This window comes from Dasypus novemcinctus, unplaced genomic scaffold (genome assembly GCF_030445035.2).
Source record: "Dasypus novemcinctus isolate mDasNov1 unplaced genomic scaffold, mDasNov1.1.hap2 scaffold_108, whole genome shotgun sequence".
Taxonomy (NCBI): domain Eukaryota; kingdom Metazoa; phylum Chordata; class Mammalia; order Cingulata; family Dasypodidae; genus Dasypus; species Dasypus novemcinctus.
The window spans coordinates 111,016-255,194 of record NW_026688147.1 but is presented as its reverse complement, the minus strand read 5'-3'; the positions used below and the strand labels follow the sequence as shown (position 1 = coordinate 255,194).

At 39.8% G+C, this 144,179-nt stretch overlaps 2 protein-coding genes and 1 pseudogene across 2 annotated transcripts; 1 reads left to right on the top strand and 2 right to left on the bottom strand.

The window, feature by feature from the left end:
• Nucleotides 1-26,336: 26,336 nt before the first annotated feature.
• Nucleotides 26,337-27,209, bottom strand: LOC139438500 (olfactory receptor 7A17-like). Its single transcript, XM_071213582.1, has one exon. The coding sequence runs from the start codon at nucleotides 27,207-27,209 to the stop codon at nucleotides 26,337-26,339; it is 873 nt and encodes a 290-aa protein (XP_071069683.1).
• Nucleotides 27,210-37,971: 10,762 nt separating this feature from the next.
• On the top strand, nucleotides 37,972-39,297 carry LOC131277490 (zinc finger and SCAN domain-containing protein 4-like). The gene has a single exon (XM_058292529.1). The coding sequence runs from the start codon at nucleotides 37,972-37,974 to the stop codon at nucleotides 39,295-39,297; it is 1,326 nt and encodes a 441-aa protein (XP_058148512.1).
• Nucleotides 39,298-40,205: 908 nt separating this feature from the next.
• On the bottom strand, nucleotides 40,206-86,263 carry LOC139438499 (olfactory receptor 1571-like; annotated as a pseudogene).
• Between the last annotated feature and the right edge of the window lie 57,916 nt (nucleotides 86,264-144,179).

Sequence of the window (144,179 nt, the reverse complement as noted above, 5' to 3'; positions counted from 1 at the left end):
TATAGACCAAAGGAACCAAACTCATGGTTCAGAAACAGACCCTCACATATATGGTCAAGTGACTTTTGACTAGCCTGTCAAACCCACACAGCTTGGGCAGAACAGTCCATTCAACAAATGGTGCTGAAAGAACTGCATATCCATAGACAAAAGAAGGAAAGAGGACCCGTATCACACACCTTAACCAAAAATTAACTCAAAATGGATAAAAAACCTAAATATAAAAGCAAGAACCATAAAGCATCTAGAAGAAATTGTAGGAAAATATCTTCAAGCCCTGGTGGTAGGTGGTGATTCTTAAAGGAGATAAGAGGAGGACTGAGATGGACTACTGATGTTTAATGTATATAGAAGTTTTAATTAGCTTTAATGTAAAAGTGTGGAGATGTATAGAGTGGATGGTAACAAATCGTGAGTAACAGCTAGTTTATAAATGGGGATGTGGCTGAAAATGGTGGTCTAGGGATGTAAATGCCAATTGACAGAATGCTAGAGAATAATCCAGGCTGAATAGCACAGTAAACCAAAAGGTGGATGAGAATTGTGGTTGATGGTACAGATGAAAGAGTGTCCTTTGTGAGCTAGAGCAAATGTATATCACGACTGCAGGGTGTTGGGAATGCATGGGAAAAATACAACTGGAATGATGAATAGATTGTGGTTAGCAGTAATAATGTAATATTCTTGCATCCATGCCAAAAAAAGTACTGTGTTGATAATGGGGCAGTATGGAAAATGTGAGCCTAAGGTATACTATGGACATGGTAACAATCAGATGATATTATCTTATTTGTAATAAATGTTCCACCACAGTGTGGTGTGTTGTTAGAGGGGTGTTGCTTGGCAATTCTGCATATGTGCATGATTGTTTTGCAAATTTACAACTTCTGTCATAAAAAATATATTTAAAAAATAGTAATAAGGTATGTTGTTGGAAAACACACCAAATGTAAGATAGGACTATAATTATTAGTAATATTTTGGCAATATTCATTTGTAATTTGTAACAAACATCTCACACAATGCAAGGTGTTGGTGGAGGGTTGATGTGTGGGATTCCTGTATGATGTTATGCATGTTTGCTTTGTAAGTTCACAACTTTTATTATACACTTAATTGTTTTTGTATCTTCATAAATAAATGACATAAAGATAATAATTATAGGGATGGTTGGGGGAAAATACTTTTGTTAGTAGTAATATTTTGACAATGCTCTTTAAACCTTAGTCAAAAAAGTTTAACAACAATGTAAGGTGTTGGTGGTAGGGTGAGTTATGAGAGTCCTATAGTGTGTTATATACGTTTGTTTTGTAAGTTCACAACTATTACTATACACTTATTGTTTATTTATGTTTTTGTGTGGGTAATATATTTCAATAAACTAATTTTAAAAAGTCTTGTTGGTTTAGCATGCAAGAATCAGGGGTCCAATCCATAAAACATTAATACATTCCACAAGTCTTTCTGAGATAACTCCATCTTCAATTCTGATTTACAAGTTCCAAGTTTAGTTAAGTCCTCGAATGGGGCACTTTCATCTGGGAGCTTGATTTCCAAAGGCCTGGAATTTCCAGAATTAGTTTCTGTTTTCTTTGTGCTTGACAGTTCAGTCCTCGGTATATCTCTCTCTCTCTCATCTAGCATTTTTTCTATAAGCTGCAAGCAGAAGCCGAGCCACATTCTCTGGGTTTACTTTGGAAATTTCTTCAACTAAATGCCCTGGTTCACCATTTTCAAATTCTGCCTTCCATAAAACATCAGGAGTTAACCTTCCTAAGTTCTCTGTAACTTTAATTATGGATTTCCAGTCCTCCAGTTTCCAATAATAGTTTCATCATTTACATCTAAGGCATCATAAAAATCTTTTTAGCATCCATATTGTTATCAACAATCTCTTTAAAGCACTGTAGATCTTTTCTCCCAGGCATCTCACAATTCCTCCAAAAATTACCCCTTACCCATTTATAAAACTCTTCCAGCATTTTGGTAATTGCAAAAGCACTTCCCCACTCCTCAGTACCAAATTTTGTATTAGTGAGCCAAAAGGGTGCTGATGCAAAATACCGGAAATTGGTTGGTTTTCATCAATTATATTTATTTGGGGTAGGAGTTTAAAGATACCAGGTCATAAACATAAGTTAATTCCCTCACCAAAGTCTATTTTCACATGTTGGAGCAATATGGCTGCTGATAGTGAGAGGGTTCAGGCTTCCTGGGTTCCTCCCTCCCAGGGTCTTGCTTCTCTCTGGGTTCAAGGTTCCTTTCTTCCCAGGGCTTGCTTCTTCCTGGGACTGGCTTCTCTTTTCTCCATGAGCTTATTTCCCAGGGCTCCAGTTTAAGGCTTTAGCATTAAATTCCAACTTCAAAACCCCAGCATCAAAATCCCTCAACTCTGTCCTTCGCCAAGCCTTTTTTCTGTGAGTCCCTGCCCACCAAGGGGTAGGGACTCGGTGCCCTAAGACATGGCCCAAACAAAGTCCTATGATAATTTAATCATGCCCAGGTACAGACCAGATTACAAACGTACTTAAATATCTATCTTTTTTTTTTCCTGAAAAATAACATAATACTTTAATTACTTTACAGTCTGGTAAACATTTGTCATCAGTTTTAAAGTGTTTTAAAACTTATAAAATTTCAAGCTTACAGAAATATTACAAGACTAGGAAAATCAATGCTTCATGCACTCCCTTTATATAGATTCACCTTTTTTAAATGTCTTTTTTTATTGATTTTGTAAAAATATTACATTAAAAAAAATATATGAGGACCTATTCACCCCACCACCCCATCCCCACCACTCCCCCCCCAGCAACCCTCATTCCCATCATCATGACACATCCATTGCACCTGGTAAGCACATCTCTGGGCACCCCTGCACCTCATGGTCAATGGTCCACATCATGGCCCACACTCTCCCCCATTCCATCCAGTGGGCCCTGTGAGGACCTACAATGTCTGGTGATCGCCCCTGAAGCACCATCCAGGGCAGCTCCAAGTCCCAAAGATGCCTCCACATCTCGTCTCTTCCTGCCATTCCCCATACCCATTAGCCACCATGTCCACTTTTCCCACTCCAATGCCACCTTTTCTCTGTGGACATTGGATTGGTTGTGTCCATTCCACATCTATGTCAAGAGGAGGCTCAGATTCCACATGGATACTGGATGCAATCCTCCCGCTTTCAGTTGTAGGCACTCTAGGCTCCATGGTGTGGTGGTTGTCCTTCTTCAACTCCATCTTAGCTGAGTGAGGTGAGTCCAATAAATCAGATTGTAGGTGCTGGAGAGCCAGACTCTTTATGTTATTTTCCTTTCTTTTCTCTTTCCCTCTCCTAACAACACAGACTTTTTAATTCATACTGTATTCTTCTCCATATTCAGTTTACCATCTCACTGTAGGTACTCCACTTTCTTATTGTTATAAATCTACACAGCTTATATAAGTTTAATATTCATTCTCTTAGGTCTCAGATGGTTCTGCTAACATTTACAATTAATACTGCCATTATACTTTTTCTATTATTACCTCTTTTGTTTTCCCTGGCTCTAAAATTTTCCTTCAAGGGAACTTGGACAACAACAAGGAAATAGAGTAAGAGGAATAAAGTGTAAAAGAAGACTTAACATACACACAAAAACAATATCTAAATAAACTCTGAGAGTAGGCAGAGAATCTAATCAAATGAATAAACCCAACATGATAAAATGATGACCTGACAGCAACAAAAAATTACAAACCATACCAATAATCAAGAAAACATGGCCCAATCCAAAGAGCAAATTAAAAATCAGGAAGAGGGGCAGAATATTAAACAATCAAAGCTCTCAAAACAAATGCCGTGTACCAATTTAATGAAGTGAAGGAAGAGATTAAGGATATTAAGAAAACACTTGGCAAGCATACAGAAGAAATTGAAATATATGCAAAAATATAACAGATATGTTGGTGATGAATGGCACAATCCAAGAAATCCAAAATATGCTCTCAGCAAAGAACAGCAGATTTGAAGTGGCAGAGGAAAGAATTCGTGATATGGAAGACAGTGCATCTGAAATAAATGAAGTATATTTAAGCTCCTCAAAGAAGTAAGGAATATTATGTGCATTAACCCAGTGTGAAATAAATTGACATATGGAAATCAAAAACAGATAAGAAAAAGAAAAATCATAAATCAGGGGAAAATGTATAAACTAGTTGAAATAAATGATACAAATTTATTATTCAGAACACTTAGACCAGATCTGAACATAGTAATCAGAGATTAGAATTTGTCATAGAACTGTGGAATTTACCAAGAACTCAGAATAGATTGAAAAAGTGAAAAATACAAAAGAAAATGCATTTTATTGAAATCTTGAGTGCTCCAGTCACTAAAAAAGTTTCAGAAAGAAAGAATACAGTGAATAACAAAAAAGTCCAAATTAGAAGAAATAATGGGGGAGAAATTTCCAAAATGTAAGCTTGATATTTTTCACTTAAAATGACCAATATGAGCTACTTTGTAACATAAATATAAATCAGTCCACCTATAGATACATTGGAATGTATTTGCAGTATGTGAAGATTTATCTTTTTTTTTTTTTTTTTTTTTTTTTTACATCAAACACAGAGATCGGAATGCTTACAAACTACCAAAAGATTTTTTAAAAATTTTAAAAAGCTGGCTTTGGATTCAGGATTCAGTCAATTGAAAGAAACACTTAATTTCTAAGGTAACATAGAAGGAGACAATCATAAGAATGGGTGAATCTTAAATGCCAGAAGTAATACAGTGTGGGAATTGTCACTTGTCTGGCACAAGAGCTTCCTCTCGATGAACTTTGCATAAATTTCATATCCACTTTTGCTGTTGCTTAATTCGACTTCCCTCTATTCCCCTGCTGCGCTTCATAATACCGTTTCCCACCTGCCCCTTTTCTGCTATCATGCATTTTGGACTTCAAGTGAAGTTGATATCCTGAAGTAGCTGCCCAATTTCAGACAAATATTTGCTCTACACCAGGCTTCTGATTGCCCAGATAACCTTCTCTTTCCTTTGCCTTGCCCATTTGTGCCTGAGCTCATCCTGCTTTAAACCATCCACTGGAACCTGATGAAGGACATGACAATGACTTTCAGTAGAAATACTTTAGTCCTAGAACAACATTAAAACTCCTTCAAGTTCTGACCCAACCAAGCCCCTCTTTTCCTTTGCATGGGTCTCAAGGGTTAATAAAAATGTCTTCATGACCCATGTTATGTAAATCTTTGGAGAGTCATCCTTAATTCAGTCATAAATCTCAGTCATCTAATCTATTATCGATTCATCATGCATGATACATACTTTCCAAAGCCTAATTCACCATCTTGTGTTCTTTCTGCGTTTCTCTTTAACTACTCTTGCTTCTTCCTCATTCTTTCTTCACACAGCAGCTATGACAATCTTTCAGAAATGTAAATTGCCTCATAATATCACCCTGCTAAAAACAATTAATTGCCTCTCCCGTTCTTTGGATATAAATTTAATAGTTAACCTAACCAATAACACCCTTTCCTTCCTGCAATCTTGTCCATCCTTCTCCCACTTCATTCCTGCACTTCAAATGGATGGGTCTTATTTCAGTTTTCCATCCACTCCAAGTATTTCTTAGCAGGACCTTTTGCATAAGCTTTCCATCAGCCTCAAGTATTTTTTACCTTTTCACCTAGGTAATTCATGTTCATCCTTTCCAGCTCAGCTTAAATTTTCCAGAGTCTTTATCTGATTCCATTAAAAGAACAGTTAACTATTGTTATTTTCTTTTCAGGAAATTATTATTTAACCTCCCAACCTTAAGATTTTGAAGAGAATATAGTTAAGACATCACTAAAGTCCAAAGAAATCTGCTGATTTAATGTAATCCCATTAATTTTTTTATTTTTCAGAAATAGAAAAGGTGAAAATCAAATTAGAGTTACAAAATGTCCCAAGTTTGTCAAAATACTCTTGAAAAATAAGAACTAGTTTGGAAGACTGACAGTTACTAATTTCCAAACTTTACAAATATACAATCATGTAAAAATTTTGGACTGCTAGAGGGATAGATATTTAAACCAATGCAATAGGATTGAGATTTCAGAAATTAACCCATGCTTCTGTAGACAATTGATTTTAGACAAAGTTGCAAAATTTCTAAAGAAAAAGGTAACTACCTACATAGGCATGGATTTTATATTTAATTCATTTTTAATACTTTTTTATTTTTAAAGAAGCTTTAGATTGCCTAAATTTTACAAAAAAATACCTCCTTCCCCCCCTCCCATCTTCCCATATTAACATCTTTCATTAGTGTGGTACATTTGTTACAATTAATGAACACATTTTGAAGCATTGCTACAAACCATGGACTATGGTTTATATTATAGTTTACGCCACACTGCATAATTTTGTAAGTTATGAAAAAATATATGATGGTTTGTATCATTCATTGCAATGTCATGCAGGAGAATTACCATGGATTTTGAAAGATCTTTCTAAGCATGGCATGAACCCCAAAAGACATATAGGTCAAAATAAGTGAAACTGATTCCCCATAAATACTAAAGATTTCCTTTGCCAGAAATGCCCTTGATAAAAGAATAAATAATTTGCATCTTGATAAAAAAATAAAATGTCTAATATTAAAGGTAAACTATGATAGACATTATGTTTTTTATAAACTCTTATAAATCAATAAGAACAAGTTAAATACTCCAATAGCAATTAGAAAAAGAGGAATATAACTGGTTTGTATTGGTTTACTAGGTTTAAAAACAGATATAATATAATGGCATGGGTTAAGAAGAAATTTAGGGGCTCATGATTTCAGAGGTTAAGGACTGCTTAATCCAAAGATCAGTATCACTTGGTTTACAGGCTGGCAACATTTGCAGTTTCTGGCTTTTCTGTGATATGGAAATGCACATAACAATATATTTTCCTTCCTCCCCTGTGTTCTGTTGATTTCCTTTATCTGATTGCTCCCAATGACTTTCAATTATTTTTACATCTAAGGCCACCAGCCATATTGGATTAAGGCTCCTCTCACTCAAATTGGGCTCAGCTTAACTAATAGCTTCTTCAAAGGCTCTGTTTTCAAATGGGTTCACATACCCAGGACCAGGGTTTGGGACCAGTACATGCCTTTTTGGGGGTCATGATTCAATACCCTATACTTGCCTATATAAAAACACATCCAGCCTTGAATCAATGCACTCCTCAACCATTTTGCAATAGTGAAAACAATAATAATCTCTCATAGAGAAAGGATGTGGAAATAGTTACTATAGTTCATTCATAATAGTATATAAATAGAGTAACAGTTTTGGAAGATAAGTTGGAAATATTTTTCAGGAATCTTAAAATACGCATACGTTTAAATTCCACAAGCTTGGTGCACAGCGTCTCTAGTAAATGAAACAGAGTGAGTATGGAGGTAATGCCAAAGAATCTGCAGTTGGCAGAGCCAAAGTAATATAATGGACCAACATATTTCCATCTATTTCAAGAGCATGACCAGGAGATGTGGTAGATACCTTTATTGTTTTAGGGGTCATAGAGACCAATCGAGCTAATAACTGAAATTGGGAGGTACCATGCACAGCACTAGGGGCCTGGTTTAAATGCACAAGAGAATCTTATGGCACTGAAGTCAAACTTTAAAAATTTTTATACACTTTCTAACCACTACCAATGTAATTTGTAGTATATCAAATGAACTTAACTATTTTTTGTACTTTACTTTTTTATAAGGTGAAAGAACAAATATTTTGAAATCATTTGAAATAAAAAGATAATTTTCAGAATTTGCCTTTGAGAAAGCAAAATGTTTAAAGTTGTTACTTGGACATTATGGATTTAAAGTGAGAGGACTGTTTTCCCTTAAACCAAGGACACAATGAGTTAAAGCACAAAAAGCTATTTTGACAAAACAGACTTTCTGCTTTGTTTACTGCTTATTCAGGAGGAAAAATCAATGAAATTTTATTGAACCATACTAATGATTTAAGCAACTTTGTCATGATAACAGAGAAAAAACAAATTTTATTTTTGCATGAGTATACTATTTGATGGTAAGGCTTTTTAATACTATAAATAGACCCATCATATCTTTATCTAAGTTTGATGATAAAAGAAATTTTTCTGTATTCTGAATTTTCTGTATCATTTAGATTTTGTACCACATTTTCTTCTTTCCTTATTACCAGTCATTTCCATTTTCTTAGAAGAAAATTAATTTCTTTTTCTTTAATTAAAAAAATGACTTTCTATATACAATAGTTACTTAAACTACCATAATGTCTTTGGAAACTGTCTCCAAGCAAGCTCTTATAACAAACAATTATTATTAACACTAAGTAAATTTGCCAGAAAAATGATTCAATTTGGTAATATGGAAACATAACTTCATTTCCAATACTACTAGAACATAGATAGCTCATGGGTAGTTTACTGTTTTATCAGTATTGTAGAGAGCTGTTTTGAGAAAACTTACAAGGACACATTTCTGAACAATTTTCTATAGCCACATTGTCAATGCTAAGTCATGGTAAAATTGCAGGCTTAGAAAAGCGGCTAACATTTTTTCTATTTTTTCCTCCCTCTTTTACTTTCATAGAGTTGTCTAGTTCAAAAGTTACTGAACTTTAACAACGCAAATGTTATTAATGTGGCTATACAGATTCCATTAGGATTAAAATGGAAACAAAACTGAGAACATCAATGTTGCTAAGGCTTTCTACTTCTCCAGCAGTTAAACCAATTCCACTGGTGATTTCTTTTACAAAACAAATAATTGCAAGAAAGTATTGAAATTTAAAAGCTCATTTAAATGTTACTTTACACCATCATTTATACTGTGGCCAGACAATGTTGAAATAGAAAAACATTTTCTTTTTCTTAAGAGGGTCTTTTCCAAATACAGACCGATTTTCCAAAACACATCCCAGATGAGATATAGCTGCACACACAAGCACCAACAGGAATAATAAACAGAACATCAATATCAGGGGCTCCTCAAAGTCAACAGTTTCTCACATCAAAGCAAAAATGCAATGACAAAATCAACAGTTGGACCCCAAATCTGAGATCATGGATAATGGGATGGAAACCCACCAAGTCTATATAAATCAGTTCAGATCAACTAAAAATTCAACAGTCCCCATATCACGAGCAGACCCACAGTGGCAATCCAATGGTCCCTTCAGTATGAGCAGGCCATCAAAACCAATCCTACACTCTTCTTGGCAGGAGCAGAATGAGAAAGTCAAGTAAGCACAAATCAGGGAGAAGAATGTATTTCACAATCTTATCTAACGCAGAGAAAATCCAGCATCAAAATCACCTTCACTCAAAGCACCCAGTGCCAATGAACAGCAGAAAACCCAATGAGATCCTCCAGTTTCTGACCTCAAGGGAAATCCCTGGGCAGCTGCTAGATATAGAACTAAGGATTCCAGAGAAACCCTGCAGTTGTCAAAAAATTGCACAGGAATGCTACAGGGACTGCCTCCAAGAAAAACATGACTCTAGACTCTGATCTCCAAAATTGTTACCCTAAGTGCAGTTACAAAATAATAGAGGCAACTGCCCCATCTGGCACCACAAAGGAGAAACAGGTCTCTCAGTGAGAATGTGATTTATTACAGGTGTGCCAGGAAATAATTGGGTCAATCTTACCTAAAGAGTTGAGAATGAAATTGAGAGCTAGGATTTTTATAGGCAAAAAAAAAAAGGAAAAGAGGAAAGGAGAAAAAAGAGACAAGGAGAGAAAAGAGAAAAGGGAAAAGGGAAAAGGGGAGAAAAGGAGAGGAGAGGAGAGGGGAGGGGAGGGGAAGGGGAGGGGAAGGAAGGGGAAGAGGGAGAGGAGAGGAGAGGAGAGGAGAGGAGAGGAGAGGAGAGGAGAGGAGAGGGGTAGGTCAGAAGAAAAACAAGTAAAAAAAAAAGCAAATGATGCTGGGGTCTTGAGGTGAGGACATGTGCAATTTTGCAGTCCTGCATTGTTTCAAGCACCTTCAACCTGTCCTTGACTTCAGCGGCTAGTAAACCATTCTTTTGATATAGTTGTGCCAAATGCTTAAGGATATCAAGCTTTGTGTCTCTGAGAAAATTCAGATTTACTGGTTCGTAAGGTGCTCCTGACACCATTCTGTCTCCTTTTGCTTTTAAACTTTATCTTATTCCTGTAAGCACACTGAGAAGGTCTGGTAAATATCCTTCAGGGAACTAAGTGCAAAGATTAAACTTCTAAAATTAGGTTAATAGAAATCTAGCTTTATTAGTGTATTAGAATTTTCAGAGCTTCTTAAGTAAATATCTAGGAAAATATGCACTCAAACATTTAGAGAATATCTAAATTATCAACTTACAGTTGATTTAATTTTAGTTTTTTTCTTTTTTTACTTGCTTTCCTAGTAAAATAATATGATATTTGTAATAAGGACAATTTACACTGACTTTTATAACTAGATAAAATCTCCGAGCTTTCTGAAATACATGAGGGAAGACAAGGGACTCTACAAGTCCTTGAAATCTGTCAGGAAACATCTTTTTAAAGAGTGGCAACAAGTTGGGTCTTGATTTTCTGGGGTATGTTTAAATAGTTTATTTTCCTGCCAGATACAAAAAAAGTATTTTATGTAGTCAAGCATTCAGATGACTTGTTGAGCCTCACTTAGGAGACCTCTCTTCATATTACTGCTAAAGTCTTCCTCTTCTTTGGTCTCCTAAATTTTGGCATAGCTATATCCAACTGCATATTCCTGACAACTTGTTTTTGGTTGTTGTTAGTAGTGGTGAGTGCATGTTGGTTGTTGTGGGGTAGAGGGTGAGGGGGATAAAGGGTCAAAGTAATAATTACAAGATAAAATCAGAAAATCAAAGCTTGACACATACTAGCCATTCATCTCTAATTTGACATTAAATTTAAAATATTTTATAATTAAAGTGTGGCACTGGTGGTAATCCCAATTAAATATTGCCGAGATAATTGACTAGTGTATTATGAGTTTCCTACCACATTTTAAAGGTTTTAGAGTGTGAGAACTTTCACTTCTGCCAACAGCCTCTTCATCACCTCAATTGTGTTCCCCAGTTGTAATTTCACACTTTTAAAATGATCTCTCCACCAAATATATTTGAAAGACCATTGGATAGAAACAACATCTTACAGTCATGCCAGTGCCATTACTTCATTTACTTACCTGAAGTAATTGGTATACCTTGCACTTCTATGACAGAGAATTTTCAACACAGGTTTACAATCATTTCGTGGTAAGAAAGGCAAAGATATTTGTTAACATGTTTGGATAGAGAAAGGGGAAAAAAGAAATAGAAATGGAGCTTCTCCTATTATGTGCAGAAGAACAGCCAAAGATATTTTATTTGGAATCAGAAAATTTGTCTTTGAATCTCTTCTCCAACAGTTTCCAGAAAATGAATTTGGGTTATTTCAGAACCACTTTCAGTTGTTTTATTTTCAAATTTCAATTGGAATAATGGTATTTATACTGTATATCTATTATAAGGAAACACAAGAAAATAATGTCATCATCTGATGATGATATTTTATGGTGCATGTTATCTGAGAAATGCTCATTAATGTTGCCATTGTTTTAATCATAACTTCATAGAAGTACATTCTGAATTGTTAAATGGGTTGAGAAGGCAGAACACTTGACTACTTTATGTCATTCCACCTCCTTACCAAAAAATATAAAACTACATTGACTTGTGTATTACTTCGATATTTTTAAGGAATAATATTTGTTTTGGATACTCATTCCATTTGACAAATGATATAAAAATTCCATTTTTTATTTAATTCCTGTGGCCATAAGCAGCTTCCTGTGAATTAAAAAGCTAAAATCATGCAGTATTTTTAAAATATATGACTATTTTTTTAGTTGAATACACTTCTTTCTTGTCCACAAAGCATATCAATCAAATGAGTATGTATAGATTTTCTTTGGAAAGTAAATATAGTAAACATTTTGAATGGATTTTACAGAACAGGCCAAAATGGAAATTTTGAAGATTTGCAACGGGTTTAAATTCAAGAATGATTTGGATTAAAATTTGTTCAGAGAAAACAAGAGGATAGAAAATCATTTTATAAGATCAGAAAATTACATGGAATGTACAGTAGAATTATTAATCAGCTATGTCCCCTGGGGAAAGCCATGGAGGAAGTATTTATTCACCCTTATGTTTAAGAGGACTGCACCTACATGTCTCCAAAAAGGTGTTTATTAAGTCCTACTGAAGCAAATTCCTTTTCTTTCCTATGAATATGAACAGGCAGTGTCACTCAGGTTTATTGCTCATCCATTTAACATACATTTATGTGGTGACACACACACACACAGTGCCATGTTCAGCTCTGTAGGAAACTGACTCATAAGAACACTCATATCACAAATTCTGAAAGGGCAGAAAGTGAACATAGCGATGCCACATCCTGAACTAAGTTCTTGTTCTTTTTCTGATTTCAACAGTTCCTGTCACCTGTGGAATTATCTCCACTCCTTGTCACCTAAATTCAACTTGCAATAGCACTTTTCTTTTAGTATAGGATTTATGTCAAGTTATGGAAGATGATATTTTATGAACAATACAGAGTAATGTATTGGTGAGCAAAATTAAGCATTTTCTTGAAGAAAATAAGAATGGAGTTAGGGGCACCAAAACTGAACTAGTTCTATAGAAAGAGACATGAGATTCTAAAAAAAGGTCTTAATAGAGTACACAAAGATACCAGGAAATAGAACTGTAATTTGAATGCATACATCTGACTTCACTCTTTTATTTAAATCTTCTAATAATGACAGCGAATGTTAAGATCATTCTGCATCTTATGATTTTAATCATTACTGCTAATTCACACTTAGAAATGTTTCTAAGCAAAGAGAACATCCTTCATGCATTATTATCAAAAGCAAAGGCTAGGAATATGTGTGAATCATATAGCTAGATGCTGAATTTTCTCTACTTTTCCACATTCTGTCACCAAGGTTTACCAGTGTATTAATGGTGTGGTTTTCTCTTCTCATCTGACAGTGAGAGAAATCTTGGGAGTTATCAGTGTAATACTAATCCCACTTTTACTTCTAAGAGAAAACACCCTGTGATTTTTTCTCTAGCCCTTGGTAACTTAGGAAACTTCTTATCTTCTTAGCCTAGCCATCCTTACTGACAGACCCCCAAAAAATATATGATGAATGAACTCACATGGTGTGTCTTTGTGAAAAAAAAATTACATTCTGAGTCCTGACCTTTTAAATTCTGATTTACTGAGTTTGAGAGAAGACTGTGAATCTATATTTTCAATAAGTGCTTCTAAATAATTATGTTATTAGACCACAGATTAACCTTGGAGACAAGCTTACATAGACAGATGGAATATGTATTTGCCTACTTGGCTGGTTTGATAATGAACTATTTACTCCATTCTGGAGATTTGGATGAATGCCAAAAGTGCACTGCCTGCACACCCCCTATGACTTATACCATTATAATAGAAAGCTACTTTTGCAATGGGTTTGCACCAAGTAATGGAACACCAGTTTTCACAAATCAAGAATGCAGCTGGGAGTATTAATAAAGTGTAGTATGTACAGATCACCTGGAAGACACCTTTATTAAACGAAGTTAGGTTTGCTAGCTTGACCCATGAGGAAGCATGGAACTTGTCCATAAAAGGGAGTTAGAGTAGGCTTGCTTTATGGTTTTTCCTTATGCTGGATATCTTTAAGGAGGGCTTAAGAAAGCAGGGCTTATTTTCTATATGGCTGATGAAGAAATGGGGAAATTTAATGACTATCAAGACTTTTAGCTAGGAAATGGGAGGAGTCAAGTGGCATTAAAGTTGTCCTTTGTAAAGAATCATGGCCATACATTAACCAAGAGAGAGCAATGTCAGAGGAATTGTTGAAATCAAGATTATCAAGCACCACGTCAGACCTAAAAAAAATTCCAGTTTGGGCAGTAATCTGTAGAAACTCTTCCAGGATATGCTGATATACCCAGAGATTGAGAATCACAATCTTAGTCTAATCTCCAATAGTCAAAAACAGGCACAGAAAACTCAACCAACATAATATTAAGAATTGTCTTCCCCACTAGTTCTGGTGAATGGTTTCACTTTTCATTTGATATAAAAAAGAGACTATGTCTTCTCTAAGGTCTAGACTACAGAGATGACATAAGGCTTTGTGGAGAAATGTGGAAGACTTTCAAAGGCAACTAACTGTGTTACTATTATTCCATCTCATTGGATCATCAACTTTTTGAGGGGGAAGAAGGATAGAAAACATGATCCTATGTGATTTTGAGATACTTGATACAAGAGTACTTTGAAAAGGAATATGGGGAGAATTTTTCTTTTCATTTCTTTAGGTCAAATCACCTCTACTCTTGAAAAACAACTCTCACTCTTAACTCTCTTCAACTTTCCATTCTTAAAATCAATCCTCTTTGTTCGTAACTTGGTGAAGATACTTTCTCAAGAGACTGTAAATTTGAAGAAAGTTTTACCATCAGAATTATTTGTAATGGGCATGGAAAAGAACAATAATAAAATATACCTAAGTGGCTTGTAAATTATTTTGGATTGTTTGGAGTTGTGAAGTAGACATTCCTATATTTTTTCTCCAAAGCTCCCTCAGCAGTTCCAACTCCTATGCCTTGGATAATTTTCCAGATGCTTAATAGTTCAAATTACCCCTGTCGTCTCGTGAGATGTGAGTGTTTGGGCACCCACAATATTGTTCCAGACACATAATTACAATTTGTGATTTATGCTAAGAAAGGGATTATGTTGGTAATTGAGCCTAAAATGTAGGTCTCCTTAGAAATGGAGGGAAGAGGCTGAAACTGAATAGAAGTCAGCCAGGCACAGAAAATATGTACTGCAGAGCACTCCCTTGGATTATTTTAGTAATAGGTGAAATGTGTCATATTAGTGCAGTTTAAAGTGAATTTCCTTTAAGAGGAATGAGCTTGAATATCTTTTCTCATATTTAGGGGTGTGGGAGCTAGGAGATCAGGATGTATCCACTTAAATGAAACACAGCCTGAAGCACATAGCTGCCTGGCACAACCTGTGCACTCTCTAGTTAAATTGTAAAGGTCTACTGCAAACTTTAATCTTTTCAAGGCTATATACTCCCTATCTATGAAAACATCACCAAACAGCCCATTTGTGTGTGCCATGTACCTTTTGCAGAATGGATGGTATTGGGAATTCTCATACAATGAGTTACATAATATTCACTCCTCATCAGTAGAAATCATCCAGAGAAGAGCTACAAAAATAAGAAAACATCCAAAAACATGGTATATTGGAGTCAGAAACTGAACTGAGATATGTTTATAGGCATAACTGAGGACTATGAGGTGGAAATCTTTTTCACTTGCAAAGACCTGTGTAAATAGATTGAGTAGGAACGTGATCAGTGACAAGAGCCCATTTCCACCAAGAGGATCATCTTTATAATAACAAAATCTGTGTATGTGATGAATAATGGGGTGGGGTCTTCTTGCCTGATGGACATCAGTCTAAGACTAAGAGATTTGTTCACAAAGTAGCACATACCACCAGGAAAAGTTCTCCTTCATTAACTTATTAATGTGGTGGAAATACAGCCCACAACCTTCTGATGCATCACAAGTGGAGTCCAAGAACCAGCAGGATCAGCCTCACCCAGGACCTCTTCAGAAATTCAGACTTTAGGACCCCATCCCACACCTTCTGATTTGAAATCTATATTTTACAGGATTGAGGTATGATTTGTTTGCACAGTAAAGCTTAGGAGTCAGTGGTCTAATGGACCAAGGAGTAAATAAGGCCATAATTGGTCAGAGGTAAAAGAGTTTAGAAGTGAGAAGAAGTTTTGAAAGTGGACAAAAGTTCTTAGACATTACAATCATTAAGAACCATATAAAAGAGAGATTGTCAGAGGTGGGGCAAGATGGTGTCTGAGTGAGTGTACCTTATTGTCTCTCCTGCAAAGAAGTGGCTGGGCAGCATTGGAAATTCTTCAGGACCAGGCTGTTTCGGGATTTTACAGGGCAGGAGGTGTGTGGACATCGATCTGGTGGGACAGTGACAGAGAAGGTTCACGTAAAAGTGTCCTGATTGCTAATATCGCATTATCTCCTAGTCTTTTCTTATCTTTTTTTTTCTTTTTCCTCTTTTTCTTCTTATTTTATGTTATTTTAATAATACATTAAGTGCTGCAGGAACTACCTCATATTTGCTGGGTTTCCTCATCCTCCACTGCCTCATTTCTGTGTGAATTGATTTTGGCCACCTACACTATCCCTTTTCACCCACACCTTGATATCCTCCATCATCTACTGTCTCTCCTATATTCCACCTCCCTTTCTTTGGTCCCCAAATTGTCTAACATTTAATTTCTAATACCTTTGTTTTCTTTTCTGCCTTTTATCCACTGTTGATACTATTGTCTTTCTTTTCTCTTTCCCTCCCACATGAAAACACTGGCTTTTTAATTCATACTATATTCCTCTCATATTCAGTTGACCACCTCATTATAGGTACTCTACTTACTGCTATAACTCTACACAACTTACATGAGTCTAATACCAATCCTCCCAGATCTCATATTGTTGCTCTGGTAACATTTATTACCAATACTACTTTACACATTTTCCTTTTTTGCACAATTGCCTTTCCCTGTCCCTAATATTTTCCTTCAAAGTGAACTCAGCCAGCAACAAGAAATTAGAATAAGAAGAACAAAGTGACAAAGAGAAGATATAACACTTACGCAAGAACAACAGCTAATTAATCCCCAAGACTAGACAAAGAAACTAAGGACTGGTTAAATCTGTTAAGATAAAATGATGAACAAACAGCAACAAAAATCTATAAACCAAACCAGTAATCAGGAAAACATGGCTGAATCCAATGAATAAACTAAAAAATGAGACGGGGAGCACAATTTCAGACAACTAATTAAAGATCTCAGGACATATATCAATGACAAAATTAATGAAGTAAGGGAAGAGTTTAACAATATGAAGAAAACATTTGGAGAGGAAATTGCAGACATATGCAAAAAGATAACAGATATGATGGGAATGAACAACACAGTTCAAGAAATCAAAAATAAACTTGCAGCAAATAGCAGCAGATTAGAAGAGACAGAGGAGAGAATTAATGTTGTGGAAGACAGTACATCAGAAATCAAACAGATAATAGAATTGATTGATAAAAAGACAGAAAAAATCCAGCTAAGACTTAGGGACAGGAATGACAATGCAAAACGCACAAACATACATATTATAGGCATCCAAGAAGGAGAAGAGAAGGGAAAGGGGTCAGAAGGGGTGTTGCAGGAAATAATGGCTGAAAAATTCCCAAATCTACTGCGAGAGACAGATATACATAGCCAAGAAGCACAATGTACCATAAACATCATAAACCCCAACAGGCCCACTGCAGTCACCCCTCGGGCTGAAGTGTGGTTTGCTGGCCTGGGGGGGAGCAGCCGCGGCAGGCCAAGCCACTGCCCCCATAATAGGATGGCTGGTCGGACTCACCGCCACCCCTGAAGGGAGCTCGGCATGGGCACAGAGTGCCCTCGGGTCTCCCCTTCTCTGCAGCCATGCTTCCGTGGCTGCCCCTCCTCCCGGATGGCGCTACACGATGCCTGTGGGGCGGCACCCTTCTTCTTCTTTCTCCCTGCACAGGCGCAGGGTGGAAAATTCCAATCTGCCCTTTTCCCCTCCCGCCGACAGCAGCAACAGCGTGGGCGGAAAAATCCAGTCTGCCCTTTTCCCTCCCCCGACAGCAGCAACAGCCAGGCGTGGGTGGGAAACTCAAGTCTGCCCTCCACCCCAGCAACAGCAGCCACCAATCCCTAAACCCTGCCCCTCCCCCCAGCAACAGCAACAGCCAATCCCTAACCACCACCCCTCCCCTGTCCAGTACCGCCCACTGACCTTTCTCCGGCAACCAATCTGAACAGGGCATGGCTTCGACCAATCAGCCTTCCCCAGCCCCTATAAAACTGTTGCCTCTCCCTCAATAAAGTGGACCTGCATGTTTACCTCATCTCCATGGTAGTTCTTCTGCCATGCGCCCTCCAGCCCTGAGAGCCCCCGACAAGGGCCTGGCCTCCCTTGTCCCCAGTTCGTCGCCTGCTTCTCCGGGCGATCCCTTCATCGCTGGCTTCGCCGGGCAACCCCGTCAGCCGAACCGCGCAACCCCTGTGAGACCGACCCCTCGTCTGCTGCCAGACCGACCCCTCGTCCCAAGCGGGACCGATCCCTCATCCCAAGCGGGATCGACCCCTCGTCTGCAGCCAGACCCCACCTCTACCGACCAAGCAAGCCATCGCAGCCAACCCCAAGACATATACTTGTCAAATTATCTGATGTTCAAGACAAAGAGAAAATTCTAAAAGCAGCAAGAGAAAAGAAAACCATCACATACAAGGGAGGCTCCATTAGATTAAGTGCTGATTTCTCATCTGAAACCATGGAGGCAAGAAGGCAGTGGTATGATATGGTCAAGGTACTAAAAGAAAAAAAATTCCAACCATGAATACTCTACCCAGCTAAACTAGCATTCAAAAATGATGGAGAGTTCAAAATATTCACAGATAAACAGAAATGGAAAGAGTATGTCAACAGGAAACCTCCCATTCAAGAAATATTAAAGGGAGTTCTGCAAGAAGAAAGGAAAAAACAGGACAGGCAGAGTTGGGGGAGAGTTCAAGAGCAATAAAATAAGAAAAAAGAGAAGAAAGAAAAAACGAACAAAATATGACAAACACAAGTCCAATCAAAATATGGCGAACATAAATAATTCCATGAAAGGAATAACACTGAATGTCAAAGGATTAAACTCACCTATTAAAAAGATTCAGACTGAGACATTGGATAAGGAAATATGACCCACCTACATGCTGTCTACAAGACACACATCTTAGACCCAGAGATTCATGGAGGCTGAAAGTGAATTGTTGAAAAACAATCTTACCAGCAAACAATAACAAAAAAAAGTCAGGAGTAGCATATTAATATCAGTCAAAATAGACTTTAAATGTGAAACAATTGTGAGAGACAAAGAAGGAGACTACATATTAGTGAAAGGGACAATGTCTCAAGAAGAACGAACAATCATAAATATTTATGCTCCTAACAAGGGTGCCTCTAAATACGTGAGGCAAAAACTGGAAAAACTAAGTGAAAGAATACACGCATCTACAATTAGAGTGGGGATTTTAATACACCACTATCAATTCTGGACAGAACATCTCAAAAGAGAATCACTAAAGAAACAAAATATCTGAAGAGTGTATTAGAGAAGTTGCATCTAATAGACATATAAGGATCATTACACCCAAATACAGCAGGATATACATTTTTCTCAAGTGCACATAGACCATTCTCGAAGATAGACCATACGCTAGGCCACAAAGAAAGGCTTAATGAATTCAGAAAAATCGAAATCATACAAAATAATATCTCTGACCACAGTGGAGTGAAGCTGGAAATCAGCTAGGGCCAGAGGCCCAGATTTCACACCAAGATATGGAAATTAAACAGCACACTCTTAGAAAAACAGCGGGTCAAAGAGGAAATCTCAAAAGAAATCAATAACTACCTTGAAATAAATGATAATGATAACACAACATACCAAAATTTATGGGACGCAGCAAAAGCAGTACTGAGAGGGACATTTATAGCCATAAATTCATACATCAAAAAAGAAGAAAGAGCAAAAATTGGAGAATTAACTGCACATTTGGAGGAATTATTAAAAAAAACAACAAAGTAATATCACAGGAAGAAGAAATAAAGAAATAACAAAGATAAGAGCAGAACTAAAGGAAATAGAAAATAAGAAAGCACTTGAAAAGATAAACAAGACAAAGAGCTGCTTTTTTGAGATCAATAAAATTGACAAACCTTTAGCGAGACTAACAAATAAAAAAAGAGAGAAGATGCAAATACACAAAATAAGAAATGAGAAAGGAGATATCACCACTGACCCCACAGAAATAAAGACTATCATAACAGGATACTTTGAAAAACTATATTCCAACAAAAATGACAATTCAGAGGAAATGGACAAATTCCTAGAAACACATAAGCAGCCAACATTGATGAAAGAAGAAATTGATGATCTCAACAAACCAATCACAAGTAAACAGATAGAATCAGTCATTAAAATCCTCCCAACTAAGAAGAGCCCAGGGCCAGATGGCTTCACAGGTGAATTCTACAAAGCATACCAGAAAGGACTAACACCAGTCATGCTGAAACTCTTCCAAAAATTCGAAAAGAAGGAACATTGCCTAACTCATTCTATGATGCCAACATTACCCTAGTACCAAAGCCAAACAAAGACACCACAAAAAAGGAAAATTACAGGGCAATATCTCTATTGAACCTAGACACAAAAATGCTTAACAAAATACTTGCTAATCGTATTCAACAACACATTGAACAAATTATACACGACGACCAAGTGGGATTCATTCCAGGTATGCAAGGATGGTTCAACATAAGAAAATCAATCAATGTAATACACCATATAAACTGATTGAAGGACAAAAATCACATAATTATATCTATAGATGCAGAAAAAGCTTTAGACAAAATACAGCACTCTTTCTTGATAAAGACACTCCAAAAGATCGGAATACAAGGAAATTTTTTTAACATGATAAAGAGTATATATGAAAAACCTACAGCCAACATTGTTTACAATGGAGAAATCCTAAAATCCTTCCCTCTAAAGTCAGGAACAAGACAAGGATGCCCACTGTCTCCTCTTCTATTTAACAGTGTCTTAGAAGTACTTGCTCGAGCACTGAGGCAAGAACCAGATATAAAAGGCATTCAAATTGGAAAGGAAGAAGTCAAAATTTCATTATTTGCAGATGACATGATCATATACATAGAAAACCCTGAGAGGTCTACAACAAAGCTTCTAGAACTCATAAATGAGTTCAGTAAAGTCACAGGTTATAAGATCAATGCGCAAAAATCAGTAGCATTTCTGTACACCAATAATGAGCAAGATCAGGAGGAAATCAAGAAACAAATACCATTTACAATAGTAAATTAAAAAATCAAATATTTAGGAATAAATTTAACTACAGATGTAAAAAATTTATACACTATAAACTACACAAGACTGTTCAAGGAAATCAAAGAAGACCTAAATAAATGGAAGAATATTCCCTGTTCATGGATAGGAAGGCTAAATATTATTAAGATGTCTATCCTACCAAAACTGATCTACACATTCAATGCAATCCCAATAAAAATCAACACAGCCTTCTTTAAGGAACTGGAAAAACTAACTATGAAATTTATTTGGAAAGGAAAGAGGCCCCGAATAGCCAAAGACATTTTGAGAAAGAAAAATGAAATTGGAGGAATCACACTACCTGACTTCAACACATACCACAAATCTACAGTAGTGAAAACAGCATGGTATTGGCATAAGGAGAGACACACAGACCAATGGAATTGAATCGAAAGTTCTGATGTAGAACCTCATATATATAGCCGTATAATATTCGCTCAAGCCACCAAACCCTCTCAACTGGGAGAGAATGGCTTATTTAACAAATGGTACCTGGAGAACTGGATATCCATATGTAGAAGAATGAAAGAGGATTACCATCTCACACCTTATACAAAGATCAACTCTAGATGGATCAAAGACCTAAATATAAGAGCCAAGACCATAAAGACTTTGGGAAGCAGTGTAAGGAAACATCTACAAGACCTTGTAATTGGAAACGTCTTCATGAACATCACTCCAAAAGAACGAGCAGCAAAAAAACAAATAGATAAATGGGACTTCCTCAAAATTAAAGCCTTCTGCTCCTCAAAGGAGTTTGTCAAGAAAGTAAAAAGGGTGCCTACACAATGGGAGAAAATATTTGGCAAGCGTATATCCGATAAGAGACTTATAACTTGCAAATATAAAGAACTCCTATATCTTGAAATTAAAAGATAAACAACCCATTTAAAAAATGGGAAAAAGATCTAAACAGACACTTCTCCAAAGAAGAAATACAAATGGCTAAAAAGCACATGAAAAATGCTCCAAATCTTTAGCTATCAGGGAAATGCAAATCAAAACTACAATGAGATACCATCTTACTCCCATAAGATTGGCAGCTTTGAAAAAAACAGAAGAATCCAAATGCTGGAGAGAATGTGAAGAAATGGGAACAGTCATCCACTGCTGGTGTGAATGCAGAAGGATCCAACCATTCTGGAGGACAGTATGGCGGTTTCTCAAAAAACTAACCATAGATTTGCCATATGACCCAGCAATTCCACTGCTGGGTATATACCCAGCAGAGCTGAAAAAAAGGACACAAACCAATATATGCACACCAATGTTCATAGCAGCATTGTTCACTATCGCCAAAAGTTGGAATCAACCCAAATGCCCATGAACAGATGAGTGGATCAATAAAATGTGATATATACATACAATGGAATACTACTCGGCTTTCAGAACAAATACACTACAAACATACATGATAACATGGATAAATCTTGAGAACCTTATGTTGATTGAAGCAACCCAGGCATTGAAGGACAAATACTACATGAGCTCAATGATATGAAATAAGTAAACCAAGCTGCCTCAGAGAGCTAGAGACTGGAAGATAGGCTTACAGGAAATCGGGGGGTAGAGGAAGGATATACGCTGACATCTACATAGGGGAAATCTATGATAAGCTGGCAGTAAGTATGTGTACAAGGAAGGGATAAAATGGGGGCATAGTGTTATATTTGGGTGGGCCTTTGTGGCCTTGAGGGGGGCTAGGGATGGACAGATGGGTAATATTGCCCAAGAAATTGGGGGAATATGAACATAGGAGAATATCAGGTGTTGGTTGAGAGTATAATGCTGAGGAAACCTTTTAAAATATAATAGGGAATGTTACCTGTTTAAGATACTTAAAGGGGATAATCTGATGTAAAGCAGACTTCTAGGGAATATGTGAATGCTCATTTTGCCAGAGTGGGTTATACCATCAGGTAGAAACCCATATAATGAGAGTGAAGGTATACCCACATCCTGGGGAGGACTAATGCCATCAAATAGAGGGACCTGTATCTCTCAAGAGAAATGGTGGCTCCCAGGGCATTAGGGCAGTTGAGCATGTCAAGCCCTCAACACTGGTGCAAGTATCTCTGAACATGGCCCTCAAGAAATGAAGATTGACTGTCATTGTGGGCCCCAAGGAGGGGGGGCAATAGATATTGAATAGATGGAACCAACGTAACAGTGAGGGCAATAGAAGTGTTTCACAAGCGTACACGAGGATGGATATAAAACATGTAATATGATACCAAAAACATATAGGGGCTGACAGACTAATAATGTAAATCATAATGTAAAACATAGGATATTAAACATTTTAAAAATTGTATAGCCTAAAGTATAAACCACAATGTAAACAAAAATGTTACCTTGTTTGAAAGCTATTGTCTCAATATCTGTATATCAGTTTCAGTAAATATGGTATGAATATGTTAAAAGATTATTGCTGTGGAAGGGAAAAGATTTTATATTGGATATGTGGGAGTACTGTATATTGTATATATGAATTACTGTGATCTAGGGCTCTTGTGAAGAGAAGCACAATAATTAGGAAAAAGAAAAAGAAAAAGATAGGCTGTAGAATTTTTCCAAATCAATATGGATCCTGTATCTAACCTTTAAACTCATCACTATATTCCATTTTACTATTAGGGGAAACTGGCATTATATCGGGTTTCACTTTTCAGGAAGTTTTGGATCACAGAGTGGTTCAACAATGGCAGCAGAGGAATACTGGTATGGGATGTTATTGACAGGGAACATAGGGTTGACAGGGCATGTGTCTGGGGTGCATGGAAATGTTTGGATATACTCTTAGTGGAAACAATTAAAAACAACAACTTGTGGAGTGCTGGGTTCCTGGCCGGTGGGGGGGGGGCTCTTCCTTGGTCCCTAGGGGAGCAGCAGCAGTCCCCTGGGTGCAACAACAAAGACCAGGAAGGAATGAGGGTCCAACAGCGAGTCCCTGATACTAATGACTATGCTTGTGAGCCTGCACACCTGAAATAAGAACATGGCCTAGAACAGCACTGTGCCTAAGGGTTCCCTCCTGACAGCCTCCGTGTTACTCAAATGTGGCCAGTCTCAATGCCAAACTCAGCATATAAATGCACTGCCTTTCCCCCAGCACGGGACATGACACCCGGGGATGAGCCTGCCTGGCACAGAGGGATCACTACCAAGTACCAGCTGATCATGTAACTAGAAAATGACCTTTAATTAAAGGTTCAACGTGGACCAGCAGAATATCCCTGTCTACATATAATAACCTAAATTAAGTTTGACCTAAATTAAGGGGGAAATGGAAAGGACAAATGAGTTCATATGGCTATGAGTCTCTAAAAAAGAGTCTGGAGTTTGTCAGAAGGATTGCCCTTATGCACACCTGAGCAAAGTCTCAGCGACAGATAAACTAGATACAACCCCAGGTATTGGTTCTTTTGAGGGCTAAAGAGACCCACAGGTTTTATGGTCATGGCAGATGGAGTTCAGTTGGCCCTTCTTTGGAGTTGGTTTCTCTGCATGATGGAGCTGGACTCAGATGTGATCTCTTTTCACAAGCCTTCCCTGTTACTTTACTGGAATTGTAGTTGATGCTGGGGTTTAAGATCGATCTACGGGATCTGAATCCCTGGACTGACAATATGATAGCCAGGCCCTGAGCCTCAACAGACTTCAAGCTCCTACACTCTTGTTTATTGGACTTATCCCACTCAGCTAACATGGAGTTGAAGAATGTCAACCACCACACCACAGAGCCAAGAGTGCCTACAACTGAAAGCAGGAGGATTACATCCAGTATCCATATGGACTCTAAGCCCCCTCTTGACATAGATGTGAAATGGACACAAACAAGCCAAGGTCCACAGGAAAGAGGAAAACAGTAAGGATCAGAGTGGACTTACTGATATTCTATTCATGAACTATTGTGGTTAGTAATTGAGAAAATGTGGCATTCGTGTGGAAAAAGTGGCCATGGTGGTTGCTGGGTCCAGGGAATGGGAGGAAGAGATGAAATGTGGAGGCATTTTTGGGACTTGAAGTTGTCCTGAGTGGTGTTGCAGGGACAATTACCGGACATTGTAGATCCTCCCACAGCCCACTGGATGGAACATGGGAGAGTATGGGCTATGATGTGGACCATTGACCATGATGTGCAGCAATGCCCAGAGATGTACTCACCAAATGCAATGGATGTGTCGTGATGATTGGGGAGAGTGTGGCTGTGGAGGGAATGGTGGGGTGGGGGGGTGAGAGTGAATGGGGACCTCATATTTTTTAAATGTAATATTTTTAAAAAATGAATAAAAAAATAAAAAATTTAAGAAAATTAAAAATAAATAAATAAATAAAAATTTAAAAATAAAATAAATTGTAAAAGTAAATAAAGTTGATTTCAGTGATGAAGAAGCCTTTAATTATACCAAAGGCAACTGAAAGTACACTTTGTATGTATTGTACAGTTGTGATTATTATTTAATAAAATTGTTTTTTAAAATATCATACAATGAATGTCACCATCTAGGTAGCCATAAGTACTTGCAATGGCATGGAGGTTTGTGCAGCAGCAATTTATGGCTGCAAATCAGAACACTCCATTAAAAGAGGTATGATAGCCAAAATGTCAACCTCCTGTGTTTAGTCATATCTGATCAAGAATATATGTTAGAAATTAATGAATACAGGTCTATGTGATTAACCAAATACCATTAATTGAACACTCTGTGTGGATTGTATGCTTTATTAAGCTGTATCAATAAATTTGATTTTTTAAGAAAAGAATATAGATTAGAGATTTGAACATACAAGAGATAAATTACTGACTGATAGAGGAAATACCTAGGTTGTATTTTGTCACCTCTTTAAATTTTATGACAGTTTTGAACAAAAGCAGATATTTTATTCAGAGGAAATCAAGAAGTGATATTCATAGGCAGCATTGGTAGAATTCAAGCAGGAACAGGAGGTGATCCAATGAAATTATTCAGAAAATGCAATCCATTCCTGAACAACACTGAAAAACTCCTTAAATATGTACATGAATCATGCATACTTCAAGGAGAACTCTTTCATTATCAAAAATAAAATCTTGCTCTATAACACAATGTGTGATTTAAAATTTTACTTCTTCATTTTTGAGGTCATCTTGACTCTAGGCAGGTCTATATGCACCTACTGAACAAAGAAAGGAAATACGTAGCTCTGAAGGTTTAGGAGCTGCTAAAACTGGCCTTTCAGCTGCTGCAAGACAAATGACACTTTGCAGACTTTCCTCCCAAAGCATTTTTTCAGAGCCTTCTTTATATCTTTATTCCTCAGACTATAGATGAAGGGGTTCAGCATGGGTGTGACCATAGTGTACATGACCGCGGCTGGTGCACCTGAATGTGTGTCATTTGAAGCAGCAGGACTGTGGTACACTGCTATGGTCGTGAAATAAAATAAGGAGACTACTGAGAGGTGAGATGCACAGGTTGAAAATGCTTTATATTTCCCCTGAGCTGATGAGATTGCAAATACAGAGGAAACAATCTTATAGTAGGAGAAAAGGATTCCAGCAAGGGGACCCCCAGCCAGCACTCCAGCTATTAAATACATTACTAAGTAATTGAGAAAAGTGTCAGAACAGGCAAGTTGGACCATCTGATGAAGTTCACAGAAAAAGTTTGGGATTTCTACACTTGAACAAAAGGACAGTTGTGACACCAATAAACTCTGTAAACAGGATTCCATAACACTCATGGTCCAGGACCCCAGAGCCATCAGGACACAGATCTGGGGTTTCATAGAGACTGTATAGTGAAGGGGGTGGCAGATGGCCACAAAGTGGTCATAGGCCATCACGGCCAGGAGGCAGTCATCCAACCCTCCAAAGAGCAAGAAAAAATACATCTGGGTGAGGCAGCCTGCATAGGTTATGATTCTACTCTGTGCCTGGATGTTCACCAGCATCTTTGGGACAGTAGTGGAGGATAAACCAATATCACAAAGGGACAAGATTGAGAGGAAGAAGTACATGGGTGTGTGGAGGTGACAGTCAATGATGATGGCCAGGATGATGAGCAGGTTCCCAAAAATGGTGACCAGGTACATGGACAGGAACAACCCAAAGAGGAGGGGTTGCACTCCTGGAACTTCTGTAAATCCCAGGAGAAGAAATTCTGAAATTTGCGTTTCATTTCCAGGTCCCATGTGCCTGATGAGACTAAGAAGAAACAAAAAGGAACAAAGCAAGTAGCACTATCCAAACAGAAATGTTACATTGCCTATTTCAGTGATAAATTTAATATTATATTATTTATATAGATCTTATCCCTTTAGGGTATTTGTAGTGCCACCTCTGACTAGGAATTCCATCCCCCAAACTCAGCCCTTTACCAAGAATTCATGAACACTATGGATTTCATGAGATATTCATTCATTTGTGGAATATGTATTGAGTTGTGACTAAGAGGCAAGTAGAGTTGTGGCAATGAGTTTACAATGCTGTAACTCAAAAGTCCCAACCATCAGCACATATAGAATACATGCAATTAAAACACAATCATATTACAAAGGGGATGATTTCACATGCTTTAAGGAAAAGAAAGCAGGTAAAAAAAGTGAAATGATGGAGCTGTTTTTCACTTGGTGTTCAGAAAAGTCCCATATATGATGTGAAATTCAAAGAGGCACCTAAAGGAAAAGAAGGCAGTAGCCATGAGGATGTAAGGGGAAATTTGTGCCCAGTGGGATAACTTCTAGGAAAAAGACCCTAAAAACGACTTTTTTCCAGTGTTCAGAGTGAACAAGGAGGTCAGTGTGGCAGGGAAATGATGAAGAGGATAGTGAATAGAGGTGATTTCAGAGGAAGTTTAAGAACAAGGCAGACTTGTTGCTGCTGAATCTTCAAATTCAGGGAGTTCTTTATTCATATTCTGAACCTCTCACTATTCATTAATTTGGATGCAAAGCTATCCCACCAAATGGAATGGAACTGGTCTTATTGGCATTTTTAGAATAGCCTCTAGGCTCTGTACTATAGAAGACAACCTATTGTAATATATGAGCTTAGATGCCACTGCTCTGAGGACTGCTCACATCACACATCATATCCCATACACACCTCACACACACACACACATAATGCAGACCTTAGCATCATTGGGCTGGAGTTAACATCATGCTCTTCTCATACTCAGCCACACAGATAATCCAGGAGTAAATAAAATGCAAGCTGACAACATCAGGTTTTCCATTCTCCAAGTATTTAGAAATGGTGCTCTGAAATTCTAGCTGACAAGCCTCCCATGCTCATGTAAACACAGTGCTCCCTTTTGTTATGATCACTTTATTCCCTTTATTTAAAGGAACATAAAATATCTGCTCAGTAATAAGACAGGAAGGAATTAAATAGACTTAAAAGGAAAGATAAAAACTCAAGCATCACATGAGAAATTGTGATGAAGAAATCCTTTCTTGCTTCTGATGGCAATCCAATTCCAGTTTTATCACCCTTGAAGCCAAGAAAAACTAAAAAAAGAACAAAAAGAAATTCACAAAAAAGACAAAGGCAGTGATATCTTTTTACAATGACAAGACACTTAATAGAATGGTCGCTTCAAGCATAAAATGACCTATGGGAATAAACAAATGTTTCACAACTGAAAATATGTAACTAGTACAACAATGTTGGGAATTTTTATATGGTGCATTTGATGTCTTTTTAAATTTTATTAAGGGCAAAATTTTTGGAATCAGATATGTCTTATTTTGAATTTTAGACTCTCAATTGTCATTCTTTCTGCATCTCTCAGAGCCTATTCAACAGCCTTATTTCAGTTCCATTGTTGCTTTTCCAGCAAGAGCAGACTGAAAATTGTTCCAGATTATGTAAAGAGTAAAAGCCACCTGTGGTCCACTGCAAAGTAAAATGCCTTCCAAAGGATGGCAGAAAGTGATGCAATTTCAGAAGTAGATCTAACCCCAAAAGGCACGATGAGGAAAAACAGTTGGTAATGCAATTAAAAATTGATCTATTAATCTAATGGAAGCAGAACTTTCTAAGTTTGAAAAATAATGAGGTGAACATCATATATAATAATGATAGACATTAACACATTCCTCCAAAAGTGTTTATAAAGACATAGAAGAACTAAATGGCAAAGAGCAAAGTTGAAGGGAAAAACTTGCAGTTTTTTGATTGAAAGTTTACTTATAAAGAAGAAGGACATACACCCTCATATATAAAGGTAGAGAGTTGCAAAAATAAGCTGCAATGGGGAATGTAAATGACCAACGGACAACATATGTAACTTGCCCAATAGGCGTAATTGCTGAGGTGCAGGAGGAGGAGGCTGCCACACAGCTTCTCTATCCCCAAGCTGGAAGCCTGTGACCAGAAAACCAGAGTCTCTTAAACAATAAAATAGGTCCTTTTCTCCAGCCCCCACAGCAACATTCAGGCCAAACCACAAACTCGGCTTGTACAGAGCCAGAATTGCCCCAGGTCCCTGAGTGTGCAGGAGCCCACACTATTAATAAATTGTGCTTTTATGAAATAAACTGTGGGCCTCTGGTCTTGAAGAGTGCTTTGTAATACCTTAAAGGGTATGTGCTGTGATATTTTTGAATAATTTTGCAGTAAAGACCTGATCTTTCTAAAAAAAAAAAAAAGGCCACTGAGTAAATGTTGTAGTATATAAATTCCACCCATTATATAAAAACAACTTTTTTTATGTGACTATCCAATGTGTGAGTATATGCCTCATGAAATGCTACTGAAAGGAAATATCTACCTCCATTATATTAGATATTTCCTATCAAAGAGACATTTGCTTAAATATAACTCATCCTAAATGTAAAACAAAAAAAAGTAATGCCTCAATTCACTGAACATTCTGCCACTGCTGCTAGCCCATTCCCCTATTCCCACCTTACTACAAAACTCCTTGGACAGGTATTTCCCTTTTCCTGGAACTGCTTTATCCCTGCTTTTCCCTCTTCTAAATGGGTTTCCTTTCTCCTTTCTTAGTCATCTGTAATGTGTCCTGTATTACTGACTCAAATGGACAATCATTTTTAACATAAAAAAAAAAAATCCATTATCTTAGCAGGCCTGAGAACTAGTTCAATGATCATTCAGCTCTGGGTCAGGCTGGAGTCGATCCCAGATGAGCTCAAGTCAAAACTCCCAAATTCCATCCAACCAGAATCTTCCCTGCATGTTCTGCTGAGCCCTCTGACTCACTTCAATGGAATTGGTAAGACGGTATTTCTGTAGAAGTCCAAAATCCTTGGTTGGTGAAGGAGACTGAGGCTGTACCCCCACAAAAGATAGAAGAAGAGAGTCAGGAATCAATCCTTAAACCAGACTTGGGACCCCAAAGAAACACCCATAAGGCATCCAGCCTGAGTGTACATAAGATAACTGAGTGCAGCAGAGGAGATATTTACAGCTTCTCTATATCTGCTCATTAGGGAGCATCTGCCTTTTTGTTGATCCAACCTTGAATAATCATTTCCTTCTTTGACATTGATCTGGGGAGGGAGAATGTTTTTCTTGATTTTCTGTTTTCCAAACACTGGGATATGAGTCAGGGAAGTCAAGAGTTTACTATTCCTCTTCCAAGAACTCTCCCCTCTTCCACACCTCTAACCTGGTAGTAACTTACCTCCAACATTGACTTAAAATTTACTCCAAAAGTTAACACTGAGGGGCCCATGTGCCCTAGGTCTCTTGATTTTCCAAATCACTGGCATGGTTTCTGGATACAGTATACTCTAGGAGTTACTATCAGAAAATTGCCATTCTCTTCAAGAAAGTAGAGATCTGTGTTCATCTGACATAAAATCATGACTGCTAAAACCCTTTAATTGATCATGTTATTCCAAATCTATTAGGAATATAATGTTTGTAACATGTTAAGACCTATAATGTAGTCCCTCATCTATAAAATGATTGCTGATTACGAGAACTGTATTGAGAGATTTTTAGATACCATGTACCTTATAGTGAATGTCTCAGTTAATTTCCTCCATATACTTTAAGAATGCTCAAATAATTTAGTTAATAGATCAAGTATAATTTATTTTAGTAAAGACTAAAAAGAAAATTATTTGTATATTTTAATTTTTTATTATACTAACATAAATGCAACTCAAAAATTTGCATTTTATAGTTTACTGGTAAAAATGAATTCATGATATTGCACTGTGCTTAACATAAATCACTTAAACATTACAAAACCTCAAACAGAAGATCTGAAAGGTTTTTGGAGGTTATATTATATTTTATTGAATTGAAATTCCAAAATTTTGTCAATTTTAATGTATGTTCTATCATTTTTCAATAAATTCTTCAGGAAATCTAAAGATTTGGTATTAAAATAGGTTTTGATTTTCTTGAAATGTCTAAAACATGCCAGTTTGAATTAGCCTTCAGATTTTCAGGTCAAAAAGATATGCAAATCATAGTATGCAGAGTATGTTTTAACATATTTATGATGTTTGTTTACAGCTATGACAGAAATACCTTCAACTGTCAGATATAATAAAAAGACCACCCCAAATAAATAAAAGGTATGATGGGCCTAGTTACTATTTAGTGAAAGAACCATCTCATTTGTCAACTTTCCACACCAAATTCTTAAAAGTATTCAAATAGCTTTTGCACCTTCTAATTGTCAAGATACTACCACATTTCCTAAAATAATAAAGTACTGTTATTGCTTGGAAATTATGTTTTTCTTTTCATCTCAAATTTATTTTAAGTGGCATATTGTCCTATACAAGGAATGATCTGATATTTGCTGTGTAATTCTACCCATTAGTAATACTTACACCAACAATTTGATACATGTTTTATTCAGTTACAGTACATGTTTCCCTGTGATTTGATCAACAAAAAGTATTAACACAATATAAAGCTTTTTTCCTTTTCCATCCTTCTTTCCTACCTTCCTTATTTCCTTCCTTCCTCTTTTCTTGTTGGTTTTTTTTTTATGAGCAGTTCAGTGATTTGGGGGTTAGTTAATACAATACAGTGAGCCTAAGTGGAAAAGTAAAAAATGACACATCACCAATGCATACAACTCATACACCTCTTATTAACTCAATCTGTAGCAAATATTCCACAACAAAGTAAGGTGGTCTCAGAGCGTTGTTGTGAGGGCATCGTGTCCATTTTGATTATTGTTTTTTAAGCTCACAACTTCTCTACTGGTAATATCTACAAAGAGGAAAGTGAAGAAACAGACACATCTAACAAATGTGGAGAAAGAAGAAGCAGTGAAACAAGAAAAAATCTTGTTAAGAGAGGGAAGGCCCCTAAGTGAGAGCTAAGGCCAGAAAAGACAGACTGTAGAAGGAAGATATTTTAGGTATCCAGTATCTACTTGCACTCAGGCTTTTTAGATAGGCAGAACTTTGAAATATTTTGCTTCCTTTATGTATGTACCCTGTTATGTCTCAAGTTACCACTAATAACAGGGTTACCTTTAGCCATAACACATTCCCGCAGTACCTGTGAGGAATCTCTGAAGTTACCAAGGAAGGGTCTAAGTTTACCAATTCTTTCTTGAATGAAGATGAAGGTGGAAGCACTGCTCCCAGGAAGGTCAGGGAGATGCTCCCACTCACGAGGTCTCTGGAAAATACAATTGTGTTTCCTCATCATCAGAGAAACGTAGACTTGAAGTAGTTTAGGGAAGCATTTAGGGTTTCTGTACCTTGATGGATGTCATTCCCGTGAGCATAATTAATGAAGTATTCTTTTGCTTTTCTCCTCCATGAGATATTTAATTTTCCAGAGGAAAGAAAGAAAAACACTATAAAATCTTGTGCCAATTTTGACCTTTGGGAGACAGCTTTGGAGCTCCATGTTCATCTCTTTTCCCAGTGCACTCCTTCCTCCCAGGAGTAGGTCACCTCTCTTTAGGTGTGGGCTCTTGGATTGCAAGATTCCCCTGAGTGATTTCCCTATTGCTCAGTCTGGAGAGAGATTCTGGATACACTAAAATCTCTTCTGAATCTTACCTGTCTCTTCTGGCATTGGCTCTCATTTATGAGGCCATCCTCTCTAAACAAGATTTCCTCAAGTCTCACTGCTTCTGTTTTCTCCAGCATAGTTAACAATATCTGTTCAACTCACTCAACTCTTTGTTTTCTCAGTCATTAAATAAATATTTTTTCAGAATACTGTAGGGTAAGCACTAAACTATATTCTGGGGATGATGAAAGATATAAGATTTTGTGCTTGATCTCAAACATCTCCAAGTCTAAAAAGGCCAAAGACATGAAAATAAATAGATCTTCTTAACATAGTATACTCAATCCTGATAAAATATAATTCTATCTGAATAAAGATTTACCTTTCCATTTATGCTTAAAAAGTCTCCTGGGACTTTGACAGGGATAAAAATGAAGCTATGGATTTCTGGGTAGTACTGGTAACTTAATAATAGGACTTCTTCCTATCCATGAACACAGACTATCTTACCAATTCCTTACACCCTCTCTAATTTATTGCAACAGTATTTTCTAGTTTTCATTGTGCAAGTCCTTAACCTATTCAGTTAAAATTATTCCTAAGTAATTTGTTGTTTTAGATGCTATGGTATATGGATTTTTTAAATGTACAATTAAGAATGTTCTTTTCAGGTGTATAAATCAGGACAAATTTTTGCATGTTACTTCCACAGCTTGGAGTGGATATGGCTCAAGTGATAGAACACCTGCAGTGTTCAATCCTTGACCCCCAGAAACTAAAAAAAAATCTCATACCTTGTATTTGGCTGCATTCATTTATGAGATCTAGAGGTTTCTTGTGGATGCTTTGTCATATTCCCTATAAACGAACGTGACATCATGAAAACAGATAGTTTTACTTCTTCCTTTCTAATTTGGATTCATTTTATTTATTTTTGTGGCTTAATTTCCTAACTCCCAGTACATTACTGAATAGCAATAGAGAAAGAAGCCATCCTTGTCTTGTTCCAGAGCTTAAGAGGATGGCTTTCATTCTTTCAGCATTGAAGATAAGATTACTTGTGTTTTCACATATATGCTGTTAATCATGTTGAGGAAGGTACTTTCTCTTTTTTATTATTCTGAGTGTTTTTATCATAAAACAGTGTTGTAACGTATCACTCACATTTTTGCACTAATTGAGATTTTCATGTGATTTTTCTCTTCATTGTGTTAATGTGGTATATTACACTGATTTCCTTATTTTGAACACTCTTGAGTACTGAGATATATCTCACTAGGACAAGGTACACCTAATATTCTGTTGGATTTGATAAGCCAGTTTTTGTTGAGTGATTTTGGATCTATATTTTTTAGAGAAATTTATTCCTTGGCTTTCTTTCCTTATGTCTTTATGTAGATTTGGTATCAAAATAATTTTAGGATCATAGAATGAGTTTGGAGAGATACCCTGAGTGCAGATTGGAAGATTTTGAGTATTATAATTATTTCTTCTTAGAATATTTCATAGATTTCATTATGGAAACTATCTGATTCTACACTTATATTTTTTTTTGGGGGGAGGTATTTGATGAATTATTGAATCTCTTCTCTTGTTACACTTTTGGTGAGATCAATTAGGTCAATTTAGTAATTTGGGTAAATTGTGTGTTTCTAAGAATTGGTCCATTTCTTCCAGGTTATCTAGGTATTGGCAGACAATTGTCCATAATAGTCATTCATAATCCCTTTAATATCACCAATATCTAGCAAGATCCCTGGTTTCATTCTGGATTTTAGTGATTTCATTCCTCTCTGTTTTTTCTTTCCCAATCTAAATAAACATTGTCTATTTTATTGAAGTATTCCAAGAATCAATTCCATTGGTTCTTTCAATTATTTTATTCTATTTCATTTCTTTCCATGTAAATATTTATTATCTAAATCCTTCTACTATATTTAGGTTCAGTTTGCCCTTCATTTTTAGTTATTGCAAATCTGTAGTTAGGCTATTGATTTGTGATGTTTTAAAATATGAGGGTTCACACCGATAAGTTTTCCTGAATCTTTTAAATTCATCCCTAAACTGGCCTAACAAAAGAAATTACTTTAGCCACAAAATAAATAACAAAATGGACCATGATGGGTAGTAGATTTTAAATGACAGCTGTCATTTTAGAAGATGGTCCCCACTGAAGAATTTGAGATTCTGTATTAGTGAATAGGTTTCACATGAAAATGAAGTCCAAAATTCTCAAAAGTCAAAATTCAGGTAAGAGATACCTGTATAAAAGTAATATTTTTGGAATTATAGCAGAATTTTAAAGGTTAAGAATGTATGTACACACTAATGCAATATGGATATCAAGATAAACACTTGCACTGACACTGGTGCCACCTGTTGGGAAAGCTTTCTCGATGATGAGCCAGTGTGCACTTTGAAATCAAAGCCCCTTTGTGGCCTGAAAAGCTGTAGGTGGAAAAATTAGCATTAAGTGATTCTGACTTCCGAAGGGTAAAACAATTTCAAATGTAAATCCTCTCTTTTCCACCAAGACCTCCAAGAATTCACACAAATATGGGCTCAACAAATGAACTTAACACAATCTTAAATACAGATAAACACTAAGAAAACAAGTTACCATGACTAAGAGCCAGAAGAAAAGCAAACAGTGGGAAAAGGCCTTTAAGTGTGTCAGAGTTTGAAATTGTTCAGACCACAGTATATGAAACAACACTTTTTAATGAGTTTTATAAAATTAAAAAGAGTATTGCAAATATATAAATTGGCATAAACATATTTCAATAATGAAATAAATAGAACCTCTAAAGCTGAAATATACAATGCTGAAAATTTAAAATTTCTATGCAGTTGAACTGGGAGAAATTTAGCTACCATGAAAACCAAATCCCTTGCAACCTCAAAGAGGAATCAGGAGAAAAAAAAACAAATTTACACCTGTGAACTTTTACACCCGGTGCTTTTTCTGTTTCCCTGCAGTTACTGCCAGTAAAGCATTCCCTCCCATGATATTTTCTTCCCACAGCAAAACAGAACTTCTGTGGTTCATTCCAGTGATTTTTTTGCTCCACTGGTGATTTCATCCTTGGATAATGAATAAATACAAAATGTCTTCATTCTGGAAACTCCAGGAGATGAAATATATGAACCACACTTAGGATGATGTATCTCAGAGCTCTTAATATGTGGGTGCTTCCGGTTCTTCTGAGAAGGGTGATCTGGAATTGAGGAGAAATGGAAAGAGTGGCATTGGTGAAAGACACTAGGAGGTGAAATGCAGGACCTCCTTATTCAGTGCTGTTACTCTAGAATTTGCTTCTATTGGAAACTCAACTTCTGGTAGTGGAGGAAGGAATCATTGTTCCTATGTTTGAAATATAGTCACTTAGACACTGGCACCATTATTACAGTAAATTATAAGAGGCAAACACTCCGTTAGAGTTTTCTACTGTGTCTTAGTTTAAATGATGTTCCCTGGACCTGAGGGTGTTCATTCTACTTCCCCCACTCTGGACGGTTAATCTTCAATTGACAGTGTTCATCTTCTCTAAATTTCTCATGGTACGGTCCCAGTAGATAATTATTTTACACACACAACATAATACATGTGAACAGAACAGAGCTCACTCACAATGAGTCTTCACCTACTTCTGTCTAAAAAAACACTTCATGGTTTACAGGCAGCAATCAAGTCTCCCACTTCTCCAGGAAAAAATATTGTTTCCCTCTGTAACCTCGTGTTTATGTCTCACCCAACTTATTGAAGTTTCTTTAGTTGAATGCCAAATTTTAAGGCTGTTCTTCAAGGTTTCCCATTTTTCAAAAACCCTAAAATGCAGTTTAGTTTCATCAGTAACACACAACATGATATTTTTTCTTGTATCTTGATGTTTGTATTTGTTTGGTACAGATTCTTAAGGAATAAATTTTCCATGAGAGCAAAATTTATGTCCTAGTTTAGAGTGAATCATTGTTTCCACATATTTTAGTGTCCTGGATAAGGAATAGGGGAGTAAGTAAAGGTTTAGGTAAGTATGTACATTCTAGGAAAAGATAACAGAGTTGAAATGCTCTTTATGTTTCACTAATGGTGTGCTTTAAAAAGTCTTATTTTAAAAAAATTTTATGTAACCAGAGTAAGTCTGCATAAAAACCTAAAATTGTGTCCTAATATCTGGGTTTAATATTTGAGAAAAGGTATCATAGCAAATAGGGAAAACATGCACCTTATTTTTGTGATCTGTAAATATGAATTATTTTTGTAGGGACGGCTTAGTGAAATTTCTGGAAAAAAAGTCCTTAACTATGAAAATAAGTTTTAAGGGGTAACCTTACATCACTGGGGAGAATTACAGAAATTATTGAGACCATCAGTATTTGAAGGATCAAAGATTGTGTTGTTGATTACAACCTCACTTAACTTATGATTTAGAATGTGCAGGAGAAAGGATTATATCAGAGATGGAATTTGAATTATTGTAAACCAATTAGATGATGTCTCCAGATCAGGATGTGACATCTTTCTGGAGCCAATGAATAAAAACCCCGATAGCTGGTACACAGCCTTTGCTAAGAGAGATTATTTTCACCAAAGTCATTAAACACAAGTACTGGCAGTGACTGCAGTACACCTGCATCACTCCCGTACCTGCTTTAATTTTATATATACAGAATTACCTGTATGAAATATTTCACAATTGAAAATTCAGACAGCAATTTCTGCCTTCAATACTGATTCCAGTCACACGACCCAGAGGCGGCCCCGCGCCCCAGGCCTCGGGGAGCAGCCGGCGCTCCCACCGCGGAGGCCACCCCAGCAGGAGTCTTCGAGTGTTCCCTAGAGCCTGAATCCTTGAAATTGAGTCTTCCTGAGAATTCTTGCTAAGCATGGCTTTAGATCTCAGAACTTCCTTTCGACATGACCCATCCAGGAGTGGTCATCCTGGGTCACACAATCTAGAGCTTGAACCTACCCAAGGATGTGATCTCCAGAGGAGAGAGGGGAACTCTAAGTTCCAGGGCCCTCAGCTCAGCTTATATCAAACCAGCAATGGCTCATTTGCAAAGCAGGAACTAAAAAGACTCCGTAAGGTATTTCACTTGTGGCTGCAGCCAGAAAAACACAGCAAGGAAGAAATTATTTCTCAATTGATACTGGAACAGCTTGTGATGAATGGATACTGCAGGAACAGGTCCATTTTGAAAGAAAAATGGGATTCAAGTGGAAGAAATCTGGAAAAACTCGTGGGAGAGCTGAATGATGATTGCATGAAGTCACCTGATTTTGTCCATGTCCACATGCAGGGACAGGAAGCCCTCTTCTCAGAGAATATGCCCTTAAGAGAAGTCATTTATCTCATGGAACAAATGCCAGCAGGAACCCCAAGAGGAGAGAGCATGAGGACACCCTTCCAAGGTCCCCAAAATATTCCCCTTCAAACAGGACATGGAGATGAATATAAAGATGACAGCAACATTTTTGTGAAACGCAATCAAATTAATGTCAATATTACTAGTCAAGGAAATCAAGTACCTTACGTGGTTATTATTCAGGAAGATGATAGCCCTAAGCCTGAAGAGGGGAGTGGTTCTTGGAAGAACCTGCACAACTTTAGAAGAGCAGAGCTTGGCTCCCCCACATCCCAGGAAGGATCCCTAGGAGAATCCTCTTCTCAAGATGTCCCTATGGAGGTGGAAACGCAGTTTCTTCCCAGGACAGATCAAGCCAGCCCTAAGCCTGCCCTTACCAATCAAAGCAGTGATGGAACATCCAGATGTGGGATAAACCAAGAAAGAGTCCACAGTCCCCCAAAGTCATACAAATGTGAGGACTGTCCCAGGATCTTCAGGTTTCCCTCTCAGCTAGAAGCCCACCAGAGAAGACACAGGAATGAAAGGCCATTTGTTTGCACTGAGTGTCATAAAGGTTTCTTCCAGACATCAGACCTCCACGTGCACCAGAAGATTCACATGGCGGAGAAGCCCTTCAGGTGCAGCTCGTGTGAAAGATCCTTCAGCCACAAAACCAACTTGCTAGCTCATGAGAGAATCCACTCTGGAGATAAGCCCTATGTGTGTTGCCTTTGCAAAAAGAGCTACCGCCAGTCATCCACATACCACCGTCATGTGCGGATGCACCAGAAAATTAATCTCAAAAGTGATTCTGCCACTCCAGAAGCTTCCTCAGCTACTGCCCTGACAAAAGATTTATAAAGATGGATATGTGTATGCATATTTACGTGTACGTAAATATTTCTATTTATGTACACATAATTCCATTACTAATTATCCTCATACTTAATGTCTCATTCCCCTAGTATGTAAATTCCAGGAGGCCAGGGAATTTGACATTTTCTTCACTTATCCATCATGGTGCCTAGAACAAGTGGTTGACGTTTATTCCATAAATATCTGTAGAATAAATAAATGAATCCACCTGATGGTGTTTTTAAGTCTTTAAAATTCAGAAGTATGTCCTGCCTGAGAAGATGTTGAGTGCCACTTCCCGTGGACACAAAGCTCACAGTTGTGCATTGAGGCTCTGCCTGTTAGCTTCCCTGTCCTCTATCCACACCCTTTGATGATGGTGCAGCCAAAGCCACCCTAAAAATGTGAAGACCAGAGAGGGACACCTGGAAGCAGGCCTGAGCTGAGGCATGAGAGCATCCACTCCAAAGAGAAGCTCTATGTGTGTTCCCTTTGCAAAGGAAGCTACTGCCAGTCATCCATGTACCACTGCCATATGTGGACCCACCAGAAAATTAAATTATCCAGCATGCCAAATATTTCCTGAAAAAGAATTATTTTAGTAGGAAAATCAAATACAGATTGGTTACTTAGGTAGAAATATTTTGTCTTCTGCCCTCCTTTATTATGAGGTATCCTTATTCAAAGATTAAATTCAGATAGAAAAAGAAAAAAAAATAGTGATTCCAGGGAATACAGTAAGAAAGACCACATGATGTAAAATAAAACAAAAGAAACAGGTGTCCTTGATATAAAAGAAAATTAAAGAAATAGAACTCTGATATTAGACAAATAACAGCTTATCTTCTATATACTTATAAAGAATAAGTTTAGTATCTACCAGTGTTTGATCTCTATTAGTCATGAGCAATTTTCTAAACTTGAGACAGGAATCCTTTTATAGAGAGAATGTGTCTCAGCATTTTAAAGGTCTGCTTTGTGTCCTTGTTTCTAAGATTATAGATAAAGGGGGTCAGCATAAGAATGACCACCATGTACATCACTGAGGCTAATGCACTTGTCCTTGAGTTTTCAGGAATGGTAGAGCTAAGATACACTCTGAGGCTTGTACCATAAAACAGGGTCACTACTGAGATGTGAGACCAACAAGTACAAACATGCTTTATACTTGACCTCAGTTCATGAAATTCTCAAAATGGAGGATACAAACTTAGAGTAAAAGAGAAGGATCCCAGTGAGTGGAATAAAACCCAGAAGTCTAGATGCAAAATATATCACAACGTCATTGAGAAAGGTGTCAAGAACAAGCAAGTCGACTACCTGATTAAGGTCACAGAAAAAGTAGGGCAATTCCAACTCTGAACAAAAAAACAATTGCTAAACCATTAAGCGTTATAAAAGGGAGTATAAAACACTTAATATCTAGGACGTCAGCAGCAGGAGGACACAGAGCCGGGGGTTCATGATGACCATGTAATGCAGGGGGTCACAGATGGCCACAAAGTGGCCTTAGGGCATTACAGTCAAGAGGGTGTTATCTAATTGTCCAGAAAGTATGAAAAAATATATCTGTCTGAAGCAATTTTCAAAAGTTATGATTTTTCTTTCTGTCTAGATGTTCAGCAGCATCTTTGGGACTGTGGTGGAGGTGAAACAGATATCTTTAAAAGACAAGTTGGAGAGGAAATAGTATATAGATGTGTGGAGGTGGGAGTCCAAGATGATGGCCAGGATGATGAGCAGATTCCCAGGAAGGTGATCAGTTACATCAACAGGAACAGCCCAAAGAGGAGAAGCTGCACTCCCATATCCTCTGAGAGACTCAGGAGGGCAAATTCTAAGACAGATGTTTGGTTTTCTATTTCCATGTAGAGGATGAAATTCCTAGAAGAGATATCAGAGCAATGCAAATTTAGCCACACGCAGTAATCATAAGAAATATAATACATGGTATGATTAGTTTTATAAGCACATTAAGTTTATATTTTTATAGATTTTATACAGATTTAACTCCCTTATCTAAAAATGTCAGGGAAATCAAATGCTCTTGTTTTTCCTTGATAATTTCTGACTAGCCATACTTATCCAAAATGAAAAACACTATGGCAAGGCAATATTATCCACTACAAATTATCTCAGACTTTATTTTAATCAACAAACCTAATGACCAGTCTTTTTGTACCTGAGACAAAATAGTGAAAAAGAACAACAAAGTTGTAGGAACTACATTACCTAATAGCAACACAATATAAAAACACAATAATTAAACAGTATCCTGTTGATGAATAAACAAATAGAATAAAATACCCTGCAAATGTGTTTAATGGGTGTTTCACAGAGACAATTTAATGTAGACAGTTTGGTCTTCTAAATAAATGGTATTGGAACAATAGGTTATATTCAGGCCAAACAAAAAGGAACTTAAGCACAGATTGTAAATATTTCATAAAAATTAAATCAAAATGTATCATATCACTTAAAAGTAAAATGCATCATAACACTTCTAGAATAGACATATAGGAAATATAGGGGCCCAGGGTGTAGAAATGAGTATTTAGATAAAGCACCCAAAGCATGATCTATGAGAAATGAAAATTTATAAGTTGTTTTCATTCAAATGTAAATTTCTGCTCTATGCAGGACATTGATAAAGGATTGAAGAGAAAATCTACAGATTTGGAAAAAATATTAACAAAACACACCTGTTAAATGATTTACATCCAAATTTACGAAGAAGCTTTAACACCCCAAAATAAGAAAGCAAATGCTGAATTGAAACATGGTCAAAAGATCTGAACAGAATCCTAAGCTAAGAATATATACCCTTCCAAGTAAGCATTCTTTGGGAGCAGCGGAGGGGTGGGGAGTGGGTTATGTGGGAACCTCATAATTTTTAATGTAACATTTTTTGTGATCCATGTATCTTCAAATAATACAACAAAAAATAAACGCTAAAAAAAATTGGGTTAGCCAAGCTCAGTATTTCTTAAGTAGTTTGGGATAATAAGCACAAATCCTGATTTGCCTAGACTTTGTTCATTTATCTGAGCAATGCTGGGATATAGCAAACTCCAGATATAGCTAGAGCATGATATTTTAGGCTGTCAATTCAGGTTTAAATGTGCCTGCATATTTTGAATCATGTGAAGTTGCACTTTCACAATAAAATCCCACTTTATTTTACCAATTCTATCTCCCTAGGTGTCAGTGTCTATGGCAAATGCTATATTTTAAGTATAATAGATACTGCTTTAACAGTGCAATATGTTATTTTCAGTCATATAGATTTTGGCTTTTACAAATAGAAGTCACCCTTTAGTTAAGCTTGTTTTGTTTACCTCAATGAGACCTCAGAATATATTGGCAAAAGCTACATTTTAAACATAAAAATACTGTTTTCCCAGGACTGGTAATTTTCAGTTGTAGCAAGATCTGCTTTAGAAATAGAAACAAGAAACAGCCTGGTGGTTCAAAGGAGAGGCACTGGCATCCAAACACATTCAATCTGGCACCAGCGCTGGTTCTTTCATAGAAAATACTGGTCACTGGGTAGTTTAGCAGAGCTAAGTACTTGTCCGTTTAAATTGGGAATTTCTATGGCTGAGAAATCACATTCACCGCTCTGCCCTAAATTCTAAAACATTTAGGAATCTCAGAAAGGGAAATCAGAATACACTCTGCCTAAACTGTGAACTTGCTGAAACCAAGAAATCACAAGAACTCCAAAAACAAGTGGAGATGCAGCTATTCATCTGAAAGACTCTTACGTAGGGTGCTATATCTTGCAGTCAGAAGAATAGATTATCAGAAAGACTGACAACAGAGCAACACATTAATAAGAAGTCCTAAGAAAAGGTGACCAAAGCTGTCCTGAGTGTCACAGGTTTATGCCAAAGAAATAGCAAAAATTGATAAACCATGCTGCCTGATGCAAATAAAATTCACAAGCGTAAAACACAATGAAATACTATTCTTATAAATAAAGGCAGATGTTAACAATGATCTAAATTAATGTGAAATCACACATTATAAAAATGTATGGGGTGATATTTTATAAATATTATCTTTTTCCAAAAAAATAATAAGGACCTCTCATCTGCTTCTGAGATGGTAGAGACTAACTGGGAAGGAAGGTGATGCTCCATCACCAGATGGTTCTGCTTTTATTAAATCTCGATGAAGGAAAATGCATAGCATGAATTATTTGAATCTGTCTTTTTTATTATTGTTTAAAGGTTTAGACATAGGGATATTTATTCTAGAGAAACAGGGCAAAACTGCTGTTTGTAAGATAAGACTTTCAGATGAAGCATATAAATCTAAATGGTAGCATTATTGCACAGTTTTTGACTATGCTTTGAAAAGTTATGGTTTATGGTTAAGATTAGAATTCTGAGTGAAGTGTTTTTGATGGCCAAATTTAATTTAATCTAAGTATATGGGTGGATACATACTAAAGGTGCAAATTGAAATGTAAATTCTTGAATACTAAAAAACTTGATTAGTGTTACTAAAATGTTGACTCACTGACTTTGGTTTTATGATAAAGGAAATAATTGATTGAATTTTATCCTAGAAATATACTGCTGTTAAATTTCCACTCTCTTTTCCTTGCTTCTATAGAGGAATTTTGTCACAAGTCTTAAATGTTTTGATTCAATGTTGTGGTTTTATTATATGTGGAATTTTTGAAAGTTCAGCTAAAAATACATGCAAATGTGAAAATTCTGTAGTTTCCCTTAATTCTGATTTGTGCTTAAGTTTTTTATTTTAAAATGGTTATAACAATGGCAGTTGCCTCTTTCAGTATTTGTTAGATGTGTGAAGTGGTGATAAATGTCACAATGATGCTTTTATTTTTTAGATTATTGCTATAAGTAGGTTAGTCTTTACCACAAGAGAGTCATTTTTTTCAAATGTGTATTTTTTAATGAATGGCTTTTACAAATACAACATCATGTTACAGGACAACCACCACACCATGGAGCCTAGAGTGATTACAACTGAAAATGGGAGGATTGCATCCAGCATCCATGTGGAATCTGAGCCTCCTCTTGACATAGAGGTGCAATGGACACAACCAATCCAATGTCCACATAGAAGAGGTGGCATTGGATTGGGAAAAGTGGACATGGTGGACAATGGGTATGGGGAAAGGCAGGAAGAGATGAGAGGTGGAGGCATTTTTGGGACATGGAGCTGCCCTGGATGGTGCTTCAGAGGTAATCACCAGACATTGTAAATCCTCACAGGGCCCACTGGATGGAATGGAGGAGAGTATGGGCCATGATGTGGACCATTGTCTATGAGGTACAGAGGTGCCCAAAGATGTACTTACCAAATCCAATTGATGTGTCATGATGATGGGAATGAGTGTCGTTGGGGGGGGGGAGAGGGGGGATGGAGGGGTGGGGTTGAATGGGACCTCACATATATATTTTTAATGTAATATTATTACAAAGTCAATAAAAAAAAAGGAGGGGTGGTACGGGGGATGGAGAGCTTACATTGGAATCCCTCATACATTTTTTCTCTCTTTATTTTTTTTAAATATTACATTAAAAAATATATAAGAGGACCCAATATATCCCCCATGCCCTCACCCCACCCCTCCCACATCAACAACCTCTTTCATCATGACACATTCATTGCATTTGGTGAATACATTTTGAGCACTGCTGCACTACATGGGTAATGGTTTATATGGTAGTTTAAACTCTTCCCCAGTCCACCCAGTGGGCCATGGCAGATTATACAAAGTCCAGCAACTATCCCTGCAGTACCACCCAGGACAACTCCAAGTCCTGAAAATGCCCCCACATCATATCTTCTCTTCCCTCTCCTTACCCTCAGTAGTTACCATGGCCACTTTCTCCACATCAATGCTACAATTTCTTCCATTACTAATCACAATAGTTTCATAGTGGATTATCACTAAGTCCACTATAAACCATACTCTATTCCTCCATCCTGTGGACCCTGGGATGGTTATGTCCACTCCAAATCTGTATCAAGAGGGGACTTAGATTCCACATGGATGATAGATGCAATTCTCCTGCTTGCAGTTGTAGGCACTCCTGGCTCCCTGGTGTGGTGGTTGACCTTCACCTCCCTGTTAGCTGGCCAGGGTAAGTCCAATAAACCAGAGGGTAGGAGTTGCAAGTCTGCTGAAGCTCAGGGCATGGCTGTCACATGGACAGTCCAGAGATTCAGGTCTCCTGAGTATATAACAACCCCAGTGCCAACCACAGGTTCAGAAAAAGTGACAGAAGAAGCTTGTGTAGAAAGGTCACATCTGAGTCCAACTCCCTCACACTCAGGAACACAAACTCCAAAGTCGGGCCAGTTGACATGGGTCTGAACTCCAGAGCCATCTGCCATGACCATAGAACCTGTGGGTCTCTGTAGCCCTCATGAGAACCAGTACCTGGGGTTGTATCTACTTTGGCTGTTTCTGGGACCCTGCCAATGCGTGCATAAGCAATACTCTTCTGATAACCTCCTGACTCTTTTCTGGAGACTCATAGCCATATAAACTCATTCGTCCGCTCTATTTCTCCCTTTTATTCAAGGTCAAAAAGCAGTTTTTAACACCTGATACTTTTGATATAACTTTTCTGTAATCTAAACCAACAAAATTAACAATAATTAGAAATAGAACCTTTTTTAAAATAAAGCCCATTATAATAAAAAAATTTTTAATAATAGACAGTCTTCTTTTTTAAAAAGATTTATTTATTTATTTCTCTTCCCTCCCCCATTGTCTGTTCTCTGTGTCCAGTCACTGTGTGTTCTTCTATGTCCACTTGTATTCTTATCAGGGGGCACTGGAGATCTGTCTCTTTTTGTTGTGTCATCTTGCTGTATCAGCTCTCTGTGTGTCACCACTCCTCAGTGGGCTGTAGTTTTGCATGAGACAGCTCTCCTTGTGCAGGGGCCACTCCTTGCATTGGGGGCACCCTTACACAGGGTCATCCCTGTGTGGGCTGGCACTCCTTGCATGCAGCAACACTGCACATGGGCCAGCTCACCACACGAGCCAGGAAGCCCTGGGTATTGAACCCTGGACCTCCCATATGGTAGGTGGATGCTCTATCTGTTGAGCCACATTCACTTCCTGACAGTCACCTTTTGACTGCTATTTCAAGAAGTTAGTTTTGCCTGTTTTTTAAATATTATTTGCATGGCATTATACAATAACCATTCATTTGTGCCTGGCTTTTTTGCTCCTCATTATGCCCATAAGGAGATTCATTCATTTGTTCCAAATATTAGTAGTTTAAGTTTTTCATGCCTATGTGGTATTCCATTGCATTAACATACCATAATTTATGCATCTGTTCTACTGTAGATAGATATTTGGGTTGTTTTCAGTTTTGGGTGTTATGAATAATTCTGCTTTCAACATTCCCAAACATATCTCTTGGAATACACACACACATACACACACACACACACACAAGTATATATATCCCTTTTCTTGGATATATAACCAGAATGGAAATTCTGAATAAGATAGTATTACTGTACTAAGCTTTAGTAGATTCTATGAGACAGCTTTCCATAGTAGTTGCACGAATTTATTCCCTCATCAGCAATTTATGAGAGTGCCATTCCTTCTATTCCTCACTAGTACTTGGTGTTGTCAAATCTTTTTAAGTCTTGCCATTCCAGTATAAATGATACTGGTGCAAATATACCAGGAAAATGCATAAGTTTGTTATATTTTAAACAGAAGGGATACCTTTAAATGGGAGACATGCTGAAAAGAGTTTTGTTGCTTGTTTGAAAAAACACTTGAGTGCTGAAAATTATATACACTGACACTGTGGTCTATTATATTTTTTTAATTAATTTTTAATGCTACATTAAAAAAATATGAGGTCCCCATACAGCCCCCACCCTTCTCACCCCACTCCTCCCACATCGACATCCTCTTTCATCATCGTGGCATATTAATTGCATTTGGTGAATACATTTTGGAGCACTGCTGTACCGCATGAATAGTGGTTTACATTGTAGTTTACATTCTCCCCAGGCCACCCAGTGGGCCATAGCTGGACCTACCATGTCCAGGAACTATCCCTGTAGTACCACCCAGGACAACTCCAAGTCCTGAAAATGCTCCCACATCATATCTCTTCCTCCCTCTCCCTACCCTTAGCAGCTACCATGGCCACTTTCTCCACATTAATGCTACATTTTCTTCCATTACTAATCACAATAGTTCCAGAATAGAATATCAGTAAGTCCGCTCTAATACATACTCTATTCCTCCATCCTGTGGACCCTGGGATGGTGATGTCAGCTCCACATCTACATCAAGAGGGGGCCCTGGATGGTGCCTCAGAGGTAATCACCGGACATTGTAAATCCTCACAGGGCCCACTGAATGGAATGGAGGAGAGTATGGGCCATGATGTGGACCATTGTCTATGAGGTGCAGAGGTGCCAAAAGATGAACTTACCAAATCCAATGGATGTGTCATGATGATGGGAACGAGTGCTGTTGGGGGGGGGAGAGGGGTGGTGGGGGGGGGTGGGGTTGAATGGGACCTCACATATATATTTTTAATGTAATATTATTACAAAGTCAATAAAAAAATTAAAATTAAAAAAAAAACAGAGGGGGCTTAGATTCCACATGGATGATGGATGCAATTCTCCCGCTTACAGTTGTAGGCACTCCTGGCTCCCTGGTGTGGTGGTCGACCTTCTTCACTTCCCTGTTAGCTGGCTGTAGTAAGTTCATTAAACCAGAGGGTAGGAATTCCAGGTCTGTTGAGGTTCATGCCTGGCTATTACATGGACAGTCCAGAGATTCATCTCCTCTGAGCATACACCAAACCCCAGCACCAACCACAGTTTCGGTAAAAGTAACAGGAGAGGCTTGTGAACAAAGATCACATCTGAGTTCAACTCCATCACACTCAGTAACACAACTCCAAAGCAGGGCCAACTGACATGGCACCAAACTCCATCTGCCATGACCATAGAACCTGTGGGTCTCTGTAGCTCTCAGAAGAACCAATAGCTGGACTTGTATCTACTTTGGCTGTCTCTGGGACCCTGCTGAGGCGTGCATAAGAGTGACCCCTCTAATGACCTCCCAACTCTTTTTTGGAAACTCATAGCCATATAAACTCATTTGCCTTTCCATTTCCCCCTAATGTTTTCATACTATGTGAAGAATTCCCAGAATATAGCACCACAAATGTTAAATTGAATTTACATAACTGTAAAGTAAATTAAATTTGATATTTTTATATTTAAATCATAACTTAAAAATTCAATACAATTTAAAAATCCCACAATAATATATCTTCATCCACTTATTAAAATAGACAAAAACCTAAAATCTTACACCACCAATTGTTATTAGGAATTTGGAGCAATAAAACTTGCATTCAGTGCTAGCGAGAACACAAAATTGTGCAGCCAGAATACACTTTAGCTATTTCTTATACAATTAAACATAGTATTACAGTATGTAGAATTTTTACATATTATTAATGAATTCCAAAATACATATTGAATTGTGTTTGTAAGCTCTATTCCTCTGGGCATATTAGATTGCATTCGATTCAGAGGTTTCACTTTTAATTTATTAAATCAAGATCAGGGGTTTTATTTGACCATGTCATTAGGGCATACTTGATTCAGTCACCAACCCTTTGGTGGGGGTGAAACAGACTCTCACACTGTAGTAAACATATGGTGAAGGAGAAAACAGAGAAGAACACAGAAGAGAAACAGGTCTTCAGACAGGATCTTGTGATCCCCTGAAGAAAAATGAGTCTGATAGTCTGCAGCTGACCTTGTGAAGAGACCAGAGCAGCTGAGACCAGAAAGGAATGAGCCCCATGAAGAGAGAAAGACCTTTTGCCAGTTTACAGCTTACATCAGAAGAAGCTGGAGCCTTGGAGCTTTAAGAAGAGGGAGGAAGGCTGAGCCATTACAGAAAGTGCCTGCCATATTGTATCAACATGTGGCAACAGAATTTGGGTGAGAAAGTACATTTTATGGTACATTGAATTGGACTATTTAGAGTCTGTAACTGATAGCTTGTACCCCAAATAAATACTATTTATAAAAGCCAACAGAGTTCTGGTACTTTGCATGAGCACCCCTTTGGTTGACTAACACACCATACAATCCAGCAATTGTGCTTCTAAGCATAGATATGAAATTTCTAGGCATAGATATGAAAATTTAAGCTCATACAAAAACACACACATGAATGTCTATACCACCTGTATTTGTAGTTTCAAAATCTGAAAGCAATGAAGATGTTCAATAGGATAAAAGTTAAATTCACTGTGCTATATCTATAAAATGGAACATTATTGAGAAAAATGAAATATTCCATCCAGTCATAAAAGGTATTGATGTGTCTTAAATGGTTATTGCTAAATAAAAGAAACCAATTTTAAAATACTGCATATGTTGATATCAATTATATCACTTTCTGGATATGGCAAAACAATCAGACAATAGAATAGTCACTAGTTGCCTGAGTAAAGAGTAAGGTTGAATAGGTGTAGCACAGGGGGCTTTTAGAGCACTGAATTTATCCTGTATTACTGTAATTATAGATACATGTTATTGTACATTTGTTAAAACACAATTGACTTGTCAACACAAAGAATGTACCTTAATTATGCTAATTAAAAATTAATTACAAGGTCAAGGGAATCTCAGATAGAATAAACGTGTTGCAAATCTAATTTTATAAAAAATGTATAAGTTGCCCTGACAGGAGGGGTTGAAGGCAAAGGTGCTGGAGAGTAGTACTGGATATGAATAGAGCCTGTAAAATTAAGTCAAAAGAAATTGGGTATAAGTACAGTATTCTAGTTGATAAAATACCATTTCACCATGTATGGATTGACAATCCTGAAATTGTCCACTAGAATCAAGAAATCCACAGATACATGGCAGTTAAAGTAATATTTTTCTCACTGTGAAGTGAGAGCTTACAGATAAGCAAGGGGAGGAGGCTAGAAAGTTCTATGTGATAATGGTTTAGAGTTAGACAAATCAGTACGAATTCATGTGTAGGTGAATAAATATACAGAAGATTGTATGTACACATATTTCTAGATATGGGCATGCACACATCTTAGTATATACACATATATTTCCTTACACTCTCTGCAGAGAGGCCCCCGAGGCTGCAGTAACAATGAGCAGAGATAATGCCCAGGCTCTAGGTTTTAAAACCATTCTCCAATAAATGTCTTCTTAGAGAAATTGCTCTTCCTAGGAAAGAAATATGCAAGAAGGACCTGGAATATTTTGTAGTACCAAAAAGTAAATAGGTGTAAAATAAACCCCTCAATGATGGGGTTATATTAAAGAGCAATAGGGTGCACTGGAAAGAGCTACCATGGCTGAAAAGTAGAACACATTGAAAATAAACAAAAGTAGTATCATATCACACCCCAAAGTTTGAAATAAATGTCAGGAGTCAATCCTGTTAGAATTGAGCCAACTTCCCTCGAGAGTCTGTAGGACTTGGGTGGTCTTTGCCATGTTTACTACCTTTCGGCTCCCAGCTCTGAACCCTTCAACTAAGGCCCTATGGAAAGTTTCTAATCAGTTGGGCCTGGTCATGTCATTGGGATCCCATTGGGGGTCCTTGTCTGGGAACTGTGTGTGGGCATATTGATCACCGTCCAGGCTTCTCCCAGACGGGTGCTCTTTGAGCCAGGTGGAAGCTCCTTTTGTGACTCACATTCTCTCATTGAAGTTGAGTAAGGTCATGAGGAGCTGTTCACAGTCAGCCCAGGTGGGTCTGTGGGTTTGAATGATGGACTGGAAGAGGTCCATCATGACTAAAGGCTTCTCCGAGTATGGTGGGGTGTGACTTTTCCAGATAAAGAGGTCATGGTAGTGAAGGGTTGGTAAACGAACATTTAGTTTTCTCCTTGTATATGGCCGTGGGCATCATAATAAATTGGAGCCCAGGCTTCAGAGAGAGGTAGCTGCAGGGTGGCCCTTCTCCCTGCTCCACCTGTCCCTGGGGCTCCCCATGGTCTGAATTGTCATCTTTCAGGGACTCCTTCCTGAGTGATGGCCAGCACTATGCTGCCAGTGGTGAAGATTGGTGGAGACAGCCATTGCAGAGGTGCAGAGGCTGCACTGTTTGGAGAAAGTGGCTGTGGGAGTGGCTGTGGGAGTGGCTGGGCCATGTTGCTTGGAGAAATTGCCTGCAGAACATCCTGTGGGAGCGGCTGCTGCAGCAGCTGCGCTGTGTTGCTTGGAGAAAGCAGCTGCGAAACCAGCTGTGGAAACAGCTACAGGAGCAGCTGGCTCCTGTTTCTTGGAGAAAACGGCCGTGGAACTGAACTGGCTGTGGAAAGGACTGTGGGGGTGGCTGCAGGAAGCTGGGCTGTGTTGCTTGGAGAAAGCAGCTGCAGAATCGGCTGTGGGAATGGCTGTGGGAGTGGCTGCAGGAATGGCTGCGAGCAAGTGCTGCTCAGGGAGGACGGTGGGTGTGGGGGCAGTGAGGTCACGCTGTTCAGGAAGGATGGCAGTGGAGACAGCTGTCAGGGTAGCGAGGTCATGCTGCCCAGGGAGGATGGCAATGGAGATGGCTGTGGGGGCAACGAGGTCGCATTGCTTGGGAAACTTGGCTCATCCCCACTCCTTGGCACTGGCACTGTAGGAACAATCACATAAGGCGGTGGGAGATCATCTTCATCTGGCCCCTCTAGAATGGGTGGGTTGGCACTAGATTTGGGGCTTACTTTCTCTGGACCCTTTGCAAGGCACCTGTTTGGCCTGGTTCCTGAGACAGCACCTGTGGGCTTTTGTATCAGGCAAATCCTGGCTTCCTTAGCTGTACATTTCCTTAACCAGGGTGAACTTTGACTCGCAGTCTCCTGCCAGGCATCAATGTAGGGGAACTGGTCAGGGCACCCTGGTTTTCTGGTTAACATCTCATGGACTTTATGGATGATCCGGAGTCAAAAGTGCCCTCCTGGGGCCAGCCCATGCCAAAAGTCACCCATTCTAGTTCACAAAGCATTCTAACATTTCCTTGCTGGAACTTTATGCCACATACATCTTCGTGGAAAGCTCGGGGAAAGGTTTTCCAGCATACAACTTAATGATGTCCTACTTCGTGTGCTTCCCATGTTTCCTCTGTGTGTTGACACTGCACAACACTCAGGCTTTTGTTTCATCCATCTCCAGCTGTGTCCCCCGTGGGAACACACGGCGCCTCTTAGCCTAAGCAGGTCAGTATAAGCTCGGGACTCACAAGAGGGTCTTTTTTCAGGGAGCTGCCCCAGACACTCCTTGACCAGAGTGGTTACCACAGAACTGTGGATCTTTTCATGTACTTTTTGGCCATTTGTATTTCTTTCTTAGAGACATAGACAAAGAATACTCAAAACTAAACCATATATATTCTCCTGTTTCTAGCCTTGATGGAGAATTAACAATAAATCATAACTCATGAATCTATTTTCCCGGTTAATCATAAGCATGTCTAACCTAGTACAGCTCATGATTAAATGTCTCATTGTGTGTTTGCAGCAGGCTATGTTCTGAATGTCACAGTTGCTTTCAGTGGGGAGAAAAATGAAGGAAGGAAGCTTCTTCTTTGACCATGAAAGAAAACCTCAACCATAAGAATACAAACATTCTAATTTTAGAAATGGCTAAGTGATCCTAATAGTACCTTTTTTAAAAATATATATAGATGGGAAATAATATATGAAAAAAAGTTTTATGTATTAGCCATGAGGGAAATGTAAATTAGAACCTCGTGAGATACCACTACCACTAGTTTGAAAAAAATGAGAATATCACATAGTGGCATGAATGCAGAATAACAGGAACTCATATGTTTTACTCATATGAATACCAAACAAAACAAAACAGCCACTTTGGAACATAATATCAGTTTCTTCTAAAGTAAATCATACACTTAACAAATAGTCCTTTAGCCCCACTTATACACATTTACTCAAGAGAATGGAAAATATTTCCACATACAATCTTGTACACAAATATTTGAGCAGCTGTTTTCTTGGTCACAAAAACTCAAAAAAAATAAAAATGATCATCAAGAGGTGGAAAAAGAGGGGAATGAGGAGAAAGGGCAGACTGGTAAGTGTAATTGGGGGTGTGAGTGGCCCCTCTCATCCCAGAGAAAAAAAGACAGAGGTAATTGACTCCTAACACTAAAGACTCTGAGGCCCTCCTCTATTTACCTACAAAAGGTGGGAAACAGATCTCTGCAGAGCTGGCTGACAGACAAGGCAGATTCCCACCAACAATTCATAAGGCCAGGTTTTTACATAAAAAGATGGAGATGATGCTATGGACAGAAATTTTCTTTGAGCCTTGAGACAGAAGATACACTGAGTATATCTCCAGCCTTGGGGAGGCCCCTTTGACACAGTCATGGAACATTTTTTGTGAGGAAATGCCTCTGCCCATGTTACCAGGCAGCCTGGATCAACCAAGGCTCCTACTGCCAGCAAGCCTTGGGCCAGGTGAGCTATCAGCAGGAGGGAGGGTCACACATCAGTCACAGATCAAACCCAGGCACCCATTCTACATGGGTTCCACCTACCCCTTTACAGAAGGGTCCCTGCCTCCTCCTCCTGTATAAAAAGCCCAGTCCCCTGCCCCTTGAGGAATTGTGACTATTGGAACAATTCTTATCCGACAGCAGTGATTAGTAGTCACTTCTATTGCTCTTACTTCCCATAGTATTGTTATTGATGTCTTAACACCTTGCCTGGAATAAACAGAAACCCTGACAATTGCATACATAAGATCACGGATGGTTCCCATTTGCCCTTCCCCAAGATCTAGGGATCAGCGGTCTCTGTGTTCTCAGGTCAAGATTGGCATCAGCCCCATATAGTGGCCATTGGCTGGCCATCCTATGGTCTTCCCCTACCAACCTACTTCCACAGGCCTCCCCAGGATTTTCTCAGCCAAAGCCAGATCCCAAAGCAGAGATATATGAAGGGCAGTCCCAGGATAAAGGTCTCATCCCCAAATGTGTCACCACCATGGGGACTTTGCCTAAATCACCCATTGAATTTCAATTGTGACATTTTCTGGTTCTTAGTAACTTAACTTGGATTTTGTCTAGGTTCTTGACTATGCTGTAGAAATTAATTTCAAAAGCACATTGGGTGAATTAGGCCAGTAATATATTAAGATAAGGAGGGAAGAGAAATGGGAGAAAGTAACAGATCATGGGTCCCAGGTAGCAAGGAAGGGGCTGAAAATTGATAAAGAGGGCTGGATTATAGAATACAATTCCCCATTATAGATTATAAATGACAAGGTTTTACTTGCATGGCAACCATGGCAAAGGAAAAATGGCAAGAGCAAGGCACAGAAGGGAGGAACAGGCACGCACACGGGCACTGGGACAGGTACTAGTACATGGCAAAGACATGAGGGCAAGAGAGCTTGATTCTTATTTTTTAACCATTAATTATTCTACCCTTTTGCAAATGGCAGGGGAGGAGTTCCAGCTGTTTGCTGTTTTGATTGATTACCCCACCCATCATCCCCTAGGAGGGCCCAAATATGAAGTCCTTGGGCAATATCCTGAGCTTCTCCTGGCTTCTGCAGGAAATCTTGTTCTGAATGGCAGAATCTTGTGGGGATCTTCCAGCAGCCATCTTGGGGTTATTGATGTCCATGTGGACTCTTTGTCAGGTTCCAAATCCACCTATCGATTCCCTATCTTACTAGCCTCCCTTCAGTAGGTCTTTGTAAGTTTGTTCAGAATTGAAGCCCTGGTAGACTCCCGTTTTTGCAGAAGGGAATTAGCCAGTTATGAGATGTACCTGGAAGTGTGTGTTCCATGCCTTGGGAAAGATGGATACCTGAGGAGGCAGGTGTCCTTTCCTGTGGCATTCAGCTTAAGAATTAACTTACCTTTAGAGACCAGTCCTCACACTGTTATTCCACAGGAAGCTTCTGAACTTAGATGGAAGGATGTCACCTGTCACAGGAATTTAGTGCAGGTTCCCAGAGGTGGCATTACTGAAGTTCTGTTAGTTATCTGAGAATAATTTCCTATAGATGGCTTCAGGCTTGGTTGATCACTTAAGATGCAACCCTAGGGAAGCAGCTGTGGCTCAAGCAATTGAGCTCTCATTTACCATATGTAGGACTCAGGTTCAATTCCTGGAACCTCCTGTTAAAAAATAAAGGCATCCCAGATCTGTGCAGTGAGGTGCAGCCCCTGCCCCCACATGCAAAATGAAGCATCAAAAAGAGGATGGTGCAACCAGATAGGAAAAAAAAGATACAATTGTGGGAGTGCGAGCCACCGTTTGTAAGCCGGCGCGGCAGCAGGCGTGTGCACAGCCTGAAGCCGCAGTTCAGGGTGGCTGGAACGGGCAACCACGCCCTCAGCCTGGTACGGGCAAAGCGCCCTCAGCCTACCCGGGCAAGGTATATCAGTAACGAGCGCCTCCCGCTATCTCCCGCCTAGCCTAACATCCGGTCAGCTCTCACTTCCTCTTTCCCCTCCCCTATTCCAAACCTCTGCTTGCAACCGCTTACAACCACCTATCAGGAAGCAGTACCTGCCCGCACCTATCAAATCTCTCCACGTAGTCCCTAACCCTATAAAAACCATATCCCCTCCCACAATAAACCAGACTTGTGCCATCAGCCTGTCTCCGCAGTTTCTTCGTGAATCTCGCGTGCCCTCCACACCTCGGAGCCACCGAGAGAAGCCGCAGAGGCCTCCAGCGGCTCCTCTCCACCCGCCGGCATAATCCCTTACCTTTGCTCCAAAACCCATAGCAGATTTCAATCACTTCTTTCAAATGCAGACATTCTGAAAGCTAGGAGCATCAGTGTAAATGGAGTATGGGATATAGCCACAGGCTTCTTTCAACTATTCCCCCCTCAGGTGGCAGGTTAAAAATTAGAGGGCCTCTGGGAAACTCTCCAGTCTGGGGCAAATCCCATTCCTCACTTTTCCTAGCCCTATTAGAGAATCACTGGCATGGAGGCAGACATTTAGCTTCTACCCAGATGAACTTTCTAGATCTCTATGGACATTTCCTAAAAGGACACAGCAGAGAGTTGATGGGCATAAGAGAGGGAGGGCTCTGAGAGGGTGGGGACTCCATGAAGGGAGCCAAGCACCTGGGGGGAGGAGGGTGATGTGAAGTGGTGGCCCAGTGTAACATCACATATGTCCAATCAAGATGTCCCCGGTGCTACAATCAGAGCCTGGGCATGACAGCTGGAGCTGGGATAAAATATGGACAGAAGGGTCTAGGTGAAGGGAAGATGCTTTCTGGCACCTGTTCCTCCTTCTTGACTCCCCATGACATGTTTCCCACTTGGGACGTACCTCCTGTCCAAATCTGGGGCCAGGATCCAGGTATCTGCTCCCCTTCCACAGCTCCCCTCTCTACCCTTGGGGCAGCTAAAGAAAATATAGTGGAACACCAGGTGAAGCCCCTTTTGGGGTCAGAAAGGAAATTCCACAATTCACATGCTCAGGGAACAGAGGAAGCACTTTAGCAAGATGTGCAACTGTGGGGAATTTAAATGGAGGATTTTTTTTTTAATTTTTTTTGTTTAGTTTTTTTTTTTGAAATTTTTTAATTGATTTTGTAAAAACATTAGATTAAAAAAACAATATGAGGTCCCATTCAACCCTACCACACCCACCCCACTACTCCCCCGGCCCCCCCCTGCCCAGCAACACTCACTCCCATCATCATGATACATCCATTGCATTTGGTAAGTACATCTCTGGGCATCTCTGCACCTCATGGTCAAAGGTCCACATCATGGCCCATACTCTCCCACATTCCATCCAGTAGGCCCTGGAAGGATTTACAATGTCCGGTGATTGCCCCTGCAGCACCATCCAGGGCAACTCTAAGTCCCAAAGGCGCCTCTACATCTCATCTCTTCCTTCCATTCCCCATACCCATATTAGCCACCATGTCCACTTTTCCCACTCCACTCCAATGCCACCTTTTCTCTGTGGACCTTGGATTGGTTATGTCCATGGCATCTCTATGTCAAGAGAAGGCTCAGATTCCACATGGTTACTGGATGCAATCCTCCTGCTTTCAGTTGTTGGCACTCTAGGCTCCATGGTGTGGTGGTTGTCCTTCTTCAACTCCATCTTAGCTGAGTGAGGTGAGTCCAATAAATCAGATTGTAGGACCTGAAGTCTGTTGAGGCTCAGGGCTTGGCTATCATATTGTCAGTCCAGAGATTCAAATCCCCTAAATATATCTTAAACCGCAACACCAACTACAATTCCAGTAAAGTAGCATGAAAGTCTAATGAAAAGAGATTCCATCTGAATCCAGTTTCATCATGCAGAAACACCAGCTCCAAAGAAGGGCCATGTGACATGGCAGTGAACCCCATCTGCCATGACCATAGAGCCCGTGGGTCTCTTTAGCCCTCAAAGGAACCAATACCTGGGGTTGTGTCTACTTCGTCTGTCTCTTAGATTCTGCTCAGTTGTGCATAAGGGCAATCCTTCTGACAGCCTCCAGACTCTTTTTTAGAGACTCATAGTCATATAAACTCATTTCTCCTTTCCATTTCCCCCTTACATTAGGTCAAACAGCATTTTAAAGTCATGTTATTATATGTAGACAGGGATATTCTGCTATATCTGCATTGAACCTTCAATTCAAGGTAATTTTCCAGGTGCATCATCAGTTGGTACTTGATAGTGATCCCTTGGTGCTAGGGAGGATCATCACTGGGTGTCATGTCCCACGCTGGGGGGAAGACATTGCATTTACATGTTGAGTTTATTTTGTTGTTGACCCAGAAGACATAACCATCAGATGGCAGTGACAATCTATTCATCGGGCATGGTGTTGACTGTTTGGTAAGATGGACCCCCTAAAGAAAAGCTTCCAAAGGCCACAGGTGGGAAGGAGTCCGCTGAAGGGGAAGCAGGGCAAGGAGTGCCAAGGCAGCTTGGGACCATATAAACATCCCTGCCTACCTACAAATTGAGAGCCTATGTTGAGCTAGTTTCCTGGGGTATGCAAAGCCAGTTAATGCTAAATGGCTGAAAAATGTTTATTGGGCTAATTTTAAGACATTGCAAAGTGTAATTATTTGAGTTTAGCTGCACCCCAAAGATCTCAAAATAAATTTTTCTTCACAGGTATTTTCTCAAGAGGATTTTCTGCAAAAGTGACAGCTAGGCAAGCCAGTCTTGAGAGTTTTAAAGCTACTATATCTGAACTGACTCATCAGCATTCCCAACACTGCTAAGCCCCTCCCACAAATGATTTGTCCCTGACCCTGTGCTGAGGGCTTTCAATGTGGAGGGATTCCTAGGGAAGCCTCCTCCTAGGGATGCATCCCCAAGGGCTGCTGCACAGGATGACAATCATCATAAGAGTTAAACACACCATTTTGAAGGTCTTTCATTTCTTGGTACTGTAAGGGTAAGGCCACATTGGGAAAATAGGAAAAGAACTACATTAGGAAATAGGAATTGCAAGTGCATTCAGATAAATAAATAACTTAGGCTGTTTCCAAGGAGAGTGCCAATAAATAACTTAAGGCTGTCTCCAAGGAGAGTGCCAATAAATAACTTAGGGCTGTCCCCAAGAAAAGGGCCAATAAATAACATGGGACTGCTCACAAGAAAGGGCTTTGAAAAAAGAAAAAAATAGATATACTCTCTTCAGTTAACCACAGTGTTCCGCTTCTGTGCCACGCTTGCTTGTTAGTAACCACTCCCCCCCCCCCGCCCTCCTGAAAGGCTATAAAAACACCTCTTCCCTTAATTCGGGGCTGCTCTCTCCTCCACGTAGGATGAGACAGTCACTGCATGGCTACTGAAGCTCTCACTTGGAACCTTATTCAAAGTCTGAGTCTGGTCAGTATCACTAATCTATAACAGTAGATAGATTTTGTTTATTAAGAGACAATTCTAGCCCAAGTAATGCCATTTATAATGATTCTTTTTTTAAAAGTCAACTGACTTTCTTAAAGTAAACTCTCGTGGGGACTCCTAAATCAAGGCAAAGTCCCACCTGGGTCTCTTATGACCACTTTCTGTCCTGGTCTACAGATCACAACCCTGTTTCCTACTTCAGGCAGTTGCCGAAATAAGGCTGACTATAGGACTTGGGGCCAGTGAGGCCAAACTAACTGTGGCTATATTTACCTACAGACACATTCACACCAATATTAATGTCTACCTATTTAGATATGTCTATGCATATTCACTTAAAAGTACACCATATACCCTCTCTATCACTCTGTTTACAGGTGCTTTAACACAATTGTACATGATTTTTATTTGCATGGAAACATGACAATTTAAGACAACTCCTTTCCCACTCCCTGTCCTTTTTATATATTCCCTAACCCTCCCATTCCTCCATAAGCTCAGGACAAATGCTGTTTTTGGTCAGCAGAATCCTGCTCATTCTCTGCCTTTCCCCACCAGCCATCCCCTGAGTGGTCACCTTCTCTGAGTCCTGTTCCTCCTGGGCCCGAGACCCACAGATACACAGCCCCCCTTTCAAAGCTCTGATCCTGTGGGCAGAAGATGCAGATTAATGCCACGTGGTGGTCCAGGGTCATGGCAGGCCTAGGCATCCCTGTTAGTCCTGATGATGATTTCAAAGTAGAAATCCTAAGTACTTACAGATGCTTTTGGTTCTTGGTATGTATTTTATTTAAAGGAATTCTATGAACAGGAGAGCCAGTTAGGAGAGTTTGGTATATAAATGAAATAACGAACTGGTGTTATATTATTCATGGAAAAATAAAACAATAGAGGAATTTCTGTGACTGAATCTGCCAGGTAAGTGGCTTTGAATTTTTGTGATGTGGTGGGTTTTTTTGAGGTTCCAGGGCCAGGGATTGAACTTGGGACCTTTTAAGTGAGAAACCATTACTTAACCCCTGCGTTCATTTTTTTTTTCATTTGTTTCCTTGGTGTTTCTTTTTTGTTCTGTTTTTCAGAAGGCACCAGGAACCAAACCCAGGATCTCCCATATGGGAGGCAGGCACTCAATACATGAGCCACAGCCACTCTCCTGAACTGTTTTTACTTAGCAATAACCCCCTGATTCTTTTAATTGTTCATAGTAATTGGGAGAATAATAAAAGAACAATAAATCCCTTACTCTGTTAATGTCTTATTTATGCCTATTCATTTTTGGATTTCAGTTAGTGGTCAAGAGTCAAAACAGTTTTGAAATAATTTTTTTTTTTAAGATTTATTTATTTATTTAATTTCCCCCCCTCCCCTGGTTGTCTGTTCTTGGTGTCTATTTGCTGCATCTTGTTTCTTTGTCCGCTTCTGTTGTCGTCAGCGGCACGGGAAGTGTGGGTGGTGCCATTCCTGGGCAGGCTGCTCTTTCTTTTCACGCTGGGCGGCTTTTCCTCACGGGCGCACTCCTTGCGCGTGGGGCTCCCCCACGTGCGGGACACCCTTGCGTGGCACGGCACTCCTTGCGCGCATCAGCGCTGCGCATGGCCAGCTCCACACGGGTCAAGGAGGCCCGGGGTTTGAACCGCGAACCTCCCATATGGTAGACGGATGCCCTAACCACTGGGCCAAAGTCCGTTTCCCTGAAATAATTTTTAAACAAAGAAATATCTGTGATTAAAATACTATTTTCCTTTTCTTAATAACGATTCCCAAAGATGATCATGAATTTAATTCTAGACATTGTTTGCATACCCTGGTTTATTCAAGGATAGATTAGGTAAAAGATAGTGAATCAACAAAACTCCCTCAGGCTCTATTCCAATTCTACAATTGACATGTGTGTCCTAGGCCCTCATTTAGGGATGGGGACACTGAAGCCATGTGAAGGAAATGGACAGAACAAGTCCCATAAACCTGAAGAGGCAAGGAAGAACCAGGGTCAGCACTGGGCTCTCTTTCATATTCAGGACCCCTACTCCGGCTGACCTTTTGTGCTTTGTCTGTAGGGAATGGGGTGGGTTCCCTCTCTCTGAAGCTATGTGTGATAGTTTGAAGATGTTGCCTGCAAACCAAGGTGGGGTGCAGAGAGGAATGGGGTGACCCTGAATTTCTGAGGTCCAGACCTCAACATGTGTTCTTTACCCTTAAACATGGCTACTGCTTACTGTGGTCTCATCAGCCCTGGTCCCACTGCTCAATGTCTGGTGGCCTTGGTCAGACCCAAGGGAGGAGAAGCAGATTCCCTGTTTGCTATGCAACCAGAAAATGACTCAAATTTAGAGGGCAAGGGTTGGGGGTCTTGAATGAGAAGAGCCACTTCTCATCTGGCCTGAGGGTTCTGGCTCCAGGCAAAAATCAGGGAATCCCAGTAGAAAGCTGTGCCCTACAGAGTTAGATGGTATGTGGGGGAAAAGGGTAAGTATCATTCCCAGGTTTCTGCTTTTAAAATAGTTGAATAAACTGAGAAAATTGATTCACTTGTGAAAAGTACTTGAAATCATTATGTAAACTGCGATATGATAAAATTCTATAAGCAATTGCAATTCATTCACCAACAAGGTGACAAATCCTATCAAATAGCAGTGACATATCCTTCACCCTGTCTACCTGCTGGGTCTGGCATTCCTGCACAAAGGTCCTTTCACACAGACCCATCCTTTCCTTCACCAGCACTCTTCCCACCTTCTCTTCCTTCCTATATTAACTTATTTTCTTCTGAAATTAATAAAGCCTTTCTATAAAGAATTCAATCATGAAAACAAAAAAATAGAGAGGGGCAATATGGTGACAGATTAAATGCACCTACATCATCTCTACTAAATAAAACAACTGAGTGCAGCAAAATCCTTCCTGACTGAGCTGTTTTGGGAACCCAAAAAGCAGGAAGCTTAAGGGCATCCATCTGCAGAGAGCATAACAAAAAACATGATTGTGCAAAGTCAAACCATGTGTTTCTGATGCTTCAGGCAGGAGCTATTGATCCCCTCCCTCAGGGCAGGAAGCCACAGCATTCCCTTACCCTTGCCAGTCAGTCAGCTAGAAGAGACAAATTCTGAGAGTAGGAGGGTTCTGGTGAAAGGTGGAGACTGATCCCCTGTTCTATGGTCTGGACCCCCCTTTTTTTAGCTTTGAGAAGCATACCAGCTGGCCTGTGGAGAAACCAGGAAGAAGGGAGAGGTAAATCTGCTGAGGCAGTCTGATTTAACTAGCCTCCCTGGGATAGGGAAAATTGGTCTGGGAAAAGGTGGAGCTAGGCAATTAATTAGTCCTGTGCAACTCATCTAAGGGAGGGGGACAGTAGAAAGTGCTTAATAAGCTTCCAAGAGAATATTTAGGGTTCCCAGCAAGGTGTGGGTGCTCTCTTTCAAAGAGACTGAGAAACATTTTTTTTTTCCTGTGGTGAGATAAGTCAACAGGGTCCCATTTGAATTTCAGAAGGGAACTCTCACACCGGCTTTTGCTTAATGCTACTCTGGGAGAGAAAGTAGTTAGAAAAAAAAGGTGGACAAGGACAGATTCCTAATTTGCAATTTATCCAATTCCAAAGAGTCAATCCTTCCCCAATATTGAAGAGCTAATCAGCCCAGCAGGAAAGTTTGTCTCAATGTAGGAGTTTCAGTCTTGAATATAAAAGGTCTATATTTCAATTCCTGGCTCCTCTTAGAGTAGCGACTCAACGGGATATGAAACATCTAGCTGATACTTTAGGACAGGGAAAGCATGGAAAGTAGCCTTGTATTAGCTTCCCTTGGGTCTCTTAATTTCCTAGAAAGTTACTTTTGTTATATAATTTAATTTAGTATACTCACTAAAACTCACTTCAAAATCTGCAGTGAGAAAACTGCAGAGTAATTGATTGATAAACACCTGTAGACTGACAAGCTCCACAGAGGCTTAAGAGGGAAGTCTGTTTGTTCTTAGTGTTTGCTTGTGGGTTTGTCTGGTTTTTATTTTTCTTACCTTTCCTTTTTATCCATCCCCTTTTAAAATTCAATGCTGCCAGCTTGTTTCTTGATTGCTGTGTTTCTACTTCCTTGATTCTCTTATTTCTGTGTGTACTTATTTTGGCAATCAATGCTGTCTCTTTTGCCTCCTGCACCTTTCTAACTTCCCCCTTCTGTTGTTCTTACATTCCAATTTCCTTGTTTATTCCCCAATTTTTCTGACTTTATATTTCTAACTGTTCTGTTTTTATCCTTTATTAACTTTCTATTTTTATCCTTTCTTTTCTCTTTCCCTCTCTCTTCATCACACTGACCTGTTAATTCACACTATATTCTTTTTGATATTCAGTTTCCCATTTCCTTGTAGGTGCACCACTTTTTTATTCCTGTATTTCTACACTGTTACATGAGTTTAATATTCAATCTCTTAGGTCTTATATGATTCTTCTACTAACATTTACTATCAATATTACTATTAAATTTTTTCTTTTCTTTTTTCATTTCTTTTGCTTCCCCTGGATGTAATCTTTTTCATTCAAGGGAACTTAGACAACAACAAGGAAATAGAATAAGAACAAAGTGTAAAATAGAAAACTTAATACACACACAAAAACAGCAACTAAATAAAACCTGAGACTACATGGAGGAGATAAACAACTGAAGAAACCCATCAAGATAAAATGATGAGTAGAGAGCAGCAAAAAATTACAAAACATACCAATAATCAGGAAGTCATGGCCCACACCAATGAACAAACTTAAAACCAGGAAGAGAAGCAGAACATTGAACAACTAAACAAAGATGTCCAAACTAATATCATGGATCAGTATAAAGTAGTGAAAGAAGAGATTAAAAATATTAAGAAAACACTTGCAGAGCATACTGAAGAAATTGTAAACATACAGAAAAAGATAACAGATTTGTTGGTAATGAATGGCATAATCCAAGAAATAAAAAAAAAATAACACTCTAAGCAAATAACAGCAGAATGGAATAGGTAGAGTAAAGAATTATTGAGGTGGAAAATAATGCATCTGAAATCAAAGAAAGAGTAGAATTATTAGATAAAAATATAGAAGAAATCCAATAGAAACTTAGGGATCTGAATGACAACACAAAATGCACAAACATCCCAGGAGGAGAAGATAAGGGAAAGGGGAGAGAAGGTTTTTTGGAGGAAATAATGGCTGAAAACTTCCCAACCTACTGAGGGAGATGGATGGTTAATGCCCAGGAATCACAGCACAACCCAAACAGTATAAATCTCAAAAGACCTACTCCAAAACATACTTGTGAAATTATCCGATGCTCAAGAAAAAGAGATTATATTGAAAACAGCAAAAGAAAAGAGAACCATTGAACACAAGAGAAGCTCAATAAGATTAAGTGCTGATTTTTCATCTGAAAACATGGAGGCAAGAAGACAGTGGTATGGCATAGTCAAGATACTAAAACAAAAAAGTTTCCAGCCAAGAATACTCTATTGAGTAGAACAGGCATTCAAAATTGATGGAGAGCTCAAAATATTCACAGATAAACAGAAACAAACAGAGTATGCCAATAATAAATGTGTTGTTCAAGAAATACTAAGGGGAATTCTGTAGCTTGAAAGAAAAAAACTGAAGTCGGAGTTGAAAGACAGTTTAAGACCAACAAAAAAGACAAAAAAGTAATAAAAACAACATATGACACACAAATTCAAAGAAAATAGGGCTAATGTAAGTAATTTCTTGTGAGTAATAACACTGAATGTTAATGGATTAAAATCACCTGTCAAGAGACACAAATTAGCAGAATGGATAAGGAAATGTGACCCATCTATATGCTGTCTATATGAAATTCACCATAAACCCAGTGATTCAAGAAGGTTGAAAGTGAATAGCTGAAAAATAATTTTACAAGCAAACAATAACCAAAAAAGGTAAATAGCTATACTAATATAAGAAAAAAAAGACTTTTAAAAGAAAACTATTGTGAGAGACAAAAATAGGCACTACTTATTAGTAAAATGGTAATCTATCAAGAAAGAACAATCTTTATGTTCTTTTTATGCACCTAATCAGAGTGCCTCATGATACATGAGGCAAACACTGGATAAACTAAATGGAGGAATAGATGACTCCACAATTACAGTGGGAGACTTTAATATACCATTATCATCACTGGACAGAACATCTTGACAGAGAATCAATAAAGAAACAAAGATTTGAATAATATATTAGAGGATCTGAACCTAATAGAAATATGCAGAACACTACAACAAAATACAGCATAAATGCATTCTTCTCAAGTGCATATGGATCATTCTCCAAGATAGACCACAGGCTAGGCCACAGAGAAAGTCTCAATGAATTCAGAAAGATTGGAATCATACAAAATAATTTCTCTAACCACAGTGGGATGAAACTGAAAGTCTACAAGGGCTCGAGAACCAGATTTGTGGGAAACAAAGGCATGTGGTTTCCATGGAAGCAAGTTACTTCCTTGACCACTGAGTCAAGCTGTCCCTTATGATTATCGGTGCGGAGCACAATCTTGGCTGGGTAAGCACACCTGCAGGCAGAACAATACATATAGAACAGAACAACCTGGGTAACAGGATTTATGAGTATAGTTACTGATTCTTATAATAATAGTTCCAGTAAAGTTTGTTGGGTTTTCATCAATCACTAGTTAATATAGTATGTGGTAAGGGTAATAGGTAACTTGATTTTGTGCTGAATGTCACGTAGGTTAGGGGTATATATACTAGCCCCTCGACTCAATAAACTTGTCTGATGAGCTGAGAAATCAATGCTCTCAGATCCCCTGAACCCAATCTTTCTTTGTCTTTCATTCCCGATACCTTGGGTCACCAAACAAGACTCTGACACAGATTAAGCACAAGGATATGGAAGTTAAGCAACACACTCTTTAAGCAAACAGTGAGCCCAGGAGGAAATCTCAAAAGAAATCAGCAACTACTTGGAAATAAGTGAAAATGATAACACAACATATTAAAACTTATGGGATGCAGCAAAAGCTGTACTGAGAGGGAAATTCATAGCCATAAATTCATATAACAAAAGAGAAAAAATAGCTAAAATCAAATAAATAACTGCACATTTAGAGGAATTATTGAAAGAACAAATAACCCCAAAGGAAGAAGAAAGAAAGAAAGAACAAAGATCAGAGAGAACTAAATGGAAAAGAAAATAAGAAAGCACTAGAAAAAAATAAACAAAACAAAGAGCTAGTTCTTTGAGAAAACCAATAAAATTGACAAACCCTTAGCTTTTCCTGTGTTTTTTTAACACAGAAAAAAGAGCAAAGATGTGAATAGACAAAATAAGAAATGAGAAAGGGGCTATCACCACTGAACCCACAGAAATAAAAAGAATCATAGGAGGATATTTTGAAAAACTATATACCAACAAGAACACATAAGCAGTTGACATTAACAAAAGAAGAAACTGATGATCTCAACAAACCAATCACAAGTAAAGAGAAAGAATCTGTCATTAAATCCTCCCAACTATGGAGAGCCCTGGGTCAGACAGCCTCGCAGGTGATGTCCACCAAACACCTGGAAGGAACTAATTCCAATTCTGCTTAAACTCTTACAAAAAATTGAAATAAAAGAAACTTTGTGTAACTCATCATAGGATGTCAACATTACCATAATACCAAAGGCAAACAAAGACACCACAAGAAAGGAAATTAACAGACCAAACTCTCAAATGAACCTAAATACTAAAATCCTTAACAATATACTTGCTAATTATATTCAGCAACACATCAAATGAATTATACACCATGACCAAGTGGGTTTCATCCCTGGTATGCAAGGAAATCTAAACATAAGAAAATCAATCAGAGTAATACACCAGATAATCAGGTCAAATAAAAATCACATGATCATATCTATAGATGTAGAAAAAAGCATTTGACAAAATACCCACCCTTTCCTAATAAAAATACTGCAAAAGACAAGAATAGAAAGAAACTTTCTGAACAGGATAAAGGATATGTATGAAAAACACACAACTAACATCATATACATGCTGAAATTGTAAAATCTTTCCCTCTAAGATTAAGAACAAGACAAGAATACCCACTATCACCCCTCCCATTTAAAGTTGTGTAAGAACTACCTTGTCGGGCATGAGGCAAGAAACAGATATAAAAGGCATCCAAATTGGAAGGGAAGACGTAAAATTTCACTATTTGCAGATGACATGATTCTCTACATAGAAAGCCATGAGAAATTTAAACAAAGCTTCTAGAACTTATAAATGTGTTCAGTAAAGTCATAGGGTATAATATCAATGTGTAAAAATCAGTAGGATTTCTCTACACCAATATTAAAAATCTGAGAAGGAAATCAAGAAAAAAAAATATTTGCAATACCAATTAAAAAATCAAATACCCAGGAATAAATTTAACTAAACATGTAAAGGACTTATATTACAGAAAACTATACAATATTGTTAAAGGAAATCAAAGAACACTTAAATAAATGGAAGAATACTCCCCGTTCATGAATAGGAAGAATAAACATCATTAAGATGACTACCCTATCTGAACTCATCTAAACATTTAATGCAAACCCAATAAAAATCAACACAGCATTTTTTAATGAACTGGAAAGTCTAACTATGAAATTTATTTGAAGGGGAAAGAGGCCCCAAACAGTCAAAGACATTTGAAAAAGAAAAATGAAATGTGAGGAACCATATTACCTGATGTTAAATCATACAATAAACCTACAGTGGTCAAAACAGCATTCATATTGGCAGAAGGATAGACACACTGACCAATGAAACTGAATTGAAAGTTCAGACATACATCCTCACATATACAGTCATCTGATATTCAAGAAAGTACAAAGCCCACTAAACTGGGAAGAATGGCCTCTTAAACAAATGGTCCTTGGAGAAATGGATATCCATATGCAAAAGAATGAGAGGATTACCAACTCAAGCCTTGTACAAAAATCAACTCAAATAGATCAGAGATCTAAATATAAGAACCAAGAACATAAAGACCTTGGAAGACAATGTAGGGAAGCATCGACAGGAACTTGTAATAGGAAATTGCTACATGAACTTCACACCCAAAACACAAAAGCAAAAGAAAAAATAGATAAATGGGACCTCCTCAAAATTAAAGCATTTTGCACCTCAAAGGAGATTATCAAGAAAGTAAAAAGACAGCTTACCCAATGGAAGAAAATATTTAATAACCATATATCTGATAGGATCCTAATATCCAACATATATAAAAAATTATATTTCTCAAAAAAAAAAAAAAGACAAACAACCCATTCACAATGTGGGCAAGAGATTTGAGCAGATGCTTCTCCAAAGAAGAAATACAAATGGATAAAAGACACATGAAAAGATGCTCAACATCACTACCTATTAGGAAAATACATAGCAAAGCTACAATCAGATACCATCTTATAGCAATTAGACTTGAAGCTATTAAAGAAATAGAAAACTACAAGTGTTGGAGAGGATGCAGATGAAGGGGAACCTTCATCCACCGTTGGTGGAAAGGTGGAAGAATCCAGCCATTCTGGAGGACAGTTTGGCAGTTCCTGAAAAACTAGCTGTAGATTTGCCATATGACTGACAATTTTACTGCTGGGTATATCCCCAGAAACACTGAAAACCAGGACATGAACTGATAGATGCACACCAATGTTCATAGCGGCATTATTCACTTTTGCCAAAAGTTGGAATCAACCCAAATGCCCATCAAAAGATGAATGGAGGGAAATGGACTTTGGCCCAGTGGTTAGGGCGTCCATCTACCACATGGGAGGTCTGCGGTTCAAGCTCCGGGCCTCTTTGACCCATGTGGAGCTGGCCCATGCGCAGTGCTGATGCGCGCAAGGAGTGCCGTGCCACACAGGGGTGTCCCCTGCGTAGGGGAGCCCCACGCGCAAGGAGTGCACCCATAAGGAGAGCCGCCCAGCGTGAAGGAGGGAGCAGCCTGCCGAGGAATGGTGCCGCCCACACTTCCCGTGCCGCTGACAACAACAGAAGCGGACAAAGAAACAAGACGCAGCAAAAAGACACAGAAAACAGACAACCGGGGGAGGGGAGGGGGGGAATTAAATAAATAAAAAATAAATTAAAAAAAAAAGATGAATGGATAAACAAAATGTAGTATATACATACAACAGAATACTACTCATCTGTAAGAAAGAATACAGTACTAACACATGGGATAACATGGATGAACTTTGAGGACCTTATGTTGAGTGAAGTAACCCAGACATTCAAGGACAAATACTACATATCCTCTCTGAAATGAATTAAGCAAATCAGACTGTTACAGAGAGCTAGAGACGGGATGATATGCTTACAGGAAATGCGGGGGACAGGAAGTTTGTGAGCTGATGCCTACATGAGAGAAATCTATGATAAAATGGGTAAGTTTTTGTGGAGTGAAGGGATAAGATGAGGGCATAGGTATACTATTGGGTGGGGCTTTGAAGGCTTGGGGGGTTAGGGTTGGGAAGGTGGGTCAGCTGGTCCATGTAGTTGAGAAAAGGGTTGGGGGAGGGGGAGAACATGGGAGATTTGTCAGGTATGTGATTAAAACTATAATGTTGAGAAAAGTCTTTAGAAAATATAATAAGGAAAGGATACTCGTTTAAGGTGTTTGATGGGGAACATCTGGCACAGGATGTACCTGGGACAGATCTAGGGAGTGTGTGAGGGTTCATCTTCTCATATTGTGTTTTATTAGTGAGTGGTGATACATACAATGAGTGGGAAGGTATTGTACCCCTATCCCGGGGAGGCCTGGTGTTCTCAAACAGAGGAGAGGGTGTCTCTCAAGTGCATGGGTGGCTCCCAAAGGGGGAGGACAAACTAGAGTTTTAAGCCCTCAGCATTGTTGTAAGTATCTATGAATCTTGTCCTCCAAGCAGTGAAGCTTGGTTGTCGCTGTGGGCCCTGAGGGGAGTGGGAGAGAGGCATAGAATAGATGGAAGTGGGGGTTACTGGAGGGCAATGGACGTGTTCCACAAGATCTTACAAAAATGGATGCAAGCCCTGTTAAATTTCACCAAAAATATATAAAAGTGAATAGTCAAAAATGTAAAACATAATGTAAACCATACTGTAACCAAAAAGTATACAGTCTAAAATATAAGCCATAATGTAAGCCATAACAGAATCATGGTTAGTAGCTATATTTAAATATCTGTACATCAGCTGTAGCAAACGCAACATCCACATGTAAAAACATCATTGCTGAGGAAGGGGGGAAAGGGTTTGATATTGGGTATATGGGAGTCCCTATATTGTATATGTGATTTTACTGTGATCTAAAACTTTAGAAGATAAAATTTAAAATTTTTAAAAAATGAAGTAGACAATGCAGAAGAAATGGAAGAGATTGCCTTGCCACTGTACTTGCAGGGCAACACCTATTAGTATGATGAAACACAAAACATCAGGAACAAAGTTTTATCATATTTTTCATTTTTTAATACCCCAATTTATTTCTTTATTTTAGTTTTTCTAAATTATTATAAATTCTATTTCTCATCTATAAGCATGTGATTACTGTTTCATTATCCTTCTAATTGGATTTGGCAATATATTAGGCTTAATTTTTGAAGAAGTTTTGGATCACAGAGGGGATCCACTATGACAGGGGAAGAGTACTGGTTAGGGGTGTCATTGAAAGGGAATGCATGGGTGGGAGAGAGTTCTCCAGGGTATGCATATAGGATATATAGATATGTTCAGATGTTCATTGGATATTGTCATAGTGAATAGAGTTACACATGACAACTGAGGGAGTGCTGAGTTCCCATGCTGGGGAGCTCTGTTGCATCCCCCAATGGAAGAGCATAATCCCCCAGGTGCAAGGGAAAAGACCCATGAAGAAGGATGGTCCAATGATGGGTCCTTTGTACTGAAGACTATGCTTATGAGCTTCTGTGCTTGATATTTAAACTAGGCCTTGAGCTGCAGGGTGCCTAAGAGTTACCTCCTGAGAGCCTCCACATTGCTCAAATGTGGCCATTCTCTAAGCCAAACTCAGCATGTAAATGCATGATCTTCCCCCCAGTGTGGGACATGACACTCTGGGATGAGTCTCCCTAGTGCTGATGGATTGCTACGAATCACCTGTTGGTGATGCAACTAGAAAAAGACCTTAAATCAAAGGGGGAGAGAAGGGGGCAAGATGGCGGCTGAGTGAACATCCCTGTTAGGGTCTTCTGCAGGGAATCGGCTGGGCGGCGTTGGAGACTCTTTGGGACCGGATTGTTTTGGGATTTTTGCTGGTCCGGAGGTGTCTGGAAATCGATTTGGAGGGAAGGTAACAGAGAGGATCCGTCTGTGAAATATACACGGAGATCCCAGCCACCTGTAGAGGATTCCCTCCTTGGGTAGGTGGAGACGAGGCATCTAGCCCCACTCGGTGGGGCTGAACCAGGCCGGGCCGCAGCGGCGGACGCCGGAGACGGGCCGGGCTGCGCCGGCGGTGAGTGGGGCCGGGTGGGGCCGAGTTGGGCCGAGCCGGGCTGCGGTGGTGTGCGGAGCCGGGCGGGGCCGGTTCAGGCTGCGGCGGCGGGCGGCGGACGCCGGAGCCGGGCCTGGGCCGCTATAGCGAGCGGAGCCGGGCGTAGCCGGGCAGGGCCGTGGCGGGTATGGAGCTGGGCGGGGCTGGTCCAGGCCGCGGCGGCGGGAGGTGGACCCGGGAGCCGGCTGGGCCACTGTAGCGAGCGGAGCTGGGCGGAGCCAGGCCAGGCCACGGCAGCGTAAGGAGCCGGGCAGAGCCGGTCCAGGCCTCCGCGGCGGGCAGCAGTGGGCGGAGCTGGGCCTGCGGAGGGGTTTCTGTTCTTTGTGTATTTTTTTTTTTTTTTAATTTATTTTACTTAATTTTTTTTTTTTTTGGAGCATCTGCAGTACTGGGGAGTTTGTGGGCCCTGGGCGGCCTATTGGGGGTTTGTGGGAAGGGAGGTGCTTGCAGACCCATTTAGGCAGACAGACGGGGGGCTTTAGGGCAAAGCGGGGGGAAGTTGTTCTTTTAGATAGTGTTGCAATTGTGACACGTGTATACCTGTATCTCTCGTCCCCCTATCCGTTCCCCACCGTTTGCCCATCCTCTTTTTCTTTCTTCCTTTTTCTTGTCTTTCTTTTTTCTTTATTATAATTAGTTTTTTTTTTTTCGGTTTTCTCTTTCCCTCTTGTCCCTCATCTTCTACTTATTTTATTTTAATTCAAGTATACAATAGGTGCTACAGGGAACACCTCACATTTGCTGGGTTTTCCCATCCTCCACTGCCTCATTTCTGTGTGAACTGATTTAGGCTACCTACACTATCCCCCTTCCCCTGCATCTTGATATCCACTATCATCTACTGTCTCTCCTATATTCCACCCCCCACCTCCCGTTCTTTGATCCACAAAGTGTCTAACTCTTAATTTCTAATACCTTTGTTCTGTTTTCTGTCTGTTATCCACTCTTGAAACTATTACTTTTCTTTTCTTTTTCCCTCTCTCATGAAAACAATTGCTTTGTAGTTCATACCATATTCCTCCCATATTCAGTCATCTACTTCATAAAAGGTACTCTACCTAGAGCTATAACTCTATACAATCTACATGAATCTAACCTCCATCCTCCGAGATCTCATATTCTTGCTTTGTTAACATACATCACCAATACTACTTTACACTTTTCCCTTGCTTACACAATTGCCTTTCCCCAACACTAATACTTTCCTCTAAAATGAACTTAACCAACAACAAGTAACTAGAATAAGAAGAAAAAAGTAACTAAGAGAAGATATAACACCTATGCAAAAATAACAACTAATTAACCTCCAAGAGCAGACAAAGAAGCAAAGAACTGATTAAATTCGTCAAAATAAAGAGATGACTAGAAAGCAACAAAAATCTACAAACCAAACCAATAATCAGGAAAACATGGCTGAATCCAATCAACAAACCAATAATCACGAAGGGGAGCAAAACTTGGCACAAGCAATGAAAGATCTCAGAACATTTATCACCGACAAATTTGATGCAGTAATGAAAGAGGTTAACAACATGAAGACATTACTTGGAGGGGAAATTGCAGACATACGCAAAAACATAACAGATATGATGGGAATGAACACCACAGTTCAAGAAATCAAAAATACACTTGCAGCAAATATCAGCAGGCTAGAAGAGACAGAGCAGAGAATTAGTGATGTGGAAGACAGTACATCAGAAATCAAACAGATACTAGAAGGGGTCAATAAGAAGATAGAAAAAATCCAATTAGGATTTAGGAACCTGAATGACAATGCAAAACGCTCAAACATACGTATTATAGGCATTCCAGAAGGTGAAGAGAAGGGAAAGGGGTCAGAAAGAGTGTTGCAGGAAATAATGGCTGAAAACTTCCCAAATCTACTGAAAGAGACAGATGTACATATCCAAGAAGCACAGCACACTCCACAAGTCATAAACCCCAATAGGCCCACCCCAAGACATATACTTGTCAAATTATCCAATGCTCAAGACAAAGAGAAAATCCTAAAAGCAGCAAGGGAAAAGAAAACCATCACATACAAGGGAAGCTCAATTAGATTAAGTGCTGATTTCTCTTCTGAAACCATGGAGGCAAGAAGACAGTGGTATGATATAGTCAAGGTAATAAAGGAAAAAAATTTCCAACCAAGAATACTTTATCCAGCTAAACTAGCATTCAAATATGATGGAGAGTTCAAAATATTCGCAGACAAACAGAAACTGAAAGAGTATACCAACAAGAAACCTCCCCTTCAAGAAATTCTAAAGGGAGTGCTGCAGGAAGAAAGGAAAAAACAGGAAAGGCAAAGTTGGAGGAGAGTATAAGACCAACAACAACAACAAAAAAGACAAAAAAAATATACAAACAAAATATGACAACCACAAATCCAGTCAAAATATGGCTAACACAAATAATGCCTTGATAGTAATAACACTGAATGTCAACGGATTAAACTCACCTATCAAAAGATTCAGACTGGGACATTGGATAAGGAAATATGACCCATCCATATGCTGTCCACAAGAAACACATCTTAGACCCAGAGACGCATGGAGATTGAAAGTGAAAGGCTGGAAAACAATCATACAAGCTAACAATAACTAAAAAAAGGCAGGAGTAGCTATATTAATATCAGGCAAAATAGACTTTAAATGTGAAACAATTGTGAGAGACAAAGAAGGATACTACATTTTAGTCAAAGGGAAAATCTGTCAAGAAGATCGAACAATCATAAATATCTATGCCCCTAACAAGGGTGCCTCTAAATACGTCAGGCAAACGCTGGAAAAACTAAGTGAAAGAATAGATACATCTACAATTATAGTGGGGGATTTTAATACACCACTATCAACTCTGGACAGAACATCTCAAAAGAGAATCACCAAAGAAACAAAACTTCTGAATAGTATATTAGAGGAGCTCGATCTAATAGACATATATAGATCGCTACACCCAAACACAGCAGGATATACATTTTTCTCAAGCGCACATGGATCATTCTCCAAGATAGATCATATGCTAGGCCACAAAGAAAGGCTGAACGAATTCAGAAAGATTGAAATCATACAAAACTTTATCTCTGACCACAGTGGAGGCAAGCTGGAGATTTGCAAGGGACAGAAGCCCAGATTTCACACCACGATTTGGAAATTAAACAGCACACTCTTAGAAAAACAGTGGGTCAAAGAGGAAATCTCAAAAGAAATCAATGACTACCTTGAAACAAATGATAATGATAACACAACATACCAAAATGTATGGGATGCAGCAAAAGCAGTACTGAGAGGGAAGTTTATAGCCATAAATTCATATATCAAAAAAGAAGAAAGAGCAAAAATTGAAGAACTAACTGCACATTTGAAGGAATTAGAAAAACAACAACAAAGTAACCCAACAGGAAGAAGAAGGAAGGAAATAACAAAGATAAGAGCAGAACTAAATGAAATAGAAAATAAGAAAGCACTTGAACAAATAAACAAGACCAAGACCTGGTTTTTTGAGAAGATTAACAAAATTGACAAACCTTTAGCAACACTAACAAAGAAAAAAAGAGAGAAGATGCAAATACACAAAATAAGAAATGAGAAAGGCGATATCACCACTGACCCCACAGAAATAAAGACTATCATAAGAGGATATTTTGAAAAACTATATTCCAACAAAAATGACAATTCAGAGGAAATGGACAAATTCCTAGAAACACATAAGCAACCCATATTGACAAAAGAAGAAATTGATGATCTTAACAAACCAATCACAAGCAGAGAGATAGAATCAGTTATTAAAAATCTCCCAACTAAGAAGAGCCCAGGGCCAGATGGCTTCACATGTAAATTCTACAAAACATTCCGGAAAGAGCTGACACCAATCCTGTAGAAACTATTCCAAAACATCGAAACAGAAAGAACATTACCCAACTCCTTCTATGATGCCAACATTACCCTAGTACCAAAGCCAAACAAAGACATCACAAGAAAGGAAAATTACAGACCAATTTCTCTAAAGAACCTAGACGCAAAAATACTTAACAAAATACTTGCTAATCGTATTCAACAACACATTAAACGTATTATACACCACGACCAAGTGGGATTCATCCCAGGTATGCAAGGATGGTTCAACATAAGAAAATCAATCAATGTAATACACCATATAAACAGATTGAAGGAAAAAAATCACATGATTATATCTATTGATGCAGAAAAAGCATTTGACAAAATACAGCACCCTTTCTTGATAAAAACACTCCAAAAGATTGGAATACAAGGGAATTTTTTGAACATGATAAAGAGTATATATGAAAAACCTAAAGCCAATATTGTTTACAATGGAGAAATCCTAGACTCGTTCCCTCTAAACTCAGGAAAAAGACAAGGATGCCCACTGTCTCCGCTCCTATTTACCATTGTCTTAGAAGTACTGGCTTGAGCACTGAGGCAAGAACCAGAAATAAAAGGCATTCAAATTGGAAAGGAAGAAGTCAAAATTTCATTATTTGCAGATGACATGATCCTATACATAGAAAACCCTGAGAGATCTACAACGAAGATTCTAGAACTCATAAATGAGTTTAGTAAAGTCGCAGGTTATAAGATCAATGCGCAAAAATCAGTAGCATTTCTGTACACCAATAATGAGCAAGATCAGGAGGAAATCAAGAAACAAATACCATTCACAATAGTAAATAAAAAAATCAAATACTTAGAAATAAATTTAACTAAAGAGGTAAAGAACTTGTACAACAAGAACTATACAAGATTGTTCAAGGAAATCAAAGAAGACCTTAATAAATGGAAGAACTATTCCTTGTTCATGGATAGGAAGACTGAACATTATTAAGATGTCTATCCTACCAAAACTGATCTATACATTCAATGCAATCCGAATAAAAATCAACGCAGCCTTCTTTAAGGAACTAGAAAAACTAACTATGAAATTTATTTGGAAAGGAAAGAGACTCCGAATAGCCAAAGACATACTGAAAAAGAAAAACGAAATTGGAGGAATCACACTACCTGACTTCAAAATATACTATAAAGCTACGGTGGTGAAAACAGCATGATATTGGCATAAGGAGAGACACATAGACCAATGGAATCGAATTGAAAGCTCTGATATAGAACCTCACATATACAGCCACATAATATTCGATAAAGCCACCAAACCCTCTCAACTGGGAGAGAGTGGCCTATTCAACAAATGGTGTCTGGAGAACTGGATAGCCATATGTAGAAGAATGAAAGAGGATTACCATCTCACACCTTATACAAAGATCAACTCAAGATGGATCAAAGACCTAAATATAAGAGCCAAGACCATAAAAACCTTAGAAAGCAGTGTAGGGAAACATCTACAGGACCTTGTAATAGGAAATGGATTTATGAATACTCACCAAAAGCACGAGCAGCAAAAGAACTAATAGATAAATGGACTTCCTCAAAATTAAAGCCTTCTGCACCTCAAAGGAGTTTGTCAAGAAAGTAAAAAGGGAGCCCACACAGTGGGAGAAAATATTTGGCAATCATATATCTGATAAGAAACTTATAACTTGCATATATAAAGAACTCCTATATCTTGAAAATAAAAAGATAAACAACCCATTTAAAAAATGGGAAAAAGACTTAAACAGACACTTCTCCGAAGAAGAAATACAAATGGCAAGGAAGCACATGAAAAAATGTTCCAAATCTCTAGCTATCAGGGAAATGCAAATCAAAACTACAATGAGATACCATCTTACACCCATAAGATTGGCAGCTATGAAAAAAACAGAAGAATACAAGTGCTGGAGAGGATGTGAAGGAAGGGGAACACTCATCCACTGCTGGTGGGAATGCAGAAGGATCCAACCATTCTGGAGGACAGTATGGCGGTTTCTCAAAAAACTAGCCATAGATTTTCCATATGACCCAGCAATACCACTGCTGGGTATATACCCAGCAGAACTGAAAACAAGGACACAAACCGATATATGTACACCAATGTTCATAGCAGCATTGTTCACTATTGCCAAAAGTTGGAATCAACCCAAATGCCCATCAACAGATGAGTGGATCAATAAAATGTGGTCTATACACACAATGGAATACTACTCGGCTGTAAGAACAAACACACTACAAACACATGTGATAACATGGATGAATCTTGAGAACCTTATGTTGAGTGAAGCAACCCAGATATTGAAGGACAAATAATACATGACCTCAATGATATGAAATAAACAAGCTGCCCTAGATAGCAAGAGACTGAACGATAGGCTTACAGGAAATCGGAGGGTGGAGGAAGGTTATGAGCCGATGTCTGCAGGGGTGGAATTTAAGACGAGATGGTGGTAAGTATGAACACAAAGAGATAAAAGGGGGGCAAGGGGTTGCCTTTGGTTGGGGCTTTGCGGGTTTGAGGGTGGCTGGGGAGGGACGGATGGGTAACGTTGCCCAAAAGTGGGGGGAGGGAGGGGTAGCATACGAACACAGGAGAGGGTCAGGTGTTGGTGGAGAGTAAAATGCCGAGAAAATCATATCAAAATATAATAAAGAGGGTTACCTGTTTAGAATGCTCGGAGGGGAGGTTCTGATGCAGGACGGGCTCCTGGGGAATGTCTAAATGCTCATTCTGCCAGAGTGGGTGACACCATGGGGTAGAAACCCAAGTAGTGAGAGTGGGGGTGGACCCACATCCTGGGGAGGACTAATGCCATCAAATAGAGGGAACTGTATCCCTCGAGAGAAAGGGTGGCTCCCAGGGCATTGGGGCAGTTGAGCAAGTTAGGCCTTGAACACTATTCCATCTATCTCTAGAAGTGGCTCCTCAGGAAATGGAGGTTGGCTGTCACTGTGGGCACCAAGGTGGAAGGGAAAATGGATGTTAAATGTGTGGAACCAAAGTAAATGGGGGGTAAGAGAGGAGTTTCTTGAGAGTACACAAGGATGGATATAAAACATGTAATATTACACCATAACATATAGGAGATGACAGACTGATAATGTAAACCATAATGTAAAACATAGTATAACTAAAAATGTAAAGAACTGTGTATCCTAAAGTATGCACCATAATGTAAGCACAGATGTCACCTTGTTAGAAAGCTAATGTCTCAGACTCTGTACATCACTTTAAGTAAATATGATATGAATAGGGCGTAAGAGTATCACTGTGGAAGGGAAAAGGTTTTCTGGTGGATGTGTGGGAGTGCTGTATATTATATATATACATTGATGTTGTCTAGGACTCCTGTGAAGAAAAGCTGAATAATTAGGGGGGGGGAAAGAAAAAGATAGGATGTGGAATTTTTTCAAGTCAACATTCTTTATCTAAGTTCTTTATCTACCTTTATCCAAGTTCTTTATCTATCCTTTAAACCCATCGCTATATGCCATTCCCTAGTAAGGGACCATGACATTATATTGGGCTTCAAATTTCGGGGAGTTCTGGATCACAGAGTGTTTCAACAATGGCAATGGAGGGATACTGGTATGGGATACCAATGACAGGTGATATATGGCTGACAGGGAGCTGTACAGAACATATGTCCAAGGTGCATGGTAATGTTTGGATATACTCATAGTGACAACAATTAAAAACCACAGTAGGGGGGGTACTGGGTTCCTGGCCAGTGGTGCTCTGTCGTGGTCCCTAGGGGAGCAGCGACAGTCTCCCAGGAACAGTGGCGGGGACCGGGAGTGAGTGAGGGTTCAACAGTGAGCCCCTGATGCTAATGACTATGCTTGTGAGCTGATAAACCTAAAATAAGAACAAGGCCTAGAGCAACATTGTGCCTGGGAATTTCCTCCTGTCAGCCTTCATGTTACTCAAATGTGGCCAGTCTCGAAGCCAAACTCAGCATGTAAATGCAATGCCTTCCCCCAGCGTGGGACATGACACCCAGGGATGAGCCTCCCTGGCAACGAGGGACCACTATCAACTACCAACTGATGATGCAACTGGAAAATGACCTTATACGGAAGGTTCAATGCGGATCAGCAGAATATCCATGTCTACATAAAATACCATGACGTTAAAATGCTGTTTGACATAAAGTAAGGGGGAAATGGAAAGGAGAAATTAGTTTATATGGCTACGAGTTTCTAAAAAAGAGTCTGGAGGCTGGCAGAAGGATTGCCCTCATGCACAACTGAGCAGAGTCAGAGAGACAGATAAAGCAGATACAACCCCCAGATATTGGTTCCTTTGAGGGCTAAAGAGACCCATGGGAGTTATGGTCATGGCAGATTGGGTTAACTACCAGGGCAGATGGCCCCTCTTTGGAAATGGTGTTTATGTGTGATGAATCTGGACTCAGATGGGATCTCCCTTCATAAGACTTTCGTGCTAATGTGCTGGAGATGCAGTTAATGTTGGGGTTTAAGATATATTTAGGGGATTTGAATCTCTGGACTGACAATGTGATAGCCAGGTCCTGAGCCTCAACAGACTCCAGCACCTACAATCTGATCTATTGGACTTACCACACTCAGCTAAGATGGGGTTGAAGAAGGATAACCACCACACCATGGAGCCTAGAGTGATTACAACTGAAAATGGGAGGATTGCATCCAGCATCCATGTGGAATCTGAACCTCCTCTTGACATAGAGGTGCAATGGACACAACCAATCCAATGTCCACATAGAAGAGGTGGCATTGGATTGGGAAAAGTGGACATGGTGGACAATGGGTATGGGGAAAGGCAGGAAGAGATGAGAGGTGGAGGCGTCTTTGGGACATGGAGCTGCCCTGGATGGTGCTTCTGAGGTAATCACCGGACATTGTAAATCCTCACAGGGCCCACTGGATGGAAGGGAGGAGAGTATGGGCCATGATGTGAACCATTGTCTATGAGGTGCAAAGGTGCCCAAAGATATACTTACCAAATCCAATTGATGTGTCATGATGAGGGGAACGAGTGTTGTTGGGGGGGGGGGAGAGGGGGAGCGGGGGGGTGGGGTTGAATGGGACCTCACATATATATTTTTAATGTAATATTATTACAAAGTCAATAAAAAAAATTGTAACAAATGTAAAAAAAAAGGGGGGGGAAATGGTAAAGACAAATTAATTTATGTTGCTAAGAGATTTCAAAATGAGTTGGAAGGTCATCAGAGGGGTCGCACTTATGTACATTTCAGTAGGATCTGAAAGACAGCCAAAGTCGATACAACCCCATATACTGGTGCTCCTGAGGGCTATGGAGACACACAGGTCCTATAGTCATGACAGATGGCTCTAGAATTCCTTGCCTTGCAGTGGGTCTTACTTTGGAATTTGTGCTCCTGACTGTGATGGAGTTGGACTCAGATGTGACCTCTCTACACATGCCTCTTCTGTCATTTTTACTGAACCTGTGACTGATGCTGCAGTTTGTGTATGCTCAGAAGACTGGAATCTCTGGATGGTCCATGTGTCAGCTGGGCCCTGAACCTCAACAGAGTTTTAACACCTACTCTCTGGTTCATTGGACTTACCCACATCAGCTGACGGGGAGGTATAATGGTCAACCACCACACCAGGCATCCAAGAGTGTCTACAACTGCAAGCAGGAGATTGCATCCATCAGTCATGTAGGATCTAAGCCTCCTCTTGATTTAGAGAGGGAGTGGACATCTCCATCCCAGGTTACACAGGATGGAAGAATATATTACAGATTTTAGTGGGCTTTCTGGTAATCTACTATAGAACTACTGTGACTCTAGCAATGGAAGAAATTATGTCATTGATGTGGAGATGGTGGTCATGGAAGCTACTCAGGGCAGGGGGAGGGAGTAAGACGTGTGATATGGGGAATTTTGTGGACATGGAGTTGTCTTGAATGATATTGCAGGGACAAATGAAGGACATTTTATATCCTGCCATAACCCACTAGGTGGACTGGGGTAGTGTAATCCACACCATAAACTATCATTCATGCAGTGTAACAGTGTTCCAAAATGTATTCAACAAATACAATGAATGCACTACACTAATGAAAGAAGTTGATGAAGGAAAAGTGGGGGATGTGGGAAGTGGGCCATATGGGAACCTCCCAAATTTTTTAATATAACATTTTGTGCAATCTATGTATCTTTTAAAATGTATATATATATATATATATAAAATATATTAGAGGAACCAGCAAGATGGCGGCAGAGTAAAGAGCTCCTAGAGTCAGCTACTGCTACAGGGCAGTTAGTAAACACAAAGAGGTCTCTGGAGCTAGCTGAAGCACCTGTTTCGTTGCTCCAGGAAGCCAGAAGAGCATCCTACAATGTCCTTGAAGGAGAAGAAGATTCATCTGAAGATGGATATTCAGAGAAGACTCATAAGTAGAGTGTCCCATGCCATGGAGGTTGGTGCTTATCTTCCACTGAAGGCACAAGCCACCTTGGGAGCTGTTCTATAGCTGGAATTGAAAGCTCCACTTCCCCGAAATGGAGGAGGAAGAGTCAATTGGGCACCAATTTCACCTACTGATGAGTAAATTCAGTGTGCTATGGTATAATCCTGAGAACAGCTAAAGTTTGAGGCTGTCCAAGTCAGAAAGAGGTGGGGAGCCACCATCTTAACTCTGCACCTGGCACGAGGGGAAGTGGGGTAGACTGAGGATCCCAGTGCTGGTGGGGACCGGCTTCTTCCCACCCAGATCATATTACAGCTCAAGCCTAGGCCCCAGAGCCACATCCAGCAAGGAGGAAGCTGCAGAGACCTGCATCAGCCTCTCTGGGAAATTACCAGTCAAGCCATGGTGGCTGGTGACTATCCTACTCTGGCTGCAGCAGCCTCCCCAGAGTCTATTCTGTGGCTGGAATTGGAAGCTCCACTTCCCAAAAATGGGGAAGGAGGAGACAGTTGGCTGCCAATGGCTAAGATATAACACTGGGAACAGCTGGGGTGTGAACCAGCCCAAGTCAGAAAGAGGCCAGTAGCCACCATTCTGACTTCACCTCCAGCCTGAGGGAAAGCCAGGCTGTCTGAAACTCTCAGTGTTGGCAGGAACCAATTTCTTTCATGCAGATCAGCCTGTAGCCCACCTAGCCTTCAGCTCTGCCTATGGTGGGGAGCCCTGCACCAGCCTATACAGGTAACTGCAGGTAACTTTGACTGTAAAAGACTGAAAATCAGAAGTCTACCAGGGCAACTGCAGTCATCTTGGACCTGCACTGCATAGATTGCTGCCCACACCTGCAGTTCCATCCCTGCCCCAGACAGGGGAGAAAATGATTTGAAAACTCATCAGTCTCTCTGGGCAACTACAGTCTAGGCCTTCACTTGGGTTATTCTACATAGCTGTGACTCTGTCCCTACCCCTGGCAAAGGAGAAAATTGGAGGAAGCTTCATTGGCCCCTGGCACAATGAGAGCAGCTTGAGCCTCCACAGCTTACAGCACCAAGTACATGCTTGGCTCCTACTGTTCAACCAGCAAGGGAGAAATGATAGGAAGCCCTAAACTAAAGAGAAGAACTGCACCCAGAATAAATACTCTAGTAAGCCAGATGCCAAGACACCAACAAAAAAATTACAATCCACACCAAGAAACAGGAAGCTATGGCCCAGTTAAAGGAAAAAGATAAGCCTCCAGATGATATAAAGGAGTTGAGACAACTAATTACAGATGTTCAAACAAATCTTCTTAATAAATTCAATGAGCTGACCAAATAGATTAAGAATATTAAGAAGACACTGGAGGCGTTTTTGGGACTTGGAGTTGTCCTGGGTGATGCTGCAGGGACAGTTACCAGACATTGTATGTCCTCCCATGGCCCACTGGATGGAATGTGGGAGAGTGTGGGCTATAATGTGGACCATTGACCATGAGGTGCAGTGGTGCTCAGAGATGTGTCCAACAAATGCAATGAATGTCTCATGATGATGGAGGAGATTGTTGTTATAGGGGGAGGAGGGGGTGAGGGAGTGGGGGATATATGGGGACCTCATATTTTTTTAATAATATTAAAATATAAAAATGAAGACAAAAAATAAAAAATAAAAAAGAAGACACTGGATGACCACAAAGAAGAATTTGAAAGCATACATAGAAAAATAGCAGATCTTATGGGAATGAAAGTTGCAATCAAAGAAATTTTAAAAACCATTGGAATCATATAAAAGCAGATTTGAGGAGGCAGAAGAAAGGATTGGTGAACTTGAAGAAATGGCCTCTGAAAGTGAACATACAAAAGAACAGATGAAGAAAAGAATGGAAAAATTGAACAAGGTCTTGGGGAAAGAAACCACAGCAAAAGGCATGGAAATATGCATGTCATGGGTGTCCCAGAAGGAGAAATGAAGGGAAAAGGGGCAGAAGAAATATTTGAAATAAAAATGGTAGAAAATTTCCCAACCTTATTGAAGGACATACCCCTGTCCAAGAAGTACAATGTACGTCCATCCAAAAAAATTCAAATAGACCAACTCCAAGACACATACTCATCAAAGTGTCAAGGGCCAGAGACAAAGAACTCTGAGAGCAACAAGAGAAAATAAATACATAACATAAAAGGGATATCCAATAAGAGTATGTGCTGATTTCTTACCAGAAATCATGGAGGCAAGAAGACAGTGGTCTGGTATACTGAAGATACTACAAGAGAAAAACTTCCTGCCAAGAAACTTATATCCAGCAAGTCCGTCATTCAAAAATTAGGGTGAGATTAGAATATTCACAGATGAACAGAAACTGAGAGAATTTCTAAGCAAGAGACCAGATTTTTAGGAAATACTAAAGGTTGTGCTAGAGCCTGAAAAGAAAAGACAGGAGAGAGGGGCCTGGAAGAAAGTCTAGAAGTGAAGATTATATCAATAAAAGTAACTAGTAGTGTCAAAAGACTGGTGAAAATGCAATATAACAGAAAAAAATCAATAGTCAGGAATAAACCTAACCAATGTTGCAAAGCACATGTATTCAGAAAACTGCAACTCAGTGTCAAAACAATTTTAAAACGGCCTAAATAACTGGAAGAACATTCCATCCTCATGGATTGGAAGACTAAATATCATCAAGTTGTCAATTCTACTCAAGTTGATATACAGAATTAAGGCAATCCTAATAAAAATTCCACCAGCATTAAAGAAAAAATTGAAAACACAATCATTAAATTTATTTGGAATGGTAAGGAGTCCTGAATAGCCAGAAACATTATAAAAAGGAAAAGCAAGCCCTCATCTCCAGACTTTAAATCATAATACCTACATATATTGGTAAAAATACCATGGTTCTAGCCTAAAGACAGACACAGTAGACCAATGGAACCAAATTTATAGTTCACAAACAGACTCTCACATATATGGTCAAGTGATTTTTTACTAGTCTGTCAAACTCACACAGCTGGGGAAGAACAATCCAGTCAACAAAAGGCACTGAAAAAATTGGACATCTATAGCTGACAGAAGGAAAGAGGACCCCTTTCTCACACCTTATCCAAAAATTAACTCAAAATGTATCACAAACTGAAAATAAAAGCAAGAACCATAAAACTTATAGAAGAAGTTTTAGGAAAATATCTTCAACACATAGTGGTGGGTGGTGGATTCTTAAAGGAGATAAGAAAAGACTGAGTGGACTATTCATGTTTAATGTATGTAGAAGTTTTAATTAGCTTTACTGTAAATGTATGGAAATGTATAGAGTGGATGGTAACACACAGTAACAGCTACTTTATAAATGGGGATGTGGCTGAAAATGGTAGTTTAGTTATATAAATGCCAATTGACAGAATGCTAGGAGATAATCTAGGAAATGAGTAGCATAGTAAACTAAGAGGTGGGTGAGAATTGGGATTGATGATAAAGATACAAGAGGGTCCTTTGATAGGTAAACAAATGTATATCACTACTGCACGGTGTTGGGAATGTGGAGAAGCATGGGAAAAATACAGCTGGAGTGACCTATGGTCTGTGATTAGTAGTAATAACATATATTCCTGCATCTGCGTGAAAGATGTACTGTGTTGATACAAAGAGGCAATACAGAAAAAGTTTGCCAAACATACATTATGGACATGGTAACAAACAGAAGATATTATTTCATCTGTACCAAATGACACACCGCATTGTGCGAAGGGGTTGCTAGTGTGCTGAGGCTCGGGTCTCAGCTGGCACGGGGCCTGTCCAGAGACAGACACAAATCTGTCTCCTGAGCATGCTCAAAACTCAGTGCCAGGGTCAGCTTCAGCCAGAATGACTGAAGAGGCATGTGTAGGGAGGCCCCACCTGCAACCGACCCCACCCCATGCAAGAGCACGGATTCCAAAGAAGGGCCTGCTGGCAGGACCCTGAACCCCAGAGTCACCTGTCATCAGCGTAGACTGGGTGTCCCCGCAGGCCTCAGGAGCACCAGTGCCTGGGCCTTTACCGACTAGGCGGCTGCCCCTCGGCCAGAGGGGGTACCTGCTTTTGCTTGGAAATCTGGACAGGACACCTGTCGAATGGCCTGCTCCGCTAGCTTGGCCCCGCAATCCATAGGAAAAACACCTGGTTGCGTGGCGTGTTCTGGCAGGGCAAGGGATGCTGAAGAGGATGAGTTCTTCTTTTCCGTTTGGTTCAGAAACCGATGCTTATGACTGGAGTCCATGCCCAAACAACCCGTACATCCGCTTTGGACGGTCGCGAGGGCTGCTTATAATGGACCCGGAACACCTGGAGGTGTAAGCCCACTTGGCCGCCGTGCCTCGAGTGAGCAGACATGATTTCCACTGGAAAGTCTCACAAGCCAATAGGGAAGCAGCTTCGTTTGGCGTCCCCCGACCCCAGAGAAAAGAAAAACGTTCCTTCGTAAGGTCCCCAGAGGGAGGGCTAGAGGAGAAGGGGCGGGCTCACTGCTCAGGGTCGTATGGGTGCTCAGGGGCCCCTCTCATCCCGGAAGAGAGACACAGAGAAAGAGAGGTCGTTGACAAGGAAGCGGGAAGAAGGCTCTGAGCCTCTCCTGTCTGGCAGACAGGCCTCTCCAGGCCTGGCAGGGAGCCAAGGCAGAAGCCCTCAGGCCAGCGGTGGGAAAGGCCAGGGTTCCCCTTCCAAAAGGTGGAGGTGACAGCATGTGTGTTATGTCTTCTCTTTGTCACTTTGTTCTTCTTACTCTATTTTCTTGTGCTGGCTAATTTCACTTTGAAGGAAAATATTAGGGCCAGGTGAAGCAAGATGAGCAAGAAAAGAAAATCAATAAAGTATTATTCGTAATAAATGCTAACAGAGCAACAATGTGAGATATAGGAGAATGGATATTAGATTCATGTAAGTTGTCTTATAGTTATAGCAGTATGTAGAGTATCTATAATGAGACTGTCAACTGAATATGGGGAGGAATATAGGATGAGTTAAAAGGTCAGTGTTTTCATGAGAGAGGGAAAGAGAAATGAAAGACAATAAGTTGAGAGTGGATTAAAGATAGAAAACAGAACAAATGTATTAGAATAAAATGTCAGACAATCTGGGGGCCAAAAATAGGGAGGTGGAATGTAAGTGAAACAGTAGATGATGGAGGATAGAAAGATGTAGGGGAAAGGGGATAGTGTAGGTGGCCAAAATCAATAGACACAGAAAAGAGGAAATGGAGGATGAAAAACACAGCAAATGTGAAGTCCTCCCTGCAGCACCTATTATATAAAAAAAGTAAAATAAAAAAGAAGAAAAAGAGAAAAGAAAAAAAATAGAAGAGAAAAAGGAGGGGGCACAGAAAAGGGGGGAACAAGCAAGAAAAAGAAAAAGAGAAATAAAAACCCAAATAAATGAAAAAGGACCTTGGGGGAGAAAATGGGAGAAAAGACCAGACTTGCAGTTAAATAATATGCTTAGGGATCTGATCTTCCCCCTTTCTCCCTTCCTCACTTCTCTCTCTCCCAGAGCCACAGAAAGCTGCCTGAGAGGTCCGGTAGGAGATACAAGTAGGTCCTTGTTGAACCAACTTAACACAGAAGACTGACTCTTTATTTCCAGTGTGAGAGCACCTACACCTCACCAGAAACCCCAGATATGCTATTGGAAGCTTGGATAGCAAGTCCTACAGTCCCTCCCCCTTAGGTGTGCTAGGGGAGGTCTAATTGATTTCTGACCCCACCTTCTCCAAGACCAAGTTTCCGATCCCAGGATGTTTAGGTAAATTGGGCTTTCTCAGCAGATTTGCCTCTCCTTTCTTCCCAGACTCTCCCCAAGTCAACTGGTACACTCTTCCAAGCTCGAGGAGAGGAAGAGAAAAAAACACAACAACAAAAAACTTGGAGGGCTAAGGCAAACAAGGACCTCAGATGGACCTCAGGGTGTGGTGGATTCAGGGATGGGAAGTCCGTGAGACTCAAATTATGTGAGTCTCTGGAGCATGGGCCACCAGGGGTTAGGGGACACAAGCCTGGGAACCACGCATCTGGTAAACACAGGGCCTGGGAACACCGCAGCACAACAAAGCCTTCAGGGATCCCCGCAGCCAGGCCACCTGCCCTAGGGGGAGGGGTCCCTTCTACAACCTCTGACCTCCATGTCAGAAACCCAAAATTCCACCTCTCACAAGAATCTCTTCTGTCACTGTCTCACAAATCAACATCCAAACATCTCCCACCCTATAAGCCCCTGAAACAGCCCACTCAGGGTTTGGAAACACCCCAGCACAGCAAAGTTTTCAGGGATCATGGTGGCTGGGCTGCCAGCCCTAGGTGGAGGGGTTCCACGTACACCTTCTGACCTCTGTATCAGAAAGCCAAAATTCCACCTCTCACAATACTCTCCTCCATCACTGTCTCACCAAATGGACATCCAGACACCTCCCACCCTGCAGGCCCCCAAAACAGCCCACTCAGGGCTGGGGAACACTCCAGCACAACAAAGCCTTCAGGAATCACCACATCTGGGCCACTAGCCCCAGGGGAAGGGTCCCACCCAAAACCTCTGACCTCCATGCAAGAGACCCAAAATTCTACCTCTTGCAAGAATCTCCTCTGTCACCATCCCACCAAACTGACATCCAGACACTTCCTGCCCTGCAAACACCCAAAACAGCCCTGTCCAGCAGGACTCCAACCTTACTTAGCCACTTCTTTGCAGGAGAGATTATGAGGTGCCCTCACTCAGATGCCATCTTACCCCACCTCTCCCTCTTAGTCCCACTTAACCAACATTATCCTTTGCCTGGCTTTTCAGCCTCTAGAAATTGGTACCTTGAGTAGAATAATTACTTATTTTATTAAAATCTTAAGGTGCTTGAGGAAAATGTACTTCTAAAGGGGACTCTCACCCCAACAATATAGTCTTGTCTCCTGAAAGTAAAAGGATACTTGACATGCAGAAACTGAACATTTACTATACTCTATAAGTTTGCCATTTTTTTAAACTATTTTCTTTCTCATAAAAGCACCATATCCCTTGGGTCAGAGAGTCTGCACTTATCCCCAGTCTCAGAGACTCTTAAGATGAAGCCCAGAATAATATCTTAAAACATATCTTTTTTTAACATTTGCTAAAATTTATTTTATTTTCATTTTTAATTATCTTTTTTAAAGTCAATATTTCACACAAAAAACCCTAAGAGGCTCCATATACACCACTCCTCACCACCCCACCCTCATCAATTTTTAATTGTATTTTTTGAAGGTTAATATATCACAGAAAATGTCATATTAAAAAAATATAAGAAGTTCCCATACACCCCATACCCCCCTCACCCCACAACTCCCACATCAACAACCTCCCGCATCATGACACATTCTTTGCACCTGAAAACACTCCCACACCACACCTCTTTCTCTTTCTCCTTGCCCCCAGCAATTTCTTCTATGGAACAATAGTTCCATAGTACAATATCAGTAAGTCCACTCTAACCCATATTTTGTTCCTCCATGCTGTGGTCCCTGGGATGGTGATATCTCTTCACCTCTATATCAAGAGGGGGCTTAGATTCCACATGTATTATGGATGCAATTCTCCTGCTTGCAGTAGTAATCACTCTAAGTTCCCTGGTGTGGAGGTTGACCATCTTCATCACCTTGTTAGCTGACCTGGGTAAGTCCAATGAACCAGAGGGTAGGAGTTGCAATTCTGCTGAGGCTCAGAGCCCAGCTGGCACATGGACAGTCCAGAAATTAAAATCTCCTCAGCATACACCAACCCTACAGCCAATCGCATATTCAATAAAAGTGACAGAAAATGCATGTGGATAAAGGTCACATCTGAGCCCAACACCATCACACTCAGAAACACAAACTCCAAAGCAGGGCCTACTGACATGGCACTGAACTCCAGAGCCATCTGCCATGACCATAGAACTTGTAGATCTCTGTTGCCCTCAGGAAAACCAGTACATGGGGTTGTATCTACTTTGGCTGTCTCTGGGATCCAGCCATTCTGAAGGAGAGTTTGGTGTTTTCTCAAAAAAAAACTAGTTATATATTTGCCATGTGACCCAGCAATTCCACTGCTGGGTATATACCCAGGAGAATTGAAAACAAGGACACAAACCAATATATGCACACCAACGTTCATAGTAACAGTATTCACTATTGCCAAAAGTTGGAATCAACCCAAATGCCCATCAAGAGATGGATGGATAAATGAAATGTGGTATATACATACAATGGAAGACTATTTAGCTATAAGAAGGAATAGCGTACGAACAAATGGGATAACATGGATGAATCTTGGGGACCTTATGTTGATTTAAGCAAGCCAAGCATTGAAGAACAAATACTACATGAGCTCTGTGATATGAAATAAGTAAACCAAGCTGTCTCAGAGAGCTAGAGACTGGATGATAGGCTTATAGGAAGTTGACTGGAGAGGACGGTTGTGAGCTGATGCCTACATGGGTGAAATCTATGATAAGCTGGAGGTAAGTATTTGTACAGGGAAGTGATAAAATGGGGGCATAGGGATACTTTTGCTGGGGTTTTGCGAGCTTGAAGGGTCTAGGGTTGGGAGGATGGATCAGATTGTCCAAGGATTTGGGGATAAGGTTGGGGGGAACAGTTGAACAGGAGAGATTGTTAGGTATGTGTTTGAAATTATAACTTTGAGAAAATTCTTTAGAAAATATAATAAAGAAGGATTATCTGTTTAAGGTGATTAAGGGGGTGCATCTGGCATAGGGGCAGGATTCTATAGACTGTGTGAGTACTCATTTTGTCAGAGTGTTATATTATTGAATGGAAAACCATACAATGAGTGTGAAGGTGTTTTCAGCCCCTGGGGAGGCTTGATGTTCTCAAACAGAGGAAAGTGTATCTCGAGAGAGAACTGGTGGCTCCCAGTGGGTTAAGGCAGTCTAGTATGTCAAGCCCTCAGCATTGTTGCAAGTATCTGTGAATCTGGTCCTTCAGGGAGTGAAGATTGATTGTCACTATGGGACCTGTGGGGAGGGGGAGAGAGGTATAGAATAGATGGAATCAGTGTAACTGAGGGGTGATGGAAGTGTTCCACAAGATCATGCAATGATGGAAATAAGACATGATAAATTACACCAAAAATATATAAAAGTCTATAGGCTAAAATGTAAACTATAATGTAAAATATAAGGTAACTAAAAATTTAGAAAATTGTACAGTATAAAATATAAATCATAACATAAACCAAAATGGAACCATGTTTGAAAGCTATGTTTCTATATCTGCACATCAGCTGCAGCAAATTTAACATGAACATGTGAAAAGATCATTGCTGGGGAAGGGGGAAAACGGTTGATGTTGGATAAATGGGAGTCCCCTATATTGTATATGTGAATTACTATGATCTAAAACTTTTGTGAAAACAAAATTAAAAATTAGAATAAAAGAATAAAGAAATGATGTAGACATTGAGGAAAAAAATGAAAGAAATTGTCTTACCACTGTACAAACACCTATAGCAGTGATGAAAGGCAAAACATCAAAAAGATATCTTTTTGATTGGGTATATCTGATGTTTCCTGTCAGGGCCCATTATATATGTGTAGGGGGGAGTACTTGCTTTGGGATTAAGTGGCATATAGTCAATCTCCCAGAAGTTAGTCTCATTGGTTTTATTTGTTGTATGGTGTGATAGAAGGACAAAGGAAATTTGTTCAAGGGAGGGGTAAATAGGACAGAATAGGGTAAAGAGGAGATAAAGGAAAGTCATGTTGAATGTAGGATATCAGGGATAGAGATTGGGGAATAGAGCTTGGCATTTTAAGATATATAGGATGAAAAACAGAATGTTTAGATAGATGGTATAAAGGAAGGGATATGGAATATGATAAGGATATTAATGTGTGTCTTGATCCATGATCTCAGGCACTATCTATTTCTTCCAACATCTGGTACAGAAGCTAAGCTGTCTGTATCAGATACAATCTGCTTCTGGAATCCTCATGTCAATTTTAGCTTATGGTCAGAAATTGGAGTAACCTTCAAGTATTTTGAGAACCTTTTATTTTTGGTAGGTAGACTCAGAGAACAAATCTCTGTATTTTCACTGTCATAGTGTTGGTCAATAAGATGAGAAGGTCCTTTCAATCTAGGACCTAAAGCAGACTATGCTGATGTCTCTTCCATAATATTAAACTCTGGGTTGAAGGTCTTGTAGATAAAGTTGTACAAGAATCACAGGAAAAGCTGCTAATTTCTATGAATGATGGAAATGGGTATATGAAATTGGTTCCTTACAATAATTTCACATTTTAATAAGATGAAGTTCAGTAAAGTAGGCCAAGTAATAAGCCTCATGGGTCTTCTATTATGATTTCATAGGAGGTTAGTAGGTGTTTTCACAAAGGGCTAAATATTATGTAAACCATGTAAAGAATAAAGGAAGAAGTGTAGGCATAGGTTGAGAGAGGGATACAGATATTTAGTAAAAGTTATATTATACCATTTGATCTTCCTGCCTTTCCTCACAATGGAGAATGTAAAAGACAGTGAAATTTTTATTGCTTTGTTAGACCTTGCATAGTTCCTTAATTAAAGTTCCAAGAACTGGGATCCTCTATCAATTGAGAAAATAGCAAAAATTTCCTGGGATCCTTTATCACTTGAGAAAATAGCAAAAATTCCCAGGTGGCAAAGCAAAACAAAGTCTAAAAGTATTACTTTTTTTTTTTAAGTTACTGTGATGGCAGTAGCTTTGATTAAACAAAAGTCTCTATCCATCCAAAAAAATGAAAAAAGAATTGCAGTTTCAGACCATGAATTTTAAATCTTTACTACTAGGCTCAAACAAATTTTTATTAATCAAAATAGGAACCATTACAATCAACACACTTTTGCTAATGAGAAATAAGTTTGTTTATTCCTGTAATATAAAAATCCATGCTTCCAGATTTGACATACTCTTGGAAAGCATTTTCTGCATCCTCCTGGTTGTGGAAGTGTTTTTCTTGTAAAAAGTTGTCAAGATGCTTGAAGAAGTGGTAGTAAGTTGGTGAGACATCAGGTGAATATAGAAGATAAGGGAAAACTTCATAGTCCAATTCTTCAACTTTTGATGTGTTTTTTTTTTTTGTGACATGTGGTTGGCCATTGTTGTGGAGAATTGGACCCTTTCTGTTGACCAATGCTGCCTGCAGTCATTGCTGTCTTCAGCACATCTCACTGATTTGTTGAACATACTTCACAGATGTAATGGTTTCACTGGGATTTGGAAAGCTGGAGTGGATCAGACAGTCAGTAGATCACGAAACAGAGATCATAACCTTTTATGTAGCAAGTTTGGCTTTGGGAAGTGCTTTGGAGCATCTTCTTGTTCCCACCACTAAGGTGGTCATCACTGGTTGTCACATAAAATTCAATTTTCATCACACATCACAATCCAGTTGAGAAATAGTTCGTTGTTGCTGTATAGAATAAGAGGAGATGACACTTCAAAACAACAATTTTTAAAAAATTTTTGGTGCTCATAAGGTTCCCAGTTATTGAGCTTTTTCACCTTTCCAGTTTGCTTCAAATGCCAAATGACTGCAAAATGGTTGACATTGAGTTCTTTGGCAACTTCTCATGTAGTTGTAAGAGGATCAGCTTTGATGATTGCTCTCTATTTGTCATTTTCAACTTACAGATAGCAAGCCACTATGCTCCTCATCATCAAGGCTCTAGTCTCCTTTGCAAAACTTCTTGAACCACCACTGCACAGTACGCTCATTAGCAGTGCCTGACCAAATATTTTGTTGATGTTGTGAATTGTCTCCACTGCTTTTTTTACCCATTTTGAACTCAGATAAGAAAATTGCTTGAATTTCTTTTTCTCTAACATCATTCCCATAGACTAAAATAAATATAAAATAAAGAGCAAGTAATAAGCCACTAGCAAAAAAGCATAAATGAGAAATGTACATTAAAATGATGTATAACATAACCACATTTACTTAAGAATATATTCTAATCTCAAACAGCAAGTTTCAACAAGGCAAAACCGCAATTACTTTTTCACCAAACTAATAGAAATTAAGTTCATATACATATATCATAAGAGAGGGTGGCTGTATAAAGTTCATTTGAAGATATCCAAATAGGCCCTTTCAGTTGATGTATTTGACCATATCCCACTTTTACAGTTTTACAAGTGTTATGCTAATTGACAAGTGGGTCATTACTTATAAAGTCTTATTTATTCTCATTCAATTCCTCCATTCCTTTTCCTGGTGAAGATGAAGTTCTGACTTGTTGATTGCAAATACTTTCAGAGAAACATTAGAATAAATCAATGTAACTGACAAGGAAATTTGATTGTTTTATGGAATGTAACATTTAAAAAATAACAAAAATTACTGACCAATAACATTATAGTATTTTCTATTAATATGCATATCAGTACCAGAACATGTCATGGACAATGAAAACACTGTCAAATCTCCAGGAATTTTATATAATTTATAAAATTATAGTCATTTAAATTTAACCAAAAGAAATTAAAAAATTGCTTTTAATTTGAAAACACTTCTCATGCGACTCATAACATCCAATGAAACTGACTATATATATATATATATATATAACTTTTGTTGTTATGGGAGAAAGGAAAATGCTTTGTGATTTTCCTATGGACCTCTGGAGAACGCGAAAAACAGTCTGTAATTTAAAAATATATATCATCTCAGGTATGAATTTGTTAAAGCAAAATTTGAAAATTTCTCAGATGGTTTGAACACCTGGTCAACTAGGATCATAGGTCACTGATAAAAACAATTGGTTACATCTTTAGCTAAAGTGACAATAAAAGATATGCAATGAAAATATAGGAGTTAACATGATTATATACAAAAGGAAACAAAAAAATTTTTAAATGAAAATACTTGTTCTCATAAAGAAAAAAAATGATGAGGTCAATATAAGTAACAGAGGATATTATTCTGACAAGACATAGAATCTTTGTTTTCTAGGCAGATTCCTCTAATGATTATGGAAACCCTTTTCTGACTTTTGGCTAAGATAATACCAATAATTCAAGAAAATTTCATTTTAACAGAAAACCAAATTGTAGTTTTATGCAAATACAATGTTTGACATGAAATCTCTTTAAATATCTCATAAATAAACATATCAAATCTTAGTCAGCATTGACCAAGATGGATTTCCACAAGTCATCTACAATTTTATATATATTCAGGTTTTATCTTCTACTTCCCTGTTTTTAACAATGCAACAATCAGTCTATTTACTTTAGGACAAAATACTTTCTTTTTTTTAACCAAAATTCACCCTGCATACCTATTAAGCAGATCTCAGATAATTAATTTAGTTAAGATCTAAAAAAAAATAGTATCCTTAAGGATTTCTTCTACATAAACTTAAATTTATAAACTCAAGAAGAGAATGAAATTATATTTTATTTACCTATATTATAGTATCTTGGTTTTTCCTCCTCCCTGTCTTTCCTGTTCTAAGATTACTTCTTTTATTGTTTATCTTATTAAAGAATTTCATTTAGCTACTCTGTTACTGTAGTTTGCTGTTGAATAATTCTCATTAGTTACCTCATTTCAGAATCTTGATATTCATTTATGGTTGAAGGTTCATTTCAGTGTTCATAGAATCTGGAGTTAATTTATTAAATTTCAGCATTCAAAATGTATTGTGACACATTTTCAAAGTTCCATTGTTTCTATAGAGGAATTCACAGGCGTGAGAATTTTTTTCTGTTATCTTTTTTGTCTTTATTTATTTATTTTTAATGTTACATTAAAAAATATGAGGTCCCCATATACCCCCACCCACCTCACCCCACTCCTCTCATAACCAAAACCTCCTACATCATTATGGGACATTCATTGCACTTGCTGAATACATCTCTGAGCACTGCTGCACTACATGGTCAATGGTCCACATTATAGTTTATACTTTCCGCCAGTCCACCCAGTGGGCCATGGGAGAACATACAATGTCCAGTAACTGTTCCTGCAGTACCACCCAGGACAACTCCAAGTCCTGAAAATGCCCCACATCACATTTCTTCTCCCCACACCCTACCCTCAGCAGCTATCCTGGCCACACTTTCTCCACATCAATGCTACATTTTCTTTGATTACTAATCATAATAGTTCATGAATAGAATATCAGTAAGTCCACTTTAATCCATACTCTATTCCTCCATCCTGTGGACCCTGGAATGGTCATATCCACTCCACATCTGTATCAAGAGGGGGCAATGAGTTCAATTTTTTTTCTTATTTTTCAGAATATTGTTTTGGATATGGTGTTTGTGTGAACTTCTTTTGCATTTTTCTGTTCAGATTTACTATCCTACTTGAATCTTTTGATACAATGTTTTATCCAGATTTTGGAATTTGTCAGGCATTATTCCTTTGAATTCTTTATTAGCTCTTCTTCCTCCTCCTCTCCTTTCATTACTCTGATGATACAAATCTCTACTCTTGTTTTAATTCCACAGGCTCATAAGATTCTCAATTTTCTTTTGAGCATATAAACTTTCTGTTTTAAATATTTGCTGTTTTTCCTTTTTTCATGTTCACTGATACATTTTTCTTTGTCCTCTGTTCTATTGATTTTTAGTAGATTAGTGTATTTTTCACTCCTAAAATTTCCACTTGGTTCTTCTACATATATTCTAATTCTAAGCTGATATTTTCAATTTATTTGCTAAAACTATTCTTTAAAAATATATTTGTTTTATGCTTGTTCATAATGTTTCATTGTAACATTGTTATGATGGCTTCATCAAAATCTATTTCAGATAATATTATTTCTGTCATCTCAAAGCTGATATGTATTGATTGTATTTATGCTTCTGTTAGAGGCTTACAATAATTAACAAGCTGTAGCTTAGTAGATATCCCCCATAAGTCTACATGTCCAAGGGCAAGGCACTTCCCCACAAGTTAAACAATGAAACCACAGAAAGACAGGAGTAAAGGGAAATGAAATCCTTCCCTACCTGAATATCAGAGGGAGATAAAATCCCTACAGATCAAAGAAACTTCTGCTCCTGCAGCATTCCAAGAAACCATAACTCCCTAACCCACTATCTTCTCATCACTATCAGGGAAAGTTTTCAATTCTAGTGCTTCCTATTGGTCCCTGTCCCCTCTCAGACCCTCAACCCCTCCCACCAATTATCATTTCCCCACCTAGGATACTTCTGTATAAGTTCAAATCCCCCCCTTCCAGGAGTGGGCTGAAGTCTCTCTTGAGGCACCCACCACACTGTTGGGGGGGGGCTGAAGTCTGTTCTTCAGTCCCCCTCCATTGGGAGAGCTTCTCAGTACATTCTTTATCTATAGCAAAATCAGTCTCCTTGTCCCAGTAAGTGCTGTACTTTCTCCAAAAGTTTCAGTTTGAGATCTTCGCAGTTCTTGGCATAGTGAGTGATTTTAAAAAGAAATGTGGACATTTTCAATAATTTATTATGAGTCTCTAGATGTTATTTAAACCTGATTTAAATGGCTTATTTAAATGCTGTTCTAGTAAGGGAAGAGGCTACCATCTTATTACTGGCAGGTGATTGTAAAATTCCAGGGTGCACACTCACATTCAGTCCCTTTTAGCAGCTGTAAGGTGATATCCTCATTGCTGCTAGGCACAATTGGGAATTATTAATGAAATTTTATCTTGCTTTTGTATCCAAAAATATCTTAATATTACCTATAAACATGAAGGACATTACTCACTTCAAATCTCTAGTCTATTATATTCTGCTTTTCTTTGTGTCTGTTGAAGAGTTACATTATAATACATATAATATGTATTATTATAGCTCTTTGAATGTACTATGTACTTTTACTTCACTGATTTGTTTTAAAAATTCTATTAAATATAACAGAACTACTACATACAGCACGTATTTTTTTTTTTAAAGATTTATTTTTATTTATTTAATTCTCCTTCCCTCCCCCGGTTGTCTGTTTTCTGTGTCTTTTTGCTGCGTCTTGTTTCTTTGTCCACTTCTGTTGTGGTCAGGGGCACAGGATGTGTGGGTGGTGCCATTCCTGGGCAGGCTGCTCCCTCCTTCGAGCTGGACGGCTCTCCTTACAGGCACACTCCTTGCGCGTGGGGCTCCCCTATGCGAGGGACACCCCTGCATGGCAGGGCACTCCTTGCGCGCATCAGCACTGTGCATGGGCCAGCTCCACACAGGTCAAGGAGGCCCGGGTCTTGAACCTCGGACCTCCCATGTGGTAGACGGATGCCCTAACCACTGGGCCAAGTCCGTTTCCCATATACAGCACTTATTTAAAGTGTACATTTTGTTAGGCTCTAACCTTGTACACATGCATCCAAATACCTTGACATTCAAGGCAAATTAATATCTTTCATTAGTGTGATATGTTTGCTATAATTGATGAACAAATATTGAAGTATTGCCACTAACCATGATCTATACTTTACATATGGTTTATACTTTGCCCAGCACAATTTTATAGGTTTTGACAAAATATATAAAATCCTGTGTATTAGTCAGCTAAAGTGGTGCTGATGAAAAATACCAGATATCTCTAGTCTTTTATAAAGGGTATTTATTTGGGGTAGAAGGTTACAGGCCATAAAGTATAAGTTACTTCCTTCACCAAAGTCAATTGTCATATGTTGGAACAAGATGGCTGCTGACATGTGCAAGAGTTCAGGCTTCCTCTTTCTCTTCCTCTTAACACTACATGGTCCCACCTTCTTCCGATATCCACTTTAGGCTAGGATAATTTTCATCTCTTTCCCAGGGCTCATTTCTCTTCAAGTTCATTTGCTCTGCTTTCTCCAGAAGACAGGCTGTATATTATCAGGCAAAGAGCTCATCTCTCTTTCTAGGGCCCCTGCCATGTTCAATGGAGATTTCTTTCTCTCCTCACATTTCTGCTTTTCCGAATCTTAACCTCCAAGGGCTCCAATATCAAACACCTACTTACATATCTGCCATGTAGTTTCCTGTGAGTCCCCACCAAGCAAGGGGGTGGGAATCAATGTCCTACCAATGTGGTCTAATCAAAGCCTTAATAATTGTTTAATTAAATAAAAGTGAAACCACTGAATCCAATATAATATGATACACCCAAAGAACAGAACAGTTTACAAACATAATCTAGTACCTATTTTTGGAATTCATACACACTACCAAAGTGCTACAGCCTGTATTCATCATTGCAATATAATGCTGTACATTTGCATTGTCCCAAAAATACCCCATGTTGCACTGTTTCTTCCCTCTCCCTCCCCTCAGAACCTCTGGTAACCACTGCCTTTATATCAATGTTGCATATTTTACTATTACTAGAATAAGTCTATTTTAGTTCATAGCTACATTTCCTCCTTATGTTTGTTTAATCCTCTATCATGAGAATTTGGGGAGGGTGATGCCCACTCTGCTTCCTCCCACACCAAAAACTTCTTTCATCATTGTGGCACATTCATCCAATAGACAGATGGTTGGAACTGTCTTGTTTGCAGTTGTAGATACTTTTTGTAAAATTATTTCATGTTGAATATCTTTTAATGTGTTCTGTTTCCATCTATACATCTTCTTTAAAGAAATTTATAATCAAATATTTTGTCCACTTTTAATTAGGCAGATATTGTTGTATTATTGAGTCTGAAGAAACAATTGTATTCCAGCTACAAAACTTTTATCACATATAACATACAAAAATTTTCTCTTAGTCAATGACTTTTTTTATCAGTTAAATGTATCTTTTGTATTGCAGATTATTTAAATATTTTTCAATATACAATTTATCAAAAATTTTAAGTAATAATTTTCATGTAATATATCAGAAATATTTATTGTACCCGAGTTTGGAAAACATTTTTTACAAAGGGCCAGAGAGTAAGTACTTTAAGTTTTGAGCAACATGGAGATTCTCAGGAGGTAACTCTTAGGCACCCTGCAGCTCTAGAATCTTCAGGACCTTATTTTGAGTGAAGTAAGCCAGGTATTAAAGGACAACTAGTACATGACCTCTATGATATGACATAAGGAAACCCAGCTTTCTCAGAGAGCTAGAGACTGGATGATAGGCTTACAGGAAATCGGTGGGAAGAGGAAGGTTGTGAGCTGATGCCTACATGGGTGAAATCCAAAATAACTTAGTATACAGAAAAGTTTATAGTCAAGGTTTGGCTCATGAGTCTTAATTTTCCAAACTCTGGTATAAACCATGTTTACTATACTGTATGTATATTTAAAGAAGTTTAAAAATTTTAGGTCTTAAATGTAAGTCTAAAATTCATTTTGAAAAATTTTATATAATATAAAGCATGGACCAAATTTCTTCCTATTCATGAGGCTTTAGCAGTTGTTTAAGCACCATTTGCTAAATGACTACTTTTGCTCCATTTTTGCCTTTGCTCCTTTGTTGGGAACCAATTGACCACATAAATGTAATTCTCTTTCTGGGCTCTCATTTGGCTTCCATTAATTTATTTGTCCATCACCAATGCTAGTGCCATATTTTCTTCAATACAATACCCTTATAATAAAAGCTTTTTAAGTGAGATTCTTTAAATTATCTAACTTTAATGTATTTGTAGAAATGACTTTAGCTATATTAATCTTTTTGCATTTTTATATGAATTTTGGAATTAACTTGTCAATTCCCTTCCCCAAAAACCAACTTGTTCAGAATTTAATTAGAATTGGGATAAGTATCTAGTCATTTAAGGAATATTGAGATTTTAAATACATTGAGTCTTACAACTCATGACAAGTTCTATCCATCAATATATTTTTGTCTTCTTTAGTTTGTCTTAACAATATTTTTGGTTTTCAGAAGAAAGGTCTACCTCATATTTTGTCAGTTTTAGTGGTGTTTCTTTCCATCAGATTTGGTCTAATGTAAGTTATATTGTTTTTATTAATATCAAATTCTGATTTTTTGTTAGCATATATGCTTATTATTTGTACATTGATCATGTGGCCTATAAACTTGCTAAACTCACACTACTTGTAGTAGTTTATTTCTATATTCCAGGGATTCTTAAATATTAATGTTGTCTGTGAAAAAAATATGAAGTTGTTTCTATATTGTTGAATCTAGTTTCATCTCTTATCCTTACTTTCTTTACTGTGCTAAATAGAATATGCAATAAAATGTTGAATACAAATTTTGAAATGCATAATTTTTGACTTGCCTTAAATTTACATGGAAAACATTCCAGTTTTAACCAAATATTAACTACATAATTTGCAGAAATCAAAATAAAACAAAAGACCTAAATATTAATGGAGATATAAATAGATAACAAAGAGACAGAGAATATAAACAAAATTATATATTTCTTCAACTGTCAGCTAAACTGATAAGAAAAAAGAAAGAAAAAAGAGAAGCCTCTAATAAGTAAAATCAGAAATTAATTAGGGTGCTACCACTGACTTTAAAGAAATAAAAAGTATTATAAGTGGATAGTGTGAGGAATTTTATGAAAGCTAATTAGGAAACCTAGATGATATGGATAATTCCTAGAAAATACAAACTCCCAAAACCAAGTCAAGGGAAAAAGGAGATTGAATCTGTGACCAAAAACCTTCCCAAAAGATAATCCAAGGACAATTAATTTTACTGAATTCTATCAAATGTTTAAAGAAGTATTAATGTAAACCCTTCTCAAGCTCTTCCAAAAAATTGAAAGGGAATCTTTTCCTAACCCATTCTGTAAGGCTGATTCTATCATGATACCCAAACAAGATAATTATATGAGAAGAAAAGTAAATTAGAGAAATATATCCATATTAATCTAAAGCAAAATTCCATAACAAATACTAGGAAACTGAATTAAGTGACTTATTAAAATGATTATATACCATGATAATTTTGGATTTATTCCAGGAATTCAAGGGAGTTGTGTTTTTTTAAGATATATTTTTTATTTATTTCCATTGTCTGCTCTCTGTGTCCATTTGCTGTGTGTTCTTCTGTGATTGCTTCTATCCTTATCAGCAGCACCAGGAATCTGTGTTTCTTTTTGTTGCATCATCTTGCTGCATCAACTCTCTGTGTGTGTGATGCCATTCCTGGGCAGGCTGCACTTTCTTTCACCCTGGGCGGCTCTCCTTATTGGGCACATTTCTTGCGCATGGGCTCCCCTATGTGCGGGACACCGTTGTGTGGCATGGCACTCCTTGCACACATAAACATAACCCCATACCTCCTATGTGGTAGGCAGATGCCCTATCCATTGGGCCAAGTCTGCTTCCCTCAAGGGAGTTTTAATATATAAGAATCACTCAAAGTATAATCACACATCACATTCTTAAAATAAATGGAAAAGCATGGTTATCTCAATCGACGCAGAAAAAACATTTGTCAAAATTCAATACTCTTTCATTATGAAAGCACTTCACAAACTAGGGACAGATGAAATTTCCTAAACCTGACAAAAGTCATTTATGAAATATGCACGGCTGCTCTTATATTTGATTGTGAAATATATACAGCTTACCACCTTTGATCAGGAATAAGACAAGGGTGACAATTATCAACGCTTCTATTAACTGTTGCACTAGATGATTTACTGATGGCAATTAGGGAATAAAAAAAATAGAAGCAGATTTGATCCAATGGATAGGGCATCCACCTACCACATGGGAGGTCCAAGTTTCAAACCCAGGGCCTCCTGACCCATGTGATGAGCTGGCCCACTCACAATGTTGATGCACACAAGGAGTGCCATGCCACACAGGGTTGTCCCCTGCATAGGGGAGCCCCATGCACAAGGGGTGTGCCCCATAAGGAGAGCTGCCCAGAGCAAAAAAAGTGCAGCCTGCCCAGGAATGGCACCACACACAGAGAGCTTATGCGGCAAGATGGCACCACACACAGAGAGCTTATGTGGCAAGATGACAGATGCCACAATATAATGAAACACAGATTCCAGGTGCTGCTGACACAAGTGAACACAGAAGAATACACAGCAAATTGACACAGAGAGCAGAAAACGGGGGGGGGGGCGGGGAGGGGAGAGAAATAAATAAATAAATCAAATAGAAGTTATCAAAAATGACAGGGAAGATGTAAAACTATCACTCTCCATAGATCCAATAGAAAAGAGGCATGTTTAAAAAGACCATGAAAAATAAACCAAATTGTTTTTACTAGTGCCTATAAGCATTGGATTTATGGTCAATTTTAATTTTCATATTCATACTGCTGTTTGTGTCAGTATTTTTTTATCATTTCTAGGAAAACAATTATTTTTCTTTGTTATGTTCAGAAAATTATCTTGTATTGTAAATGATCATAAATATATAAATTTGTGCTCAAAAGAGTATGAGATGTTATATGCTTATTGTGTACATTCTACATAGGTGGATTAGTTGTGGCCATTTTTCACAGTTTTCTTCATATTGCCTATTTTTTCAATTGGCAAAGGCTAGCAAATTATGGGAAGATGCATATGTGGAGACAATTAAATGAGGAAGTTAATTTTTAAAAAATTGTAATCTAGTATATATGGCCTCTGGTTCTATTCCTATGCTCATTTTGAATGTGCTCTTGCTTTACACTTTCTCTGAAATCTATTTTTCTCATCAATGCAAGCTATATATCTTTATCTGCTTAACTTTTGGAATTATGCAGCTCAACTTGCACATGATAGTTTAAAAAACTATTCTTAAATTACCATATTCTATACAAATACAAAATAATATAAGCTATGTTTAACATTCACTAATACTTAAACATACATATTTAGTATATAAGTAAAATTTGGGAAAGGTTTTGTGCAGAGAATTGATGGAAGATAATGGAATAAGAATCATCCTCCACCAGAATGACTATTAATTAGCCAGGAATTCAAAGAATAAATTATTTTTATAACTGCAGAGTCTAGTAGAACACTACATAAGCCCCAAAAGAGTGGGAAAAGAACTAGTTAACTGCAGTAAATACCAATGTATTGTATTTACAGTGCATTGGCCACTGTCACTCATCTCTTTAACCTCTGGCATGCAGCAGTGAGGTACTCAATTCCATCTCCTGTTGAAGCTTGCTGATGCTAGAATGGGATATGCAGATTTAGTTCCAAGGATAGGGCTATGAAGTCATATCACTGATCACTGCTTTTAATTATCTAATTCAGATCACTGGCAGAATGCCTCTGAGGGCAGGTGCTTTTACAAATTAAACCTCAGGCAAAAGTAGCAGGAGAGATGTAAAGAAAGTACACTTCTTCAATACCACAGAATACACTTAAAGAGCTGCATGTATTGGAGAAGTGGGGAAACAAGAAAATGCATCTTCAAAAAATGATATGACAGGATCCTAAAACCCTTCTTGGTCTCTCCCTCATTCCTTTCCCAGGGCAGTTTGGAACAAGATAATGCTTCCTTTGTGAAACCTTAGCCTTGTTCTGGCTAGGAATGACTGATTTGAGTTCCTTTTTGAAAAAGACAAACAAATATTGGCGGTGAAGACTATAATAATTGAACTGAAAACTCCCAGGAGAAACTCAACACCAGATTGGAGCTGAAAGAAAAAAGAGTGATCTCAAAGACAAAAGTTAGGAACAAAAAAGTAAAAGAAGTATAAAAATCTCAAATAGCCTAAAAGACCTGTGGGACACCATCAAGCATACCAATATGTGTATTATGGGAGTACCAAAGAGAAAAGAAACAGAAAGGAGCAGAAGGAATATTCAAAGAAATGACATAAAGTTCTGAAATTTGGTAAAATATGTGACCAATATTTATCTAATTTAGTGTTTGAAGCTCATCAAGGACTAAATTAGATAAGCTTGAAGAGAAATATACTTCTCTTAGAATTGTCAAATACAAAAGACAAAAGTGAGTACTTAAAGCTGAAACATTAAAGCAATTGTCCCAAGCAAAAGATTCCCCAACATTAAGTACCAATTTATTATCAGAAACCATGGAAGCAAGGAGGCAGTAGGTGGAAATATTTAAAGCCTTTTAAAAAATTGTAAATCAAGAATTTCATATCCTGTAAGTCTTCCTTTTAAAAAAATTAGGAGAGATTAAGATAATCACAGAAAAAAACAAAAACAAACAAACAAAAAAACGCTGGGAAGATTTTTAACATTAAGTATGTCCTACAAGCAATACTAAAGGGAGTTCTTCAGACCAATAGAAAAGGATCAAAGTGGCATTAATAAGTAAAGAACTGTGTTAAAGTTAACCATTTGGGTAACTATAAATGCAATTAATATTGTATGTATGTTTGGTTTTATATAACTCCACTTCTTGATTCTTATAAAATATAATGATAAATCTAGGCTTTTGTACATAAAAGATACAAAGATATAATTTGAAACAAGTACTCAAAAAGGTGCTGGGATAGCAGAGTGTAAGTGGAGTGTATGAGTATGCCATTAAAATTAAGGTGTTATTAAATAAAAGTAGATACAATTAAGTTGTTATATTTTAATTCCATAGAAAACACTTAGAAAATATATGAAAAATATGTCCAGAAAGAAGTGAAAATGTATTCAATATAGTATAATACAAAAATTAAATAACTAGAAAGTTAGACATTAAGGGGAAATTTGAAGTTCAAAAATTATGAATTACAAAGAATAAATAGCAAAATGGAAGAAGAATGTCCTGCATTATCATTACTTTGAATGCAAAAATAATTAAACCCTGCATCCAAAGGAGTCAGATTTCCAGATTGTATAAAAATCATATATCAAATATATACTGTTTATAACCCTCACCTAAAATTCAAAGATATAAGAGGCTATAAATAAAATGATGAGGAAAAATATATACCTTGCAAGTAGAAATAAAATGACACCTGGGGTAGCCGTTTCATATCACATGAAATGGACTTTAAATAAAAAACTTGTTACAAAACTTTGGACTAACCCAAGATGGGTAACAAGGAGATGAGGGACAATGCCCATCCCAAAGAACAGACAGTGTCTGTAACTGAAGGAAGATAATTCCATCCATCTGCCCTAAGGGAGCTAAGTTCCTTCTCAATTAGAAACAGAGTGGGTATCACCATCCCCAAATCCTCATGATTGGAGATTGAACAATGGACTAAAGTAGACATTATTGTTCTACTACAGACATTAATTTTCTAGCAATGGAAGAATGTCATGCAGGACAATTCCAATGTCCCAAAAATGACACCATATTACACCTATTCTTCCCTCTCCTAGCCCTCAGATACTCCAGTGGCCACTGCATTTATATCAGTAATAGGAGTTCTTGTATTGCTAAAATAATATTAAATACAAAGGAATTTTTCTGGCTAAGAGACGTCAAAGGGAGTTAGGAGGTAATTCCAGAGGTTATGCTTATGCACATGTCAGCAGGATATGATTAACTGCTATAATAAACACTGTCTTAAAAAGCAGGGCTCCTGAGGACTCTAGAAACATCTAGACAATATAGACAGGGCTGACAATCTAAGGAATAATTAGCACTATACTTGTTAAATACATGTCACAAAGTCTTAAATCTTCAGTCTCTTCATATGCTGGTTGAGCTCTGAATCTCAGCAAAGTAGAAACACCTACTCTCCAGTTCATTGGACTTGCTCAGGAAAACTAATAAAAGAATGATGATGGAAAATACCTGTCTGAAAAAACAGAGAGTATCTACAACTGCAAGCCAGATAGCTCCATCCATCTGCCCCATGGGATTTAAGTGCTCTCATAGTCAGAGACAGGAAGGGCATCAACATCCCAAATTCCTCAAGATTGAAAAATGACCATACATAAGGGTGGGAAGGAAATATGGACTTAAGTAGACTTATTATTCTAGCAAGGGAAGAACTGATATCATTGTTCCAAAGGCAGTGGCCAACTGAGTTTCTGAGGGGAGAGAGAGGGAAGAATATGTGTGACATGGGTGCATTTTTTGGACATTGGAATTGCCCTGCATGACATTGCAATGATAGATACAGACTATTATACATTTTGTCAAAGCCCATAAAATTATGAAGGGCAAAGTGTTAATCATAATGTAAGCTATAATACCTGGTAGAACAATAATTTACTATGTGTTAATCAATTGTAACAAATGTATCACACTAATGAAAGCTGTTGTAAATGGGAAAATTGTATGAGAACTACGGGGAAGGTTATATGGGAATCCTCTGTATTATGATGTAATATGTAATCTAAATCATCTTCAAAAATCAACCAATCAATCAATATTTTTACAAAATGAACTGGAGAAACAAGAAAATGAATAGGAAATTAACCACAAAGCAAGTAGAAGTAACGAAATAACAAAGATTTGAGCAGAGATAAGTGAAATAGAATTTAAAAATAGATAAAATCAATATAAACTAAAGGTTGCTCTTTGAAAAGACTAAGTAATGATGACAAACTTTAGCTAGACTGATTAAGAATAAAATACAGAAAGCACAAATAACTCACATCAGAATTAAAAAGGGGGGCATCACCACCACCATTAACACAGAAATAAATAAGGACTCTTAGAAGATATTAAGAAAAAACTGCATGCCAACAGATTAGCTAACTGTAAAAAACAGTTAGTCTAGTTTTCACATAAAGGAAGAAAATATTAATTAATGTAACCTGGCAGCCTACTGTCTCAGTCTCCCACTCCCAGGTTAAATAGGAATAAAGGAAACCAGCTTAAGCCAGTCCTATAGGCAGTCCAAAAGACGCCCAAGAAAGAGCTAAGTCAATACCAATTCAGGACTAAATTCCATTCGTTATTTGGAAAAGGGAAGCAGGTAAAAACTAAAATGGTTGGAATGTAATGGGGGAAGTGGTTAATCACAAACTTTTGCTCGGTAAAGTTAGATCTTCTCAGATACGTTGAAACCTCTGAAGTATCCAGTCTATGGAGAAACAGAAGAAGGGCTTGCCTGCTAGGCTTTCAGGTATAAATTGTGTCATTCTTCTTTGTTCCAGGTGCCAGTCATGTTTTCTGGTTGTGCACCCCTTCTTACAGGATTGAGAATAAATTTTTTTCTTCCCCACATTTGGGTGAGCCTTATTTTCTTCCAGAAGATTCCTTTCTTACAGCTTTGGGGCTCACCCAGGATTCTGAAGCTTCAGGGGTGGAAGATAGGGAGGCATGCCCCACTGTTTAAGCAGTTTTGGACTCCATTGGCTGGGGCCTTGCCTCTGACAGCCAAGAGACCCAAGAACAGATGCTTAGATCTGCTGATTATGGATGAGAAAAAGTGAAGGGAAAATCTGCCTCTTGTTGACCAGATGACTCCATGCATGGATCAAAGTAAGAACAAAAGCTATTAAGTATTACCTTGGTGGTCAGGAATTCTGATAAGTCTGAGGTTAACTGTGCATGCATGAGACACCTGACATATGATAAGAAGTGAGTGCAGAGTCCCAGTTCACATTTTCCTTCTCCTGTGAGGGAAAAGGCCAGAGATAGACAAAGCAAAAGATTCAAGAAAAAGAGACCCAGACAAGATTCAGAATGGGAAATAGAGGCAGTCAGTTGACTGGGAAAAAGGGTAAAGGGACATTCCTCCATATAGTCCATTAGGGAAGATGGAGACATTCCTTCAGATAGTCCATTAGGGAGGATGTTAAGACATTGGACTGACAATGATGAGATCAAGGGAAAAGACAAGAAGAAAATGATTGAATACTGATATTGTATCTGGACCAAGGAAAGTATTTTACCACCTGACATATTCTGGCCAAAATACTGGGCAAATGAGGATTGGCTTTGTGCTGACCTTGTACTGTATGTTAATGGAAAAACACCCTTCTCCAAAGAAGAGTCTGACTGTGCCATATGATGGTTAAAGGGAAAGGGGGCCACTTTCTATCCAATGAAAGCTGAAAATCTAGACCTGAGACTAGGCTTATAGAAACTAAGGCTGCAAAAGCAAAAGCTGTAGAAACTAAACCCTGGGACCCCTGTCTAATCTCCCTACTCCTTAACTTACCCCTCCCCTCCCAGAAAAAGGGCCTTTAGACTTGGAGGGCCCAATAGAACCCACTGTAAACCCTGGGGAATGAGAGAATCAAGCAGGGCCAACAGCCCCATGGGTTACAACCCCCAAACATCTGAGAAAAGAATTGGAACAGTGTAAGAAAGATATACAAAATTTTCCATTCCCCAGAGCATCTGAGAAGAGAGTGAAAGAACAAAATTCCACTGAGTCTTTGTATCCATTGAGAGACGTACCAATGGGGCCAGGGGAGATTGGCTATGTAAATGCCCCACTGACAAGTACTTAAGTAAGAAACTTCAAAAAGGAGTTGAAATCACTAATAAAAGATCCAGTAGCGCTGGCTGAACAAGTAGATCAATTCCTAGGTCCTAGTTTATACACATGACCTGAACTTATGTTCATACTGAATATCCTCTTTATCAGAGAAGAAAGAGGAATGGTGGGGAGGGCAGTGATGAGAGTGGGAAAGGCAGCATCCACCTGGACAGGGGTAATGGCAGCAGAACAGAAGTTCTCAAACACAAGACCCTAAGTGGGATAATAATGACCTTGGAGACAGAGAACAAATGAAAGATCTTAGAGACCTCATTATATAGGGGATCGAATTGGCCATACTCAAATCTCAAAACTGGAATAAGGCCTTTGAAGTAGCCCAGGAGAAAGATGAAACTCCTTCTGCTTACCTGAAATGATTGAGGAACCAAGTGAGGAAATATTCAAGAATGGACCCTGATGATTCTGTGGCTCAAGGAATGTTAAAAGTCAGCTATGCAAAAGTGTCTTGGCCTTAATTCTGGGATTCAGATTAGGAAAGTCCAGTATCTGAAAGATATAAGTGACCTCTTCCATTTCAGTAAAAAGTGTGATTTTTTTTTTGTTTTCTATCTGCCCTACTTACTCCTTGTCTATCTTCAAATTTTTCTAAATTCAGGCGGGGCTGAGGGTTACCATTTACTGAATCCCTTTAAGTTCCTAGCACTGGCAATTTCACTCATGAAGGCTCAGTACAAGGCTATGGCTACTTTGGATATAAGTATTTAGGCAGAGTTAGGCATAACTCCATATATAAGAATTCCATCTCTTTTCATTACTTTTATGTTTATCTTGAAATACCTTGAAATATTTAATTATGTATAAATTGATTGGACTATTATTGTTTAGTTTCAAAAATTAGTCCATAGAAAATGAACTATACAATGAGTAAAATTAACATAGGTGTTTGTTAATTTACTATTTTATTACTGGTAATAACTGTGAATATATTTCCTTCTGTTATATTTTAAATTATTTTTAGCATGACCAATCTCTAGAATCTATTTGCGTGGATACATTAAAATTAAGCCTGCAATAAAAAAAAAAAAGTGTCTTGGCCTGACATTCAGAAGAAGATTCAGAAAAAAGAAGGATGGATGGAAAAGCCATTGACAGAGAGTCCCAGAAAGTGTTTGTAAGGAGAGAGGAGAAAAAGCAGAAACAGAAAGCAAAGGTATGATAAGCACAGTTGACCAAATGGCTTGGAAAAGATTGGTGATGAGTCAGGGAGGGAACAGGCAGAGAAAAGACAATAATGCAAAATGGGCTTATTTAGATAAGGGGGCAAGGAGAATGCAAGTCTCGGCCAGGTGCTATCATTGTGGGAGGTCTGGTCATTTCAAAAGTGAATGACCAAGTTAGAAAAAGAGTCTGGTAATCCTCCTCATGAATTTTGAGGATTAGGGAGGTCTGAGGCTCCTCACTTCTTATTTTTTTTAATTTTATTCATTTTGTAAAAATATTACATTCAAAAAATATGAGGTCCCATTCAACCCCACCACCCCCACCCCACCACTCCCCCCCCCCCCCCAGCAACACTCACTCCCATCATCATGACACATCCATTGCATTTGGTAAGAACATCTCTGGGCATCTCTGCACCTCTTGGTCAATGGTCCACATCATAGCCCATACTCTCCCACGTTCCATCCAGTGGGCCCTGGGGGGATTTACAATGTCCAGTGATTGCCCCTGAAGCACCATCCAGGGCAACTCCAAGTCCCAAAAACGCCTCCACATCTCATATCTTCCTGCCATTCCGCAAACCCATCAGCCACCATGGCCACTTTTCCCACACCAATGCCACCTTCTCTCTGTGGACCTTGGATGGGTTGTGTCCGTTGTACCTCCATGTCAAGAGGAGGCTCAGATTCCACATGGATACTGGATGCAATCCTCCTGCTTTCAGTTGTAGGCACTCTAGGCTCCATGGTGTGGTGGTTGTCCTTCTTCAACTCCATCTTAGTGGAGTGAGGTGAGTCCAATAAATCAGAGTGTAGGAACTGATGTCTGTTGAGGCTCAGGGCCTGGCTATCATATTGTTAGTCCAGAGATTCAAATCCCCTAAATACATCTTAAACCCCAACACTAACTACAATTCCAATAAAGTAGCATGAAAGTCTTGTGAAAAGAGATCCCATCTGAGTCCAGTTTCATCATGCAGAAACACCAGCTCCAAAGAAGGGCCATCTGACATGGCAGTGAGCCCCATCTGCCATGACCATAGAACCCGTGGGTCTCTTTAGTCTTCAAAGGAACCAATACTTGGGGTTGTATCTACTTTATCTGTCTTTTAGACTCTGCTCAGTTGTGCATAAGGGCAATCCTTCTGACAACCTCCAGACTCTTTTTTAGAGACTCATAGCCATAGAAACTCATTTGTCCTTTCCATTTCCCCCTTACCTTAGGTCAAACAGCATTTTAAAGTCATGTTGTTATATGTAGACAGGGATATTCTGCTGATCCGCATTGAATCTTTAATTTAATGTCATTTTCTAGTTGCATCATCAATTGGTACTTGCTAGTGATCCCTCGGTGCCGGGGAGGCTCATCCCCAGGTGTCATGTCCCACACTGGGGGGAAGGCATTGCATTTACATGCTGAGTTTGGCTTTGAGACTGGCCACATTTGAGTAACATGACCACTGTCAGGAGGAAATTCCTAGGCACAGTGCTGCTCTAGGCCTTGTTCTTATTTCAGGCATATAGGCTCACAAGCATAGTCATTAGTTTCATGGTCTCACTGTTGGACCCTCATTCCTTCTTGGTCCTTACCGTTGCTCCTGGGGGACTGCCACTGCTCCCCTAGGGACCACAACAGAGCACACCTGGCCCCGAACCCAGTACCCCCCCAACTGTAGTTTTTAATTGTTGCCACTATGGGTGTATCCAAACATTACCATGCACCCTGGACATATGCACTGTATAGCTCCCTGTCAGCCATATATCACCTGTCAATAGTATCCTATACCAGTATTCCTCCACTGCCATTGTTGAACCACTCTGTGATCCAAAACTTCCTGAAAAGAGAAGCCCAGTATAATGTCACGATCCCTTACTAGTAAAATGGAATATAGCGATGGGTTTAAAGGTTAGATATAGAATACGTGTTGATTTGGAAAAATTCTACATCCTATCCTTTTCTTTTCTTTTTTCCTAATTATTGAGCTTCTCTTCACAAGAGTCCTAGATCACAGTAATTCATATATACAATATACAGTACTCCCACACATCTACCATAAAACCTTTTCCCTTCCACAGCGATATTCTTAAACTTATTCATATCATATTTACTTAAATGGATTATAGACTCTAAGATAATAGCTTTCAAACAAGGTGACATCTGTGCTTACATTGTGGTCCATACTTTAGGATATACAGTTTTCTAAATTTTTAGTTATCCTATGTTTTACATTATAGTTTACATTATTAGTCTGTCATCCCCTATTTGTTTATGGTGTAATATTACATGTTTTATATCCATCCTTGTGTATTCTTGCGAAAATCCTCTCTTACCCCACATTTACCTTGGTTCCACACATTTTTTTTAAAGATTTATTTATTTATTTAATTTCCCCCCCTCCCCTGGTTGTCTGTTCTCTGTGTCTATTTGCTGCGTCTTGTTTCTTTGTCCGCTTCTGTTGTCGTCAGTGGCACGGGAAGTGTGGGCAGCGCCATTCCTGGGCAGGCTGCACTTTCTTTTCATGCTGGGCGGCTTTCCTCACGGGCGCACTCCTTGCGCGTGGGGCTCCCCCACGCGGGGGACAACGTTGCGTGGCAGGGCACTCCTTGCGCACATCAGCACTGTGCATGGCCAGCTCCACACGGGTCAAGGAGGCCCGGGGTTTGAACCGCGACCTCCCATATAGTAGACGGACGCCCTAACCACTGGGCCAAAGTCCGTTTCCCGGTTCCACACATTTAACATCCATTTTCCCCTCCCCTTGGGGCCCACAGTGACAGTCAACCTCCATTTCCTGAGGAGCCACGTCCAGTTCAGGGCCTAACTTGCTCAAGTACCCTAATGCCCTGCGAGCCACCCTTTCTCTCGAGAGATACAGTTCCCTCTATTTGATGGCATTAGTCCTCCCCAGGGTGTGGGCCCACCCCCACTCTCACTACTTGGGTCTCTACCCAATGGTACAACCCACCCTGGCAAAATGAGCATTCAGATATTCCCCAGGAGCCCGTCCCGCATCAGACCATCCCCTCCGAGCATCCTAAACAGGTAACCCTCCTAATTATATCTTGATACGATTTTCTCAGCATTTTACTCTCAACCAACACCTGACACTCTCTTATGTTTGTATGTTGCCCCTCCCTCCCCCCACTTTTTGGGCAATATTACCCATCCGCCCATACCCAGCCCCCCTCAAACCCACAAAGCCCCTCCCAAAGGCAACCCCTTGCCCCCATTTTATCTCTTCTTTGTGTTCATACTTACCGCCAGTTCATCATAAATTCCACCCCTGTAGACGTCGACTCACATCCTTCCTCCACCCCCTGATTTCCTGTAAGCCTATCTTCCAGTCTCTAGCTCTCTGAGGCACCTTGCTTTTCATATCATTGAGGTCATGTAGTATTTGTCCTTCAATGCCTGGGTTGCTTCACTCAACATAAGGATCTCAAGATTCATCCATGTTATGACATGTGTTTGTAGTGTATTTGTTCTTACAGCCGAGTAGTGTTACATTGTATTATATACCACATTTTATTGATCCACTCATCTGTTGATGGGCATTTGGGTTGATTCCAAGTTTTGGCGATAGTGAACAATGCTGCTATGAACATTGGTGTACATATATCGTTTTGTGTCTTTTTTTTTCAGTTCTGCTGGGTATATACCCAGCAATGGTATTGCTGAGTCATATGGCAAATCTATGGTTAGTTCTTTGAGAAACCGCCAAACTGTCCTCCAGAATGGTTGGATCCTTCTGCATTCACAGCAGTGGATGAGTGTTCCCCTTTCTTCACATCCTCTCCAGCATTTGTATTCTGTTTTTTTCATAGCTGCCAATCTTATGGGAGTAGGATGATAGAGGCTCCTCACTTCTAAAGCCCACCTGGAGCCTTTAGTAAATATAAGGGTGGGCCCGTATCAGGAAGAAATTACATTTCTAGTGAAGAAATTACATTTCTAGTGGACATTGGCACAGCCTGATCCTCTGTGACTCATCTCCCCAGAGGAACCAAATTCTCTGGAAGTTCCTGTACTGTCTCAGGGGTAAAAGGTGAAGGATTTGAGGTCCCCATTCTTTTTCCCACTAATATTTGTTGGGCAGACAATCAAATTGTAAGCCCTTTGTTGTACATCCCAGAAGCCAGGAGTAATTTGTTGGGAAGAGACTTAATAGTATTCATGGTTTGGATTTGGAAGTAAGGGATGGGCAGATAGAAGTAGTCTTAGCCATGCTCACTGAAGAAGATGAAAAAGATATCAGAGAAGAAGTGTGGGTAAGAGAAGGGAATAGAGGGGGTTTGCAGGTACCCCCTATTAAAATCAAATTGAAAAAGGAAGGGGAAATTATTTATCAATGACAATATCCCATTCCCCCTAACAGGAGGCAGAAACTTCAACCCATCATTGAAGGCCTCCTTTGATGGACTCTTGGAGCCCTGCATGTCCCCCTTCAATTCTATCTTGCCCATTCAGAAATAGGATGGTAGTTGGAGGATAGTACAGGATCTAAGGGTCATTAATCAAATCATTCAGGTTCAACAGCCAATAGTCCCAAATCCATACACTCTCCTTAGTAAGATCCCCTGCCATCATAAATGGTTTAGTGTAATATATCTAAAGGATGCCTTTTGGGCCTGTCCACTTGATCTAGAGAGGAGAGACTTGTTTGTATTTAAGTGGGAGGATCCCTCTACAGGAAGAAAACAGCAATATAGGTGGACAGTTTTACCTCAAGGCTTTACAGAATCCCCCAACCTCTTTGGGCAGAAACTGGGAAAAGTATTGGAGAAAGTTGTAGTCCCATCTGAAACTTCCCTTTTACAATATGTAGATGATATGCTATTATCAGGTGAAGAAAGGCAGATAGTGGTCCAAATTACAAAGAGCTTATTGAATTTCCTGGGAGATCAAGGACTAAGAGTGTCAAAAAGTAAGCAACAATTTGTAGAAAAGGAAATCAAATACCTAGGTTATCTCATTCATGAGGGCAGGAGGAAGATAATCCAGAAAGAATTCAGGTCATTACTGAATTACCTCTACCCCAGACAAAAAGAGAGTTAAGAAGATTTTTGGGATTGGTGGGATATTGTAGATTATGGACAGGATCTTATGCATCCCAAACCAAAGGGTTATACCAAAAACTGTTGGAGGAGGAGCCTGACAATTTAGAGTGGAAGGAGGAGGAAGTATAGGCCTTAGAGGGGTTCAAACAGGCATTGGTGCAAGCCCCTGTTCTAGCCCTCCCCTCCCATAAGAAACCTTTCCATCTGTTTGTTACAGTAAATAAGGGGACAGCCTTGGGTATCCTAACCCAGATCTGTGGAGGCCAAAGGAAGCCTGTGGCCCTCCTTTCCAGAATCCTGGGCCCCATCTCCAGGGCATGGTGAGGGTGTGTTCAGCCCATGGCAGCAACTGCTCTCTTAGTAGAAGAAAGCAGGAAACTGACCTTTAGAGGGGCCGTAGTTGTTAGCACCCCTCATCAGGTCAGAACTATTTTGTCTCAAAAAGCAAGAAGGTGGTTAATGGATTCCAAAATTCTGAAATATGAGGCAATGGAAAAAGATGATTTAATACTGATAATTGATCATAGTTTGAACCCAGCTTCTTTCCTTTGGAAAGGTCCCTACCAGGTAGAAACTCCTGAACATGATTGTTTAGACTCAATTGAATACCAAAACCGAGTCTGACCTGACCTAGGGGACCTTCCCTTACATTGGGGGAAAAATTGTTTATAAATGGGTCTTCTAGGGTCCTGGAAGGAAAAAGGCACAATGGTTATACTGTTGTTCATGGGCTAACTTGTGAAGTGAAAGAAGCTGGCCGATTGCCCAATGATTGGTCAGCTCAAACTTGTGAGCTGTATGCATTAAATCAAGCCCTTAAATTGTTAGAGGAAAAACAAATTACAGTCTACACAGATTATAAATATGTCTTTGGTGTGGTCCACATCTTTGGAAAAATTTGGGAACAAAGGGGATTGATCAGTAGCTGAGGGAAGGAATTAGTCCATGTGGAACTGGTAAAACAAATGTTACCCAGTCTGCTCTTACCAAGGGAAATATCCATGATACATATAAATGGGCACCAGAAATATCATACTTCTGAAGCAAAAGGTAACAGATTGGCTGATGAGAAGGCCAAAGAGGCTTTGCTTTGTTGCCCTCTGGAAATGATGATCCTCCATCCCCAAAGAAACTGGAGTTCCTTTATTCTCCTAAAAGGAAGTAAAAAAAACTAGAATAATTGGGGGCAACCTTAGATAGCCAATGGAAGTTGCTCCTCTCAGATGGCCAGCAGATATTGAATAAGCAAATAATGAGGGAAGTACTAGCAGTATTGCACCAATAGAGTCACTGGGGAATACAGGCCATGTGTGACCTGGTCCTCAAGTATTTTGGGTGTGTGGGCCTTTCTTTATACTATAGTCAAACAAAGGTAATAAAAAAGTTTTAAGAAAGCAAGTGCCAGGGGGGAGGGAGCCTGGCCTCAGACCATTCCAGAGCACTCAGGTTGATTATATTGAAATGCCCCCTGTAGGTTGACTAACGTATGTGCTGGTTATTGTGGATCACCCAAAAGGGTGGGTAGAAACATACTGTCTTGCTTCAGCTACAGAATCAGGGACTTCAAAATTATCCTTAAATCATTCCTTGATATGGGTTAGTAGAAAATATAGATTCAGACAGTGGTAGTCACTTTACATCCAGAGTGTTGTAAAATATTATGCAGGGTCTAGGTGTCATATGGAACTTCCATACACCCTGGTGCCCATCATTCTCAGGGAAAGTGAAAAGAATGAACCAAACCTTAAAAAAAATCTCTCTAAATTGGTCTTAGAAACCAAATTACCATGGGTTAAATGTTTACCTACAGCTCGGTTAAGAATCCTAACTGCCCCTAGGGCGGAACTGGGAATTTCTCCTTACCAAATGCTCTTTGGTCTGCCCTTCCCTGTGAAGTATGGAGAATTCCCCTTCTTTGAGTTGAAGGATCTTTTTCTTCAAAATTATGTACTAGCCTTGTCTTCTACCTTGTCATCCCTCAGCCATCGGGGTTTGCTGGCTCAGACTCCGCCTCTTGAATTTGCAGCCCACCAACACCGACCTGGCAGCTGGGTCCTAATCAAGTTGAGGAAAGAGTCCAAACTCCAACTGACCTGGGAATGACCTTATCAAGTCTTGCTGACAACTGAAACAGCAGGCCGGACGGCAGAAAAGGGTTGGACACATTATACTCAAGTAAAAGGATCAGTACCTGAATTGGATGATAAGTACCCAACAGCTTCATTTGAGTCTTGGAAAATAATTTCAACTGCAGGTCCCTTAAAGATCACTCTGGAAAAACAATTAATGGGGGAGGGGGAAGGGATTGAGCTGTATCATCCTAGTCAACAATGGCCCTAGTCCTACCACAATACCAAAGGAGAAATTCAGACCTTAAGTTAGAGGTGAAAATAATTTTACTAGCCATGATGTTTCAAACCTGAGAAGCAACTAGCCCCATCAAATTAGTTATAAATGTGACTGAAGGTCTGGAGTCCCAGATGGTGCAGTTTGATGCCTGCCAAGTAATAGACTGTGGGAATTTAGAGCACCACTGATGTCTGAGTGGGGAAAATAAATACCTATGCCCAGAGTCAGTTGGGAATGGTTACAGTCGAGCCCCACCCCCCTGCCCCTCCTGGGATGATGTATGGTGGAATACCCAGTATAAGGGATGGACCATGAATATGGGATGGGTCTTACCAAGTTTGAGGCCATTAAAGGGTAAGATAATCTTTTATAAATATAATACCCTGCCAGACTGCAAAAGTCATCAGTGCAATCCAGTAATAATAACTATTAAGAAAGCAGACAAATTAGAAACTAGGAGCAGCACCAGGGACCAAGTAGTCGATAGAGTCTATGGAATGGGAGCAGACATTACAGGTAAAGATCCTCTGGGGCAGTTCTGTATCCAAGTCCTTCCTTCCCCTGTAGATATGACATTGATAACACCTTCTCCAGCTAACCCTTCAGAAATACCACAGGAAAAACAACCAAAAGCCAGTTCCCCAATTCAAAATGATCCCAAAGCAGTCAGGATACTTAAGGCAGAAGATTTAAAACAAACCAAAGAAATAGAGACAGGATATGGGGAAACTAATGCCTGGGTAGAATGGATAAAATATACAGCCCAGAGTCTAAACAAAAGCAACTGTTATGCTTGTGCAACAGGCTGACCCATAGTTCATATTGTACCCTTTCCACTAGGTATGGAAAAGCATGAAAAGGAATTTACGTACATGATACTCCTCTTCCAAAATGCTACTCCTGGTGAAAATTATAGTACGTTGTCCTTTCTCTTCCCACTGGTTAAAAATGGAAACATCAAGGCCATATCTGCATACCATCTGGGCCTAGGGAATCATTCTGCTTGTCTCTCTAGACAGGGGAAAGTATTCCAGGACCTTGGAGCTATGGCCTCATGTACACAAGTGTGGAATGTGAGCAGTGATCATATTGACAATTTCTCCAGTTTGGTCAGACCTGGAGCAGATCTGCGGTGGTACTGTGAAAACGGTGTTCTCCTACCAATACTGCCTGGGAGGTGAGGCAGAAGCTGTACTCTGGTCCATTTGGCTATCTCATTTACCTTGGCATTTGAAAAGAAGTGAAAATAACATCCCAAGGAGGGAGAGAGAAGAGAAATTTACTTGATTCTTTTGATGAGCAAATCTATCTAGACAATATAGGAGTTCTCTGAGGAGTCCAGATGAATTTAAGGCTAGAAATCAGGTAGCAGTTGGGTTTGAGTCATTCTTGTTCTGGTGGGTAACGATTAATAAAAATTTACATTGGATTAATTATATTTATTATAATCAACAGAGATTTATTAATCATACCAGGAATGCAGTTAAAGGAATTGCAGAGCAATTAAATGCTACTAGCAGAATGACATGGGAAAATAGAATGGCCTTAGATATGATGCTAGCTGAGAAAGGGGGAGTCTGTGTTATGATTGGAGGTAGTTGCTGTATATTCATCCCCAATAACACTGTCTCTGATGGAACTACCACTAAAGCTTTATAAGGCCTAACAGCCTTATCTGAGGAATTAGCTGAAAATTCTGGCATTAGCAATTCAATCACAGGATGACTTGAAAATTAGTTTGGAAAATGGAAAGGGGTTGCACTGTCCATCTTCACTTCCTTCATTATCACAGCTGGGATGCTTACCACAGTCAGATGCTGTATTACTCCATGTTCCCAAGGGCTAGTTCAAAGACTCACTGAAAGCACCCTAACCAAACAAATGCCCATACAGTATAGGCAAAACAATTTCTACCCCCTTAAAGAAGGAGATCCCTATGATGAATAGTGTGAGATAGTGCTTAGAAAATTTGAAGACTGGAAATGTGAAAACTAAAAAGAGTTTAAATGAAAGAGGGGCAATTGTAAGAAATGAAGATTAGTTTAGTCTTCACATAAAGAAAGAAAATATTAATTACTGTAACCTAGCAGCTTATTGCCTCAGTCTCCCACTCTCAGGTTAAACAGGAACAAAGGAAACCAGCTTAAGCCAGTCCTATAGGCAGTAAAAAAGATGTCCAGGAAAGAGCTAAGTCAATACCAATTCAGCACTAATTTCCATTACTTATTTGACAAAGGGAAACAGGTAAAAACTAATATGGTTGGAATGTAATGGGGGAAGCAGTTAATCACAAACTTTTCTGGGGAAAGTCATATCTTCTCAGATAGGTTGCAACCTCTGAAGTATCCAATCTATAGAGAAACAGAGGAAGGGCTTGCATGCTAGGCTTAGGGGTATAAATTGTGTCATTCTTCTTTGTTCGGGGTGCCAGCCACATTTTCTATTTGTGCGCCCCTTCTTACAAGATTGAGAATAATTTTTTTCTTCTCCTCAATCAGGTAGGTGAGCCTTGTTTCTTCCAGAAGATTTCTTTCTTACACTAACCTAGATGAAATAGAAAAATTCCTAGATGCACATGAACTACAGTGTATCAAGAATTATATCATAGTAAACCAGTAACTAATGAAGGGACAGAATCAGGAATTAAAATCTCCCAACAACAAAAATACATGGACTGCTGGGCTTCACAAGGGAATTTTATCAACCATTCCAAGAACTACTACCAATCCTTATATAAATGTTCCAGTAATTTGAAGATGAGTAAACACTCCCTAACTCATTCTATGAGGCCAACATAACCCTCATACCAAAGCCAGATAAACATACTACAAGAAAAGAAAAGTATAAATCAATAATTTTACTAACATACTGGCAAAAGTCCTCAATGTAATACTAGCAAATGGTATCCAACAGCGTACAAAAAGAATTAGTTACCATAATCAAATGGACTTGCTGATGACAAGATAAAATATACTGAAATTTCTAAATTATATGCAACAAAACTCTAAGAGCTAATAAATGAGTTCAGGAAACTGGTGAGGTGAAAAAATAATGTCCCCAAATCAGTAATTTTTCTATACACAAGTAATGATCAATCTGTGGAGGAATTTTAGAAAATATTCAATTTACAAATTATCAGATATCTAGGAAAAAATCTAACTAAGGCTGTAAAGAACTTATACCATTAAAAAATTGCTAAAGAAATAAAAGAAAATCTAAGTACAATCTGTGCTCATGAATTGGAAGTCTAAATATTGTTAAAATGCCAATTCTAACCAAGTGATTTACAGATTCATCACATTCCCAATCAAAATTCCAACAGCTTGCTTTGCAAAAGTAAAAAAAAACAACAACAAAAGCTATCACATTTTATGGAAGAGTAAATAACCTTGAATATCCAAAGTCATCTTGAAAAATATGAAAATACTTGGAAGACCCACACTTCCCAATCTTAAACTCAGTGCCATCAAGGTTCATCCCCAGGAATCATGTCCCATGTTGTATGGAATATGGGAGGTTTTTGTAGAGTTTGGCTTAGAGTGGCCACATTTGAGTAATAAAGAGGTTTTCAGGAGTTAACTTTTAGGCATTAATTATAGTTAGATTTAGTTTCATTAGTATATGGATAAGGTTAATAAGTGCAAACTGCAAAATCAAAATGGCATGGTACTGTCAGAAGGTCAGATTTATAAAAGATTTTAATCAAATTGAGAGGCAAGATGTCAACTCTTAAATATGTGGCCAAATTTTTTTGACAAGGTTGTCAAGTCTAATAAATTGAGAAATAGTCTTTTCACCAAATGTTGCTCAGAAAACTGGGTCTGCATATTCAAAAGAATGAAGGTGGACTGTCATCACACACCACATACAAAAATAAACTCAAAATGGATTGAAGACCTAAATATAATGATCAGAACCTTAATACTCCAGAAGAAAACATAGGAGGCATCTACAGGACCTTGGGTTATGCAGAAGTATATTAAGTAAATTAAAGTAAAGACAACCTTTTAAAAAACGATAATAATTATTCACAAATAATCAGAATTTCCACTTCCAGAGGGCCAACTTTCACACATAAAATGACAATAAAATCTAGAACAAATAAATGCCTATCTAGCCATTCTAGACAAAAACTAATATATGCATGCAAGGGTGAATACAAGGAAGAAGAGAATGTCATAGGTTGAATTTCCAAATTTTGCATCACTTAGCCTGAGAAAAGTTTTAAAATTAAACTCAGTGGAGCAACAAAAGTCCCACACACCAAATAATTTTGTAACTTGAATACCAAAAGGATATATCCTGAAGTTATTGCATTTTCTGGAAAGGGAAGGAGGAACCCTTAAAGGAAAATCCAGTTGTGGTATTCACAAAAATTTGAATAAATTGCTTTCAAAGTACTAGTTGATTCTCAGTTAATCCAGGAGATAGTAAGAAACCCTGCTAAGGGTTCAAAAAATAATACAAATAATTGTTTTTCTGCCCTAAAGATAACTCAAAATCTATCAAACTAATCCAAAATATTTTAACATATTTTATTCTAAAGAGGATCAATGGAATAGCCATATAAATTGATAAAAATAATGCATTTGATAAATTTCATAACTTACAATAAAAACCCTCAGCAAAATAGGAAAAGAATGACCCAAGGAAGTCCAAGTACGTGTAACAAGTAATAGAAGCATACAACTAGATCATAAAAAGGAAATATAAAATGCACTTTATTTGAATACAACATGAATACCAATATGGAATATGAAAATGAATTGAAATAAAGGCAAAAATTAAAATAAAATAACTTTTAGAATTAATGAGTTGAGGAAAAATGCAGGGCACAAAGTCAACACATCAAAATCAATCATATTTCTATATTAGTAATGTACACTGTGAAATTTGAAATCAAAATTAAAAATATATTTACACATACAATTATGGATATTTACATATTTACATGACTCTAAGTGTAGACCATACTTCAGTTTAAATCTAAAAACAAAAACAAAAAACATGTTGACATATATACTCAAATTGGAAACATTTGTGGAAGAAATCAAAGAATGTCTAAATCAATAGAAAATAATGCATTCGTGGATTGGACAATCTAACATGTTTATTATGCCAATATCCAATAAATTGATCTACATAGGTAAGCAGTTCTTTCTGAATATACCTTACTTCCTCATGCATAACACTTTGTATTTCACCTTTGGACCTTGTTTTGATTTTAGTCTAGTAATGATAGGTCTTGATGACAAGGGAGATGGTGGGGGTGCATAAGGAGAAATATTAGAAATACCTTGCAAGCTACTGACCTCAGGGCATTCATTTACATTTTCTTCTGGTGAGACAGGATTAAATTCTTCAGGCAGGGGTTTGAAGGCAGTTTCCTCAGGACAGACTGTAAGCTCAGCGGCGCATGCTAGAGTTAGGCTGGTACATACCTCAGGGCTGGGAGGACGTTCAGACTCCCTGGGGCAGGCCAGATGCTGGCAGGGAAGGTATCAGTTTGGCTGGTACCCACCTCAGGTCTAGAAGTTGTTTCAGACTCCCTGGGTCAGACTGGAGGCTGGATGATACAAGCTTGATAAGGTGTGGTCTGGACAGGGCAGGCCGTCATAGCCTTATCTGCAATAATTTCAGCAAAATTTAGGGTTCCAATTGCTACCGGATTTCATTTAGGTTCTTTGACTATGCTGGAGAAATGAATTTCAAGAGCACATCTGGTGAGTTAGGCCAATCATTTATTCATGTAGGGAGAGAAGAGAATTATGAGAAAATAGCAGAGCAGGGGACCCAGGTAGAGAGAAAGGGGCTGAAAAGTGATAAAGAGGGCTGATTTAGGGAAACGGACTTTGGCCCAGTGGTTAGGGCGTCCGTCTACCATATGGGAGGTCCGCGGTTCAAACCCCGGACCTCCTTGACCCGTGTGGAGCTGGCCATGCGCAGTGCTGATGCGCGCAAGGAGTGCCGTGCCACGCAAGGGTGACCCCCGCGTGGGGGAGTCCCACGCGCAAGGAGTGCGCCCCGTAAGGAGAGCCGCCCAGCGTGAAAAGAAAGATCAGCCTGCCCAGGAATGGTGCCGCCCACACTTCCCATGCCACTGACTACAACAGAAGCAGACAAAGAAACAAAACGCAGCAAATAGACACCAAGAACAGACAACGGGGGGGGGGGAATTAAATAAATAAATAAATCTTTAAAAAAAAAAAAAAAGAGGGCTGATTTATAGGATACAATTCCCCATTATAGGTTATAAATGCCCAGGTTTTACTTATGTGGTGATCCAAGCAGGGGAGAAGCAGCTGGAGCCCTGGTCCAGAGGCAAGAAGGCACAAGAGAGATAATGCAGGCCCAGCACCACTTTTTAAACTGCTAATTATTGCACCTCTTCATTAATGGCAGGGGAGGAGTTCCAGCTGTTCACCACTTTGATTGCTTATTTCCCCCATCAATCTCCTAGGAGGGCCCAATGACAAAGTCCTTGGTGGAATATCCAGAGCTACTCCTGGTTCCAGAGGAAGTCTTCATTTGAGTGGCAAAATCTTGGGAGAGGTCTTCCAGAAGCCATCTTGGGGTTGCTGGTGTCCATGTGGACTTTCTACCAGGTTCCAGATCCATCTATTAATTCCCTATCTTACTAGCCTGCTTCACAATGTCACCACCAATATTATCCTCATCCCATAGGTCTCCATCCCAACTATCTGGATTCTACTCTTTTCCAATCAATGCCTTCACTTTAATTGCACAAACCCTGTGAGGTTGAGATTTTAGGTTCTTCTGTAACTCTGCTACTCATACAATGAGAGTCTGAGTTTGGTTCTCAGATATTTTGAGCCTGTGGCTACAGGAGACAAGATTTTCACTCAGAGCACACATAGAAACTTTCCCATCATTCATGCAGCATTTAATTTTCAAATTTGATGCCTTTAACTCATCTCTTTATTTTACAGCAGTATCCACAGTATCTAGCAGGAGCCAGCCAACATCATTATACCATTTCGCTTCACAAAACTCAGTTAAGGTGTTTTAAACACTCTCATCCAGATCCTTGTTTCTTATAAGCAAGGAAGTAGGGGAATCAAGTGATGATATTTTGTGTATCTTGATTGCCAACTCTCACCATGGGCTGTTAACAGCCTCTTCATTATTGGAAAGGGTGTTGTCAGTAACCTTGAATCCAATTAACGTAGGCAGTCAATTGCAAAACTTCCAGAACCACCTCAGCCACTCCATGTTTAAGACTCTGTTCCTCAAGAACCACTCATGGTACCAAACTCCATTAGTCAGGGTTCTCTAGGTAAACAAAATCAACAAGAGATATGTCAGTAGTATGAAATTTTATGAGTTTCTCATGTTACCATTGGGATGCACAAGTCCAGGTTCTGCAGGCAGGCTGCAACCAGGGGCTCCAATGAAAGTCCAATGAAGGTTCTTCATCAGTTCTGGGAGACATTGGCTGTCCAAAGATAAACTGGGAAATTCTCACTCAATACTGAAATCACTTCGCCTTTTATGGTATTCAAATGTTCAGGTGTCACTCCTTGCTGATGGCACTTTCCCTGCTTGATGTAATTGTAATCAGGTGATTACTTACTACAATAAGGTCAATGGGGTCTAAAGTCCAAAAAATCCTTGTATTACAGTTAGCCTAGTGCTTGCTTGACTAAACAACTGGGCACAATTACCTGGATGAGTTGACACATTACCCTAACTATCACACCATGTATATTATTAAAAGGGAAGTCTATATGCTAAAATGGAAACCATAATGTAAAATATAAAGTAACTAAAAATTTAGAAAATTATACAGTCTAAAATATAAACCAAAATGGAAACTTGTTTGACAGCTGTGTTTTAATATCTGTACATCAGTTTCAGCAAATATAACATGAACATGTAAAAAGATCATTACTGGGGAAGGGGGAAAAGGGTTTGATGTTGGATATATGGGAGTCCCCTATATTGTATATGTGCCTTTAATGTGACCAAGAACTATTTTGAAGACAAAATTAAAAATTAGGGAAAAAAAGAAGAAAGGATGTAGACACTGAGGAAGAAATGAAATAATTTGCCTTGTCACTGTACATTCAGGGCAACACCTGTTAGATTGATCAAAAGCCAAATGTCAAAAAAAAAGTTGCATGATATTTTTCATTTTTTAATACCCCAATTTATTTTTATTTTATTTTCATACTTCTAGATTAGTCTGTATTCTATTTCTAATATTTAAACCTATCACTACTATTTCATTTTCCTCTTAATTGAATTTGGCAATATATTAGGCTTCACTTTTTAAGAAGTTTTGGACCACAGAGGGGTTCCACTATGGCAGGGAAGGGATGCTGGTGTGGGGTATTATTGATGGGGGACACATGGTTGGGACAGAGTTCTCCAGGGCATGTATATAGAGTACATAAAAATGATCAGATATATGTTGGGTGTTTTCATAGTAGTTAGAGTTACAAATGACAACTGAAGGAGTACTGAGTTCCTGGCCAAGGGAGCTCTGTCATATTCACCAATGGAAAAGCAACAATCCCCCAATGAAGAAGGATGTTCCAGTGATGAGCCCTTGATACCGATGACTATGCTTTTGAGCCTGTGTGCCTGAAATTTGAACTAGGCCTAGAGCTGCAGGGTGCCTAAGAGTTTTCTCCTGAGAGCTGAAATGTGTCCACTCTATAAGCCAAACTCAGCATATAAATGCATTACCTTCTCCCCACCATGGGATATGACTCCCAGGGATGAGTCTACCTGGCACCGAGGGATTACTACCAATCACTAACTGGTGATTCAAATAAAAAAGACCTTGAATAAAAGGGGGAAATGGAAAAGGCAAATGAGTTTATATAGCTAAGAGTCTTCTAAAAAGAGTCAGGGAGGCTTCAAAGGGGTCATGCTTAATCACACCTTAGCAGGATTCCAGAGACAGTTAAAGTAGATACAACCCCTGGTACTGGTGCTTCTGAGGGCTATGGAGACACACATGTTCTGTGGTCATGGCAGTTGGGTCTTGAGTTCAGTGCCTTGTGAGTGGGCCCCACTTTATAATTTGTGTTCCAGAGTGTGATGGAGTTGGACTCAGATGTGGCCTTTCTGTGCAGACCCCTTCTGTCACTTTTATAGAACCTGTGGTTGGTGCTGGGTTTGGTGTATACCCAGGAGATTTCAATCTCTGGACTGGCCATGTACCAGCTGGGATCTGAGCCTCAGCAGAGTTGCAACTCCTACTCTCTTATTTGTTGAACTTACACAGGTTAGCCACAGGTTGGCTTACAGGGAGGTGAAGATGATCAACCACCACAACAGGCAACCAAGAGTGCCTACAATTCCAAGCAAGAGAATTGCATTCATCAACCATGTGGGACCTAAGCCCCTTCTCGATATAGAGGTGGAGTGGACATCACCAACTCAGGGTCCACAGGATGGAGGAATAAAATATGGATTAGAGTGAAATTACTGGTATTCTACTATAGAACTATTGTATCTATTAATGGAAGCTACAGGAGCTTTGATTTGGAGAAAGTAGACATGGTAGTTTCTGAGGTCAGGGAGAGGGAAGAAGAGATGCAGTGTGTCAGCATTTTGGGGACTTGGAGTTGTCCTAAATGATATTGCAGGGACAGATGCTGGATATTATATATCTTGCCATAACCCACTGAATGAACTGGGGAAGAGTGTAAACTACAATGTAAACTATAATCCATACAGTGCAGCAGTGCTCCAAAATATATTCACTAATTGCAATGAATGTGCCACAATGATGAAAGAAGTTGTTGATGTGGGAGGAGTGGGAGTGTGAGGTGTGTGGTATGTGCGAAACTCTTGCATTTTTACTGTAACCTTTTTATGATCTATTTATCTTAAAAAGAAAAGACAACCTAGCAAAAAAAAATTAAAAAGGAAAAGCTAAAAAATTTAATATGAAACAATACAGCATAGTTTCTCCACATGTGACATGAAAATGGGTAAAATTGCCTATTTAAGATTATTTTTCTTTGAAGTTGAACAAATATGTTAATACTACAAGATGTTCATATCAGACTAAAAAAACACAAAATATATTATGCTAATGAAAGGAACCAGTCAGAAAATACTACATATTGTATGATTGCTTTCACATAAAATACAAATATAAATCAATCTATAAAGATAAAATTAGATTAGTAGTTATGTAAGGATGGGGAAGTACTGCTAAGGGATTTGGAGTTTTTCTTTTTGGAGTAATGAAATTGATCTAATTTTTTTTGGTAATGAGTACACAATTTTTTAAAAAAATTTTGCAATAGCCAGAAATAGCATCTGTATATAAAAGAGAAAGTATAGAGAAATTGAGAGGTGATGACTTTTCTTGCTTGGTTACCTGTTTTTTCTTTATTATTATTATTATTACACATTGTAGATCCCCCCAGGGCCCACTGGATGGAACGTGGGAGAGTGTGGGCTATGATGTGGACCATTGACTATGGGGTGCAGCGATGCCCAGAGATGTACTTACCAGGTGCAATGGATGTGTCATGATGATGGGAGAGAGTGTTGCTGTGGGGGGAGTGGGGGGTGGGGGCGGTGGGGTTGAATGGGACTTCATATTTTTTGAATGTAATACTTTTTAAAAAATGAATAAAAACTTAAAAAAATGAAAATGTTCTAATAATGATTAAGTGCACAACCATGTGATTATACCAAATACCATAGATTGCACACTTTGGATGATTTGTATGACTTATTAATATGCATCAATTTTGTGGGGCACAGTCCTTCTAGTCCCTTTGCTGGAACAAAATCCCCAGGACCCAGGCTTTCGGGTAGCTCTGTGTGACATAGACACCTTCCAAGATAGGAGAGAGGGTGCCTGATATCCAGGGTAGTAGTTCATGGAGGCCAGAGGGAACATAGATGGAGTCTGAGGGAGTAATTGAGCCCTTCCTTTCTGGGGGACTGGACAGTGTCCTTAGAATGCAGACTGGGTTGGGGCAGGGAATGGGAAAGGTGTAGCCTCAATTTACAGGAGCTGGAACACTAAACAGATAATTAGGAATGGCCTTTTTTCTTGCTGTAACAGAAATAATTCACACTTACAACCTTGCTCCAAGAGTCACAAGGGTTGCACCCCATGAAGTGCCTCCTCTGTCATACTGGGCTCCAGCCTCAATCCTTCGAGCAAGGATGTAGCAGGTGGGAGTTCACCCTCCCTGCAGCCTGGGTTAATAGAGCCAGACCAGGCTTCCCTAAATACGTTTTTTCTTCCAAACAGGCCTTGGAGCAGGGTGAAGTGAGTGAGGCATCAAATAGCTGAGTTACCAAGATAAGTAATGTCTTGATGCAATATTCTAAAAAATTGAACTTAATGCCAAAGAACCCATGATGACAAAATTATAAAAATGTTAAATACAGGCAGGTCAGCATCACTGATTTTTTTCTTTGGCTGTAATCCTTCTTTTCCTCACATTCTAAGTCAGATGTAGGGAGGGGGTCACGCAGCTTAGAGTCCAGGTTCTTTTATGGGGTATAAGTACTGGATGCCTTACTCAGGCTACCTAATCTACATAAGGGCACAGGCATTAGACCACTATTTAGTTTTTCATTTTCTAGTGATTACCACATGGTTTATGATACACACTCAGTCCATCTTCAAGAACATTATACCAACCCATGAGTAGTGTAAGAACTTAAAAAACAGCCCATGTCCACTTCCTCCCTGTCATCCCCTGTGCTTTTTTTTTTAAGATTTATTTTTTAAATTTATTTCTCTCCCCTTCCCCCCCCCCCAGTTGTCTGCTCTCTGTGTCCATTCTGTGTGTGTTCTTCTGTGACCGGTTCTATCCTTTTAAGCATCACCAGGAATCTGTGTTTCTTTTGTTGCGTCATCTTGCTGTGTCAGCTCTCCGTGTGTGCAGTGCCATTCCTGGGCAGGCTGCACTTTCTTTCACACTGGGCAGCTCTCCTTACAGGGCACACTCCTTGCGTGTGGGGCTCTCCTATGTGGGGGACACCCCTGCGTGGCACGGCACTCCTTGCACGCATCAGCACTGCGCATGGGCCAGCTCCACACGGGTCGAGGAGCCCCGAGGTTTGAACCATGGACCTCCCATGTGGTAGACGGATGCCCTAACCACTGGGCCATCCACCCTGTGCTTTTACTGTCACACTTTTGACTTTCACTTATGCCATAACACACAAGACACCACCAAGTTTTTCTTTAGACAATCAGATTTCTTCCAGAGTTTAAAAATGACTAAGTCTATGTAATACTTTCATTTTCATTTTCACCATTTCCATGTTCTTCATTTCTTTTGTGGAACCAATTTTTAGACTGGTGTAATTTCTTTGTCTGAAGAATTATTTTAGCATATCTTGCATGATTTGCAACCTTTCAGTTTTAAAAGGTTTTGTCTTTATGAAAATTCCTAATCTTCTTTCATTTTTGAAAAGTATTTTTGCTTGGTTAAAGTGGCTTTCCTTTAAGTGAATTTAAAGATCATCCTCCAATTTGCATAGTTTCTGACAAAAGTCTATTCTATTCCTTATTTTTTCCCTGTTTGTCATATTTTCAGCAGTTTAATTATATGTTTAGTAGCATTGTGCTTGTGTGTGTATTTGATATTTATCCTGCTTGATATGCTCCTAGTTTCCTTACTCTGTAGTCTGATGACTTTTATTTCTTTTAGAAAATTTCAAGTTATTTTCAACTATTCTGTTGTTTTCTTGCTCTTTTTCTGGGATCCCAATTAGATAATTGCTAGGTCATTTGGTATGGTCCTACAGCTCTTAGATGCCCTGTTCTGTTTCATTTGGCAGTTTTCTCTTTCCATTTCTGTTTGTATAGCTTCTTTTGGCCTGTATTGAACTGTCCTCAGTGATTCTTTCATTGGTAGAGCTGAGTTTAGTGATGGGCCCACACTTAGAAAGCATCTTTCATCTCTGTCATGTTGATGGGGAGAGGGGAATTGTATTTTTTCCTACCTTTCTACTTGATTATTGTTGTTTCCATCTCTGCTAAAATTTCAAACTGTTCTTGCTTGTAATCCAACTTTTCCACTAGAGACTTTAAAACAATTTATAGTTATTTAAAATTCCTTATTGGAAATAAATATTTGTGAATAAAAAGAATAAAATTCCCTGTTGGATATTTCCAAAATTTGAGTTTATCTGAGTTCAGTTTTGTTGAGGTCATTCTCTACTGACACTATTTTTTTTCTCTTAATTATTATTGTAATATTTGGGCAAAAGTCAGCCATATTCTATATGACAGTAAAAGTGAGATGAATAGTATTTATGTTTCGTGAGGCTCATACCTCCTTTTCTAGGCCATTGGTATGGGAGGTTAAGTCAATCTAGTCAGTAGTTTAGCTGGGTTTAGATTTTGTTTTATTATTTGTTTTCAAAATGTCTAAAACTTACATAAACTGTACCCACCAAACAACTGCATGTTCCTCCCTCTCCCCATCACCTCCTGGTAACCGCACACCTACTTTCTGTCTGTGAATTTTCTATTCTAGGTATGTTATAACCTGGAATCATATATTTTATTTCCTTATGTGCCATGTTTATGTCACACAATAATGATTTCAATTAATATATCAGAACCTTATTCTTCTATATGTCTGAATGGCATTCCATCATGTGAATGCACAAGGTAGGAGGCAGAGAGTGGGCATGGGGCTATGGGGTTGCAGGGGGAACCACTTGGATCCTTCTGGGGGCAACCCAACTCTGCAGGTCTTGTCAAACTACCAAATGCACCCCCTCTCCTCTATCCTTTGAGCCCCATGCAGGAAACATGGAAGCCCAGTTGGAGGAGCACGGTAGCCCCTCCCAGGGGGGATTGGTGCACCTGTGCAGCCCACACTTTGTAACCCACCCACCTTGCTCTGGCTGTGGCACCACCTTAGTGCCTGGGCCTCCCACTTTGGGAGCAGAAGGAAGTGCCTGGAGCACTGCTCAGCCCTGATGGCAGATTTATTAGCAGGGAGTGGTGTTGCCTAGAGCCCCAGGTGAGTTCTTTTGGGGGCATCTGGGATGTGGGCAGGTGAGGGCCCAGGGTGAGCCACCACAACTCAGTGAAGCAGGACCACCCAGGCAGGATGCAGCAGGAAGTTCAAAGGGACTTTCTGTGCAGAGCAACTCTCAGGCCCCAAAAGGAATTGGGATGCCTGGTAGGTGGGGTCAGATTATTTATGAAGGGGGAAAGGAATAAGGGGGGAACATACCGTATCAGATATTGGATAAACTGTTAAGAATAAGCACTGTATACAGGAAACAAAGTGGTTTTACCCCAGGACCATTGGGAAGGCTTCAAGGTGGGCAGCCTGGTCAGGGGTTTCCTCAGGGAAAGACACTGAAGAACTTAATTCTGTAGACTGGAGAGGTGGGCTCATTAGGAGACTGTTCAGCCTTCAGTCATCAGGAGTTAAAACAAATATGTTCAGCTCTGATGGAAGAATGAATAGCAACTGCCAGAAATTTTCTGAAGAGGAAAAGTAATAAGGGAGGACTTGCCCTACCAGGTGCTCAATGTGTTAAGAATCAACATTTCATACAGGAAACAAATGGTGATGATTTTCATGATTCCAATGTTCTCAATTTGATGAAATACATCCTACCAATATCCCTAGTTTACAGGGATACAGTAAGATGCCCAAAGACACACAGCTCCTAAGAAATTGACTTGCGAATCCACCCCAATCTAATCTGAGTTCAGGTGAGAATAAAAGATTGAGAAATACTGGGCAAGTATGTTCAAGATGTGCTAATAATTACATTTCACATTAGAGAGCACAGAGAAGGAGAAAGAAAGCCTAGGTTTGCATTGGACATTGGTTAAAAACATGTTGGTACAGCCTTTTGCTGGTATACCAAGCTCCATTTGATATGACGTTTATAAAGAATTTGTTTTGAAGTGCTGAGTTTAGGAAGTGGGCTTTAGAGTTTGACATCATGGGTTCAAAATCTGAGCTGCCACTTACTGGCAGAGGTCTTTTGGAAAGTGTTTTAAAATTTACTGGACCTGTTTCTTGATGGTAAACAGAGAATAGTTAGCCTAGCTCAAAATGTCAAGTAAGTGACTGTTCATAAACAGAAACATCTTACCTGGAACTTACTGAGTTCACAGCAACCAAAAAAAGTAACTGCTTTTCAAACAATGAAAATTAGATTCATAGAATTTATGTAATTGTTTTTAAATGTAATTTAATAGTGCACAGTACTTTATTTGACATTTGGGCAGGGAACATTGCTGGTTGAAATTCATTAGTGATGTATAGGTGATGAGAAATTCCTTCACTGAACATCTACTGTGTCCTAGCAAAAGACATTATGACCACATTCGCAGAAAGTTTCACTGTAAGTGGTTAATTTGCTGCAGCAAAAGAGATACTCAAATGCAGACTGAAATCCTCTCATTTCCATCCACTTTCCACCTTGTCCCAGTGCTTGAGCCTCGTACAGTTGGTCATGATAGCTCTGACCCAAACCTGCTAATACCCTTTCTTTGCCTTACCACTACCTAAAAATAGAAAACCATGACATTATCATTTTATAAAAATTAGAAAAGATTGATAAACAAAAGGAGAAAAGGAGAAAATGAATATTCCTTATGCATCCCTCCAGGAGCAACCAAGTTTAATATCTTGGCACATATCATTCTACTTCTGTGTTCTTCAGGTGGGCTCCTTTCTTGAAAGTTCTTTCCTAGGACACCACTGTTATTGTACAATGTGTAATGATCACCTTTCATGCCATGAAGTGGTCTTCCTCTGACTCCAGGTCCACTCTTCACACACCATGGTTTATGTAGCAATATGCCACAGGACCATGGAGTGCTCCTAGATTTTCACTTGAGCTAATGTTGAAAGTTTACCTTCCTACCTAATTCTTTTGCATACACAAAGCCATGAAGTCAGAAATCTTTGTTTGCAGGTAGCGCTGGCCCCAATTTAAAAGCCAGTGGCAAGCTTCCATCTCTCACTTTGAGAAGGTCTTCCCTGCTTGTGGAGGCCTAAAACCTGACCTTTAATTTGCTCCTTAAAATAGCAAGTTCCACAAGATAGGCTGGTATTCACCATTCATTTATTCCCTGGAAGTTGCCTCAAGCCAGGATTTTAGCAGTTTAGTAATTATCCAACAGTTACTTGACCAGGTCATGGAGAACCCTTAAGGTCCCCAGGACATCCTCACTCCTTCTCTCCATTGAGCAGTTGACCCTCTATGTCCAGGGTCAGGGACTTGTCTGTCCTTAAGGGGGTCAGGGCAAAGTTCAAAGGCTCCAAGGCTCCAACTTCATACTGCAGAGTCCTGCTCCAGAAGTCCCCACTCCATCTTTTCCATCATGGATCCCTATGCTAATCCCCAGGTTGAAGAACCAGCATCTTCCACTGGAGCCTCTGCTCAGGCCCGTCCCCCTGCCTCCTTGGGGTCTGGGTTTGCATAGGTGTGGTCTTCCTCCTGTGCGGGTCCTTGGGAGCCAGAGGGGATGGTGCTGTCCACAGTCAGCAAGGGGTGCTGGTGCCATGGAGCTACGGACCAAGGGATTTCCTATCGCAGGCCCTTCTGCAACTAGCATCTCCAAAACCAACCTTGCCTCTGCAGAGTATCTTGGAGTCAAGGGAGTGGGGGTTGTTCAAAGTAGTTCATACTCCTCCACCCACTTCCCAATGAAGGGGTGGGATCTCAGGGGCCCCTGGCTTCCTCACAGCCTACTGGGTTGTGTGCTATTCTGCCCCCACCTGCCCTCTAGCATTCACTCCCAGGAACCCGAGTTCCAATAGTGTGCTTTCAGGGCCCTGAGGACAGACCTCCCACCAGTAAGACACCAGCCTGGGAGGTCACTGCGAATGAGCAGGATAGGGGTGCAGATAGGCGGAGGGTGCAGGAGGGCAGTGGGGTGTGATCTGGTCTAGGTCACTTCACTGCGGAGTTCAGAAGCTCCAGTAGGAAATGTCCAGCCCCTTTCCGGAGGAAATGCAATTCCGTGGGGCTTTGCAAACTGCCAAGAGCGTCCCCAGGTCCCAAGCACAGCAAACAGTGCAGATTCGGGTCGAGGGGAGGGGTCAACCTCCAGGGGCAGGATTGGTGCCCCGGGCGCCGCACCACCTTTCCAGCTTGAATACCAGGCAAGATTGGGCTATGGTTTGCGGCGCTGCGCTGGCGCACGGGCCTTCCCCGACTGTGGAAATGGTGGTGGAGAGCAGAATAGCCTAGCCCCCGGGTGGGGATTGCTGGGGAAACTTGCAGAGGCAGGGACCGAAGGGAAGCCCATCAGCGCTGTGAAGTGGGACCTGCACAGCAGGATGCGGCTGGGCCTGCATAGGCCTTTCCACGCACCGCGGTGTGCCTGCCCTGATAGATATCCAGGTGCTGGGCAAGTGGGTTCTCCTACAGGGCAGATGCCCAGGAGGTTTCCTCTACTCCATTTCCCCCTGAAATACCCATGCCTAGAATGGCCTCCACGAATGAATCCTTGTAGGTCTTAAATTCCTGTCTTTAGGGTCAGAGGGCTCACGTGCACAGTGGAAGTCTTGCCTCCAGCTTCCCCTCCCCATTCCCCACCTCTTTCTCCCCACCTCTCCCAAGAGTCCCGTGGGGAAGCGTGCTGAAGCAAATGTGAGTGGTGAAAGGAGCCCTTCTGTTACCGGATTTTATCTAGGTTCTTGGCTATGCTGCAGAAATGAATTTTAAGAGCACCCCAGGTGAGTTAGATTAGTAATTCATTCAGGTAGGGAGGGAAGAGAAATGGGAGAAAATAACAGAGCAGGGGGCCCAGGTAGAGAGGAAGGGGGTGAAAAGGGATAAAGAGGGCTGATTTACAAGCTGCATTTCCCCATTGTAGATTATAAAACCCCAGGTTTACTTGTGTGGCCACATGGCAGAGAAAAAATGGTGAGAGTGGCACACAGAGGACAGGAATGGGTCCAGAGACAAGAGAGCAGGTCGAGAGGGCACTCAGCCCTCATGGTTTGCTTTATAAACTACGAATTATTCCACCCCTTTGCTAATGGCAGGGGAGGGGTTCCAGCTGTTTGCCTTTTGGATTTATTACCCCACCCATCAATCCCTTAGTGAGGACCCCATGATAAAGTCCCTAGGGAACATCCGGGGCTTTTGTTTGCATCCAAAAGAAGTCTTTGTTCTGGATACCAGAATCCTGGGGGTGGGGGGTCTTCTAGCAGCCATCTTGGGGGATTCTAATGTCCACGTGGACTCTCTGCCAGATTCCAGATACACCTATTAACTCCCTATCTTACTAGCCTGCTTCATTTCCCCAATGGAAATCCCTGAATGCTGCTCTTTTAAGGGGGGGTCCAGGGTCTTCTGCCCCTTTTCTGAAACCCAGAGCCTCCTGCAGTGGGTGAGGTGTGCAGAACTGCAGCGTCACCCCTGGGTCATTGGGGGAAGGTGCAAGTCATGGTCGGGGACCCCACATCCAGAGACTAAAGGGAGTCTTCCTGTGATGTAATATGCAGAGGGAAGGAGGAACAGCAGCTGGGGCTTGCAAGAACCAGCCTGGCAATTACAAGGGCAACTGCCAAAGATCAGCCAGGATGGAGAGAATGAGAATGACAGAACAAACCACTGGGTTGACCTGACAGACAGGCCCAGCCATCTGCCCTTTATGGACTTGTAGGTTCTTGCTGCCCTTTGGAATGCATTGTGGCCACATATGTGAAAAATGTTGTTGTCCATCTCCCCCTCCACTTTAACTTCACTATTTGTACATCAGGTTTTCTTATGGAAATTTCCATTGTACACAGAAGTAGAGAAAATACCAATAGAAACTGTCATCTTGCTTCAATGACTGTCAACTATTAGCTGGTGTTGTTGTGTCAGGTTTTGCTCAACCCTGGTACAATGAGAGAGGGGGGAGGAGGGCTAAGGGCTGAGACCCTGACTCTCTGACCTCCAGGAACTCATACCTGGAACTTTCCAGACAGAGATGGGTATGGAGGTGTCAGCAGAGAGGGACTGAGAGGTCATGGTGGGTGAGATAAGAGGACGTCAGAAGGTGTGGTGTTCTGGAAGCCAACCAGATGAGATCAGCCCAGGAGGGATGTCAGATGGAGGTGGCTGGTGAGCTGGGCCATGATTCTATGGTGTGGCTGGTGAGGTGGGCCATGATTCTATGGTGTGGCCATGGAGAGTGGGGAGCATAGTGTCTGCATCAGAAGCATAGACCTGAGAGGTGCTGTGGGGGTGGGGAGCAGCATTTTGGGGAAGCTGGAGGGGTGGAGGACTCCAGAGAGGCTGATGTGCAAGATGAGAGATCTACAAACACTCCAGCTAAGGGAATGACTCAAAGAATAACAGTGCTAAAAGGAGGTGAATGTTGGGGGAGTCCTGGACAAGACAGGGGCAGGTGTGGGCCTGATGATCAGCCTAGTAGCAGGCTGGGTGTGAAAGAGCAAGGTACTTTTCACTTGGTTACTTTCCATCACTGTGAAATTAGCACTAAGGGCTTCAGTGATGATGAGCAGTGGGGGGTATGGGTAGCTGAGGGGAGAGCAGGAGGGTGAAAGCTTCATCATGGCAGATGGGTAGGTAGCTCAGGTGTTGGGTGTCCACCTTAAGCAATTTCCTGGAGACCCAGTGGTAGCTGTGCCTTCCTTGCATGGGAGTGGGTAGCGTAAGTGAATGTGACCAGCTCAGGGTTGTGACAAGGGAGCAGGGTACAGGATTCCATGTGATGGGGGATGGACTCCCTGAGGCCTGGTGTCTGTGTGAAGTGGGGTAAGGAGAGAGTCGGTTTCAGATCTCAGGGCCCAAGGCCCAGGCCCTCCAGTACTTGCGGATGCATGGGAACCCACCAAGAGTGGGTGACAGGGAGCAGGTCTGGTGTGGGGGTGGGGGTTGCAGTCACTGGCCTTGAGGCCTGTTTCCTGGCCCTGCGAGTGGGTGAAAGGGAGCAGGACTGGTGTGGGGGTGGGTGCCCCAGTCACTGGCCTTGAGGCCTGCTTCCTGGCCCTGCCCACTGGTGCCAGGTAATGAGGAGGGTGTGGGACAAGGATAGGGAACCTGCATGAATGAACCATCTGAGATTCATTTACATGGCAGAGAGACCTGAGGGTGAGACCCCAACCAGGATCCCCAGGGACCCAGGAGGGCAACAGGGAGGTGACAGGGGGAAGTAGCTGAGATGGCCAGGGGAGGTAGAATGCTCTGGTTCAGAGTGATGCTGCAACCCACAACTGCAGCACTACTGCAGCCAGATCAGGGCCTGAGAGGAAAAGGGAAGAGGGTGGCATGTGAGCAGGTACTTCTTCCAGCAAGAGACAGGTGAGAGAAGGGGCTGATGGAGGCCATCACCTCAGGGCGCTGGTCCTGGAGAGTGACAGGGAGTTCAGCTGCAGAACACAGCTCAGCCCAATGTGGAGAATCCCAGGAGCCAATGAGTAGGCAGAATAGGCTACCCACTTAGTGTCCCCCACTCCAGGTATCCACACAATGGGTCACCCCACTCCAGGTACCCCTACTTCAGGTCCCCCTCACTCTGGGTCTCTCCATTCCAGGTCCCCCCCACTCTGTGTCTCACTCCTTCTGTATTCTTCTCACTCCAGGTTCCGCCAATCTGGGTCCTGTCCACTCAGGTCCTGCCCTTTCTGGCCCAACCTTTGGGGACTCTTGGGGGAGCAGAGGCTGAATTATTGAGAGCTGAACCTTTGGCCACACAGCCCACTAGACTGTCCCTCTTCCACAGGACAGAGCTGAGTGCCAAGCTCATGTATAGGGGGTGGGCAGGGTCTAAGGACCCCATGAGGGGGCCAGGCTCAGGAGTGCACCCTGTTGGAATCAGGAGCCCTGTTGTGGCCCTGAACCTGTGGCCCTCCCCTGGGGTCTGCAGGTGGGCCAGCACCTCTGTCTATGCACCTCTGAGTCTATGGGAGGCAGCTGGTCCCACCTTCTCCCCAGACTGAGGACAGAGAGGTGAGGGGAGAGAGGGTAGTTCGAGAGTTGCCTCCTTGGGGGCCTTGAGGAGGGAGCAGATTTGGAAGCTCCTGTTCTCATGACCTTTCTCCTTGTTGTCTTTTTCCAGGCACCCATTGCCCTCCTCTCTGTGTCCAGAGGATCTAAAGAGCTGGAATATCCAAGAGCATTTTACCAGAAGATGCAGGATTTTGCCTTGGGTGTGGGCACAGGCCCAACAAGGCCAAAAGGATGAGAGTGAAAGTTGGGGCTGCTTCCCCCAGGCTATACCCTCCCTGGGATGCTTCTCCCCAGGATGCCTCCCTAGAAAGCTTCCACCTAGACTACAGCCCCACAAGCTTCTCCCCCTCAAAGTGTTCCCTCATGAGATGAACCCCCCAGGACACTCCTCCCCCAGAGTGCTTCTCCATTATGCTGTCCTTTCCTGTTGAACTCCATACTGACAGTCTGAACCCCAGGAAGTTCCCTCAAACTGCATCTCCTCCAGAATGCTCTTCTTAGCATGCTTCCCACAGACTGTTCTTCCCAGGGGTCTCTTTCCAGGTGTCTCCACTCCAGAGACTTCCTCTAGTCTCCTGAGAGTTCTCCAACTACTGTGCGCTGGTGGTCCCAGGACAGGGACTCTTGTCTGATAGACATTCCAGCCCTGATAGGAGTCTGCATAAGCAGAGACTTTGTTTTGCCACATGGAGCCAAAACATCACCAGTCATCTGGCTTCAGCCCATGCACCTTAAGCATCTCCTGTGTTTAGGCCCTGAGCACTTACAACTTGGGGGGAAGGAGACCAAACAAGGGATCACCAGGGAGAGAAGTCCATGAGGAGATGTGAGCACTGCAGTTGGGGGTCCTGCCCATCAGGGACCACCATGCAGGGGAAAGGAGAGAGCCAGAGGGGCAGGCAGCCTGCACTAGAGTAGGAGGCCTCATATCATCCTTGCTATTCTCTGATGTTTGGTTCTTCCACCATAGATACAAAAATCACCAGGTTAGGTCCAGAGGGCCTGGGGGCTTGGCCACACCTGGGGAAAACCATACATGGAGGTGTGCCCCACCGGGGATGGTTTGTACCCTCCACAGGGGAGTCCCTCTGCTAGCCCCATGACATAGGGGCTTTTCAAATGACCTCTGGGTGCCATCTGGGGGGTGGCACATGGGCAGCAGGGGCTGTTCCCAAAGACGCTCCCCTTGGGTGTCAGCTCCATGCAACAGGGGCTACATCTCTCACCTTGTCCAGATGGGTACTTGGTAGAAAACTTGTGAATGTGTAGGTGGGCAGCCCTCCAGCTCCCCCATGTGCTGCTGTGGCTGCCCTTGTAGAGATGGACTGGCTTGATGTCTTGTCCTGGGCAGGAGCACTTGGCACTGGAGATTAGTTTTAAGGTTGAGCAGGTCTGCAGCTTATTTGCTAACTATCAGTGGTTCCAAGGATTCCTCCTCCAGAGGTCAGAGTAAGACGTGCCAGGGCCATCAAGGATGTCCAGTTTGGGAACAGGCCTAAGCTTCCAGGTAAGTGGCATGAGGGCCCAGGCTCCTCGTGGTTTGGAGTCAGGCTTTTGGTTTTTGGCAAGCTTCACATTCACCCTGTGTCCTTCTGGATAGGCAGGGACAGTGTGCCATTTGTAGGTTCAAGAGTTTTCCTGGAGTGAGAGAAAGGGGAGCATATTACAAAAGTTCTGCAATGGGACCTTTAGAATTGACTTCTTACCTGAGTAACTCCATTGTCAATTAGGACCACACTCTGATTTGTGCTTTCATTTGAAGCCTCATTTCATGACAATTCATTTCCATTCTTCTCCTGCTTTTCCAATACAATTTGCTCTTGAGCCCAAATGTTGTTTTCAGCCTGGTTGGAGATTAAAGACCAGCTTCCTTCAACTCTGGCCTTGATTGAGGAAGAGTTCCTTGATTGAGGAAATAGCAAATGGACATTTGGAAAATTTATCTGGGAGAGAAGGGAAATTAAAACTAAAAGGAATCCAATTGTTCTTCAGAAATGTCTAAAGAAATCAGAGCAACAGTGACTAAAAATGACATCCTACTTAGCTTACAAGCCCCCACTGTTCAGCACTCTGGGTAGCAGAAGATAGCCTAAATCTCTGTGCCTACAGAATCTGCACAAGAGGCTAAGAGAGCAAGGACTCAGAGGTGAGCAAGACAGACACTATCCAGACACTTTCCTAAGACTTGGGTTCTGTAGTAGTTTGATACTGTTTATGAACTCCAAAAATAGATGTTGGATTATGTTTGTGAACTGGTCTTTTCCTCTTGGCATATTAGATTATATTGGATTCAAAGGTTTCACTTTTACTTGATTAAGTAATGATTAAGGATTTGATCGGGCCACATCAGTTGGATGTTGAGTCCCCACTCCCTTGATGGGTAGGGACTCACAGAGAAACTGCACTGAAGAGAAGGAAGGTTGGAGTTTTTAGCTGGAACCTGGGAAGTAAACACATGGGAGAGAGCAGAGCAGCTGATGTGGGAGAGAAATGAGCCCCAGCAAGAGAGGAACCCAGGAAGCCTGGACTCTTGATAGACATCAGCAACCATCTTGCTCTAACACATGGCAACAGGCTTTGGTAAGGGAAGTAACATATGCTTTATGGCCTGGCAACTGTAAACTTCTATGCCAAATACATACCCTTTGTAAAATAAAAAAAAAAAAAAAAAAAAAAAAAAAAAAAAAGAGTTTTCCTGGAGGCTAAAGTTCACCATCAAGTATTCTTGGGTCAATTTGTTAGCAGGAAGTGAGAATGATGCAGCCAAGGTTGAGGCCCCTATGTGGCTTAGTATTGACCAGGTGGTGCTGTGGCAGTCACTCTGTGTTTAGAGGTTAATATAAAGGTAGGGCCAAGAGTTAGGTGGAGACAGGCCTCTGTTACAACCAGAGGGAGGCATCCACTGATGCCAGTGGCATGGTTTGGGGGTGTCCAGGATTGATATTTCTGGTTTGTTGCAGGCCAAGCAATAAAGAATAGAGGATTGATGCAGTGGTGATGCCCTCTTCAAACCTGTGGATGCTCTTACCTGCTCAGAAGACCTAACTCTGCCATGGGAAGGAGGCAGGGCACTAGCCTATTCTCCTTCCTACCCTGCATTGCTTTCAGCAGAAAGTCAGGGAACTAACCCTCTGCAGTCCCTGAAGACTACCCAAGGATTGTGGGAACCACTGGCACTGGCCCCAGAATTTCCTGGAGATGAGACCCTCTCAAAGTCACTGGTTTCTAGGTACTGTTGTTCTGAGGCCAGCAGGACCATCTCACCTGTTCAGCCCCTGTTCTGCTCTGAGAGTGAGAGAAGCGGGCTGGGAGAGAGTAATACATGGAGACTGAGAGCAGAAACAGCTAGTCGTCCATGTACCAGCTGGACCCTGAGCCTCAGCAGAGCTGCAATACCTACTCTCCAGGTCATTGGACTCACCCAGGACAACCAACAAGGAAGTGAAGGTGGACTAGCACCACCTCAAGGAACTGAGAGAGTCTACAACTGCAAGCAAGAGATTCTTATCTGCCAGCCATATGGGATTAAAGTCCCCTCTCAATAAGAGGTGGAGTGGGCATCACCATCCCAGAATCCTCAGGGTTGGTGAATAAAATATGGACTAGATGGACTTACTGGAATTCTACTATAGACTTACTGTGATTTTAACAATGGAAGAAATTATATCATTGAGGTGGAGACAGTGGCCACTGGGGTTGCTGAAGGCAGGGAGTGAGAAAAAGAGGTGTAATATGAGGGCCTTTTTTGGACTTGGAATTTTCTTGAATGACATTACAAAGACAGATACAGGATATTATATATCCTTTCATAGTCTACAGAATGGAGTGGAAGAGAGTGTAAATTACAACGTAAACTATAATCCGTGTTGTGTGGAAATTCTCCAAAATGTGTTCCTCAATTACAATGAATGTGCTACACTAGTGAAAGAAGTTGCTATTGTAGGGAAAAGTGGGAGGTGTGGGGAGTGGAACATATGGGAATCCCCTATATATATTTTTTTTATGTAACATTTTATGTAATCTAAGTATCTTTTAAAAATAAAAAATGCAAGTGTGTCCTATCAGCTAAAGCAGCTGTCCATCAATATTGCTGTGTGTAAGGAATGTGAAGAAGTATGGAAAATACAACTGAGGTGACCAATGGACTGTGGTTAATAAGAATACTGTACTATTCATGCATCTATGCCAGAGATGTACTGTGTTGATAATGGGGGAGTATGGAAACAGTGTGCTAAGTGTATGCTATGGACCATGGTTGGTGGTAATAATCTGATGATATTATCTGTAACAAAGGTTACACAACATGGTGGTAAATGAATAAGGGGTATTATATGGGAATTCTACACATGTTCATGGTTGTTTTGTAAGTTCATAACTTTTACCATACACTTACTGTTTATGTATGTCCATGTAAGAATGATATTAAAATAGGGTGGCTTTGGGAAACAATACACCAAATGCAAGATACTTTGGTTTGCAGTAATATTTTGAGGGTGCTCTTTCATCATTTTAAGAAGGTATTTCACAGCAATGGAAGGTATTGGGGTTGGCATGAGATATGAGAGCTCTGTATAATGTTATGCACGTTTGTTTTGTAAGTTCACAATTTTTACTATACACTTATTGTTTATGTATGTTTATATATGAGTTATATGAATCAATAAATTTTTAAATGTAAAAAAGTATTCAAATATAAAAAATGTATTTAAAAATAATTGTTAAAAGGTACATAGATCCCATCAATGTTATATAAAATACATAGTGGATTCCAATAAGTGCCATCCCCTACCCTCCCCACACTTTCAAACATTAGCAACATTGGTGTGGTACATTTGTTACAATTGATGAACACATTGTCACTATGTTGTTGTAGTTTAAATTATGGTTTAAAATTTTAAGTTATGACATGTTGTATAATGGCCTCTATCTGTCATTGCAACTTCATTTAGGACAATTCTAGTATCTCCAAAATGCCCCCATACTATACCACACAGACTTGTTTCACAGTCAGTGAACTGAAATCTTTGAACAAAAGTGTAGTAAAAAACTTAGACCCCTTGGCTAGTCATGTTGATGTTCATAGCTGCATTCCTAGGACAGATGCCTCCATTGGGAGACCTCTCTATCAAGGGCTCATAACAAGGCCTTCCTTGGTGACTTACTAGACAATGCCTTATTTGGAAGGATGGGAGCTGCAGACTTTGAGAATACTTCTTCCATAAAGACTAAGTAGTTTTGCTCATTTAGATACCCCATCTGTCCTAGACTTTGGGTCTATAAAACTACAGGAATTCTTTGTTTGGAGACAGACCCTCAATAGTGAGATGATCCCCAAGTCTGATTTATATGACCCTCATATGGTAGTGTCATTTCATGAAGAAATTAAACAGGGGTGAATCAGCATGTTTCCTGAGATAAAATCTTGCATAAAT

What these genes read in the sequence shown, in the direction of transcription:
- LOC131277490 (XM_058292529.1), top strand. Translation starts at nt 37,972, where the DNA reads ATGGCTTTAGATCTCAGAACTTCCTTTCGACATGACCCATCCAGGAGT.
- LOC139438500 (XM_071213582.1), bottom strand. Translation starts at nt 27,209, where the DNA reads ATGTACCTGGTCACCATTTTTGGGAACCTGCTCATCATCCTGGCCATC.